Source organism: Diabrotica virgifera, chromosome 7 (assembly GCF_917563875.1).
Source record: "Diabrotica virgifera virgifera chromosome 7, PGI_DIABVI_V3a".
NCBI classification, from domain to species: Eukaryota; Metazoa; Arthropoda; class Insecta; order Coleoptera; family Chrysomelidae; genus Diabrotica; species Diabrotica virgifera.
In genome coordinates, this window is record NC_065449.1 from 1,555,914 (window position 1) to 1,692,398 (window position 136,485).

The window sequence follows — 136,485 nt, forward strand, 5'->3', positions numbered from 1 at the left end:
TCTACAAAATTTTGTAAAAATGTAATTCGATTTTCAGAGTAGTATCACGTCAAAGTTAGGCCACACACAGTGCAATAATGTGTGTAACGGTTGCGTTCGGTCACAATGAAGTTGTTATATTAACCATATTTAAACTGTCATTATTTTTATTTTATCATTTATTGTTAGAAAACAATAAAGTTAATAAGATACCCTGAGTTGAGGAGAAAGTATTAACAAAAGATGTTTTATTCAGTCAATAGGGCTTTTCATCGATTGTCATTTGTTTCGAGCATCTGTCATGTGTCAAACAATATTAATATATCTACATCATACGTCTTTGGTTTGTGTCATTGGTTATATCAATAACGTATGACGTAGATATATTAATATTACGTGACACATGACAAAAGCTCGAAACAAATGACTGTGAATGAAAAGTCCTATAGTGTGCGCACTGTCAGTTAAATAGTAACGTGTGGCCTAACGTTTACACACATACTTAATGTGGCAAATGTATATTTTTCAAAATTTTGGAAAGTGTTTAAATCGTAGAACAATTTTAACTTTTGTTTTTAATACAGATTTCAATCCTCTACAAATATTTTCTCATGACTTTTAATGTAAAATAATTAGGGACGCAGGAATTCAACAGTTTAGAATTTTACATTGAGTTTCCTATGGGCCGTTTACGATTCACCACCCGGTATATCATCACGCAGAACTACACAAATACATAGAGCTTTCAACAAAGGTACAATATACAGAGTGTTGTATTTAAAAAACCAAAGTGACTAATGATAATCATGAAAGAAGTAAAGTTTGGCAACATCAAACATCAAGTTTGAACATCATTTGAATTACAAACATCAAATTTGAAATCATCATATTGCAGAATAGGCCTATCCCAATTTTTGAACAATTTGTACCAACACTTTAAGAGATGATCTTGTTTTCATTCCTCCTTCCCTCATTTACCTACCATTGGTAGATAAACACACCATTTACATAAGGTGGAGTAGCAAGTCTTTAACGCCATATGACATTTTGTGTACAAGAATATATGATACACTGCATATTAGCCCGATCAAAGAACAATCTGACCCCAAAAAAAAATAAACGAAGGATGAAAATTTGTGAATAGGCAGTTGAAATTGTCTATTTTTATATAAGAAAAAGTATATAATTCTACATGCCCTCCATTTTACAAAAATGGAGGGGAAATACCCCTTCTCGGGGGTGAAAAATATACATTCAAAAAAAGTCTGGAATTGGATAAAATGACTAATTCTAAGCAACTTTTGTTCTATAGAGCTTTTTCCCTAAGTCAATACTTTTCGAGTTATTTGCAAGTGAATATGTTCATTTTTAACAAAAAAAAAAACATGATTTTTGACGGTTTTTGGCAAATAACTCAAAAAGTATCTTATCGAAAAAAAAAATATATTCTTAGCAAAAATATAGCCTATAAAAAGTGAAAAAGTATATGTGTATGAAGTTTGGGACCAAGTAGAAGCAAAGTTGTAGCTAATGAAAAGTAGGTTCTTCTTAGTCAAATTCCAAATCGAATATTTTAACGTGAAATAACCAAAAAACGGAGCAATTTTCGGGGAAAACTCGTTACAACTTTCTTAAAGTGTTTAAGAAAAGGTTTATTTTTTATTTTTAAAAAACTTCTGACATTAAAAGTAAGTGAGCTACACTCAAAATATTGTTGGCCCCTTTTATTTTTTTGGTAAAAGGAATTGCGAAATCACCCCCTAATTAGCATCCCAAATAAATTTAATCGTTACCGCTTCACAAGTTATTTTTCTTATATATTCTTTTTATATGATCTGTAAGTTTCATCGGTTCAAAGTGCTTCTTTTTGAAAAGGCTGTAGTTAAAATGGCTTGAACGAGTAACTAATCACGAGTCTATGTCAATTTTGAACAGTCATAGCATAACCAATTTTTGTCGAACAAGCAAACAAAAAATCCAAAATATTCAGAAACGCAAAACGGACATTTTATTACTCTTTGAGATTTTTGGTATTACTAATAAATTTTAAGTTATTTTGAAAAAAATGATTTTTTTTTTCAAAATTAAAAAAAAGTGTTTATTTTAAATCCAATTTTTTCTAAAATGTGCACATTGAACTAATGAAACTTATACATCATATAAAAAGTACATAAATACAGTAACTTGTGAAGCAGTAACGATCAATTTTATTTGGGATGCTAATTAGGGGATGATTTTCGCGATTTTTTTACCAAAAAATAAAAGGGACCAACAATATTTCGAGCCTAACTCACTTAGTTGTAATGGTAGAAGTTTTTTTGAAAAACATAATTAAACCTTTTTAAATACTTTAAAAATTATAATTAGTTTTCCTCGAAACATGCTCCGTTTTTTGGATATTTCACGTTGAAATATTCGATTTGGAATTTGACGAATAAGAACCTACTTTTCATTAGCTACAACTCTGTTTCTACTGGGTCTACAGACCTCATGCATACACCATTTTTTTCACTTTCTTATAGGCTATATTTTTGCTAGGAATATTTTTTCGACTTACTTTTTGAGTTATTTGCGAAAAACCGTCCAAAAACATGTTTTTTTTTGTTAAAAATGAACATACTCACTCGCAAATAACTCGAAAAGTATTGACTTAGTGAAAAAACTCTATAGAACAAAAGTTGCTTACAATAAGAAGTAATTTTATGCAATTCCGGACTTATTTTGAATGTATATTTTTTTACCTCCGGGAAAATATTTTTCATAGAAAATATTTTTCACCCCATATTTCCCAATTTTTGTAAAATGAAGGGGATGTAGAATTGTAAACTTTTTCTTATATAATAATAGACAATTTCAACTACCTATTCCCAAATTTTCATCCTTCCTTTATTTTTTTTTTGGAGGTTTTCGGAAAATTGTGTGTTCTTTGATCAGGTTATATATTGCAATTGGCACTGGGCACAGAAAAAAGAATAAATGTGTGTCCCAAGATATTAATGTTATTCAAGTAAAAGTACGTCCTAATGAGTTTATAATGACTTAATATTTTTCTTACAATATGTCATTTTGCCATTTGAACTGATTATTTACAAGTTTTTTTATACCACTTTTCAATATTATAGTGGTGAGATCTATGAAACCTATAATACCATTGAACCACCATAATAATTGAAATGAAAAATATAATATATAATTTTTGTATGTATAACTTCAGAATACATGTTATATTTATAGAAATCAATTAGAGAGAATGTGCTTTGTATAATAAATACCACAAAATTGTTTGTAAAATGAATTTAAAAAGGCTTCAAAATGAATTTAATTGAAACATTTCTAACATAAACAAAATCAATGTTCAAGTATTATGTTTATATGGGAATGAGCCAACATTATTATTGGTGTAATGAAAATTATATTTTTAATTAATTAATCTTTGAAGTTTCGGAATTTGATATCCCTAGCGTAATAACATCAACCTCAAACAATTTTTTCAACCACACACTTGTGGCCTATAAGAGCTAGTCCAAGTATGCAAATTTTTGAAAATACATACATAACCTAAAAATCTAGGTTATACATGTCATTTTCGAAGAGTTTTTAAAATAATCTTTTTTGAGAACGATACGACGAACATTAGTATGTAATTTTCATTACACCAATAATTGTGGTTGAATCCCATATAAACATAATACTTAAATTAGACATGCCACTGAAAAAACAGTTTTACAACCTTGTTAAAATCAATATTCAAGACATGCAGTTATTTTCATCTTGAAGATCATATAAATTTACATTTTCAATAATTCTTTCCATTCTGTCCAGGTTTTCATAGCCTTTATATACTTGATCACTATTTTTTCTATAAAATTTCATATATATATATATATATATATATATATATATATATATATATATATATATATATATATATATATATATATGTCATTTACTCGTCCACCAACTTTTTTAGCTTACAATATCATCATTGTACCTATGTATTTTCAGTCTTCTCTCTCCTCTCTTCTTAAACCCATCATGGTTATTTATCTTCCTTGCGTATATTTCTAACTAGTATTTTTACTATCTCTTGTCATTTTCATGGAACATTTTAAAATAGCACAGAGATCTGTCATAAAATTTAATTTTTGTTTCTGTCTCTTTATTGGTGCTATTAATTTTTAATAATGTTCTCTTGATTCGTGTTATACTAGTTATTTAAGATAGTGTTGGAAGAGCATTATTTTACCGATTTCTTAATGTGAGTTTTTATATTGGGTAATGCTCAAAATAGTATCAATATATTTCACAGCCACATAGCTCACGTTAATATTTTAATAATTTCAAGTTGTTGCTAAATATTTTTTGTATAACCATTTTTAAGTAAACTAATAAAAAGCAAGTTGTTCAAATTGTTTAAAGTTTGTTTAGCAGTACATAAATGGTTAACTTCAATGGTCAATACTTGTACTGGTACTTCAATAGTAGTATATAAGGCCCGGTTTCAGGTAAAATTTAAATATGTTTGAATGTTTGTTTTCTATAATCTTAGTAATTAAAATAGAATTTAATTTATTTTAAAACTTATTTGAAAACATTAATTTCGGATATATAAGGCAAAGCAATATATTTTACATCCGTTTTTTTTGTTTTGTCGTCGTAATAATTGTAAATTTTGTGAATCCTTTGCTTTATTATAGGAGTACCGTCTAGTCAGTGTTAATTGTCAAAAGACCAACTCTGTCTACCTCGTTTGCTTATCGCTTCGGACCGGTCTTAACAATCGGCCAAGTCAGATAAATTTAATAATATTTACGACCGCACTAATTGAAGTCAATCATTTACTGCTAAACAAACTTTAACAAAAACCTAAAAATTGGCATTGAGGATCCGTCTACTTCGCTGCTACGTGTTCTTGGTCTTACTTTATGGTGTTGAGTCCTGGACTGTGAATAAAATCGATCTAAATCGCCTTGAGGCTTTCGAAATGTGGTGCTATAGAAGAATTTTAAAAGTTTCTTGGGTGGAGAAGATTCGAAACTCCACAATCCTCGAACTTCTCAGCAAGACTACTGAGATTATAAAAAGCATCAAGAAAAGAAAGCTGGAGTATTTCGGACATGTAATGAGAGGTCCCAAATATAGGTTGCTACAAAATATTATGCAAGAGAAAATAGCAGGCAAACGCAGTCCAGGACGAAGAAGAACCTCATGGTTGAAGAACTTACGAGATTGGTATGGTGTTGATACAAGCATGCTATTTAGGGTGGCAGTGAATAAACTTAAGATAGCTATGATGGTAACCAACGTTCTGAAAGGACATGGTACATGAAAAAAAAAAGAATAAAAAGCATAGAAACAGAAATATACGAACAAACACAAGAAATAGAACACACAAGAAATATTAAGACAGCTAATAAAAGTGCGGGCTAAAACGGAGAACCAGCAGAAATAATAAAAGTAGGAGGATATACTACAGCAAAAGATACATAGCTCGACTTATTGTAAAAATATAAACAGCAATACACTATTCGAAGAAGTATATAAGGTTTCAGCAAAAATTATAAGAAGTAGAATAAAAACCTACGAAACAAAGATAATAGGAGAACACCAGGCTGATTTCAGACAGGGAAGAACAACAACCGACCAAATATTTATGCTAAAACTATGACAAAACAACAGTTATGAACAAAATCTAGGTTTGCATATGATCTTTATTGATTTTAAACAGCCTAAGCAGGGGAACAAAGGAAGAAAATAAGAGGGAAACCACGAAAGAAGTGGTTTGATGCCGTCTGGACTGATACACCAGAAATGACAATAAGGAACTGAAGGGAACAAGCGAAAGACCTGATAAAATGGAAGAAATTAGTCGAGACTAGTCAACAAAGGCGACAGGTTTGTCAAGTACGACAAACTTTACGGGGTAATTCTGCATGAAAAAATAATGACAGTTTGCTCTATAAATGTATGTCCGCAAATACTTCGTTTCCGAGATACGGGATGTTCAAATTTTTCTTACAAACTGACGATTTATTTATTGCTCTTAAACCGGTTGAGATATGCTACTGAAATTTGGTGAGTTTTAAGAAGAGGTTATATTGCATTTAAAAATAATTTTTGAATTCATCGTTCAATTTGCGACAAAAAATCTTTCTTCTGGAATAATTGGGATTAGTTTACTACAAAATGGTTATTCACAGAAGAACAAAAAATAAAACTTAATTTTCATTAGTCGTTATAAATGATAACTATTATCATATACTAAATACTGGAGTTCTTCTATTACTTTTTCTTATGTCATTCAACAACTAAATTTTTTAATAAAAATAAAAAAAAAACTGAACAAAACATAATAAGTTTTCTGTGCGAAAACATTTTTAAATTATCAATTTAACTTAAACATGTATGTTCGGTCAAACAAATTAGAAAAAAACTATTATAATTCTTTTGAATATTATTTTAAACAATAATCAGTTATAAAAATATAACTTGATTATCAGAAGATAAAATATATTATGTACTCACCTATCTGATATTGATTTCTAGATAATTGTAACATGTATTCCTAAATGTCTCCTATACTAGCATGTCTACACTCACTTTTTTTTAATAATCTGATAATACAAAAATACTACTTTTCATAATAAACGATAAATAAAAATCCACAATAGCTCAGTCGTTCTTCAGAATTTGTGAATGTTGTCGTGACAAGACATCTCGTAACGCCACATTTCGTAACACCGCAAATAGTAACGGCGTCAGTTCGTAACGGCAACATATAAGTTTTTTTTATCAAATTTAGTATTACTGAATTGATACAAAAAAAAAACGCATTTCGCATACATTTCTATGTATAGTTACGAACTGATGGCGTTACGAATTGTCACCGTTACGAACTGTCGCGTTACGAGATGTCATGGAACCGAATATTTTCACTCTCTTCCCTCAGTTCTACCCCCAACTTTGTTCATGTAATCCTCATCCCCACTAGCTCGGGCGTGGCGAAGCAGTACTAACTACTACGACAGGTTTTACCAGGTACTGTGTTATTGGTACCACCTTTCCGTTAATTTGTTGTGGCGTCAGGAAATGGGTGGACATCAAGGGAGTTAGGCCGTCTATACTCTTTGGCACCAAGGCGACTTTTTGAAGGACCAAACCTTGGTTGACTGGATACGTCATGGGAAGCACGGATAGGGCTGTTGTTTGGACTGGCTGTGAAATCTGAAAATACGTTTAATAATATACAGGGTGTCCCGAAAAGATTGGTCATAAATTATACCACACATTCTGGGGCCAAAAATAGTTCGATTGAACCTAACTTACCTTAGTACAAATGTGCTCATAAAAAAAGTTACAGCCCCTTGAAGTTACAAAATGAAAATCGATTTTTTTCAATATATCGAAAACTATTAGAGATTTTTTATTGAAAATGGACATGTATCATTCTTATGGCAGGAACATCTTAAAACAAAATTATAGTGAAATTTGTCCACCCCATAAAAAAATTATGGGGATTTTGTTCCTTTAAACCCCCCCAAACTTTTGTGTACCATCCAATTAATTCATTATTGTGGTACCATTAGTTAAACACAACGTTTTAAAAACTTTTTTGCCTCTTATTATTTTTTCGATAAGCCAGTTTTTATCGAGATGCGGCTTCTTTTTCAAAATATTTACGTAAAAATTTTATGGGGGTTTTGTTCCTTTAAACCCCCCAAATGTTTGTGTACGTTCCAATTAAACTATTATTGTGGTACCATTAGTTAAACACAGTGTTTTTAAAATTTTTGCCTCGTAGTCTTTTTTTCATAAGTCACCTTTTATCGAGATGTAGCTTCTCTTTCAAAATATACCTAAAAATCTAAATTATAAATAAATTTTCAGATTATTAACAGGTCTCTATAATCGTTCTTAACCATATATAAAAATATATACAAATATATAGTGGATTCGACAAATATTCAAAATATCTTGATAAACATTGGCTTATCTAAAAAGTACTAGGAGGCAAAAAAGTTTTAAAAACATTGTCTTTAACTAATGGTGCCGCAATAATAATTTAATTGGGACATACACAAAAGTTTGGGGGGGGGGGTTTAAGGGAACAAAACCCCCATAAAATTTTTATGGGTTGCACAAATTTCACTTTAATTTTTTTTTAAGATGTTGCTGCCATAAAAATGCCACATGTCCATTTTCAATAAAAAATCTCTGGGAGTTTTCGAGATGTGAAAAAAAATCGATTTTCATTTTGTAACTTCAGAGGGCTGTAACTTTTTTGTGTGCACTATTGTATATAAGTAAGTGGGGTTTAATCAACCTATTTTTGACCCCAGAATCTGTGGTATAATTTATGACCAATCTTTTCGGGACACCCTGTATATGATTGTTAGAATTATTTGTAGAATTTATGTTCAAAATAATTCGATCTACTAGGTTATTTAGACCAAAGGTGCTGTTTAAGAATTAGGTACGTAAGCAGTGTAGGGAGTGGTAGGGCTGAGAGTGTTGTTGCTTTGCTTTTTGTTGACGACATGGGGAAACAGGGTCGAGATGTAGATTGATTACGTTAGCAGTAGTTATTTACTTTTTTTTACAAATGTTCTTAGTCTTCACCTACGGCTAAGACGCAGTATAATCGGCAAAGATAGCTATAGTGTTATGGTCTAATTCAGTAATATCACTAGTGTATAATAGGTACAGGACTGGTCCTATCACACTACCTTGTGGTACACCTGCATCAATTTCTTTTAGTTCCGAGTAGGCTTCTTCTTGCTTAACCCTAAAAACTCTATCTGAAATACATTCCAATAATTGTGTATATTTACTTGTAAAATCCTGCGTAATTTGTATTTATGTCCTTCATACCATACAAACATACTTTATCAAAAGCTTGCGCCACGTCGAGGAAGACAGCGGAGCAAACTTTCTTTTCTTCTGGTAACCTCTCACTATATCCGTTATTCTATGGACTTGGTCGATAGTTGAATGACTTTCTCGAAACCCAAACTGATGTGATGGAATTAGAACCTTGGTATCTATGAGAAGTTTTAGCCTTTTCAGGAATAGCTTCTCGTATAGCTTCGAAATTACAGTTAGTAAGTAAATCGGCCTGCACGATGATACTGTAGCACTGATTTTATAGGTTTAAAGATCATTATGACCTCTGCCTCTTTTAAAAATACATCGTCATCTGAACAAGGCATTTATAAGATATGCCCAAGAGCCCAATAGGAAGAAGCAATGGAAAGAAGAAATCTGCAGGAAGGGGACTGGCGAAACAGAAAGAACTGGAGAGAACGGTTGCGTGAAGGAATACAGTGAAAACTGTAGAAATCCTTAGTATATATACAAAAACGTACCTTTAAAAATTATATTAGGACTTACCTCTTTAATAGATAGATTTTGGGTGACGACAGGTATGCTTCTTTTCGCTAAAATGGGAACTGAAATCTCCTGGCTGTCACCATTATGCATATGAGATCCATTGTCTATAACATGATGTTCCTTCGAATCATCTTTCATCGACATCGAAGAATGTACGGCTGGGCTTAAATTACCTTCTGGCAAAATTTTGGAAAAATCTATGTTATCGTAATGGGACATTATGTCCTTTTTCAATACGGCTAGCCTTTGTTGTGCACTAATTTTTTCCCTCGCTAAACGCTCCATTTCGTGTTCCAGTTCTCTTTCTTTTCGCTTAAGAGTCTGGATATACCTATAGAATTTCAATAGAATATTAGACAAAAATAAGTAAGAATATAAAAAACAATGGAATCAAAATAGTAAAAAATTTTGCTGGTATATAATAAGAGTTTTATTCACGGCCTTGGATTGCTTGATCCATTCTGTCACGATAGATAATAAATACTGTTTGCTACATACAGAGTGGGCCAAAGAAAACAGTCCACCTCGATATTTGGCAGTATTTATTAGATTTTAAGGAAATGACGAAATATCAATTTTTGATCCAAGGGGGACTTGTCAACCCCTCCCTTCCACTTCCCCCACACCTTATTTTTAAACAGGGAATAGGGGTCATGCGCTAGCTCATTTGAAAGGTTATTCAATTCTCTATTCAGTAATATTAACATTGACATAATTATTTATACAGGGTGTCGAAGAAAAATTATTTTGAATTAAATTAATTGACACAAAAAGAAGAAGGTATGTAGAAGGTAATTTATTTAACTCAAAAGACATTCTACTGCTGACAGAAAACAAAAAAAATCTTTATTTGATAAATAAACATTGTTTGTTGCTTACATTCAATATTCAACCTACCAAAAGAGGCAGATGGGTGGCAACATTAAAATTAAGCGAAAAGCAATTTTTCATATTTTTCAAAAAAATGTCCCGGATTCGTGTGGCAGTTTAATCGTCCAGCACCTCAAAAAACATTGTTTTCTGTTTTGTGACAACAGTAGAATGTATTTTGAATTAAATAAATTACATACCTACATTCTTCTTTTTGTGTCAATTAATTTAATTAATAATATTTTTATAAATACTGTTTGCTACAAATAATTATATTAATGAATAGAGAATTGAATAACCTTTCAAATGAGCTAGCACACGACCCCTATTCCCTATTGAAAAATAAGGAGTAGGGGAAGTGGACGGGAGGGGGTTGACAAATGACAGATGTATGCACCGTAAAAATGTGTCCCTTTAGATCAAAAATTGACCTGTTTCGTCATTTCCCTAAAAGCTAATAAATACTGCCAAATATCAGGATAGACTGTTTTTTTGGCCCACTCTGTATCGGAAAAGTCTAGGGATCTTATTAAAAAGAGACCTAATTTCTTCTTTGTTTTCAATAAATAATAATCGATTTGTAGTAATCAGTAGTATTTAATGTACAACAGAATTTGTTGAAATGTAAAAAAATAACGAGAATACCTTTCAGAAATGTCAAAAATATCGAGAACTATGTACAATTAAAAAATAATAGATCACAATATGTATAAGATTGATAGACAACACATAGACAAAATAAGATTGTCAATATCCTGTTGACGTACTTTATTCGGGGTCCGGACAAATAATCCAGGACAAAAAATCCCCACAAATTATCCCTGGACAAAAAATCCCCAGACAAAAAATCCCCGGACAAAAATCCCACAAAGAATCCCGGACAAATAATTCCCACAAATTTTTTTGGACAAAATATCCCCAAGAAATATTTGTAACCGAATAGTTCTCTAAAAGTTTTCCCGAAATTTTACAAAAAATTCCAATTCCATGCCGAAAATTTCAAATTTTACATGACAAATGAGTGTGAGTTTTTTCAAAAATCGTGTAGGATATTGGGAATGAGCTAAGGCTGTGGGAGTGATGTAATTATTCTCTTAAATCTTTGGCTGACTCTGCTTTGAATAACTATGTTCAAAACATGGCCTATTATATGTGTGCATCACCAACGCATTTAAAATAAAACGGGGAGTGCGACAGGGAGACACAATTTCGCCAAAATTGTTTACAACATTATTAGACATAATATGTTTAAGAACGCAAATTTGAATGAAAAGGGAATAAATTCTTAGTCATTTGAGATTCGCTGATGATATTCGTCTTGCTTCTTTCTGTTGTTTTTGTTCTTTTTGCTGACAGCATCGATGATATAATATTTAAACATGAGCAAATATTTCTTAGGGATATTTTGTCCTGGATTTTCTGTGGGGATATTTTGTCCAAAAAAATTTGTGGGAATTATTTGTCCGGGATTCTTTGTGGGGATTTTTTGTCCGGGGATTTTTTGTCTGGGGATTTTTTGTCTGGGGATTTTTTGTCCAGGGATAATTTGTGGGGATTTTTGTCCGGGATTATTTGTCCGGAGATTATTTGTCCTAGCTTCAAGCACCTCCCATATATGCTCGAGGCAACACATCAATACCTTCGTTGGTAAGCCAATCTATCATTGGGCGTGCGACATTTGGATGTGCGTTATCAGTTATCATGCATGAGGTGGAAGTTTTGACCAACGGCATCTGCAAACGGATGAACGGTAGGTTGTAGAACTGTGTTGAGGTACTGCTGAGCTGTAAGGAAGCGGTTTGGAAAAACGAGGTCTGTTCTGCTACCGACTATTATTCCACTCCATACTATTACTGTACCTTTTCTGTATTTGTAAACGTTCTGAACATGTTTTAAGCGTTCTACATTCTACATTTCCAGATCATTTCCACACTCTTACTCGACGAGAATCTGGATGAAATCCAAATCTAGATTCGTCGGAGAATAAAACTGTAGCCCAATTATTTGTATCCCAGTTTTGATATTCTTAACACCACTCTAATCTTGCATTTTTTTTAATTGCCTCTGAAGATAGGTGGACATCTTAATGGCCTTCGATTGTGGAGATTGGCTTTATGGATAGGATTTACTACAGTATCACAGCTTATGGTTACCTAGTGTGCCCTCTAGAAGTCGCTAACCAATTCAGGTGCTGTAATTGTTGGTTGTCTTCTATCGGTTAACACTAAAAATCGGTCTTGAGCTGCAGTTGTAACGCGCTCACGTCCTAGATGACGTTAGGCTGGACTTCCAGTGTCACAAAAATGCCACCGCAATTGAATTGTAACATTTTAATTTTCAACTACACAAATGCTCAAGTACATTTGTTTGCCACATGCCACATTGAAGAAGGCCTACAGCCCTATTTATCTCATCCAAAGTTAAATGACGTTGTTTTATGATAAAAAACAATACTTTCAACACACTCAGTAAACAAGAACTTTATAGCATGAACAAAGTCGAAACTAACAGAATATTTACTGCAGTGTAAAACCTACCGTTTGTTCCTCTCCTGTAAAAAGCTTTGTCAAATACTCCTCATCACTTTTGCCGTTATGTTTTACTCACAAAAATCTACAGGATGATCACGTGAATTTATTTTTATTCATTTTATTCATCATCATCAATCGTGCTACAGCCCTATGAAAAAGCATCGACCTTCCCAAGTCTATTACCCCAGTAAGTTCTATAAATTGCCAACCGTTGCCAGTTTGCTGCGCCTATTTTTCTCCTATGCTCATCTACACCATCCTTCCATCTCAATTTTGGCCTACCCCTATTCTACTTCCCACAGGTTGTGACATAAGGATTCTTCTAGAAGGGCTTTTCTTGCTAGATGCCCTGCCCATGTTAGTCTTCCTATTTTTATTATAAGAGATACTACGTCTTTACCACCAAATATATGTTTATATCTGTGGTATACCTCGTAGTTGTACCTCCTCATCCAAATACCATTTTCACAGATGTCACCGAATATTCCTCTCAGGATCCTTGGTTCAAATATAAGCAGAAGGTTTTCATCTGCCTTGGAGATGGTCCATGTCTCCGATCCATATGTCAACACTGTTTGTATAAGGGTATATGGTTGTTTTTGATTTTTGGCTTAAGTTTCTGATTAATTTTATTATGTTATAAAAATATCTCTAGACTTTTCCAATGTGTGTAGATAAATATAGTGTAGTTGACAAATTTTATAAACTCGTGACGAATGTATTCGATTTGGTGATGAATTTCAGTGACGAATGGTATTGTAATGTGTTCTTATAATAAATTTTTAATGTCAATCTGAATTTTTAATGTATTTTTTATATGTATATGTGACAATGACTAATAGTAATATTATATTATGATCATGCAATAATTTAAATATAAAAACAAACGTAGCTCGCTTCAAAAATTAACTGTTCTAAGAAATACATTTTGAATTAAAAAAATTGTATAAACTGGTTTTCATATGAAAATCATTATTGGGAATTAAAAAAAATACCTATATGGCAGGAGGGGTTACGATTTTCTGCAGTGGCACCCACGCTAAAAAAGCTGGCCACGCCTCTGTCCATTTGTGAAGATTATTCGATAGGACGTGATAGATGTTTTAAGCCAAGAGATTAATTTATTTTTTGGTGTTAAGCTACCATTGAATTCATGTGTAAATGCTCTGGGATTAAGCTCTGTAGATCGTATTTTATTTGCGTGTAGTCCTTTATTTCTGTCACTCTTCTCTTTATTTGTAATAGTAAAACAAAACATAAAAACACTAAATACACAGTTTATTAATTTCCACATAATAGTGGAAATTACACAAGTGTAATAAATCCTGAGCACTCGGTTTGTCTAGTTGGTTCTTATGTGTTTTACTTTCGACTTTTTTTAGAATCCTTACTCCTACAGTACTGATTGGGAGTCTAGATCCAAATTGGCTTTCTCTTCCCGATTTACTCTACGTTTTTTTACTTTTTTTTATTTCGTTGGTTCATGTTAGTGCAGGTCTTCCTTGTTTTCTTTTATAGATATCTGTTTTCCAAATTTGTCTTAAGGTGATACAGTAGTGATCAACAGGTAGCCAAAACGCGTTCCAAGATTGCGGCTGTAATTTTGAATATTTTTTCGAGATATTTGGCACACTTATTCGTAAAATAATAAAGAATGGCGGTACAAAGCCCAATTTGAAAAATATATTAATATGTGGAAATTACTTTGTAATTAAATACAATATTAAAAAGACGAGCCTGTACCGCCATTAAGAAGAACAAAAAAATACACTTTCTTCAAAAAAACTTTTTTATCCGATGCCTAGATTTTGTGTCATTTTGGAACTACTAATGAAATAAAAAATTTTAGTAGTTCCAAAATGACACAAAATCTAGGCATCTGATAAAAAAGTTTATTTGAAGAAAGTGTATTTTTTTGTTCTTCTTAATGGCGGTACAGGCTCTTTTTTTTAACATTGTATTTAATTACAGAGTAATTTCCACATATTAATATATTTTTCAAATTAGGCTCTGTACCGCCCTTCTTTATTATATTACGAATACGTGTGCCAAATATCTCGAAAAAATATTAAAAATTACAGCCGCAATCTTGGAACGCGTTTTCGCTACCTGTTGATCGCTACTGTTTCCTCTTAATAGTGGACAAAGTCGTACATCCCATTATAGCTCTTTTCTTTTGATTTTTTTTAATTATGGGTCTAACCTAAGTTGTTCTATTACGCTTTCATCTAGTATATCTTTCCTTGTCATTCCTAATGTTGTTTTAATGTATCTTATTTTTGTGGCTCGAATATTCCTTTTCAGTTTCTTATATTCCTTTTCAGTTTCGAATATTCCTCTCATAGGTAAAACTATGCACTAAACACTTCTTCTTGTGGTGCTTTCTCCTTTAGTGGAGGTTAGCGACTATACTGGCAAATCTGCCTCTGTCCAATGCGTCTCTAAACAAAGATGTTGAATCAAGGCTGGTCCAGTTCTGATATTTTTAAGTCATGAAATCTGGTGGCTATCGGGACCCCGTTTTCCTTCAATCTTCCCCTGGATAATCAATTGCGCGAGATGGCAGAAAAAAATTTTCGTTTCTTATTATGTGTCCTATTAGGTAGCTAACTTTTCCAACTTTGATGGTATTTAGCAGCTCTCTCTCTGTACCTATTCCCTCATGGCATTTTCGTTGATGGTGTGGGTTGTAAAAGGCATTTTAAAGATCCTTCTACAGAGCCAGAGTTCTAGGGCTTCTAATTTGTTCATCTCTTCATCTCTCTACAGCATCTCCGTTCCATACAATAGTACTGACTATACATAGCAAAGCAGAAAACGACATCTGATCTTAATGCTACTGTTACAAAATAAACTTTTCATTTTGAAAGAGCTCGGGCTACCTCTATTCTCACTCTTACCTTGTTGATAATCAAGTTGATTGTTGAACTAACAACCAAGATATTTGTATTGGTCTACGAATTCACGCTGCTGGTGGCTCACATACATTGAAAGGGGTAAACGTTTGTTCTGTGATATTTTTATAACTTTCACTAAATACTAAACCTTTTAGTACGTTCTTTAAAGGTAAAATATTGCAAAACGTCTAAATTTTAAAGAACCGCTTGGACCGACATGAAATTTGGCATACACATAGCTAACAAGTTAAAGAAAAAAAGTGATATTGTGCCGATATGTGCTTTTGCCCTAGGGGTGAGTTTCACCATCTTTTGGGGGTAAAAAATATATGTTCGAAATAAGTCTGGAAATGGATAAAATGACTAATTCTAAGCAACTTTTGTTCTATAAAGTTTTTTCACCAAGTTAATATTTTTCGAGTTATTTGCGAGTGAATATGTTAATTTTTCTACAAAATAACCACGTTTTCAGACGGTTTTTCGCAAATAACTCAAAAAATAAATATTTGTTCGAAAAAAAAAATCTTATCAAAAATATAGCACGTAAAAAAGTGAAAAACATGGAGTATAAATATATTAGGTCACTATACCTAGTAGAAGCAGAGTTATACAGGGTGTCCCGAAAAGAATGGTCATAAATTATACCACAGATTCTGTGGTCAAAAATAGGTTGATTGAACCTAACTTACCTATATACAATAGTGCACACAAAAAAAGTTACAGCCCTTTGAAGTTACAAAATGAAAATCGATTTTTTTCAATATATCGAAAACTATTAGAGATATTTTATTGAAAATGGACATGTATCATTCTTATGGTAGGAACATCTTAAAACAAAATTATAGTGAAATTTGTCCACCCCATAAAAATTTTATGGGTGTTTTGTTCCCTTAAACCCCCCCCCCAAACTTTTGTGTACGTTTCAATTAAATTATTATTGTGGCACCATTAGTTAAACACAATGTTTTTAAAACTTTTTTGCCTCTTAGTACTTTTTCGATAAGCTAGTGTTTATCGAAATATTTTGAATATTTTTCGAATCCACCATATATTTGTATATGGTTAAGTACGATTATAGAAACCTGTTAATAATCTGAAAATTTATTTATAATTTATATTTTTAGGTGTATTTTGAAAAAGAAGCCACATCTCGATAAAAGGTGACTTATCAAAAAAGACTAAGAGGCAAAAAAGTTTTAAAAACACTGTGTTTAACTAATGGTACCGTAATAATAGTTTAATTGGAGCGTACACAAATATTTGGGGGGTTTAAAGAAACAAAACCCCCATAAAATTTTTATGTAAACATATTAAAAGAGAAGGCGCATCTCGATAAAAACTAGCTAATCGAAAAAATACTAAGAGGCAAAAAAGTTTTAAAAACGTTGTGTTTAACTAATGGTATCACAATAATGAATCAATTGGAACGTACACAAAAGTTTGGGGGGGTTTATAGGAACAAAACCCCCATAAAACTTTTATGGGGTGTCCAAATTTCACTATAATTTTTTCTTCAGATGCTACTATCATAAGAATGCCATATATCCATTTTCAATAAAATATCTCTAATAGTTTTCTATACATTGAAAAAAATCGATTTTCATTTTGTAACTTCAAAGGGCTGTAACTTTTTTTATGAGCACATTTGTATTAAGGTAAGTTAGGTTCAATCGAACTATTTTTGGCCCCAGAATGTGTGGTATAATTTATGACCAATCTTTTCGGGACACCCTGTATAGCTAATGAAAAATATGTTCATATTCGTCAAATTCAAAATCGAATATTTTAACGTGCCATAACCAAAAAACAAAGCACTTTTTTGGGGAAAACTCATTTTAACTTTTTTATAGTGTTTAAAAAATGCTTATTTTTGTTTTTTAAAAAAAAATTTTAGCATCAAAAGTAAACAAGTTACGCTCAAAATAAAGTTCTTCCCTCTTTTTTGGTAAGAAATCGGGAAAATCACCCCCTAAATAGCATTTCAAATGAACTTAATTGTTACCACTTCACAAGTTTTTTACTCACGTACGTATTGATCATATTATGATCTGTAAGTTTCATCGGTTCAAAGTCCTTATTTTTGAACGAGCTGTAGTTAAAAGGGCTTAAACGAGTCACTTATCACGAGTGTAGCAAATTTAGAAACACCGAATCTTAACCAATTTTTGTCTTACAAAAAAACAAAAAAATACAAAATATTCAGAAATGTAAAGCCAACAACTTTTTTATTGTTTAAGACTTTTGGTATCTCTAACAATTTTTAAGTTATTTTAAAAAAAAAAGCATTTTTTTTCAAAATTAAAATTTTTAAAAATGTTACTTTAAAACCAATTTTTTTTCAAAAATAAGCACTTTGAATCGATGAAGCTTACAGATCATATAAGCACAACATAAGTAAAGTAACTTGTGAAGCGGTAACGATTAATTTCATTTAAGTTGCTAATTGGGGGGTGATCTTCCTGATTTTTTTTGCCAAAACAAAAGGGACCATCTTTATTTTGAGCGTAACTTGCTTACATTTGATGCTAGAATTTTTTTTATAAAAACAGAAATAAAGCTTTTTTAACCTTCGGATGACCAAGCGGGGGAAATTGTGACCCCAGCGTATGTTTTTCTTTAATAAATTCAAAAGTATTTTTAATTTTTAACTCATTATTTTTTTATTTGACTTTAATATCATTCTAGATATCCTCATATTTTGAAATAAAAAAAATTCCCTATATTTTACGAATAAAAAATATATTCTGAAGTTGATGTTTAGTAAAATAGCGTCTATTATGTGTAATTACAAGTAGTTTTACGCTAATGACGTCCACTTTGCAAAGTAACAAGACACTTACTCAACATACACACTACACATGACACTAATACTCATGTTGTGACTGGCTGAAGACATAAAGTCCATGCCAAAAAAAAATTAAAAAAAACTTTATTCTTTTGTTAATTGTCATTTTTGACATTTTTGACCTGGGGTCATTTCCCCCCCCCCCTTGGTCATCCGTGTAACAAAAAAAGGTTGGTCACCGGAAGGTTAAACAATTGAAAAAAGTTGTAATGTGTTTTCTCCAAGAATGATTCATTATTTGGATATTTCACATTGGATTATTCTATTTGGAATTTTTCGAATATGAACCTATTTTGCAGTAGCTATAACTCTGCTTTTGATAGGTATAGCGACCCAAATACACCGTTTTTTTCACTTTTTGATAGGCTATAGTTTTGCTAAGAATATTTTTTTCGACAAAATGCTCGTTTTGAGTTATTTGCGAAAAACCGTCTAAAAACGTGGTTATTTTGTTGAAAAATGAATATATTCACTTGCAAATAACTCGAAAAGTATTGATTTTATGAAAAACCTCTATAGAACAAAAGTTGCTTAAAATTAGTCAGTTTATCCATTTCGGGACTTATCTTGGACATATATTTTTCCACCCCCGAGATGGGGTGAAAGTCACCCCAGGCCAAAAGCACACATCGGCACCATATCACTTTTTTCTTTGACATGTAAGCTATGCGTATGCCAAATTTCATGTCAATCCAAGCGGTTCTTTTAAAGTTACAGCAAAAACCGTGAAAGAATGTACTATTTCGATTATGAACAGATCAGTAAAACCATAAGATTCTCGAAAGTGATGACAAGGGAGGCTTGGCACACAAAAAACTGAATTAAAACACCTGCCTGTTGTATAACAATTTCATCATAATTAGGGCGCATCTGTTTTGAGATGGACGTTGAGAGGTGACTCAATTTTTTTTTGCAGAAATTGCTTGAAAATATCTCAAATAAGAATATTTGAGTTATCCTCCCACTCAAAATGGTCCGAAACATTGTTTAAATAATCAAAATGTCAAAATATGAAAGAAAAATTCGATTTTTTTATTGGTTTTTTGATTATAACTTTAAAACTATTTTTTAATAGTTTTTCAACCATTTACGCTACACTTACGACCTTCATATTTTACCCAGAAAAACTTTATGATATAGTAAAACAACACTGTAAATTTCATTAAGATCGGTTTAATAGATTTTGTAAAATAAATTTTTCAATCCAGCTTTCGCAAAAAAATTCATTTTTTTTTAAATGTTGCAGGACTGAAAATAAAGCAGATAGCATAGATTTTTTTGCTTATAGAAGTGTGCTGTACCTTTCATTTGCAATTTGAAAAATTAAAATCGATTAATTACCACGGCGTCAGGAAATTTTTTAAATAAACATTAATTTTTGGTGCTACGCGCAGGACAGCGGTGTTCGATTCACACAAGTTGATTTCCACCAAAATTTCTTCCAATCTTTATCTAATATATTATTTTCTTACTCTATATTTTGTTGTATTTTAATATTTTAATTCCACAAAAATCAAACTAATTTTATTATTGTTTGTGAAATATTGTTTAAACAATTGCATATGTTTAAAAATAATAAACTTTATTCTCTAAGTTAAAATATATGAACAAAGAAAGTTTTTGCTAAAAAAGTTTATTTCAAAAGATAGAGTATGTGTTATTATTTTGCAATAAACAAATTTATTTATTTATATCGAAATGTAATAAAAATTAAAATGTATCAATCATTATCAAAGGTTATTGGGATGCCCAATCAGAGCAAACTATCCGCTGTCCTGCGCGTAGCATAAATAATTAATGTTTATTTAAAAAAATTCCTGACGCCGTGGTAGTTAATTGATTTTAATTACAAAATAAAGGTACAGTACACTTCTACACGCAAAAAAAAATTCAACTTGCTATCTGCTTTATTTTCAGTCCTGTAACATTTTGAAAAATAATTTTTTTTTGCGAAAGCTGAATTGCAAAATTTATTTTGCAGAATATATTGAACCGATCTCAATGAAATTTACAGAGTACTGTTTTACTGTATCATAAAGCTTTTCTGGGTGAAATATGAAGGTCCCAAGTGTAGCATAAATGGTTGAAAAACGTAAAATGCGAATACTTGTTTTTGTATGGTTTTTTCGCAATTATTGCTATTTTGCAACAAAGGTGATTATTTTTTAAATTTTCAACCAATTCAATATTGTAGGAAATTTAATTACGCAATTTTTATGTCAGTACAACTTTTCTCGGAAATGAATACTTTTAAAGTTATAATAAAAAAACGAAGAAAAAATCGAATTTTTCCTTAATTTTTTGACATTTTGATTAGTTAAACAATGTTCCGGACCTTTTTGAGAGGAAGGATAACTCAAATATTATTATTAGAGTTATTTTCAAACAATTTCTGCAAAAAAATTTGAGTCACCTCTCCAACGTCCACATGTACTAATATTTTTACAGATGCGCCCTGGTCTATAATAATATACATAATGTCTTATTTTAACCATTAAGGCTATATATATTTGAAAATTATACAAAATGAGGACTAAACAAAATTAACAACGTCTAGAAACGTGAGAAAATTATAAATATTTGGGCGCGCAATTACACAACATTAGAGGGCATGAACGAATATCTAGAATAAAATAAAATAAAGTTGAACATACTTTAAAAAGTTCACTCACACAAGTCTCTCTTCAACATTCGAACGAGACAGTCATTATCGGCTCTCTGTTATCAATTGCAAAAACTTGATTTCGATAATATGTAGGTGTTTTAAATTAGAAACAAAACCATCGTTTTAAATTAATTTATCGTTCTTTAATGTGAAAGTGATTTAGAACGTAAAATAAAACCTAATGATAGTTTAATTGTTTGTACAAATCAACAAAACAGTGTTATTTGACTTATAGTCCAGGAACTAAAAACTATTTGCGACATGAATCTACGAGACCAAGTAACCAGGAAATTGTCGTAAAATGGAAAATGACATGCAGCACACGATCTACCAAAACGTTTCAGGTGCCAACACTCCATTGATCTTCAGTCAAATACCAGGGCAAATGCCATGCTTCTCTCAAGGTATGTTAGCAACAAGCACAGCCTATCCTACAATCCCACTACAATTATCCCAACCTTTAAATAATTATCAACAACAATCTAACCCAATTGTAGCACCTGAATCAATACAACCCAGCACTTCAAAAGATCAAGAAGTATGGGAGACAGTACAGTACAAGAAGCGTCTACGAAACAATGAAAGTCCTGACAATCGAATTAAAAAGCAAGCAGTGCTAACAGACTACTGGCTAACAAAACCAGCTGCGACAGAAAACAGATTCTCAGCTCTGGACAAAGAGCCGGAAGAAGAGGCTAACAAAGACCCTGAAGAAGAAGCTAATAGCGGAACAACTGGCAGAGGGTCAAGGAGGCCTCCTCCCATATTCATTCAACATGTAACATTTATCAAACCTCTGCAAGATTTACTAGACAAAACAGCATCCAAACAGACCAAACTGGTCTAAATGCTTACCTTAACCAAATAAAGAACATGACTGATTACATACTCATTTTCCATAGCAAAACAAGACATTGTTTGAGAGAGATAATAGGACACAAATAATTAGACAAATTACATAACGCCACTACATCCTTACGAAGGAGAAAAGATAGAGGAAGAGGAGCTTACCTTAAAGCAGAATGAAGAATACTGAGATTCGATGGTTTCTTCTCGTCTTGAGTCGTCGGCAATTGTTTCTTCAGAAGATCGAAGCATTCTTTCAGATGCGCTCGCCGATGTTTCTCAAGTTTGTTATGGACTTCCCGAGTACCAGCTCGGAACACCAGAGGTGGCTGTTTTCTCTTGCCGTCCGAGTTACCATCGTCGTTTCCGATGGAATTTCTGATGTCGAAACTGTTGTGCAGCACTCTTTGTCGGGATATTTGGGGCACCGTTGTACTGGAGATCTGGGCGTCTTGTTCTAGTTTTTTCACAATCTGAAACGAAAAGGAGATTCCTATTAAGTATAATTCTTTCATCAGTAATAATATTATAAATTGTCCAAAAAATATAAAAACTATCGAAAACCTCCACTTTTCACCCTCCGTAACTCTGGAACCGTTGATTTTATAACAATTATGTACAGGACCTTTTTTTATAACACACACACACACATACAGCACCTTTTTTGTTTTAAATTTTATGTAGAGCATTTTTGTATATAACATTGTTTACGCTAGAGCATACACTCAAAATGGTGTAACTTTTTACTGAACAATATGTAGACCATAAATATAGAACAATTTGGTGTTGGAGGAAAACTTTTACTTTGGATGTCTGGGTTAGGCCTTTTTTTGGACCAATTGTACTCTACTACCTCCGTAACTTTGGAACCGTTCATTTTAGAAGGATTTATAGGGCCTTTTTTATTTCAAAGTACCCCGCACAAACCTTATGGAAATTAGGTCTCAGTGGATTTCGTTCATACTTTGGGAAAATACTCATTGAAGCATCCTGATAAAAAGTTCTCATGGGCACAACTTAATCGTATGAAGGATTTTCAAGATATAGAGGTACAAACTCGGAAAATTATAAGATTTACGGGGTATTCCAATTCCCTGAGTTACTGGTTATCTGGCAACATGTAGAAGTTTGGATCAAGGAAAAGTACTAGTAGTCTAGGATTTTTTCCTGACTATCCAATGGCGACCTTTACTTTGATCTTGACCTTCAACGGACGTCATCTTCTAGAGTTTCGATGGTTTTCGGCCTTTAATTGATGCAAATAAATTACTGGATGGTTTTTTGAGGTCGCTAAACACGAATATGCCACCAGAACCGACTTCCGGAGCACCTGGTTTCCAAGGTAAATGAAAGGCGCTCCTGGAGTTTCAAGGGTCTTTGGTACTACATTAATGCAAACGCATTAGTTATAGGTTTTTGGGGTTGCTGAACACGAATACGTGATCAGCACAGACACAGGAGCACCTGGTGCCTAAGACAGGTTAACTTCTGGAGTTAAAAACCTACGAGTAATCTGACGGCATATTCGTGTTTAGAGATCACAAAACCCATGAGTAATCTGTTTATATCAATTTAATGCCGAAAACCCTCGAAACTCTAGAAGATAACGTCCGTTGAAGGTCAAGGTCAAAGTAAAGGTCGCCATTGGATAGCCAGGAAAAAATCCTAGACTACTAGTGCTTTTTCTTGATCCAAACTTCTACATGTTGCCAGATAACCAGTAACTCAGGGAATTGGAATATTCAGTAAATCTTATAATTTTCCGAGTTTGTGCCTCTATATCTTGAAAATCCTTCATACGATTGAGTTGTGCCCATGAGAACTTTTTATCAGGATGCTTCAAAGAGTATTTTTCCAAAGTATGAACGAAATCCACTGGGATCTAATTTCCAGAAGGTTTGTGCGGGGTATTTTAATGTAGAACATTTTTGTATAAGACGGTTATTCATGCGAAATCGCATAGTTTTAGAAATACATATTGACGAAAAACGTAAAAAACTACGAATTTACCGATTTCTGCCCCCTCTCTTCCCCATACCCGACGCTCAAAATGGTGTGATTTTTTTTTAACATTATGTGGACCATATAAAACAATTTGGTGTTGGATGGATAACTTTCACTTTGGATGTCTGGGTTATGCCATTTTTTGGATCAATTGTATCATAATAAAAAATACATTATAATTTAAATAAGCTGTATATTGAACTTACCTGTGGAGGTGAAGTCGAAAACGCAATGGGTCCCTGTATGATAGCCGGGGAAATATTATTGGACGAAATGACCACAGTTTGGGAAGCTGAGTTGGCGGTAACTGTCTTAAGAGTATTCGGACTTAGAGCTATCGTAGGAGCAGGGTTGATCTTGGTAAGAGTAGGGGAGACTGGTTTCATCGCTGCGAGGGTTTCTGCTGCGACCGTCGTACGAGTGTGTTGCTGTTCTTCTTGCATTTCTTCCTGCATTTCGATAAATTTTGCTGCTTCTAGTAGTATGTTCCAAGAACTCATGATATCGTACGATTCTATTGGCAGCCCGCCTAAAGTCAACCTGAAATAAAAAATTATTGGCTAGTATTTATTTTTAAACGGTAAAAAGCACTAAAAATACTAATACCATGACAGCTAAAAGTTTAAAATACAAGTATAAAATAATTATCACAAGTTATGAATGACATGACCCAAAACCTAATAAATGACAGACGCCACCATTTGCTGTTAACGATTTCCAGAAATCTTTAGCAATAGTAAACTGAATATGCCAGTTTGCCTCTGAGGATTGTAAGCTATAATCCTAATTATTGTAGCTATTATAGTCGAATTCTACATGGGAATACTGTATACCACGTGTACTTAATAATTGCCTGTATATAACTTCAAACAAGGCCATAAATAATGCAGAGAGAAGAAAACCTAATATTCAATCGTTTCGAGTTTTTCCTTATTAGTAAAGACCATACATAGATACAATATGTATTGTATAGCAACGATATAGTAACTAATAATACACTGCGCGCCAAAGAAAACAGGCCATCCATAAAATTTCAAGATATTTTTTTTTCATATTTATATCAAATTACATAAATCTATAGTGTATTGAGTGAAGAAAAGGCAACTATCACTCGTTTCAATAATGTGTTCAATAATGTGTGTTGCCACCACGGTTCTAGATAACACATCATTCGATATAGCATATAACTGATTACGTTTTGGATGTTTTTGTGGGGAAAAGTGGTCGATTCCTTAATGAGAGCCATTCGAAGCTCTTCACATGTTGTTGGGGCAGGTGTACGACGTCTTACGAGAAGGCTCCGTATAAGATCAATAGGATTAAGGTCTGGAATTTGAGAAGGCTAGTCCATTTTTGGGATGCCATTATCTTCAAGATACTGTGTTACAATCCTTGTCGTGTGTGGTGTCGTGTATTAGCAGAACGCCATTGCGAATAAATCCAGCATATATAGTTCAGAGAAATAAGGAAAAAAATATCCCGTTGGTGACACAACCCCCTCCAGGCCGAAACCAAATTTTTTGAGTAGTATGGACATCTATATTATTAACCTATTTGTTTCCTGCAGCCGATTTTGATGATATACACAGTTATAAACAAATGAAAATCAAAAAACGGTAAATTTTCGCTTTTTCGTCTATTACTAAAAAATTAGGCATTTTAAACAAATTTGAGAATAAGAAACTTATAAACCTTATAAAAAACTTCAATATGGCGTTCGCTGAATATGTGTATCCTTATTGGTTCCTTAGAAAATTGCAAAATAAGTCATAAATTTTGAGTTTTTATAAATATTCATAACTTATGTAAAAATTAACTTAGAACTTTCTTATTACACGGAATGCTGAGACTTATGGTGCTTAAATCATACCCTAAATTTCAAAGCAATTGGTCAAATAGTTTAAATGGTATTTAATTTGTTTATCCTAAATTAATTTATTTTGCAACACTGTAAGTCAGAAAATGATGAAGTTACAGTAATACTTTAGATAGTTTATGAAAGAAGAAAATTTACAGTATTACTTTAATTAAAAAAAAAATGACAAAAAATAATTATAAATATTGCAAAATTATTTTGAAAAACATGTGAATTAAAAAAATGGGAGGGCAAACTTTGTCCCTAATTGTTCTAGGACAGTTGTTTTTCTTTCTAAATATGTATAAAAATTCAGTCTTTCTAAATATGAAAAAATATTTTTTCTACGGGTAACGGTTAAAATGTTATTCTAATTGTTTATAAGTAAGCAAAAAATCGACATGTTTTTGTAAAATAATTTTACACTGCTTAAAATTATTTTTTGTCATTTATTTTTAATTAAGGTTATAGTATAAATGTTCTTCTTTCATAAACTGTCCGAAGTATTATTGTGACCTCATAATTTTCTGACTTACTAGTGTTGCAGAAAAAACGAATTTGGTAAAAACAAATTAAATAACTTTTAAACTATTTGACCAATTGCTTTGGAATTTAAAATATAATTTAAGCACAAGAAGTCCCAGCATTCCGTGTAATAAGATCTAAGTTAATTTTTACATAAGTTATGAATATTTATAAAAACTCAAAATTTATGATTTATTTTGCAATTTTCTAAGCAACCAATAAGGATGGACATATTCAGCAAACGCCATGTTGAAGTTTTTTATACGATTTATGAGTTTCTTACTCTCAAATTTGTTTAAAGTGCTTAACTTTTTGGTAATAGACGAAAAATGCGAAAATTTACCGTTTTTTGATCTTCATTTGTTTATAACTATGTATATCATCAAAATCGGCTGCAGGAAACATATGGGTTATTATTATAGATGTCCATACTACTCAAAAAATTTGGTCTCGGCCTGGAGGGGGATGTGTCACGAGAAAAATCTTATTTCTCTGGACTAATATTATATGTATCCGTTAAGTATCTGTATACAGATCATCCCAAAACCTTTTTTCAATGCGTCACAGATTATCGAATTCTCTCTAACGCATTACAGTTGGAAGTGACAAAAAGATTATTATACACTTAACTTACATATAATAAATAAAATATAATAAATTGTATTTAAAGTTTATTATATAAGTATATTTTTGCGAAACTACTTATTTATACAGCTATTTGAAATGCTGTTCGAAGTATTTCATGTTTTTTTATATTTAATTGAAATTCATTATGTCAAAAAGCGATAAGATATTGAACAACCAAATATAGTTACTTAAACAACTAGTTTAAGTAAATATGTATATACATATAATAAAATCACTGACTTTTTCATTCTAAAACAATATAAAATTATTATTACTGGATAAGTTTTTTTATAGTACCTATATGTATATGTAATGTTAAAGAAATTATAGTAAAGGGAAGGTGGGAGATAGGAGTCCTGAATTCGGTACTGTGTCAAAAAAATATAACAGAAAGTAAAAAACGAGAAGAAACAAGGATAGGAAATTTCGGATATGGGTCAAGAAATAATAGAGGGGATACCTTAATGAACTACCTGGAAGAGAGGAAACTACACTCCTGACCAAAAAAATCGCACACCATAAATATGCGTCATTTTTGATGTCTCGAATCTCCTAAACCTGTTCGATTTTAGTGATTCTTTTAATATGTTATAGCCTTATTATCTAAGAATATAGATGTAGTAATAGTGTTGCTGAACAGGCAAATGTCATTGTATACCAGGTGTAACAATAATACTGTGTTTCTACCTGAAAGTTCGTAACACCCTGTGGAACATTCTAGCATTTAAAAAATATTGAAATTAAAACTCAATTGTAGCTTTAGCCTTTCTTAACATTCTGCTTTTTGACTCATTCACTTATGTTGAATAATGAAAAAGTTAGGTACTTTGACAACTAGCCATGTTCTTCATCAATACAGGGTGTTTCTAAATAAGTGCGACAAACTTGAAGGGGTAATTATGCATGAAAAAATAATGACCGTTTGTTTTATAAACATATGTCCACAAATGCTTTGTTTCCGAGATACGGGATGTTGAATTTTTTCTTACACACTGACGATTTATTTATCGCTCTAAAACCGGTTGAGATATGCAAATGAAATTTGGTGGGTTGTAAGAGTCAGTTATTGCGCATTTTTTGACATACAGTTATGTATTTTACATTCACCATTGGCGTGCATACGGGTCATATTACCTGTATGCACGCCAATGGCGAATATAAAATTTTTAGTTGTATGTCAAAAAATGTGAAATAACTACCTCTTAAAACGTACCAAATTTCATTTGCATATCTCAACCGGTTTTAGAGCAATAAATAAATCGTCAGTGTGTAAGAAAAAATTCAACATCCCGTATCTTGGAAACGAAGCATTTGCGGACATATGTTTATAAAGTTATTCTTCTTTAGGCGCGATTGAGAGTAAAATTTCATAAACCTGCGCGCATGCGCAGAAGCTCGGTGGTGTAGTTGGTAGAGAGATGGGCCAGAGATTGGAAGGTCGCGGGTTCAAATCCTGGACGATTCATATTTATTTTTTAATTTTTGGTTGTTTTAATAAAAAATTTTTGAAAGTGGTAGATAAGAAAGTTAGTTTACTATTTAAATAAAATACAAATACCTGTTAAGTATATTTACTTCGCTGAAATTATATAATAGAAGAATAACTTCTTACGTGCGTACAAAGTACACATACATTCTTTTTTTCATGCAGAATTACCCCTTAAAGTTTGTCGCACTATTTAGAAACACCCTGTATTGATGAAGAACATGGCTAGTTGTCAAAGTACCTAACTTTTTCATTATCCAACATAAGTGAATGAGTCAAAAGCACAACGTTAAAAAAGACTAAGACTACAATTGAGTTTTAATTTCAATATTTTTTAAATGCTAGAATATTCCACAGGGTGTTACGAACTTTCAGGAAAAAAACACAGTATTATTGTTACACCCGGTATACAATGACATTTACCTGTTCAGCAACACTATTACTACATCCATATTCTTAGGGAATAAGGCTATAGCATATTAAAAAAATCACTAAAATCGGACAACAGGTTTAGGAGATTCGACACATCAAAAATGACCTATTTTTAAGGTGTCCCGATTTTTTTGGCCAGGAGTGTATATGCTATGAACTCGTTCTTCAATAAGAAGCCGCAACGAAAATGGACATGGATCAGTCTTAATGGTCAAGTAAAAAATGAAATAGACTACATACTTTCATCGGAAAAGTCTGTTGTACAAGACGTAACCGTTCTTAACAATTTTACAACTGGTAGTGACCATAGATTAGTTAGAGCGAACCTAAGCATTAATGGGCAACTTGAAATGAAAAAGGTAACACAAAATTTACAAAATTTAGATATGGAAAAATTGAGGAAAAATAAACAAGAGTATAAAGAGAAAATAAAAAACATCTGCCCGATAAAAATCAACTCGTAAATAAAGGAGTCGACGAAATCAATAACATTCTAACACAAACATTACTGAAAGCCGGGAAAGAAGTGGCACCCATGAGAAAGAAAAGACAAGAATGGATCTCACATGAAATAAAAACATTAATGGAAAACGGAGAACACTAGCTCAACAAAAAAAGAGAGCAACAACAGAGTATTCGAAGATAAACAAAAGCATCAAGAAAAAGAAGAGAAAAGAAAGAAACAAGAAGAACAAGTTGAAAAAGTAATTCAACAAAACAAGAATATGAAGTGCTTACGACCAAAACTGGGAAAAAGAAATAAATGCCATCAAAACTACTCAGGGAGAAGAGACCAACGATATACATGAAATAATAGCAATAACACAACAATATTACTTAGAGTTATATCAAGAAAAGCAACCACCGGCACAAGAAACTCTTCAAAAATTGAAAACTAAAATAAAAAATGCTAACTCTGACCTATGCACAATCAGAGATTAACAAATCAGAAATAAAGAAAGCGCTGAGAGAAATGAAAAATAATAAATCACCATGAAGAGACGGCATTACAGTGGAGACAATTAAAAATGGCGGAAAAATTACAAGGGAAGTCTTATATATATATTATTGAACAAAATACTAAGTACACGAAACATACCCAGTAATTGGAATGAATCAATCACTCTATTATTGTTTAAAAAAGGAGACAAAAAGATCTGAAAAATTATAGACCGATTACCTTGCTTAATGTTATGTATAAATTGTTAACTAAAATATTAACCAACAGACTAACTCCTTTTGACAATAATTATCAGACCAAAGAACAGGCAGGATTCAGAAAAGGATACAGTACATGTGATCACCTACTGACAATGAAGTTACTTATTGAGAAAATAAATGAATACCAAATACCTAAATATATGGCATTTATAGATTTTGAAAAGGCATTCGACTCCATAGAACACTGGGCAGTGAAACAATCATTACACAATAGCAGAGTAGATTACATTAGATACAGAACTAATCTCTAATATATACAGTAAGGCCACAACTACGATCCAACTTGAACAGAATATACACCCCATACCTATCAAAAGGGGCGTTAGACAGGGAGATACGACTTCGCCGAAACTATTCAACCAAGTACTAGAAGACATTTTCAAGAGATTACAATAAGAAGAATATGGAATCATCATTAACTGGCCAATATAATCACAACATGGCCAATACTTAAATCACCTAAGATACGCTGACGATGTCGTCCTTATCGCTACAGACAAGAAACAACTACAAATAATGATACAACAACTAGACCAAGAAGCCAGTAAAGTTGGATTAAATATGAGTTACAGCAAAACAAAAGTGATAACAAATCAAGACGATGAGTTAAGAATCGTAGTTAATTAAAACCAAATAGAGGAAGTGAATGAATACATATACTTGGGGCAAATAATAAAATTGAATAGAGACAACCAAACAGCAGAAATAAAGAGACGAACGAAGTTAGCGTGGGCCTCGTTTGGTAATCTCAGCTTCATATTGAAGAATAAAAAATACCCTCAATATCTTTCTTCTTCTTCTTCTTCTTGTAATAGGACTATGTCCTGTTTCTTCTGTTACAGTCTTTGCTGCGATCCGGAGCTCCAACTCTCGTACCATCGTTTTTTGGGTCTTCCTATGGGTCGCTTGGTGTTGGGCTTCTGTGTTTTCGCCCAATGCGCCATACGTTCAGGGTCCATCCGATCTACGTGGTCCCTCCACATGCGTCGTCGCGCTCTTGTCCATCTCACTACGTCCTGAACGCCTAGCTCTCTCAATGTGTCTTCGTTTCGTACTCTATCTCTGAGTGTGATACCTCTTATGGATCTTAGGGTTTTCATCTCTGTTGTTCTCATTATCTGTTTGGTCTTTGTTGTCTCGGCCCTTGTCTCAGCTGCGTATGTCAGTACGGGTCTAACACATGTCTTATAAATGCGGACTTTGCTTTCGGTGCTCATATATTTATTCCGCCAGATTATATCCCTCAGGAAACCAGATATTCTCGCTGATTTCATTGCCTGCTGTTTTGATTCTTGCCACAGATGCCTGTCGCTAGATATTTCCACACCTAAGTATCTGCAATCCATTACCTGTTCGATTATATGGTCGTCCACTACTAACTTACATCTAATTGGGTTCCTGGATATTACCATCGATTGGGTTTTCTCTTTGGATAGTGTCAGGTTATACTTTTCGGCGGTTATTTTGAATTTTTGTAGTAGGCGTTGTAAGTCATCTTCGTTTTCGGCTATTAAGATTGCATCATCTGCGTAGCAAAGTATTCTCATGGTTCGGTTACCCATTTTGTATCCCTGATTCATTATGTTAACACTACCTATAACTTCATCCATTATTAAATTAAATAGGCATGGACTGAGGCTGTCCCCTTGTCTAATGCCTGCATTGATTTTGATTTCTTCCGTGAGCCCGTGTGTGGTTTTAATTCGTGATTTGTTGGATCTATTGAGCTCTTTGATTATGTGTCTATACCTCTGACCTATGTTTTTCTTTTCAAGGATAGTGAGCACGTCCTTTAATCGTACTCTGTCGAATGCTTGTTTCAGATCTACAAAGCATGTGAACATGGGCTTGTCGAATTCTATTGATTTCTCAACTAATTGTCGCATTATGAAAATAGCGTCTATTGTAGATCTGTTTGGGCGAAAACCCTGTTGTTCTTCCGATACACCGGCTTTCTTATATATTTTTTGGGATAGAATTTTTGTCAATAGTTTTGATGTAGAATTGAGTAGTGTAATTCCTCGGTAGTTCGTAGGATCTGTCTTTACGCCTTTCTTGTAGATGGGTATTGTTATACTCTCTCTCCATTCCTCTGGTACTGCCATGTTGTTTACAATTTTTTTGAATAATGTTGTTATCTCTTCTATTATTTTTGTACCTCCGTATTTAATTATTCATTTGCTATATTATCCGGACCTGGTGATTTTCTATTTTTTGATCTTTTGATTGCTTCGTTTACTTCTTCTTGGGTGATGTTGTCATTCTCTGTTTCTTCTTGGTGAATGTTTTGTAGATCATTTCTTTGTACTTCATTATTATCGTCGTTATCGTCTTTGTATAGATTCTCGAAATGAGTTACCCATTCTTCTGGTTTTATTGCGTTAATTTGTAATTCTTCGGTAACCGGCTTCTTCCTGTTCCTCAACATGTTCCATACCTTCCTTTGACCTCCTCGTAAATCATGTTCCATGTCATTTGAGAATTTTTCCCAATATATTTGTTTTAGATCTTTGATTCTGTTAGTTGTTCTATTTCTTTCTGATTTATATCTTTGATATTCTTCTGGGGTCCTATTGTTAATATATCTTACGTATGCATCTTTCTTCTCTTTTGCTAAATCTTTGACTTCCTGTGTGAACCATGGTTTTTGGTTTCTGCCGCTGTTTAAGTCAATTGTTCTTTCTCCAATGGCTTCTTTTGCACTACTAGTTATATGATTTTTTTATTTTTTCCCATGCTTCGTTTATATTGTCTGTGATTTCAATAGGGCTAAGATTGATCTTTTCCTCAAGTCTTTATTGGTAGAGATCCTTAGTACTTTCGTCTTGTAGGGATTCTATGTTGAACTTGGTGATGTAGTTAGGTGGTTTCTTTCTCTCTATTATGTCAATATCTAAAATCGAAAATCTACGACCAATGTATTCTTCCGGTCCTTACATATGGATGTCAAACATGGACGTTAACAAAAGCGAATATGGACAGAATTGCGAAAACACAAAGAGCAATGGAAAGACAAATAAATGATCAACGTAAAACTGTCAGATAGAAAAATGAATTCCTGGGTAAGAAATATCACAAAAGTTAAAGATGCTACTCGTCAAACAGCTAAACTAAAATGGAAATTTGCCGGTCATACGATTAGACATTAAGACGAAAGATGGAATAAAATTATTACAGAGTGGAGACCATGGACATATAAACGAAAGAGAGGGAGACCACAGATGAGATGGGTAGATGACCTAAAACACCAAACCGGCTCAAAATGGATGCACATGGCTCAGGATAGAGAAAGGTGGAGGAGCGAAGGGGAGGACTATGTCCAATATTGGATGTCACAAGACTAATAGATAGAAAAAAGGAGTATACAACACAATATTAAAACCAGTATTAACCTATGGAGCTGGCAATTCACCAATCAATAATATTTTGTAGAAATTATTAACTTTCATGCTCTCATAGGATCTTTAGTTAGTTACAATGTCCATTGTAATAATGAGAAACAAGGTTGATGATGCGTAATCACCTTGCCATTACTTGATTTACTAAACTGGAACACAATATATCGATGGTCAAACAAACTCATTGTTACATTTTCGTTAAAATTCGATATGATCTGCGGTTGATTAGCTACACCATTTAAACGGACATTCTTCTTCTATAAGGCTTCTATTATTATATTTAAATCTAAATTGCCGTCTATTTGTTTTCTTTTTGCTCTACCTTTTAGGGAAAACCCCAATTTTATATTTTGAAATACACTTGTTCCGATGAGATTCCAATTTATGGATTCCATCCCTGAAGCAAGATATATTTCTACAACAGTTATGACCACATCGTTTGAAAAAAAAACGCTTTCCACGCATGAATTTTTTTAGGTATTTAAACAGATGAAAGTCGCTAGAGGCCAAATCTGGTGAATACGGTGGATACTCCAACAATTCAAACTTTAATTCATGGATTTTAGCCATTGTCAAAGCGCTCATGACCTGTGCATTGTGCTGATGAAACATGATTTTTGTTATCTGCAACCCGGGTCTTTTTTGCAAATTTTTCATTCAGTTGGTCTTAAAGTAATAAAATTAATTTCGCATCCCAAAAACGGGTGCTACCACCTTCTCGGTAGATTTCTGGACACGAACCCGTTTTGGAGTCGAAGAACCAGGTTCACACCACTCTTATGCCGGTTATTTTGATTCAGAATCATGGGGATAGACACAAGTCTCACCCATAGCGATGAATGAAAGCACAAAATCTACTTTATCCTTTCGAAAACGCTCTAAATGTTGCCGAGAAAGTCGCAATCGAATGTGTTTTTGTTCCATTCTTAGCGAATGCGGCACCCCTTGTATCTAAAACCCAATATGTCAGTCAAAATATTGGTTACACTGCCCAATGACATGCCTAGGGCTTCTACTAATATCGTGTATTTTTTCTACGATTTCTGGTGTTGTTGCTGTTTTTGGACGTCCCTAACGTGGATCGTCTTCAAGGCTTGTACAACTACGTTTAAATTCAGCAACCCATCTTTCTATTTAGCCCATTAAAATGTTACACTTAGGTTGCATTCCTTAGAGGAGTCAATATTATTTTTTTAATGTGTAGGGGGGTTCAGTAGAAGCTTAAGTTCAAGTTTTTGGGGTCGCCACCTTTGTCTCCCGGCCGCCATATTGGAAAAAGGGGTGCAAAGGGCTTTCGCGCTGTATCTTCTAAACTAGCAATCCTACAGAAAATTTAATTACACGTAAAATGTAGCAAATTAAATTTTCTACAATTTTATATCTATTACTTTTTATCGTCAAGTGACCAACAAAAAAGTTATAAATAAAAATATGAGAAAATTTTGTAAGAAGTTTCCTTTTAGAGGTTATAACTTTTTTCCGTTCATGTCAGTAGAGGATTTTTCAATGAACAATTTTCGCTATAAAGTTGTTTAATTTTATTTATTATCTAGGTTTTACAGCGCTCCAATCTTGACCAGATTCTCGAATTCTCATAGGAATACAATAAAAAAAAATACTTTTCTATCTATATATTAGTGGAGCGGCAACAATCGTTATGCCGACCACGAAAATCAAATTTAAGGTGAAGGACCAATTTTGGTCTATTTTTATGTTTTCGAGGTCGCTGAATCCGAATATGAAGTTTATTTTTATCTAGATTTGGTGGAACATGTTCAAAAATAAAATTTCATACAAAAATGCCGAAAATCAATTTTGATGATTTTTCAAATTTACCTCGCTGTATCTTTGGTCGCTGTAAATATTTCCTTTTGAAATTTTTACTGTTTAATCTCTGAAGTATATAGATAACAATGGGATTTGTCCTAAATATTTAAACATATTAAAAAAGAAGTTGTTATTTTTAAACATTTTGTCATCATATTTCGTTAGTTTCATGTTTACTTAAAAAGTTGAGTGACAAACTTTTTAGTTTATAATTTTAACCAACACAACAATAAAATATAATTCATGAAGAAGTTTTTTGGAAAATTTTAAGTCAAAATATACAATAGGAAAAAAGTTATGTTACTTCATAAACAAGCGGCACACCCCAAAAAACGCTTATATCTCGAGATCCTGACCACGCTGTGGTGAATGGCTAATTTTGATCATACTTTATGATTTTGATAACAAAAATTCGTTTTTTGCTCTTCTTAAGGATTTTGCAATATGCGGTTGCGTCATTCTTCTTCTGAACCGGCGAATTTGTCCTCAAACAACTTCTTGGACCGTTTCTATATATGCTTAGGGTTATAAGTTTTATAGTGGGGAGAAAGGTCAAAAACAGATTAATAATAGCATAGGAATGTTAAAATCATAATAAATTGTATGAATAAAAAATACATATAGATTGAAAAGTAAGCCTAACTTTTGTTTTTATTATATCCCTATGAGCATTCGAGAATCTGGTCAAGTTGGGAGCGCTGGAAAACCTATATAAATAAATTGAATTAAACAAATTTATACTGGAAATTATTCGCTGAAAAACCCTCTAAAAAATTGCTATAATGTTATTTTATTTTAAAATGAACTGAAAAAAAGTTATAACCTCCAAAAGGAATCTTGTTAAAAATTTTTTTACATATTTTTGTTTATATCTTTTTTGTTGGTCACTTGACGATAAAAAGTAATAGAAATAAAATTGTAGAAAATTTAATTTGCTACATTTTATGTTTAATTAGATTTTCAGTAGGGTTGGTAGTTTACGAGATATAGCGCGAAACCCCTTTGCACACCATTTCCAAGATGGCGGCCAGGGAACAAGGGTGGCGACCCCAAAAACTTGAACTTAAGCTTCTACTGATCCCCCTACACATTAAAGAAATAAAATTGACTCCTCTAACAAATGCAAGGTACGGCTTAAAAAATGCAACATTTTAATGGAGTAATTATACTAATTGAAGGCGAAGAGTCCTTATATTTTATATTTTCAACATTCGTTTATAAATTTTCTTTGCTTTTAAACTTTCCAATAACAAAAATTCAAGCAATGTACGATACTAGATTTTTTCCATTGTAAAAAATATTGTGACACGTCGATAATGACTGGTAAACAAAGCATGAATTGACAGATTGAAATGAAGACTAATATCACGACGGCGATGGTCTCTGAGGCACTTGGTGTCCAGGAGTGGAGTCGTCTCTTGGGGGTTTTATGACAATCCGATACAAAATCAGTTCGGAGACCATGGCCGACATAATCAGCGATGTCAAAAACATCCTAGTAACGACTTTTCACTGATCTTGTATCGAATTCCCACAAAACCGCAGGAATCGAGGCCCTTCTTGGGCACAAGGTCCTTCGGAGACCATCGTCGACATGATATTTGTATTCAGCGATCCCAAACACCTCGGATTAGTAATATTGAACTCATATCGGTCAATTATTTCCGAATTACAAATTTATTATTGTTCACCACTTCGAAATGCATTTTGGAAATGCTTTTTCCTATCCAATAATGCAATTTTCATTTCGATACCACCACTTTAGGTTACAAAATTTCCTAACGCCCTTACAAATCGAATACAACAATTTTTACGCAAAATATTGCTAAGTTTTGGGCTTTTTAGTGCATTGCCTCATCTAGAAGTATTAATTAAGACTACGATAATCACACTTAAAAGACTACATAAAAGATTAAAAATAAATTTTTTATGCCAATAAATACTCGTTTAATCTCCCACGTAACGGTACCTTCCATCTCTACACCTTTCCGAACCACCTTGAATAGGTCAAGAAAGATCCGATAAACACGTGTCCACAAATACTGCATTGATTGCGCATAAGCACGAAATCGTGATATCGCGCACCACGCATCGAGTGACTCAACCATAGGGACCAGCCGACTAGCGATGATCGGATGCGACACGCTTGTTCGACTGTGTACAGTGGTAAGCGCGACGTTGCCACTCATTGCCGGCATTTCTGCAGAAGAGGGGAATAAGCACTTACGGAGATCATTACCTACTTTTTGCCAATGGCGCCGTGACGATTTCTATTTAGAAGGGGAAATCGCCAATGTGGATAGATTTTGGCATACTTTTTCAATGATTATCATGACGATTTGAATAAATAGAAAGTCGGTGCATTTTTTATATGCTTCCTCGGTTAAAAGAAGTAAAATACTTGTGTTACTTACAGTAGCATGGTTTTGTATGCATACATCACATATCCAATGGATGGGTTTTACAATATTTCAAGAATATACAAAAAGGATATAAATGTATTGATAAAAGAAGGAGAAAAGGCTTCCGAATAGTATATGGACGAATATCAAAAACTTAATCAAAGAAAAATACAGAAAATTATACTCATGGCCAAAAACAATGCCACACCTATAGAAGGACAAAATATTTTTTTATTATTTATTTATGGAAGTATACATTATAATATCTTTATTATTTGATAATATTATGAACAAATTCTCAACGTCAATTTCATAAAAAAAAAATGAATAATGGGTGCTCCTCCTTGATTTTCTATACACTCAGCTACTCTATGGGGCATTGATGGAATTAAGTGGTCTATATCATATTGCGGAATACTCATCGATATTCTTCTTATGGCATGCAACAGGTCTTCTCAGTTTGCTCGAGGACGTGGCAGTTGATTAAGCTTTCGATCTATCACATCCCACACATGTTCGACGGGTGACAAATCAGCTGATCTGGATGGCCACTCCAATGTTGAAAGATTGCATTTGGAATGGTTTCTATATAGGAATGTAAAACCTGTTGCAGTCCTTCACCAATATATCGTCGAACTGTCAGAGTGCCCTTAATAAGAACTAGAGAAATATAATATATTACCCCATACCACAATGCTTGGTTACCTTGCTGTATGACGTTCAACAGCCAAGTCTATATTTCATCTCTCACCTTGAAAACGTCTTACCCTTATGCGCCCATCAGAGCTACCCAAATAAAACATAGATTCATCACTGAAGCTAGCAAAATTGAATTGGCATTCCAGTTTTGCCGAGCTCTGCACCATTCTAAGTGTTGAGACTTATCCTCTGGTGTCAAAGGTAACAACAAAAACGGATGGTAAGCTCTCAGTCCCATTCCAAGTAATCTTTGACTACCTGTACGCTTCCCTTCCTATAGCTGCAACTAAATCATCTCTTACATGATGTACACTGCTTCGTCTATTTCTCTGAGCAAGATAAGACTGCGCAAATCACGGCCTTGCAATATTCTACGACGTCCAGATCCTCCACGACGCCGATAAATCTCATCATTGGACCACCTCCTCCAAACTCTTTAACACCGTTGATGGATTAATAAACTAATCCTCCGTTGATTTACCGTAAATCAAAACCGGCCTCCTTCATGCCCACAATGCGTCCTTTTTTCAAGTCGCTTAAATGACGAAATTGCTGACGACCGCGAACTCTCGGGTAGGTACTCATTTTATAGTCCATTCTTTCACGGTTTTTGCTCTAAATTTTAAAGAACCGCTTGGATTGACATGAAATTTGGCATACTTATAGCTTACATGTCAAACAAAAAAGGTGATATTGTGCCGATGTGTGCTTTTGCCCTGGGAGTGACTTTCACCCCCTCTTGGGGGTGAAAAAATATAAATATGTCCAAAATAAGTCCGGAAATGGGTAACCTGACTAATTTTAAGTAACTTTTGTTCTATAGAGCTTTTTCGCCAAGCCAACACTTTTCGAGTTATTTGCGAGTGAATATGTTCATTTTTCAACAAAATAACCACATTTTTAGACGGTTTTTCGCAAATAACTCAAAAAGTAAGTATTTTGTCGAAAAAAACGTTCTTAGCAAAAATATAGCCTATAAAAAATTTAAAAAAATAGTGTACGCGTTAGGTTAGATTCATATTCACCAAATTTCAAATAGAATATTTCGACGTAAAATATCCAAAAAATTAAGCACTTTTTGGGAAAAACCCATTATAACTTTTTTAAAGTGTTTAAAAAAAGCTTTATTTCTGTTTACAAAAAGTTTCTAGCTTTAAGTTTAAGCAAGTTACGCTCAAAATAAAGTTAGTCCCCTTTGTTTTTGCAAACAAAAAATCGGGAAGATCACCCCCTAATTAGCAACTTAAATGAAATTAATCGTTACCGCTCCACAAATTATGTCACTAATATTGTGTTTATATGATCTGTAAGTTTCATCGATTTAAAGTGCTTATTTTTGAAAAAATTTGGTTTCAAAGTAAAATTTTTTAAAATTTAAATTTTGAAAAATATGTTTTTTTCAAAATAACTTAAATACTGTTAGAGATACCAAAAATCTCGAAAAACAAAAAAAGTCAGATTTGCTTTTCTGAATATCATGTATTTTTTTGTTTTTATGTTAGACAAAAATTGATTGAGATTTGGTGTTTCTAAATTTGCATACATTCGTTATCAGTGACTCGTTCAACCCCTTTTAACTACAGCCCTTTCAATAATAAGGACTTTGAACCGATGAAACTTACAGATCATATAAACAATATATACACGAGTCAAGAAACTTGTGAAGTCGTAACGATTAAGTTCATTTAAGATACTAATTAGGGGGTGATTTTCTCGATTTTTTTTACCAAAACCAAAAGGGACTAACTTTATTTTGAGCGTAACTTGTTTAATTTTGATGTTAGATTTTTCTTTATAAAACAAAAATGAAGCTTTTTTTAAACACTTTAAACACTTTAAATAAGTTGTCATGAGTTTTCCCCGAAATGTGCTTCATTTTTGGTTATTTCACGTTAAAGTATTCCATTTGGAATTTGACGAATATGAACCTATTTTTCATTAGCTATAACTCTGCTTCTACTAGGTGTAGAGACGTGATATATACACCATTTTTTAAAATTTTTTACAGGCTATATTTTTGCTGAGAATGTTTTTTCGACAAAATACTTACTATTTGAGTTATTTGAGAAAAACCGTTCAAAAGCGTGGTTATTTTGTTGAAAAAATGAACATATTCACTGCCAAATAACTCGAAAAGTATTGACTTAGTGAAAAAACTCTATAGAACAAAAGTTACTTAAAATTAGCCAGTTTATCGATTTCCTGACTTTCTTTGGACGAATATTTTTTCACCCCCAAGAGGGGGTGAAAACCACCCCCAGGGCAAAATCACATATCGGCACAATATCACTTTTTTTCTTTGACTTGTTAGCTATGTGTATGCCAAATTTCATGTCAATCCAAGCGGTTCTTTAAAATTTAGAGCTTTTGCAATATGTTACCGTTAAAGAACGGACTATTACATTTTTTTGGGTAAATCAATCAATCAAAAAAACAATCCAAAATTACTACAAATTACAAAAAACTAAAGTTAAATACACAGAAATAAAGTTTCTTATCTTTTTTGTTTTTGCGAAAGAAAAAGATAAAAACTTCAGTAAAAGAAAAGATAACGAGGTAAAGACTTTATCACATACAGTAGAGCGTCGATAATCCGAACTAATTGGTAGTTCGGATTATCAAATTGTTCAGATTATCGAACATATATGTTCAAAATACAAAGCTCATAAACGTAGTACATGTACATACGTTTTAGTTACAAGGAATAAAACACCTGCATAATAAACAAATATAATATTGTATGTATTTCTGCATAAACAAAACAAAAATCCGCGGTCATAATATTTTGCCCATATTGTCATATTAAATGCAAAAATTCGATCCGCGATCATATTTTTTAATTTTATAATTTTTTTGCGTTCGGATTAGCGAACGTTCGGATTATCGACGCTCTACTGTACCTATATTTTTAGATAAGACTTATGCCTCCTCTACACATCGGCAGACGCGTCTGCGGATGCATCTGCCGATGTATCATCACGAGGTGACCACACATCTGTAGGTACACATCTGTAAATCATTCAGTCTTTGTTAATTCTCGGGTGACGCAATATCTACTTTGAATTCACTGCGAAAACTAATGCGTCGTAGAGGTCCGAGGTAAACAACAGATGATAAAATTACCCCATCTACACATCTGCGGATGCATACGCAGATGCCGTCCGCGGACACGTCTGCCGATGTGTAGAGGAGGCATTACAATTTGGTGCTAAATCGTAATATTGTTGTTGATAGAATGGATATTGAGCAGACTGAATCGTGAAATTCGGTTGGGAAGAGATAACCAGACGTGCGAGCTCCCACGTCGTATAGGATTAGCCTGAACAGCGTTTGGTAAACTGAACTATGTATTTAAATCGGACTTACCCATATGTCTCAAAAGGAAAATCTTTGACCAGTGTGTGTTGCCTGTACTCACTTATGGAGCCGAAATATTAACACTTCGCGTAACTCAGAAGGCTATGGAGCTCCAGATATTGGGTGTCTGAGATGCCACCACTACACATCGGCAGACGCGTCTGCGGATGCATCTGCCGATGTATCATCACGAGGTGACCACACATCTGTAGGTACACATCTGTAAATCATTCAGTCTTTGTTAATTCTCGGGTGACGCAATATCTACTTTGAATTCACTGCGAAAACTAATGCGTCGTAGAGGTCCGAGGTAAACAACAGACGATCAAATTACCCCATCTACACATCTGCGGATGCATACGCAGATGCCGTCCGCGGACACGTCTGCCGATGTGTAGAGGAGGCATAGAGACCGAATCCCAAACGAAGAAATACGCCGTAGAACAAAAACAACAGACGCTGTCGAAACAATCGCGTCGCTTAAGTTGAATTCTGCAGGACACGTCGCCAGATTGTCAGACAACCGATGAACAAAACGTATTGTCGAGTGGAGGCCACGAGAAGAAGCACTACGGAGTGCTACGGAGCAGAGGACGCCCACCAACCATATAGGCTGATGATCTGAAGCATGTTATCGGTAACTGGATGCAAGCCGCACAAAACAGACAGATCAAAATAGCTGAGCGAGACCTATGGCCAGCAGTGGACGCGTACGGGTTGATGATGAAGACTTGCAAAGCAATACTGTTGATCCAAATAAATAACAGTATACAAAGTTTTGTTTTTTTGGCCATCGTGCATCAGTATATATGAAAACACCGAAAAATATCGAGACTACGCTTAATTTAAAAAGATGCGAGACGTTAAAAACAAGGTTTGTTCCAACTCGATACAAAACCGTTCTTGAACGGTTACAAGTATGCGCAGTAACGAAAAATGTGTTACTGCGCATAATTATTCGTTATTACGCATGTGCGTAATGATTCAAGAAACGGTTTTGTATCGAGTAGGAACAAACCTTATATCAGTACTAAGACGTACAATAACGGATCTCAAAGGATAATAAATAGTACAGTCGTCAGAGATTTTGCTGAGAATGTCAATTTTCGGACCCCAAAAAGATGGAAAAAGAAGCGAAAATTGGCCGTTTTTTGACCTTAATTATTTGTTGATAACTAAGTCCAAAAAAATCGACTGCAGGAAACATATATGTTAATGTTCTTGTTAAAGAATTTAAAACAACTGTAGGTTGCCTGGCAAGGTCAGTGTCACGAAAAAAAATATTATTTTCCTGGACTATAATGTCTCTAACAGTGAATAGGATTCCCTACATTTAATGGTAATTAAATAAGAACTCTCCCTTTTAGACCAAACGAAAATACAATTGCGTTATCTATGCGGGTACCTACTTGTATATACCTGTAATCTTACGAAATAAACTTTCTTAAAAATACATCTGCTACATGTATATTTGTAGAAACAAATAAAAACTATTTTCTCATCCTGCTGATGATATTTTTAACAGTGTACTACTGCAGCACTGACTGCTATGATAAACGAAAAAAGTGATCAAAAATATCGAGATCAAATGACGTATTGAAATTGCTAAGTCCGTTTTCATAAAAATTAATAATTATTATGATTAGGAATGTTAAGAATATACGTATTTAGCACCTTGTTGTAAGGCATGGTAGCATGTACTCTCAAAGAGAGCAATATAAAGAGCATTGATTCGAGATGTGGTGGCATCGACGAATATTAAGAATATGTTGGGTTCACCGAGTCACAAATGAAGAAGTATTACGGCCAATGGATAAAAGCCCTGAAGTAATATCTTCTTCTAAAGGTGCCTATCTCCTAAATATGTTGGCGACCAGATGGACCCATCTTATTCTATTCACAACAGTCCGACATAGGTCAGTTGACGTTAGAACATTCCACTTCCTAAGAATGGCCAACCAGGATATACGTCTATAGGTCTGGATCCCCCGTATGAAAAAAAAGTTGATTAATAGCAAGCTGAAAATTTGTTAATAGCTTAATGGTGTCTAGTCAAATAAACTTTGATATATGGGAACACTGGAACAGGGGCAGTTTTAATTTTGGAACAGGTTAAAAATTTGGAACGGTCAGACCACGAAAACGGCACATTTATTTTGTCCGACAGAATAGACTTAAACTCTCCGAATAGAGATTAAACTCTCATGCAAAAATCAGACTGCTATTTATCACCTGTCATAATTCCTGTCATTTGACATATTCTACATGTTCCACTCATTAAAACGCCCATTTGGTGATAAATAGCAGTCTGATTTTTGCATGAGAGTTTAATCTCTGTTCGAAGAGTTTAAGTCTGTTCTGTCGGACAAAATAAATGTGCCGTTTTCGTGGTGTGAGCGTTCCAAATTTTTAACCTGTTCCACAATTAAAACTGCCCCTGTTCCAGTGTTCGCATATATTAAAGTTTATCCCACTAGACACCCTTAAGCTATTAACAAATTTTCAGCTTGCTATTAATCAACTTTTTTTTATACGCGGGATCCAGACCTACTACGTCCAGGACCTCTCTTGCCCTCAATCTTTCCTTACAGAATCAACTATAGAAGTTGGTATTTACTATTACATAATATAATGTGGCCGAAGTAGGCCAATTTTCTGTTATTTACGGTGTTTAATAATTTCTTTGCTTCTGGAGAATAGTTGTGTGGTGTATAAAGGCCTTTCATCGATTGTCATTTATTTCCAGCTTCTGTCATATTATGTTGTATAATCTGTGTATATTATTAATATACACGGATTATACGACATATGACAGAAGCTCGAAACAAATGGCTGTGAATGAAAAACCCTATATATGAGACATTTAAAATAAGTCGGTAGCACCACATTTCAAATGGATCTAATCGTTTTATGACATTCTTATTATGGGTATATTGATACTTAAAGAAGTTGCAGAGACCTTACGGCCTTCCTAAGACCGTCAAGTCAAAAGAGCTGCTGGTTTTTTCAATACGAGTTTTTTCGCAATGTCTTGGTTAGGTTCCTAACCTTACTAAAGAAAAATATTAATCAATCTATTGAAAAAAAAATAACTTATTACTTCGGTATATGATGTGGTAAGCGATATTATATCTATGTCAAAGTCGAAGTCAAATAAAAACTCGTTGTCTATGTCATCGCACTTTACTTTTAAAGAATACTAATTTGCCAAAATTTAACTGTAATGGTAGGCACAATGTTTACATATATATGCGACCTAAATTAATAAGTGATATTTTTTATAGCGTTAGATAGACGAACATTTTTTATATTGACTCCATTTTTCTTGAAAATAAAGATCATACGATGTACTAACAGGGACAATACAAAATTATTAGATTTTAAGAATATATTTTATTTATATTTAGTCCAAGCAATGAAAGTAAAGTACAGAGTATGTACCGAAACTTATAACTGTCAATTTTCTGAGCTTGTACCGACTTAGACCAAAAGGGTACCCCCGTTAAGGTTTTTCAAAATTCCCTCGCTCCCAGAATTAAATTTTTTCGTTCTAAGTGACCAAAAAATAAGACTGGCAATTTTAACTCAACCCTTTCTCCTCTATCAACGAAAACGTTATTTTTTTGTTTTTATATTTTTTTAGACAGGATGCAATCAATTTAAAAATTCCAAAAAAAAAACATAGGCATAGTCGATGCCTGTGAAAAATGCTTTTTTTGCATGGCTACAGGTCTAATTTTTTTTATTTTGTGTACTTTATCAAACACTATATTTCTTATTTTTTCCAGATTTTCCTGAAGGTGTGCCACCCTCAAAAATCCAAAAACTGTTTTTTGGGGGGTTTTGGGCATTTTCCCATGCCACCCCTTCTCGGGGGTGAAAATTATTGTATTAAAAATATCCCCACAATTCGATAGAGGGACAGATTATAAGCAAAATTTGTTATATAAATTTATAAAAATAGATCAAAACTTTTTGAGTTATTAAAGATCAAAGATTTTAATTTTTCGTGAGAAAAATGTATGTTTTTAACCGATTTTTCATAAATAACTCGAAAACTATAAGTTTTTGCAAAAAAGTTATTATTATCAAAATTGAATCTAATAAAAAATCAAATAAACTGCTTACTAGAAAAACCTTTCAATGTTAACTAAAAGTGAGTTATAGGTAATTGAATGTATATTTCTTTCGTCGAGTACTCAAATCTAAGTATTCAAGCTTAAATACAGGGAAAATGGTGCATTTTATAGCATAAACTTATTAAACATTTGTCAAAGTTTATAGAAATATCTATCAAATAAGCCCTCGAACAAGTTGATAGCATTAAAATTTATGCACCAAAAATGTTTCAAAATGTATCTTTTAAAAATTTTTCTAAAAAAATGTTGATTCCAAGAGCTATTAAAAACGTCAAAATTAGTCTTTTAAACCTCTTACTTTTTTAAAAATAAAAGGTTAAATGGCCCCGGTTACATGGTTCTCGCAGCAAAATTGAAATATTAAACGTTTTTATCTCGGTTATTTTTTACTCTGCGGAAATAGTAAAATGGATAAAGTATTTGGAACAGAAAAAACTAAAATTTAGTTATACAGCGTGTCTACTTGAGTTGGAAACATATGGGAAACTTTTTTATTATTAATTTTACGAAAAAAAGTTATTCTTTATAAAAAGTTCTGCATGCCCCAAAACCTAAGATTCAATTATCAGATATAAAATTTTCTCAATATTATACGAGGTATGTCAAAAAATATGAATTTCGGCTAAGGGTAAAGTACCTTTATTTCTCTCAATATCGAAAATTCTTATGATAAAAAGTTGTTTGGAATTAAAAACTAAGATGAAATATGCAATTACATGCTTCTTATTGAAAAAAAAATATTTTTCTCAAATTTATGGATACCCAACATCCTTTTTAATTATTACAAATATCATAACTCGTTTATTATTCATTTTACGAAAAAAAGTTATTCTTCATAAAAAACTTTGCATGGTCTAAAATCTAAGACACAACCATGATATATCAACTTTTATTAATTTTATACGAGGTGTGTCAAAAAATATGAAATTCGCTCAATATTATAGCACCTTTATATTTCACAGTATTTCAATTAGAAGGATGTAATTGCATATTGACACATAGTTTTTAATTCTAAACAACTTTTTTAATAACCGTTTTCAATATTGTGAAAAATAAAGGTACTTTACTCTTGAGTGAAATTCATATTTTTTTACATAACTCGTATAAAATTAATAAAATGTCATATCTGTTGGTTGAATCTTCGGTCTTAGGACATACAGAGATTTTTATAAAGAATACCTTTTTTTCGTAAAAGTAATAATAAAAGAGTTATCGTATGTGTAATGAATAAAAACGAAGTTAGTATCAATAAATTTGAGAAAAATTTGGAAAATATTTTTTTCCAATTAGAAGCATGTAATTACATATTTGAGCTTGGTTTTTATTTCCAAACAACTTTTCATAATAAGAATTTTCGATATTGAGAGAAATAAAGGTACTTTACCCTTAGCCGAAATTCATATTTTTTGACATACCTCGTATAATATTGAGAAAATTTGATATCTGATAATTGAATCTTAGGTTTTGGGGCATGCAGAACTTTTTATAAAGAATAACTTTTTTTCGTAAAATTAATAAGTTTCCCATATGTTTCCAACTCAAGTAGACACGCTGTATATGATTTTTTACGTATATTGAGTATTTTTGGAGTTTTATTATCAAAAGAAAATGAAAAGTACGATAATTTTAAAAATTATGATTTTTTTAAATTACATCTTTTTTTTCAAAAATATGCATTCTAAACTGGTCAAAATTGTTGAAATCGTTAACTATGTTAACCTAAAGAAATTCTTGTGAGGATTACTATAAATTTTAATTTTTGTGGAAATGGCGTATGTTTTATTTTTCACTTTTTCCTAAAAAAATCGAAAGGGTTCTCGTATTTTCATCATAACTTGCTTAATTTTGATGCTATTAACTTTTGATAGGTATTCCGAATTATTTTGACAAGTGCTTAACAAGTACATTATATAAAATACATCGTTTTCCCGTTATGTAAGCTTGAATACTTAGATTTGAGTACTCGTCGAAAAAAATATACATTCAATTACCCATAACTCACTTTGAAATAACATAAGTTTAGTTCTTTAAGTGGGGAGTGTATTAAATTTTTTATTATCTTTAATTTTGGTAATATATTAGTTTTTTAACAAAAGGTTATAGTTTTTGAGTAATACGTGAAAAACAGCTTTAAAACATGCATTTTTTAAGAAAAAATAAAATCTTTGATATTTAATAACTCAAAAAGTTTTGATTTATGTTAATAACTTTATATAACAAATTTTGCTTAGAAGTTACCCCTCTATCGATTTCTGGTATTATTTTTAATAAAAAAATTTCACCCCCGAGAAGGGGTGGCATCCAACCCCAGGGTAAAAGCGCAAGTTGGCATAAATCGTCTATTGTCCAATTGACGTGTTCTTTTGTGAGCAGCAATAAGTAATGCCCATGTTGCTGGATTGCAAGCTATCAAACCCTGTTCTCTTAACCTTCATTAAACAATAGAAATGCTTATTACTCGTCCTTGGGCTTGCTGAATTGCTTTTGAAGCATTCCAACACTTTGCGTCCGGTTTCGCAATGCAGCAATAGGAAGAAGACGATCTTCTCTGACTGTTATCTTCTTTTTGGTACTTGTACCGGGTCGCTGTTGATGATATCGGGTCTCAAGAAATCGTTGGTAAGTTCTCTGCACAGTTGAACGACTAACATTCAATTGTCTTGCCACATCCCTTTGGCTTGCTCCATTTTCCAGCAATGTAACAATCTGAACAGACTTTCGATATTTTTTCATCGTTATTAAGAAATACACAGGAGGCCAGTGTAACATTAAGATATCTCAGAAACTCTTTACAACACTACAATAGTTCACACATTTCTTAAAACCATCAATTCCGCGAAACTTTGTTGATTCGCAAATAATGAGTTCTGAACATTTTATGGTTTAATAGGTTTTGTGAATTTGTTTATTCTCTTTACAGGCTCAATCTAGCTTCTATTACGCGTAATAATTCATTCAACTTAATTATCATCATCATCAGTTGCGTTACAGCTCTTTATGAGCCAACGCCTTCTTCAGAACAATCCTCCATTCGCCCCTGTCTCTGGCAATTCTTCTCCATGCTCTAATTCCAATAGATTTTAAATCATTTTCTAAGTTGTCTTGGTACCTAAGTCTCGGCCTTTCTCTTGCTCCTTGTCCTATCGGCCCTCTTCGGTCAAAAACTTTTCTGGCATGGCATCTTTCTCTCGCCTGATTACATGACCTATCCATCTAAATCTAAGGCATGCTACCTTAATGAATTTTACAACGACAGGTTCTCCAAAACTCCTATACAACTCAAAGTTATAGCGCCTGCGCCACAAACCTTGTTCTTTTATCACTCCATATATTCTTCTTAGGATTTTTCGCTCAAAACGTTTGAGCAGTTCTTGGTCATTCTGTGCAACTGACCAAGTTTCTGAACCATATGTTAGCACTGGTTTATTAGCATTTTGTAGACAGTCAATTTAATTTTTCAATTTCAGTCAATTTAAGCCATAATAACACTTATTGGCGAGCACTATTCTTCTTTTAATTTCTTCACTGACATTGTTATCTTTAGTTAGCAACGAGCCTAGGTATATGAAGATGTCGACACCTTCCAGTTCTAGATCGTCAATTATTATTAGAATAGAATAGAAATATGCTTTATTGTCACTGAAAATTTTTACAATTTTATGGACAAAGCTTACATACAGTCAAAAGAAAACATAATATCAATAACAAATAACAACAAGTACAATTTACTAAAATAAGATAAATCGTCAATAAATGTACAGTATAATATAAGATATAAAAGCCAAGACAAAAACTATTCTTGTAGGTGTCGGGTTGCTTGACCTAGAGCAACACATATATTTAGACTTTTGAACATTTATATTTAGTCCCATTCTTCCCAGATATTCTTCGACCGAAATGCTTCAGTCAGAGATTCTGTGGACCTACCTATGATATCTATGGCATCTGCGTATCCCACAATTTGTACTGATATGTTAAGATAGTATCATTCGTATTAATCTGGGACTCTCGTATTATTTTTTCTAATGCCAGCTTAAATTTAAGAGACACGATAGTCCGTCTTAGTCCATTTTTGCAATGGAAGGGTCTTAAGAAATCGTTTTGGATTTTTACCATGCTCTCTGCTCCTGTGCGTGTAAGTTCAGTTAATTGGACAAAATGAAGCGGTATTTGAAATTCTACCATAGCAAATAGAAGTTTAATTCAACTTAATTAACATACAATAAATTGAAAGAAAATGGAGAAATATGTACATAAAAGAATATAAAATTTCCTAAATTTTGGGGGTGGGCCGACGCATAAATTCATTATTTCGTAAACAGGCGATATTAAGGAAAAATCCCGAAACAGGTCGATTTTTATTTTTAAATTACGATTTTTTGGCATATATATAATACTAGTGACATCATCCATCTGGGCATGATGACGTAATCGATAATTTTTTTAAATGAGAATAGGGGTCATGTGATAGCTCATTTGAAAGGGTATTCAATTCCATATTCAATAATGTAAACATTAATATATTTATTTATACAAGGTGTTCAAAAAAACATTTTTTAATTAAAATAAATGAGACAAAAAGAAGAATGTATGTAATTTATTTAATTCAAAATACGTTTTACTGTTGTCAGAAAACAGGGGAAAAAATGTTTATTTGACAAATAAATATTGTTTTTCGCTTAAATTCAATGTTAAAACTGCCACTGCCACTCACCTGTCTCTTGGCAGTCTGAATGAACATTTCGTTTAAACAAAAATCAATGTTTATTTGTCAAATAAAATTTTTTTCTGTTTACTGACAGTAGTAAAAAGTATTTTGAATTAAATAAATTACATATACTTATTCTTCTTTTTGTCTCACTTATTTTAATTAAAAAAATGTTTTTTGAACACCCTGTATAAATAATTATTAATATTTATATTATTGGATAGAGAATTGAATACCCTTTCAAATGAGCTATCACATGACCCCTATTCCTATTTAAAAAAATCATTGATTACGTCATCACGCCCAGATGGATGACGTAACTAGTATGATATATATGCCAAAAAATCGTAATTTAAAAATAAAAATCGACCTGTTTCGGGATTTTTCCTTAAAGTGGCCGGTTTACGAAATAACGAATTTATGCGTTACTTTATGGACGCACTGTATACAACACACGTGTATATAACAAAAAGAAATACATAATCACGTTTAAATGTAAATAGCAACATTGTTAAAATAATTGATGGATGTCAGAGACCCTATTCCGGTCTTCATAATTTATGCTTATGGTGGCAAATACCTCTATCCGGCGTACAAGTCTGATCTGTTGGCAACATTGCAACGATACCCATCATCTCCCACTATGAATGGTATGTAAATATGTATGTATATTTTTTTATCATTTCCATTGCTGCAACTGATTTTTGATAATGCATTTTTTGTTGTGAAGAGAATAAATTTTGCATCATGTCTGTTTAATTTGTATGTAGGTACATAATATCATTTTTGTGAATGTATGATTTATGATCAAATACTCGTGATGGCGACGAGATTATGATACTGCTCAAATATACAATTAGGGACATATTAGGGTACTACTATAGCATGCGGTCTACCTGTGCATATCTATTATATTGTGCAGTATGCCGATCGCAATCTGAAAATTCCTGAAGGATTTGCGGAATATAATAAAATGTAAGAAAACTTTTGTAGAAAAAAATATTTAAAGGTAAAGTTTTCAATCCTAATAGCAACATTAATAATATTGAAAAATATTAAAAATACAGTAGAACCCCCATTATCCGTGCTCCTCGGGACCTGACGTTGGCACGGATAATTGAAAAGCACGGATAATCCGAACATTTATTTCTTATTGTAATACATATGTACGTATATCCATAGATATAGCCCTAGCCCTACCATAAAAAGACAACAGAAAAAATAAACCTTTCATTATGAGTCTCTCTCTCCGCGTATAGAGTTTCCGTCGAGTGATTTACAGTGACGCTATTTTGATAAAACCTCAAAAATGCAATTTAAGTAATAGAAAATCATAGCACGGATAATCCGCAGCCCTGATAATCCGCACACGGATAATCGGGGTTCTACTGTATTACTAAAAGATTTTTAAATTGAAAACTTATTGGTTCAATTCCCTGGTAACACCTCCAAGGTTTCTAAAATTTGCAAGCCAAATGGATGCTGCAGTGAAGATAAGAGGGAATTCTAAAAAGTTGCAATTCACAACCCCCGTCTGCAGCTTGGTAAAGTTCCAACGGAAAATGGACCTAGTTACTCTATAGAAGTAATACTAATATAAAATAAAAATGTATAGGTACCATTTTTATTCAGTTGCAATGCGAAGGCAAAACAATCTTATTTTTCACTTAGAATAGGGAACGCAGTCCAGCACTCTGCATCGACGATTTTCGACTCTTATTGGAGTCATCATCGGAGAGGCGTAGGCCTGCTGCTCTCTGCTCGAAGTGACCAAACCATGAAAGTTTATCCCCGCATTGCAACTGACGTGTATGGAATAGGTGACTAGCGTCATCTGACATCTGAAAGGTAAGGTAAAGTTTTTAATCCTAATAGCAACATTAATAATATTGAAAAATATTAAAAATATTACTAAAAGATTTTTAAATTGAAAACTTATTAGTTGTGAATTGCAACTTTTTAGAATTCCCTCTTGTCTTCACTGCAGCATCCATCTGGCTTGCAAATTTTAGAAGCCTTGGAGGTGTTACCAGGGAATTGGACCAATAAGTTTTCAATTTAAAAATCTTTTAGTAATATTTTTCGATATTATTAACGTTGCTATTAGGATTGAAAACTTTCAATTGACAGATGACGCTAGTCACCTAATCCATACACGTCAGTTGCAATGCGGGGATAAACTTTCATGGTTTGGTCACTTCGAGCAGAGAGCAGCAGGCCTACGCCTCTCCGATGATTCCAATAATAGTCGAAAATCGTCGATTTATAGTGCTGGTCTGCGCTCCCTGTTCTAAGTGAAAAATAAGATTGTTTTGCCTTCGCATTGCAACTGAATAAAAATGGTACCTATACATTTTTATTTTATATTAGTATTACTTCTATAGAGTAACTAGGTCCATTTTCCGTTGGAACTTTACCAAGCTGCAGACGGGGGTTGTGAATTGCATAGTGTAGAATTCCTTCCCTTTTGTCTTCACTGCAGCATCCATCTGGCTTGCATATTGTAGAAGCCTTGGAGGTGTCACCAGGGAAATGGACCAATAACTTTTCAATTTAAAAATCTTTTAGTAACATTTTTAATATTTTTCAATATTATTAATGTCGCTATTAGGATTGAAAAACTTTGCCTTTCAATTGACAGATGACGCTAGTCACCTAATCCATTCACGTCAGTTGCGGTGTGGGGGATGAACTCTCGATGTTGGTCACTTAGAGTATGGAGCAGCAGGCCTACGTCTCTCCGACGATGACTCAAATAAGAGTCGAAAATCGTAGATTCACAGTGCTGGACTGCGCTCCCTGTTCTAAGTGAAAAATAAGATTGTTTTGCCTTCGCATTGCAACTGAATAAAAATGGTATACATTTTTATTTAAAAAAAAAATATTTATTCACAAGTAATAAACATTTAGCGTACAAACGCTTTGTTGCTTGTCATTATTGTGTGCAAACCCTTGTGAGAAATTTGTAAAACTAAAATAACAATGGATCGTGATAGTGTGACGTCAAAACGTCAAAAAGGTTTCCAAACAAAACAAAGATATGTCACTATTATACATGTGGATTGTGTAATCATTTGTAATTTTATTTTGTTTTAAAAATCATCTGCGTTTGATTAATTGGTATAATGGCAAAAAAAAGTTAATTAAAACTAAGGCCATGGGTACATAATTCCGAAATATTTTACGGCTATCCCTACTTTTTCTGTCTTTACACGACAAATTACGTGTAGTAAAATTCACACTGGTATGGATATGTAAACATTACTAGAATGTCATTCTACTTGAAAATGTCATCATTAACTTAAAGAGATGACTTTTGAATGCTCTTGGATAACTGTTATTTGTATAATTGCAAATTATTAATTCAGTTAATAAATGTGATAATTTTTTCACTAACTATGTATTCAGTGATTGTAATAATTTATATGTACAAAAAAAACTAATACTCAATAGAGAAAAGAGGAAAAGTGTTAAAGTGATTTTTTAATAATATATTGTTACTATGAAACGCTTACAATTTTGAACATCTTTAAAATGGATTTAACAAAATACTTGGATTTGGATCACAGAATATATTATCCTGATGTATTATCTGCTTGGATCTTCCACAAATAATACACAATAAATAACTTTTTATTAAGTTCACGTCTTAAATCAATTATTTATCAAATACACTATATATTAATATTATTTAATCAACAACTCAAAATATTCCCGATGCCATGTCAAATATTTAAAATTGTCACTGCATGATTGTCACTGTCTGACTGACATTATATTCGACTGAGTGCGTTGTAAGACAAAGATAGATTTGGAAAATATTACCACAGACATTGTGTTCATTTTTTTCGAATCCTGAAAAATCCAATAAATATTTTTGAAAAATTTAAACGCAGAATGAAAGACGAAATTATTACCGAGGGCCGAAAGTCCCTTAGAATAAATAAAAAGTTTATTTTGAATGAGCTTTTTGAAATTAAAAATCACACTAAAATTTCTCTTAGTATTTCACCCCTGTAACTTATTAAAATAAACATTATAGAAGTTCTAAGGGATTTTCGGCCCTCGCTAATAACGTAATCTTTCATTCTGCTTTTAATTTTTCAAAAATACTTATTAGTTTTCTCAGGATTCGAAAAAAATGAATCCCCATTTGAATAGCATTGCAGCAGTACTTACAATATCTAATGATAATCATTGTTTTTGAATTCAGTCTCTTTCGGAAACTTAAAAGACTAGCAAATTCTCCTCTATGAGCAGTGGTTACAATCGGGTACCCAACACATTACCATTTTGTAAAAATTAACTATCGTACAAGCAATATATTCCATTTATGAAATCGAAAATAAAACTTTGCTAGAAAAACCACGTGTGCCTGACAGCTGTTTGCTTTCTTTGGAAACCTTTTTCAGAGTAGCCAACATTGATTTGACGTCACGACCATCACGGTCCATTCTTCTGGTTGATGCGTTTTATTCACTTTGTAAAGATTTTTTTGCCGTTACTGTAATATAACACAGGTTATACACGGCATCCCTTGGTATGTAGACCACATGCTATATCAGAAACGCGACGGTAGACCGCATATTATAGTGGAACCCATATTAGTTAGTTCTTACTTTATTATTTTTTACCTATAAAACGTTTCTTATATTTTAGGCAAAAATGGTTCAAATAAAAGTTTGCAAGTTTGTAAATTAAAATACATAAACAAATTATTATTGACCCAGATACCTAATTTAAAAAAACCTTATTTTGACAGTAATTTATGAATGTTAATAACTTTGTTTTTTGCATTATGACGTCTAATATAACTAGGTACTTGAAATTATGGCAATTAATGAGTTATTGAAGTGTATTAAATCTCAGCTGGATCGACCAAATATTTTGTAAGTTATTCAATTTGTTTACCCCAGAAAGTGATTATTTAAACAACTGTAGTTGCCTAACAGTGACTCTAGAGTAGGGTGACCAAACGTCCCATAAAAACGGGATTGTCCCGTTTTTTAACGATTTGTCCCGGAGTCCCGAAAAAGTATCTCGGGACGCTTAAATGTCCCGTATTTGCGTTGGGTTGAGTTTTTTTATCTGACTATATTTTCTCTCTTTAATTTTTCAATTTCTGCATTTGTTTTCATACTTATATCTCCCTCTTTTGTTACATGGTGGCCCAGTATTGTTCTCATTATTTTTCTTTCAAATTTCAGAAGGCTACCTTCCTCTGTCTTGTTAATCTTCGTTGTTTCCATCCCATATGTAACACCAAGTCTTATTAAGGTCTTATATAGGTTCATATTATACTTAGAGCCTTGCTTCTCAGCAGATTTCTACCGTGTAGATGTTTTTCTGTCCTTCAGAATTCTTTCACAGTTTCAAATTTATGGTTCTGTGTTATTAGATATTTCTGAGTTGGCTCATCTTTCCCTATCGTCATGTATTTTGCTGTGAGCTGGTTTATCTCTAGTCCTATTATTCTCTTCGCTTCCTTATGTAATTTTCCAATTGCAAGTGTTATCTTCGTCTTCGCTGTGATGACTGAATCATCTGCATATGTGACTATTTGAAGTTGATTTGTAATAATGTTTTTGTTTGCAAGTTTGTCATCCTCATGATTACAGATTATGTCAATATCTGATATTGTCAATATCAGATTATATACTGTCGGAGAGATAAGAGTCACCTTGCTTCACGCCTTTGTGTACATTAATCTCCTTAGAAGTTGTTCCGTTGAAACTGATCCTTGCTCTGGTGTTCTTTAGGCTCACTGTTAGCATATGTCTTAATTTTTCTGGGATTCCAACATTCTCTAGCTGCTCCATCATTTTTGTCCGATTGGTGGTATCAAAAGTGCTTTTGAAATCCATGAATATTAGGTGCATTTCTCTGTTGTATTCTCTCGATTGTTGAATTATTTGCTCCACTGTATGTATGGAATTAATCGTAGACCTCCCCCGGTCTGAACCAGTTCTGGTATTTTCCTAATATTCGTTCAGTGCATGATTTATGTCTTATGTTTCGTATATTTTCTAGAATTATATAATATGTGTTGTTTAATAAAGTTATTGCTCTGTAATTCTCGCACTCCTCTAGATCTCCTTTTTTATATAAGTATAGGTACCTACTATAATACCTGCGTTCCAATCGGCTGGTAGTCTGTTTTGTTCATATTTGTTGTATTAGCTGGTTTATTCCTTTACGTAATTCTCTTCCTCCGTATTTTATTCCACAGTTATTTCATCTTCTGTGAAAATTTTTTATTCGTCGTTCTTGTACGGCCTTACTTCTTCATCGCAGTGTATTTCCTTCACAGTGAATACCATTTTTTTGTAATTTTCTTCCCACATTTTGCTGATCTGTCTGTCCTCAAACAAGGTTTTTTCTTTTTTGCTTTTTTAGTTCTCTTGTTTTAATGCTGGGCGTATTTTTCGCTGCTTTGACTTTTGATAGTTTTCTGTCTTTTTCAATATCCTCCAGCGAAACCAGTCATTTTTCTCCTTTTTATTTGTTGAGTTGGCTTTGTTTCTCGATATTTTGTATTCTTCTCTGTTTTGTTCTGACGGATTGTTGATCCATGCCATTCTGGCGGAGTTTTATAGTTTTCTGCTTCGCAGTCTTGATCGTACGTAAATTACACATTCAAAAGTAAATTGAAAAGGATATATAGGTCCCAAATTAGCTAAAAGACCATGTTTTAATTTCCCCTACCTGTTTGGGTATCGCTCCAAACCCTCCTTGGCAGTGGCGCATTCAGGGGGGTTTTGGGGGTTAAACCCCCCAGGGCATATGAAAAATATACAACAAATCGTAGGAAAATATAACATGTCTTTCACAAACAATACAAAAAAAATTCGACGCCCAACCAACCCTCTCCCCCCAGAGAAAAATTCTAGGTGCGCCACTACTTCTTGGATGTGTCCCGTTTTTTTCAAGTTTATGATTTGGTCACCCTACTCTAGAGGTATTTAGCAGATCGCAATAGATTCTTTGAAGCTTCAATAATAAGTAAGATATTAAAAATATAACATTTTTTCAAAGTTGTTATTGAAAAAACGTTTGAAAAACACTTGCAACTTAAAATTTAACGGATTTATGTCCAGTTTGTAGATGGCATATACAGAGAAGGTGTAAAAAGTTTTAACTCGTTAAAGTGATCGTACTCATAAAATACCACGATAAAGTTTAGGCGAAAACTATCCGAGCTTTTTTTTAGAATGGAAAATTGAGGCACACTGGAAAAATTTGCAATATCTCGCCTTCTATGCCATGTAGAACATTCATTTTTTTTAAACTGGGGTAGCTCGAGAAAATAATTTGAATTGGGCTACTTTCATCTCCCCTCCCGTAAAAATTGAAATTATTTTCCGCGAAATAACATTCGCGCGAAAGAACCTCAAATTCGGCAAACAATTTTACTCTTATAATATTTTATTTAGTTTTGCTCTATAATATTGAACTGTACATTACTATTTATTGAATTATAATAATTGCTTTTTTAGAGCTTTAGAGATTATAAAACATTAAATATTATGAATATTTAATTAAATACCAGTTGGTTTTGTATTTACATTTAATAATGCAAATTGTTTATTATAATTCATTATTTTTTATTTTTGAAATTTTTTACCACGTACTTCTGAACTGATGAATTTATAATATCTAATAATAACATTACATTTTCATCACTATCCAGGTTAGACAAGGCGAAAACGGCGGGTTCGTTGGAAAAAATATTCCCATGAGATTTTTTTGCATAATCACATTCGTGAGACACCCCAGAATAAGGTTCAAGAAGTCGCCCACGCGAAAAGTAGTCCAATTTTTTTTAACAATTTTTGAAGTTATACTTCTTTACCGGCGATATGAGGGTGAATTTTTATATGTTAAAACCTATGATCCCGGCGCATGCGCATTATAACTTTGTTCTGATTGGATGTTCAAATGACATGTCAAAAATTATTCAATATGGCGGCTGTGGCACAGCTGTAGTTAGATTATTTATGGTTGTTGCGTTTTAAAATTTGTGTGAAATGAAACAACAAACAAAAGTTAGTTAATAGCTATACTACCTTTTTAAATAGTTTTCATATACCTATATTTTTGGACTTTTGGACTATTTTGGACAAGGAAAACTCATTCTAATTTGTTAAGTAGTTTTTATTATAATCATATTGTAATTATACATTTGGATTAGGTTGAAATACAGTAGAGCGTCGATTATCCGAACTAATTGGGGGACATAGGTGTTCGGAAAACCGAATTGTTCGGATAATCGAACTACAATATATTGATACATATTTATAGTCATACATATTTATCCACAAGTGAATAAAAGCCATATTTATATACCTACATATTTATTTATATCTTGATAATGACAACTAGCAACTAAACAAAAAAGTGCAGTCTTCGCAACATAATTATTTTTGGATACAATATTGAAGAAAATTGAAGATATTTTAAGCGTCAATTACTAACACTTGCTCGGTATTCGAGTGCGGGACGCGGGAGTCGATAGTTCGAATAAGCGGTCGTTCGGTTGATCGACGTTCGGATAATCGACGCTCTACTGTACATTTATTTTCTCAAGAATGGGGATTTTAGAGAGAAATCCCAAATTAGGTCCGATTTTTATTTTTAAATTATGATTTTTTGGCGTAGATTTATTTATCTAGTAGGTATGTAATGCTTTGATTTACATACTTAATTTGATTACCAACAAAAGTTCTACCAATCTTCATCTAATATATTGTTTTCTTACTGTTTTGTTATATTTTAATATTTTCTTCCACAAAATTTAAACTACATAATTTAATTATATTCAAAACAACTGTCAAACAGTAAAACGTTCAGTTACCCTATTTTTCCACATGACAAATAATGTGGAATTGGACGAGTGGGTCTAGGCTTCGATTACGAATCAAAGCGACCCGAAATTCACGGGTTCGATTCCCGATGCAAGTTTTTATTTTTTTATGCATTTTATGATTGTAAGTATATTTACTAAAAAGGGGGTAGTTCCCTGGATTGGCTGTATACCTTATAGTTAAACAAACTGGAACATGAAGTAAAAACCACTTCTATGTAAAAGGTATATTTACTAAAAATTTTTAGAATCCCAATGGATTCAATAAAATGAGTTCATCAGAACGTTTTCAAACCTATCGGTCCATCATCAGTGATTTGAATACTTGCAAAATAGCCCCAGAACCAAACAATGGTTGTGATTATAAATAAATCTACATTATGTTGAAATAAATTTAAAATGGCTAAACGCCGATGTTAAAGGATTAAACCTCTGGGAACATGGTGAAACTCTACCCGAGGACCCAATCAACCATCTTCGGTCAACGATGACTACTAAGTGACTTAGACTAAGACTTAGTAGTCATCGTTGACCGAAGATGGTTGATTGGGTCCTCGGGTAGAGTTTCACCATGTTCCCAGAGGTTTAATCCTTTAACATCGGCGTTTAGCCATTTTAAATTTATTTCAACATAATGTAGATTTATTTATAATCACAACCATTGTTTGGTTCTGGGGCTATTTTGCAAGTATTCAAATCACTGATGATGGACCGATAGGTTTGAAAACGTTCTGATGAACTCATTTTATTGAATCCATTGGGATTCTAAAAATTTTTAGTAAATATACCTTTTACATAGAAGTGGTTTTTACTTCATGTTCCAGTTTGTGTAAGTATATTTGTTATATAATTTTTTTTTTTTCAGAAAATGCGTATTTAAAATTTTTGCCAACAATTATTATCGTTCAGAAATCATTTTTTCTTTGTGGTATTTTTCAATGTGTTTGTGTGCATTTTATTTTTTATTTTTTTAAATTTTTGATATTGTCTTAAAAATCACATAATATGTAGTAGAGGTATAACTTCTTACGTGCGTACAAAGTACACACACATTATTTTTTTTAATCAAATTGCAAAAATCAATATTTTCGGCCAGGACAAATTTTTTTTAGATTTTTCGGACCATTCCGTACAGAAAAGGTCTGTTGTAATTTTTGTCTAAAGTTGATCGTTTTCGAGTTATAAGCAATTTAAAATTTGAAAAATGCAAAAATGGTCATTTTTTAAGACTTAACTCGGTTAAAAATGATTATTATGAAAGTCAGAAAGTGACTAATTAAAATTTAAAGCCCCCCCTTTCATGATCCTGAAAAAATTTGTGTCAATAATTTATTACTAAGCTGTTATTTTTAATTATTAATAATGAGTGGTAGGATCGTATTGACGCGGCTGTAAATGTGAGTGCGAGTGAGATGCGCCATTGAACTGCCTGAATGGCATCTCTTTCGCACTCATCATGGACGGCCGCCTAATACGTGCATGGCGCTCATTATTTTTACTTAAAAATAACAGCTTACTAATCAACTAATGACAAAAATTTCTTCAGGATCTTGTAGGAGGGGCTTTAAACTTTGATTTAGTCACTTTCTGACTTTCATAGCAATAACTTTTAATTGAATTATTAAGCCTTGAAAATCGCCATTTTTCGTTTTTTTCAATTTTAAAATGCTTTTAAACGATTAACTTTAGAGAAAAATTATAAGAGACCATTTTTATCCAGAATGGTCCAAAAAACCTAAAAAAAATTTGTTCCGGCCAAAAATATTGATTTTTGCAATTTGATTAAAAAAAAAAAATGTTAAAAACAATTTGGACCACTTTTCCCGTGGGCGTCTTCTTGAATCTTATTCTGGAATGTCTCATGAATGTGATTATGCAAAAAAATCTCATGGGAATATTTTCTCCAAAGAACCCGCCGTTTTCACCTTGTCTAGGTATCTGAAATCTTTGTAGTTATTATAGGCCTATTTAAAAAAAAACCTAGACATTTTCTTGAAAAATTTCAGCGTTGTTTCATTTAATATTACTTAATTTAGTGTTAAAAATATCCTTTTTTCGATTTTTTGCTCACCATTACAGAAAAAAGGTTTAAGTATCGCATACATGTACATATAAGAGTTTATTAATACTTATCTCGTATTTTTTAGAATGAAACGTAGGAATAATTTAACAGTAGTTTATTCCAGTAAAATGAAAAATCAAAGACTAAGCCAAGAAAATAAAAATACCAATTATTGAACAAAAATGAAAAATAGAAATATATGAAATAAGGAATTTCAAGTTCAACAAATTGAACATTATCTGGTATTGGCATCTCTGGCTCTAATGACGTCCCTCATTCTCTGTGGAAGGCTTCTTATCCTTATCAGAGACCGTATGTACTCCAAATCCAAATTATCTCATTCTTCAACATATTGCTGCGATCGTCCATCTCCAAATTAAAGCTACGATTTGGGTTGTTTGTTTTGATGTTAAATTACTTATTTTTTCTGTAAAAATGCACTTCATCATTGAAAAATCAAGCAAACATAGTGTACAGATCAAATTCTCGAAAACAAAAGTCCAAATAAATATTCTCTCGTATTAACGTTTTGTTTAGTTTCTTTTTCGGCAAAAACACGTTTCAAACTTACAACGTTATGGGTTTGTAGACACCTAAAGGATATAGACGAGTATTATAACATTTTGCTAAAAATAAAAAATTACTTTAAAACTTTTTTTCTGTTGTAAAAATTATGCGATACTTTTTGTGATTAGTGTATACTATGTCTGTATTCCAAATAGGATTCCAAATTCCTGAAATTCATATCGGAATAATATACAGAACATTCTCAAGTTTCAACACAGGATTGTAAATCTACCTTCTCACTGGAGAAGTGACTCAACTCTTGACAGTAAAAAAAGGTAAAATTAAGGAGCCTGCATTGATTTTTAAACAAAGAGAACTCTTGCAAATGCTTCTTGTGTTGAGTAGGATTTAGTTACCGATATTAAGGGTAAGAATATGCTAAAAATAAAATACCTGTCTTGTTTGGAGATGATCATGAATCTGTCTTAATTTTCTAGCAATTAAAACGGTTATGGTGTAGACTCGATTCCCATTTTCCGTTATACAAACCAAACAAGATTGTAAAAGCGGCAATTTGCATATGCTGTCGTTATTTAATAAATAATTTATAAAATAACCATACATGTTTATTTATGGATCTGAAATATTATAATATTTTATGAAACTCATAATAAATCGTTTAATTTTCTATGTTTAAGGGGATGGGTACGTATTTTCGGCTGCAATGCTATTCAAATGGGGATTCATTTTTTTTTTCGAATCCTGTGAAAACTAATAAGTATTTTTGAAAAATTTAAACGCAGAATGAAAGATTACGTTATTGGCGAGGGCCGAAAGTCCCTGAGAACTTCTATAATGTTTATTTTAATAAGTTACTGGGGTGAAAAACTAAGAGAAAATTTAGTGTGATTTTTAATTTCAAATATCTCATTCAAAATAAACTTTTTATTTATTCTAAGGGACTTTCGGCCCTCGGTAATAATTTAGTCTTTCATTCTGCGTTTAAATTTTTCAAAAATATTTATTGGTTTTTTCAGGATTCGAAAAAAATAACCACAATGTCCGTGGTAATATTTTCCAAATCTATCTTTGTCTTACAACGCATTCAGTCGAATAGAATATTGTCAGCATATTGTCATCAGACAGTGACAATTTTAAATATTTGACATGGCATCCGGAATATTTTGAATTGTTGATTAAATAATGTTGATATAATAGTGTATTTGATAAATGATTGATTTAAGACGTGAACTTAATAAAAAGTTATTTATTGTGTATTATTTGTGGAAGATCCAAGCAGAGAATACATCAGGATAATATATTCTGTGATCTAAGTATTTTGTTGTTAAAGATGTTCAAAATTGTAAACGTTCCATAGTAACAATATATTATTAAAAAATCACTTTAACACTTGTCCTCTTTTCTCGATTGAGTATTAGTTTTTGTTGTACATATAAATTATTACAATCACTGAATACATAGTTAGTGAAAAAAATATCAGTAGTAATTGCACAAGAGCTCTAAAATTATTGAATTTTTCCCGAGTGACACTTTGACAGTTTTAATTTCACGAGCCGAAGGCGAGTGAAATTATGTCAAAGAGTCACGAGGCCAAACATTCTATATTAATTTTAGAGATCGAGTGCAATTTGTTGCGATTATTTCATGAATAAAACTGTTCAAAATCAAAATTTTATTGTAATTTATTTATGTAAGTACAAATTAGTACAATTAAACACAAAGTTGTTATAAATATTATTTGACGGTTGTAAGTCATCACTTTTATAATTTTTAAAACATTAATCGTCATTAATGTCACTGAATGTATTTTTTCATAGCAACGAAGGGCATTTGACGTAATATTCTTGACGACGGGAAATTATCAAAAATTATCAATTTAATTTGGATTTTTGTAGCTTTCTATTGGTCATAATCTCCTATGAATGAAATAATCACATTTATTAACTGAATTAATAATTTGCAATTATACAAATAACAGTTATCCAAGAACATTCAAAAGCCATCTCTTTAAAGTTAATCATGACATTGTCAAGTAGAATGACGTTCTAGTAATGTTTACATATCCATACCAGTGTGAATTTTACTACACGTAATTTGCCGTGTAAAGACAGAAAAAGTAGGGATAGCCGTAAAATATTTGCGAATTATGTACGCGATGGCCTTTTAAACCGTTCATCAAAAAAGAAAGTCAAATCACCTTCAGAAATAACCTTGGATTGATGCTTTTGGGATATGGTTGATGATGCTTTTGAGATATATATGATTGTATTTTGTATCTGTAAATTGTATCTGGAAGATTTGAGGTAATGGTCAGAAGAGTATACGGGTTTTTTGTGTATTTTTTTATTGAGTCCAGATGTAGATAGTAATATTAAACTAGATATAGAACTCTGGTAAAATAAGTGAAGCAGATTTTTCAAAACTCAGTGCGCGTTTTGTCCGCTAGGTGGACACAAATAAGGGGTCAAAAAAACAATGTTTGTGAATTTTGTGATAGCGGATTTTTAAAGTTTAAAGTAAGATAATCTCCTGGCCGAAAAATAACCATTTTTTACTTATACGACAGTATTTTTAAATCATAATAATCAGATAATACATAGCTTTTGTAGTAACATATACCTAGATATTGGTTAATCATTGGGTCTGTGGTTTAGAATAATTTTTATACTACAAGTTATACTACAAGAAATTCCAAGAACGAACATATGTATTTCGGTGAGTGTCAAAGTCTAATCACATCATAAAATGTGATCGGAGGACAAACAGGATAAAAGCATTCATGTGCGTAAAACTTAAACCTCTATAAATTATTTTATGATTGTAAGAATACCCTAACCTATTTTTAGAAGTCAATTTCCGAAGAATATTTTTCATCTTCCAATAATTATAGAATAATAAATAGAGCACCAACTACTATTCTCTCTAAACTGATAGCTTTTGGTGATTACAATTTTTACTTTTTCACTGTTTCCAAATATGGAACGTTCTTATACAGAATACAAACTATATTTTCGATATAAAGTATTTTGCATATTATATTTAAGAAGGATACCCGTATAGACTGTATTTTTAAAATATTTTTGATTATCTCAAGAGATGTTCAGTTTTAGCTACACATGTATGTGTAGGCGTAATAAATGTTAATAAAACATATGTCACCAGTCGAGAAGTTCAAAGAAATATACATTGAACATTTAACTTTGAAATAATAGACTGAGTACAATTTGTTATAAATAAAATTACACAGAAACAAAGATACAAATATAAAGACCATTTTCAGAGTTCAAAAGAATCCTTTACACGAAAATAATATCAAATAAGAGTACTAGTATCAAAAGCAACTCGCAACTTGCGTGGCAGGACGAGAGGATAAAATCCATAAAACTCACCAATACTGAGGGAAAGACAATAATACATTGCATTCCGGTGGACAACATGGTTTTGTTGATGTAATGGATCTTGAATTTTCGTCAAAATCAAAATTGGCTGATTAACACGATAACATGAGTACGGAGATATTTGTTAAAATGGTTGAATAGAGGACTGTACGAAAGAATACGGTCAACAGTCAACGTCAATAAGACAAAATTTATGAGAATATATAAAACGCAAATAAATAACGATAATCTCCTCATAAACGGAACCAATGTCGGACGAGTAGACCAATATGCATATCTTGGAACAATGATTACAACAAAAAATTACTTCCAGGAAATCAAAAACCATCAAGAAAAGTGATCTGCGCAAGAAATTTAAACTTAAAGCTAAGAGTTAGGTTAGCGAGGTGCTACGTTTTCTAGACTTGGTTTTATGGAGTGGAAGCTTGGACTTTCAAGGTGAGAATCATTTCAGTTGGAAGTACATAAAATAATTCTGAAAATATTGTGGACAAAACATATAGCCGGTCCGAAATAAGAATGGCGTAACTGCAAATTTTGTCAATTCCTATTTATTGCGTAATTAACTTCTAAAATACTGTGTCCAGATGATACAAAAGCAACTGTAACTATGTGCTGAGCCCCTACAGGGTAGTTGCGTCGTTATTGAAATAAGCACCATTTTAGACCTTGTTTCAGATGAAGAATGACGCAACTGTAAATAGGGTTGAAAATGGGGGGACTAAATTAAAAAAATTAAATTCGGACCAATAAGGATGAAAATAAAAACCATCGCTGTAAGAATAAACGTCATACCTACTAAATAGTTAAAAATAGTTTTCTTGTACGGAAAAATTTTAAGATCAAAGAAAGACGCAACTGTAGGTAGGGTTGAAAATGGGGGATTAAATTAAGATAATGGAATTCGAATCAATAGGGATGAAATTAAAAACCATCAATGTAACAATAAACGCCATACCAATACTCCGGACGGTTACTCTTTATTTAATTACTGTTTTAAATATTTAAATAATTTTAGATGAAGAATGACGCAACTGTAAAAAGGGTTAAAATGGGGGGACTAAATTAAGATAATGAAATTCGAACCATAAGGGATAAAAATAAAAGCCATCATTGTAACAATAAACGCCATATTGATGCTCCTAGACGATTACTCCTCATTCAATCCCTATTTTAAATGTTTAAAAATAGTTTTTTTGCTCTCCTGAGAAATTTGGCTTTTGCAGTTACGTCATTCTTATTCCGGACCAGCAATATCACAAAAAAAAAGGAAAGATTCTGAGAAAGATGAATAAAGCAATGGAAATCTTGAATACTATCAAAACAAGAAAATTGGAATATCTCGGACATATTAAGAGAGATACAACTTGCTCCAATTGATTATGCAGGGAAAGATTCAAGGAAAAAGAAGCATAAGAAGACGCAGAATATCGTGGCTATGCGCAACCTGAGAGAATGGTACAGATGTACCGGGTGTCCCAATAAGAATGGCTCTTGGCCATATCTCAGGAACCGTTTATAGTACAGCTTTGAGAAAAAAATAATTATAACAAAAGCTGCCTCAGGAAAAGTCTGGAAATTATTTTCATAATTGTAGGTCCACCGCAGAGGGCGTAATTGAATATCAAAAATTAAAAAATCAAAATTTTACAAAATTTACCTAATGAAAGGGCACTGGAAATCCAATCATCGTATTCTTCATAAAATTCTGCGCATATTTGATTTCACAAGTTTAAGTCTACATTTGCAAATAAGAGGTAGGGGTGAGTGGGAACCTTCTTATGAAAAAATGGCTGTAAATCCGATTCTGCTAAATCGAATTTTGCATACTTGGTCTGGTTGAAAACAGCTCTTTTTCGCCAATGTAAGTGTCTTATTTTCGAAAGAGCCTAATAAATAATACGCAAGCTAGGAGGCGTTATTTAATTATTTTCAGACATCCAGTTTTCTTTGGAAAATATTAAATACAAGTATGTATTTTTAATCATGTACAGTAGAACCCCGATTATCCGGGTGCGGATTATCCGTGCTATGATTTTGTATTACTCAAGTTGCATTTTTGAGGTTTTATCAAAATAGCGTCATCGTTAATCACTTGACGGAAACTCTATATGACAAAAGAAAGACTCGTAATGAAAGATTTATTTTTTCTGGTATCTTTTATGGTAGGTACATACGTATGTGTATACGTATATATGTATTATACATAAGAAATACATGTTCGGATTATCCGTGTTTTTCAATTATCCGTGCCACCTCCGGTCCCGAGGAGCACGGATAATCGGGGTTCTACTGTATTACAAAATTAGACCAAATTAGCAACATAATACCGAAAACCGCATGTCGATACCTTCTTTCTATCTCGAGATATATTAAGAAATGTGTAAATTTTAACCATAACTGTTACTGTCACCGGTAAATGAGGTTAAGGAAAAGTAGTGTGCTATGGAAAAAACAAATAAACGTTTTCCAGATGTAAACGTATATAATTAATTAAAACAGCAATAAGACAAACAACACTATAAAATATGACAAATAAATAAAAGCCACTACTTACTTAGTGACGACCTAAATGTTCAAATTGTTACCCATCATTTTCGATGCAAGCATTTACTCTTTCAAAAGAAGATTGAAGATTGAACAGCAGTCCCAATTTTTGCTCTCGCAATGCTTTGAATGGCGTTTCGTATTCTCTAGATCATGTTTTCTCGAATAGTGGTCCTAGTGGTAAAAACAAGGTCTTTAATCCGTCCCCATAAATTAATAAAAGTTTAAAACAGTTAAATCTGTTGCTGTTCAATCTACTCTTGAAAGAGTAAATGCTTGCATCGAATATGATGGGCAACAATTTGAACATTTAGACTTTAGACTGTCACTAAGTAAGTAGTTGCTTTTATTTCTTTGTTATATTTTATGGTGTTGTTTGTTTATTGTTATTTTAAATAAATATATACGTTTACATCTGGAAAATGTTTATTTGTTTTTTCCATAGCACACTACTTTTCCTTAAACTCGTTTACCGGTGACAGTAACAGTTATGGTTAAAATTTACACATTTCTTAAGATATCTCGAGATAGAAAGAAGGTATTGACATGCGGTTTTCGGTATTATGTTGCTAATTTGGTCTAATTTTGTAATACAGGATTAAAAGTGCATACTTGAATTTAATATTTTCCAAAGAAAACTAGATTTCTGAAAATAATTAAATAACGCCTCCTAGCTTGCATATTATTTTTATTAGACTATTTCGAAAATAAGACACTTACATTGACGAAAAAGAGCTGTTTTCAACCAGGCCAAGTATGCAAAATTCGATTTAGCAGAACCGGACTTACAGCCATTTTTTCATAAGAAGGTTCCCACTCACCCCCACCTCTTATTTGCAAAGGTAGACTTAAACTTGTGAAATCAAATATGCGCAGAAGTTTATGAGGAATACGATGATTGAATTTCCAGTGCCCCTTCATTAGGTAAATTTTGTAAAATTTTGATTTTTGAACTTTTGGTATTCAATTACGCCCTCTAGCGGTGGACCTACAATTATGAAAATGATTTCCAGGCTTTTCCCGAAGCAACTTTTGTTATAAATATTTTTTTTCTCAAAGCTGTACTATAAACGGTTCCTGAGATATGGCCGAGAGCCATTCTTATTGGAACACCCGGTACATCAAATGAACTTTTCAGGGTAGCCGTCTCTAGAATCCGAATAGCTATGATGATTACCGACCTCCGTCGCAGAGATGGCACTTGAAGAAGAAGACTCCCTCTATAACGAGAACTGAAATAACTACATATTACACGTGGAGAGAGGAATTTAGCTTGCTCAAACTGATTATGCAGGGAAAGGGAAAGATCCCAGAAAAGAGAAGCATAGGAAGACGGAGAATATCACGGCTGCGCAACCTGAGATAATGGTACGGATGAAGGTACATACATCAAATGAAATGTCAAATGGAATAGCTATGATGGTTGCCTTTGAATGCTATGAATTCTAGCTATTCCGAATAGCTATGATTCCTTGAACTTGATGAAGATGTTGGTGAAAATGATTGATATAAAAGTACATATAAAAGAAACTAAACATAACAAAGGATTGAAGCAATGTAAGGAAAGGTGTTCTTGATGGAAATTATCTCGACTTTTTAGAAAATACAGCACCTAATTTATTGGAAAATTAAAATCATTGATTAAATTCTGTATTTTTGGGCGCGTAAGCGTGTAAAGATATATATTCATAGATTAGATATTTTTTAATTATTTTATTTTCTGGGAATTAAACATATATGCAACTAAAATATTTTTAATTACATTAATGATTAATTCCCACAAAATAAAATATAGATATCAAATCTAATCAATTATTTTTGGTGTAAAATATAGTACAAATAAAAGTTATTATAGTACCGCTGTTTTGCAAAATAAGTATTTCTTGCGTCAAAATACACCCATTATAGGTCTGGATCCCGCGTTTGAAAAAAAAGTTGATTAATAGCAAGCTGAAAATTTGTTAATAGCTTAAAGGTGTCTAGTCGGACAAACTTTGATATATGGGAACACTGGAATAGGGGAAGTTTTAATTGTGGAACAGGTTAAAAATTTGGAACGCTCATACCACGAAAACGGCACATTTATTTTGTCCGACAGAACTTCCAATTGATTTGTTACTCTTTCATTAAACTCTCATGCAAAAATCAGGCTGCTATTTATCACCAAATGGGCATTATAATGAGTGGAACACGTAGAACATGTCAAATGACAGGAATTATGACAGGTGATAAATAGCAGTCTGATTTCTGCCTGAGAGTTTAATGAAAGGGTAACAAATAAATGGAAGTTCTGTCGTACAAAATACATGTGACGTTTTCGTGATCTGACCGTTCCAAATTTTTAACCTGTTCCACAATTAAAACTTCCCCCGTTCCAGTGTTCCCATATATCAAAGTTTGTCCGACTAGACACCCTTAAGCTATTAACAAATTTTCAGTTTGCTATTAACCAACTTTTTTTTCATACGCGGGATCCAGACCTATTATATTAATAGTATTTATCATTATCATAATCACAAGGTGCGATATTGTACCTAGAGATTATTTTATAAATTAATCTCTACCATTTTTAAATACAATAATTTATACAGTAGATATAATAGTATGGTGCAAATGTATGGAATAAATTCGTTATTTCGTCGGCGACTTTAAGAAAAAATCTCGAAACAGGTCGATTTTAATTTTTAAATTGTGATTTTTTGGCATATATATCATACTAGTGACGTCATCCATCTGAGCGTGATTACGTAATCGATCATTTTTTTTAATGAGAATAGGAATCGTGTGCTAGAGCTCATTTGAAAGGTTATTCAATTCTCTATTCATTAATATAAACATTAACATGGTTATTTATACAGGGTGGACAAAAATTGTTTATAAATTAAATTAATTGACAAAAAAAGAAGATTAATTTCATCCATAGTTATTAACAAATAACGACTTTCATTATTATGAAATTTGCGAAGCAACAAATTGACTCTATAACTTTAAAAAATCGCCATATTAAAGCTTTTTTAATGTTCTAAAAAATTAAATTTTGTAATTTTATGTCAACTATTTAGCTTTTAATTGGGGTGCAAAAAATCGAAAAAATCGCGTTATTTGCACTAAATTGGTAATAATTAAAAAACGGACGCGAACTCTTGGCAAGAAATAGGTAGGTTTTCTTCCTATAGGTTTAAAATTTAACACTAAAAAAGTTGTCATATTATTCAAACTTTCGAACAGGGTCTCTTTTTGCTTATTTCCCTGGGGTAGGTATAATTTTAATAATACTAAATTTACTTCCCAATCTAGGATCCAGGACCGAGGGCCCCTAGGGGGGGGCGCATGAATTTTTTTCTGGGGGAAAACCTTAAAAATTAGGGTTAAAATAGTGAGTTTTAAGGAACCTTTCACACAATTTTGAGTGCCATAAAATAAGTCAAAACTTATTGTTATTAAAGTATTTTTATTTGTCTAGCAACGAAAAATTAGCAAATTTTAACCTAAAACTCAATGAAGTCCAACAGGTCTTGTTTAATAAATAAACATGTTGGATAATAAAAAACTTAGGTATTAGGTACTTTAACAACTAGCCATGTTTCTCATCAATACAGGGTGTGCGGCAAACTTTAAAGGGTACTACATGAAAAAGAAATGACAGTTTACTTGTTAAACTTATGTCCGCAAATGCTTCGTTTAAAAGATACGGGGTGTTCAAATTTTTCTTACAAACTGACGATTTATTTATTACCTACTCTAATACCGGTTGATAATATGCAAAAGAAATTTGGTAGGTAGGTTTTAAGAGGTAGTTATTGCGCATTTTTTGACATACAATTAAGAATTTTATATTCACCATTGGCGTGCAATGGTGAACATTTGTACAATGCGCAATAACTACCTCTTAAAACCTATCAAATTTCAGTTGCTTATCTCAACCGGTTTAGAGCAATAAATAAATCGTCAGAATGTAAGAAAAATTTCAGCACATCCTATCTCGTAAACAAAGCATATGCGGATATACGTTTATAAAGTAAACTGTCATCAGATTTTCAGCCAGAATTACCCCTTAAAGCTTGCCATACTTATAAAGTTCTCTGTATTGATGAAAAACTGAGCTAGTTGTTAAAATACCTAACTTTTTTATTATTCAACATAAGGGAATGAAGCAAAAAACAGAATGTTAAGCTATCTTCTTATGGTGCCTATCCGTTACGGATGTTGGACACTAACATGGCTATTCTGACTTTGTTGACTGCTGCCCTGAAAAGTCCGGTAGTGGTTAAGTTAAACCATTTTCGCAGGTTATGCAGTTAGGATATTCTTCTTCGTCCTAGACCTCGTTTCCCATGCACTTTACCTTGAAGTATGGCCCGAAGTAGTAGTCCAGGGCGCATGTGTTTTGAGATGGACGTTGAGAGGTGACTCAAATTTTTTTGCAGAAATTGCTTGAAAAGAACTCAAATAATAATATTTGAGTTATCCTCCCACTCAAAATGGTCCGGAACATTGTTGAAATAATCAAAATGTCAAAATATGAAGGAAAAATTCGATTTTTTTATTGGTTTTTTGATTATAACTTTAAAACTGTTCATTTCAGAGAAAAGTTGTACTGACATAAAAATTGCGTAATTAAATTTCCTACAATACAGAATTGGTTACAAATTAAAAAAATAGTCACCCTTGTTGCAAAATAGCAATAATTGAGAAAATAACCATACAAAAACAAGTATTTGCATTTTACGTTTTTCGACCATTTACGCTACACTTAGGACCTTCATATTTTACCCAGAAAAACTTTATGCTATAGTGAAACAACGCTGTAAATTTCATTAAGATCGGTTTAACAGATTTTGCAAAATGAATTTTGCAATCGAGGTTTCGTAAAAAAAATCATTTTTTTTTTAATGTTGCAGGACTGAAAATAAAGCAGATAGCAAGTTCAATTTTTTTTGCTTAAAGAAGTGTACTGTACCCTTCATTTGGAATTTGCAAAATTAAAATCGAATAATTACCACGGCGTCAGGAAATTTTTTAAATAAACATTAATTTTGGTGCTACGCGCAGTACAGCGGTGTTCGTTTCACACACAAGTTGATTTTCACCAAAATTTCTTCCAATCTTTATCTAATATATTATTTTCTTACTCTATATTTTGTTGTATTTTAATATTTTAATTCCACAAAAATCAAACTAATGTTATTATTGTTTGTGAAATATTGTTTAAACAATTGCATATATTTAAAAATAATAAACTTTTATTCTCTAAGTTAAAATATATGGACAAAGAAAGATTTTGCTAAAAAAAGTGATTTCAAAAGATAGAGTATGTGTTTTTATTTTGCAATAAACAAATTTATTTATTTATATCGAAATGTAATAAAAATTAAAATGTATCAATCATTATCAAAGGTCATTGGAATGCCCAATCAGGCAAACTATCCGCTGTCCTGCGCGTAGCACCAATAATTAAAGTTTATTTTAAAAAAAATCCTGACGCCGTGGTAGTTAATCGATTTTAATTTTGTAAATTGCAAATGAAACTTAGAGTACACTTCTATACGCAAAAAAAAATTCAACTTGCTATCTGCTTTATTTTCAGTCCTGTAACATTTTGAAAAAATGAATTTTTTTTGCGAAAGCTGGGTTTCAAAATTTATTTTGCAAAATCTATTGAATCGATGTTAATGAAATTTACAGTATTGTTTTACTGTATCATAAAGTTTTTCTGGGTGAAATATGAAGGTCCTAAGTGTAGCATAAATGGTTGAAAAACGTAAAATGCGAATACTTGTTTTTGTATGTTTTTTTTCGCAATTATTGCTATTTTGCAACAAGGGTGACTATTCTTTAAATTTTTAACTATTTTTATATTGTAGGAAATTTAATTACGCAACTTTTATGTCAGTACAACTTTTCTCGGAAATGAATACTTTTAAAGTTATAAACAAAAAACGAAGAAAAAAATCGAGTTTTTCCTTCATTTTTTGACATTTTAATTATTTAAACAATGTTCCGGACCTTTTTGATAGGGAGGATAACTCAAATATTATTGTTTGAGTTATTTTCAAGCAATTCCTGCAAAAAAATTTGAGTCACCTCTCAACGTCCAAATGTACTAATATTTTTACAAATGGTCTATAGGTCATATCGTTGTTCATTGCGCATTATATGGCCCAGGTATTCCAGTTTGCGACGTTTTATGGTTACAACTAGTTCGCGCTCTTTACCCATTCTATGTAGAACGTCTTCGTTGGTAACTCTGTCTATCCAGGAAATCTTCAACATGCGTCTATAGCACCACATCTCAAATGCTTCGAGTCTCTTCAGTGATGCTTCAGTTAAGGTCCATGACTCCACGCCATATAAAAGAACGGAGAATACGTAGCATTTTAGTAAACGAACTTTTATTTCCAATTTTATATCGTGGCTGTAAAGATTTTTTTCATTTTGACGAAAGCTGATCTTGCCTTCTCGACGAGGCTATAGTTGGGTTTTAATTTTAGTATTTTATAAATGCTAGAATATTCCACAGGGTCCAACGAACTTTAAGAAAAAACAGTTTGATTGGTACACCCGGTATACAATGACAATTTACCTGTCTAACAACAATATTATTACAGCGTAATTGTTAAAGAAGGCTATAAGATATTAAAAAAATCACTTAAATCGGACAACAGGTTTATGAAATTCGAGACATTAAAAATAATTCATTTTTAAGGTGGTGCATTAATTTCTTGGAGAAGTGTAGTTATTGTAATGGGGTGCAAAGAAATCGCGTTTTTTGCACTAAATTATTAATTATTAAAAACGGCTCCCAATTATTGGCAGAAAACAGTAGGTAGATTTTCTTCCTATAGGTCTACAATAACTAAAAAAGTTGTCAAATACCTACCTGGATTATTCAAAGTCACGAACAGGGTTTTTTGCTGATTTTCCTAATTAGGTACTAAAGTTACTTCCCAATCTATTGTAGGACTATCCAACCTGGACCTTGTAGGACCTGGTATTATATTTAATGTCCTTTCTGTTTAGTTAATTACTACGCCTATGTATAAAAGTACTTTTAACTTGTTAGGGCAATAGAGGGGTACTAAGTCTATTGTTTCTATTTTTGTCATGCCATAAATATCAGAAAAAATAAGAAGATAATCTATTATCTAGTATGATAACTATAGATATAAAAAAATGGAATTAGGTAAGTAGATAGGCAGAACCCACCTACTTAATTACAAAAGGACATTACATCTCGAAGCAAACAAAGAAACCTTCATTATTTGGTATCGGATAACAAAATTAATAAACGGATTAGGTAACATGACTATAAAAATGATTTTTGCACCGAATGTTTCCCGAAAAACGCAAATATTTAAAGAAAAATGAGCGAAAATCAACTTTTCAAGGAGTGGCAAGACGTCCGAAAACTGGCAACGCTGTCGATCACGTCGATACACATACAACGTGTCAGATCACAAATAACGGCAAAATCTATATTTTGCCTGAATAAACATCAGACAACGACATTCGCATTATCGAATGTATCACAAACGGCATAGTTGTAATTTAGCAACCAAGAAAAAGCTAGAGCAACAGCTTCGCTAACGAAAATAAACAAAAGAATAAAGCTTGGAGAGAAAGGACTTCAACCAATAGCGTTAGCGCACATGCTAACGTCACGCGGACTCAGGCCCGGGCAATGCCCCGTAAAGAAAACACCCCATTTGTTAAAATCTCGCAAAATAACGTTAAATACAGAATATTAACGACGAAAATAAACAGTAAAATAAGTTCACTTTGACTTACCTCCTGATTTAAATAGAGGTTCGTCGAATATTTATCTGGGATTGTCACTTTTTCACTTGTTTACGTTTTATTGAGGTTTATATCGAGAAATGACTACAAAAGCGAATTTTTGTAGTTAAAAAGTTCGTTTTCTTGTTGTAAAGTGTGTCGTGTCCTCTCTCTGTACTTTCTAGTTTCTACGGGATCATCACGTGCACTGGGCTGCTTTATCGACCAATAAGATGCGCGAAGACCACCGTCGTGTGTAGATTTTAGGGTTACACAAGAGTCTCGATGTTTATAAAAGTTTACACACGACGGTGACCGGAGTTGAGGGTTGGTTGAGTTAAAAACAAGAAAAAACCATCACAAAGACACTCCAGCTCCAACGCAACGGACGCCGCAAAACAATGAATGGAAATTTTACGTGGATTATCAAGTGACAGGCGTACAAGCTGTTGTGTTGGTGTGAGCGAGCTTATCGTTTTGTTGTTCGATGATGGATAAAGGAATCGAAACGAATCGAGTGCGTTTCGATTGTTGTGTTGGCACGTTGCAGCGGCGATATGGAAAAAGCAGTGCAGTCCGTAGAAATGAATTCATTATTCCTTACACAAGAATGGATATTAATGGATGACGGATAAAATATTGCAGATGATGAAACAGGGAAGGAAATTCAAAGCTAGAAGGAAAATGAATACAAAGAGGGCATAAGGGCATACTCTCTCTCTTGTCGTTTCCCCATTACTGGGGATCGTGATTTCTTCCGATATTCCTAACAATGTTTCTCCATTGGTCTCTATCTTCAGCTGCTCTAAGAGCTTCGCAGAATGAGTTTACAGCTGAGTTCTTAATTTGGTCAGACCATCTAGTTAGTGATCGTCCTCTTGATCTTCTCCCCAGAACGTTTCCAGAAACAATTAATCTCTCCAAACTGTCGTCACCTCTGCGAACCACGTGACCAAAGAATTGCAGAATTCGTTGCAGACATATTGTGGACAGCCTTTTTTTAATATTGAGTTCGTTTAGAATGGAAACGTTTGTCCTATGAGCTGTCCAAGGTATGCGCAGCAGTCTTCTCCAGCACCACATCTCAAAGGCATCAATTTTTTAGCGCTCGCATGCGCGAAGAGTAAAAGTCTCTGCTCCGTATAGAAATATTGAGAATACAAGGGCATTCACCAGTCTCATCTTGATATTTTGAGAAATAGATCTGTCTTTCCAAACTTTAGTTAGGCTACTCATCGCATTTTTTTCCATACCAATACGTCTCCGAACTTCTGCTTCACAGTTACCATCGTTACCATACTAGACTCGAGATAGATAAAGGTGTTTACTATCTGATATTCCTGTAACATGTTAGTCAGTTGAATAGTGTCGAATCTGTCGACCACCATTATTTTTGTCTTAGCTTTATTGATTTTCAGACCAGCTTTATTGCTTTCGTATTTTCGTACTCAACTCTTCGCAGAAGATCAAACATTTCTTGCTCATTTGCTGCTATAAGTGTAGTGTCATCAGCCAATCTTAAATTGGAGATTTTGCTACCAGCTACTGTTATTCCACCGGCCCATCCTTCTAAAACCATCCTCATGACATGTTCACCATAAATGTTAAATAAGTCAGGTGACAACAAGCATTCTTGTCTAACACCTCTCTCGGTCTTGAATTGGTTTGAGAACTTCTGATCTAGTCGTACTGTCGCTATATTATACTGGTACAGATTTTTAATAAGTGTCACCAGGTGCATTGGTGCGCCCATTTCTATTAAAATTGACCACAGATTTATCCAGCTTACACAATCAAATGCCTCTTGGTAGTCAACGAAGCATATAATCATAGGTACTTGAAATTCTCTAGACTTTTCAATGAGTTGTCTCAGGTTCAGGATTTGTTCCCTTGTACCTTTACCCTTTACAAACCCCGCTTGTAATACTAAGGGAGATAAAAGGAGCAAATGAAGCATGACTGAAGGAGAAATGTACGGAAGTTGAAACACTACAACGAAAACATGACGATTTCCATATGCACAAAAAGATTAAGGAGGTACAAAATACCAGAAAACATTACAATACAGGCATAGTTGTAGACATCGAAGGCCAAAATTTTTACTACAGTTGAAGATAAATGAAGAAGATGGAAAGAATACATACAAGAATTATTCAAATATTCAGCATTAAGTCCAACTGAAATAGACAATCCCTACGGCATAGAAATAACAAACGAAAAAGGAACTAAGATAAGTAAGATTAAAGATGAGAAATCACCAGAATCTGATGAGGTGCATGGTGAAATTTTAAAGCTATTAGAAGCACACCAAATCACAGCTCTTACGAAGCTACTCAGCAACATATATGTACGAGACCGTACTTCCGATCTTTCCCCTGTTATTTGTCTCTTCCTTCAAATACAAAGTTTTTATTGAAAATTTTTTTTCCTTGTAGAATCGGTACTCACCGGAGGGACTGCAGACCGCAGACAATTAGAGACTCTTTGTAAATACAATGAAGTCGACTTTACTAAGTAACAAGACATGTTTACACACTACACATTACACTATCAACTGTCCCATGCCAATGGCCATTAGTTGTTGAGGCATTTAAGCTAAATAAAAAAAAGTTTTTATATAAAAAGTACAGATAGTCCTGTCGCCAGGAGGGTACAACGGCCTCCTTAATTCAGATGGACTTACCCAAGTTTTTTATGTATTTTGACCCGTAGAACACGAATTTTTTGGGTAAGAGTTGATCCGGATGTCGATAAGATTGTTATAAACAAAGAACTTGAGGAATTTTATAACAGCGATTTTTCGCAAAACAAAACATTTTTTTGTATTTTTTTGGGTGATTCTCAGCAACAAATGGTCTTACAAGTTTTTCGTAGGATGCATAGTTTTCGAGATAAACGCGGTTGAACTTTCAAAAAATCGAAAAATTGCAATTTTTGAACCCGAATAACTTTTGATTAAAAAATAAAATACCAATTCTGTTTACTGCATTTGAAAGTTCAAGTCAAATTCTATCGGTTTTGATTATTTGCATTACTAAAAATTAAGTTTTTATTTGTTAAACAAAGCCATAAACACATAGTGTTTCCCGTGCCAAATGCATGCGTTTTAATGTACGTAATCTACGTAGAAATTCTGAATGCGCGCCTACTCGTTCGATTTCAAATGAGAAATGCAATGAAAACATCATTCAATCACTATGTGTTTATAGCTTTGTTTAACAATAAAAAAATTAATTTTTAGCAATGAAAGTAATCAAAACCGATAGAATTTGACTTGAACTTTCAAATGCGGTAAGCAGAATTGCTATTTTATTTTTCAATCAAAAGTTATTCGGGTTCAAAAATTGCAATTTGAGAGTTCAACCGCGTTTATGTCGAAAACTATGCATCCTACGAAAAAACTTGTACAAACATTTTTTGCTCAGAATGACCCAAAAAATACAAAATAATGTTTTGTTTTTGAAAAAATCGCTGTTATGTGATACCTCAAGGTCTTTGTTTATAACAATCTTATCGACATCCGGATCGACTGTTACCCAAAAAATTCGTGTTCTACGGGTCAAAATACATAAAAAAAACTTGGGTTAAGTCCATCTGAATTAAGGAGGCCGTTGTACCCCCACTGGCGACAGGACTAATACCTACATTAATTTAATATGTGTAAATTTTAAAATTAAACTCAATTTAATAAATAATTAGAATGATACGCCTCTGTAGTGCAAGTGTTATCAACAGTTGTTATATTCGTTAATTAATAGTATCGAGAGAATCATCCTCTCGATTCTCGATATCGATTGTAGCTGGTGGAACGAGTTGCAACCGTATTGTAAATCGCGGTGGAGGGGATAGCCACCGCGTGCCCCAAACTTGTGTGTGGTGCGTAGTTAAAGTGCGCACTCGAAAATCGCATGAAACAAATGCGGCGGCGTTGCCGGATCTTGCAAAAAAGCCGGAAAATTACGTATTTTCTAATAAAACCACCTGCAAAATAGTAGTAATGATTTTCTCGTGGTTCCTAACAGCTCGGAACTCGTGCATCATTGAACGAATGGAAGAGATGGGATGTGGGCTTATAAATAAAGAGTGGATGGATATTACAAACCACAAACGTATGTTGGGTAAAAATTCAAAATGTCTATCTCCATGTTAGCACTAAATTGTTACACAATTATTGGCTGACATCGTATATTTTTTTACAACAATTATAGGAGCTTCTACATTAAAAGTATTTTTAATCACGATTGTAGGAATATTTTTTGACCAGTTGTATCAATTTTTTATAAGAATAGGTACCTACATTGTAAAAATTTAGACACCTATAATTTTCTTTGAAATTGAAAACTCAAAAACTAATAAATTTGAACATAGTGAATGTTAAATCAAAATTGTAAAAAAATTGTGATTGTAATCAAAAAGTACTAGAATGGGACATTTATAATAAAATACAGGGTATTCCATTTAAAATTACCGAGAAAATAATGTATAGTACCTTTCAAGATATTTTAGCAAACCTTATCTCAATCCTATTACTAACTCATTTGTATTTGAGTAGTATCGTTAAATTTCAGTAGTAAACATAATTACGGAATATCAGGTATCTATAATTATTAAAAGTACAATAGATTAAAAATTATTAATTTCTACCTGGACCGAAAACACTATTCAACTACAAATAACGTACCCCTAAGCTTAAGGTTTTCTAAAAATATTTTGAAAGGTACCTACTATACTTGTATTTTAACTCACCCTGTATTCTATATAAACAAAATTAGCAATATCAATCATTTTTGAAAATTTTGACAATTAATAAAAAAATATGGCATCCATAGATCATTGTTAGTTTGCTTCTTTTTATACAAAGTTTTGAACTTACGATTTTCATAGAAATTTTTTACAACTTTGTAAATACTCTGTATACAGGGTATATAAAAAACATAAAACATGTACCCAATGAGGAAGTTAAGAAAATTAAAATACAGGGTGTTCTATAAAAAAATTTATTCTGCAAACTTCGAACACCCTGTAACATTCTAACTAATTTTGTAATGTGAACCTCAAGGTTGCCTACAATTTTTGTTCTTAACTTTTATAGCAATTTTACCAAACTCAGTTACATAATATACATATCTATCAAAAGACGTCTTCAAACTACTTTTCTTGAGGAAGACGAAGTAGTTTTCAATCCTAATAGTAAATTATTAATATTGAAAATACTACAAATATTACTAAAAGATTTTTAAATTGAAAACTTATTGGTACACTTTCCTGGTGACACCTCCAAGACTTCTACAATTTGCAAGTCAAATGGATGCTGCAGTGAAGACGAGACGGAAGGAATTCTACACTATGCAATTCACATCCCCCGTCTGCAGCTGGTAAAGTTTCAACGGAAAAATGCACCTAGTTACTCTACGGAGTAATACGACTATAAAATAAAAATGTATACCATTTTTATTCAGTTGCAATGCGAAGGCAAAACAATCTTACTTTTCAATTAGAATACGGAGTGCAGTCCAGTCCCTTGAATCGCGATTTTCGGCTCTTATTGGAGCCTTCATCGGAAAGAACGTAGGCACTGTTCTCCATATTTTAACTGATTCGCATCGAGAGGTTTTCCAACCCATTGCAACTGAAGTGATGATAGTAGGTGGCTAGCGCCATCTGGCATTGAAAGACGAAGTAGTTTTCAATCCTAATAGTAAATTATTAATATTGAAAATATTAAAAATATTACTAAAAGATTTTTAAATTGAAAACTTATTGGTACACTTTCCTGGTGACACCTCCAAGACTTCTACAATTTGCAAGTCAAATGGATGCTGCAGTGAAGACGAGAGGGAAGGAATTCTACACTATGCAATTCACATCCCCCGTCTGCAGCTGGTAAAGTTCCAACGGAAAAATGAACCTAGTTACTCTACGGAGTAATACGACTATAAAATAAAAATGTATACCATTTTTATTCAGTTGCAATGCGAAGGCAAAACAATCTTACTTTTCAATTAGAATACGGAGTGCAGTCCAGTCCCTTGAATCGCGATTTTCGGCTCTTATTGGAGCCTTCATCGGAAAGAACGTAGGCACTGTTCTCCATATTTTAACTGATTCGCATCGAGAGGTTTTCCAACCCATTGCAACTGAAGTGATGATAGTAGGTGGCTAGCGCCATCTGGCATTGAAAGACGAAGTAGTTTTCAATCCTAATAGTAAATTATTAATATTGAAAATATTAAAAATATTACTAAATGATTTTTAAATTGAAAACTTATTGGTACACTGTCCTGGTGACACCTCCAAGACTTCTACAATTTGCAAGTCAAATGGATGCTGCAGTGAAGACGAGAGGGAAGGAATTCTACATTATGCAATTCACATCCCCCGTCTGCAGCTGGTAAAGTTCCAACGGAAAAATGCACCTAGTTACTCTACGGAGTAATACGACTATAAAATAAAAATGTATACCATTTTTATTCAGTTGCAATGCGAAGGCAAAACAATCTTACTTTTCAATTAGAATACGGAGTGCAGTCCAGTCCCTTGAATCGCGATTTTCGGCTCTTATTGGAGCCTTCATCGGAAGGAACGTAGGCACTGTTCTCCATATTTTAACTGATTCGTATCGAGAGGTTTTCCCACCCATTGCAACTGAAGTGATTATAGTAGGTGGCTAGCGCCATCTGGCATTGAAAGACGAAGTAGTTAGCAATGGGTTGGAAAACCTCTCGATGTGAATCAGTTAAAATATGGAGAACAGTGCCTACGTTATTTCCGATGAAGGCTCCAATAAGAGCCGAAAATCGCGATTCAAGGGACTGGACTGCACTTCGTATTCTAATTGAAAAGTAAGATTGTTTTGCCTTCGCATTGCAACTGAATAAAAATGGTATACATTTTTATTTTATAGTCGTATTACTCCGTAGAGTAACTAGGTGCATTTTTCCGTTGGAACTTTACCAGCTGCAGACGGGGGATGTGAATTGCATAGTGTAGAATTCCTTCCCTCTCGTCTTCACTGCAGCATCCATTTGACTTGCAAATTGTAGAAGTCTTGGAGGTGTCACCAGAAAAGTGTACCAATAAGTTTTCAATTTAAAAATATTTTAGTAATATTTTTAATATTTTCAATATTAATAATTTACTATTAGGATTGAAAACTACTTCGTCTTTCAATGCCAGATGGCGCTAGCCACCTACTATCATCACTTCAGTTGCAATGGGTTGGAAAACCTCTCGATGCGAATCAGTTAAAATATGGAGAACAGTGCCTACGTTCTTTCCGATGAAGGCTCCAATAAGAGCCGAAAATCGCGATTAAAGGGACTGGACTGCACTCCGTATTCTAATTGAAAAGTAAGATTGTTTTGCCTTCGCATTGCAACTGAATAAAAATGGTATACATTTTTATTTTACTTTTTTTGACTTTAGGGTTCTCAGGTCGGATGCCATTTTCAAAATAAAAATTTTATCAACTATTAGATAATATATATAGATCTAACGAAGGCATATGACACGGTCTCCATTAATAGACTATGGGAAGTAGTACTAGAAAAGACCAGCAGAATAATGTATCTATTATACAAGCACTCTGAAAGAACTGCATATATAGGGTGAGGCAGATAAAGGGCCTATTAGAAATATCTCGAGAACTAAAGACAATTGAATTATGAAAATTGGAATAAGGGGGTTTTGAAGACTGATCTATTTAATGAAAATATTTTCATCTATTTGGTACTTCCGGTTATACTGGAAGTTGCTTATAACTTCGTTTTTTTAAATGGGACACCCTGTATATTTTTACATTTTTGGATTCTCCTCGATTTCTTCTTTCTTAAAATATAAGGTTTTGTAATAGTATACAAAGTAGGTTAAAAGGTAATTACGTTTTCTTATTAATTTCGTAGCAATATTCCCACCCTGTAGGATTGTAGTAGTTTGGCATAATAAACTCTATTTATGTTCAAATGATTTTTAATATAGTCTACTATTGTTAACAATTATTAGTGTAGCTAAATTTTTAATTTTAGTATACAGGGTGGGTCGAAACTCGGAATGAGTATTTTCTGAGTTTTCTTAAATGGAACACCCTATATTTTAGTATTGTAATGAAATGATATTTCATGGTACTTTTTACTTCTTAAGCATTCCCTATACCTAACTGCTTTAGTTTGTGCTTAATTGTTAATCGCACCAACAATAGAATAGAATAGAAATATGCTTTATTGTCATGAAAAATTTAACAATTTTATAGACAAAGCTTACAAGAATCATAAATAAGAACAATAACAAATAACAAATACAATTTACTAAAATGATATAAATCGTCTATATAAATAAAAATAATGAAGAGAAACAAAAAAAAAACAGTAACAATCTATTGCAAAATTAAAAAAAAAATTGCAAATTGCATATTCTACCTTAAGAAATTTAATAAGTTAAGTTAAGCTGCTGCATATGACACTCAAATATAGATTAAGATTATACTTATAAATAAGAATACTGTACTTTCTTAGTTATTGGTTAAGAAACTCTGCTGTTGAATAATATGGTCTTTCAGATAAATAGGCTTTAGTCATTTTACGGAACTTGGGGAAAGATGTTGCAGATTTAAGTTGTAGAGGGAGATGGTTGTAAAGTTTTTTTGCAGAATATAATATAGATTTCTTTACTAACTCACTGGACGGGATCGGTAAATAGATGTCAAAGGTAGAATTTCTGGTGGAATAGTCATGTCTAGGTCTTGCTGGAAAGACATGTAGATGTTTACGAATTAAACAGTTTCTAAAATATATAAAGAAGGTAGTGTTAGAATCCTGTGATCTTTGAAGTAGCTTCTGCAATGTGTTGTTCTTCTGAGGCCAAACAGATATCTTATTGCTCTTTTTTGTAATTTAAAAATAACATCAGTTTGGGCAGCCGTACCAGAACCCCAATCTTAACTTCGATGGTATTTTGATACCTCAACCACTATTGGCAATTTTAAGTATCAGTATAGATTAATATGTATTTATTTCCAAAAAATTATTTGTGACTGAATATTTTCACAGCCAACCTAATACAATTTCACCTATTTTGTGTTGCAATTAATGTTTGGCTTTAATCACCAATAACTCACAAATTAAAGAAGTTAGGTATAGGGAATGCTTAAGAAATTAAAAAGTACCATAAAATAACATTTCATTACAATACTAAAATACAGGGTGTTCCATTTAAGAAAACTCAGAAAATACTCATTCCGAGTTTCGACCAACTCTGTATACTAAAATGAAAAGTTTAACTATACCAATAACTCTTAACAATAGTAGACTATATTAAAAATCATTTGAACATTAATAGAGTTTATTATACCAATCTACTACAATCTTACAGGGTGTTAATGTTGCTACGAAATTAATAAGAAAACGTAATTATCTTTTAACCTACCCTGTATAATATTACAAAACCTTATATTTTGAGAAAGAAGAAATCAAGGAGAATCAAAAAATGTAAAAATATACAGGGTGTCCCATTTAAAAAAAAACGAAGTTACAATCAACTTCCGGTATAACCGGAAGTAGCAAAGAGAAAATATTTTCATTAAATAGTTCATACCTCAAAACCCCTGTATTCCAATTTGCAAGATTCTCTTAGCTTTAGTTCTCGAGATATTTCTAATAGGCCCTTTATCTGCCTCACCCTGTATAGAAACTCGACATCCAAAATTAAAACTGGAAATAAATTATCAAAAGGCTTCCTGGTCACTAAGAACTAAGGCAAGGATACTGTGTCGCCAGTATATTCAATATTATACTGATGAAGCCCTGAGACAGTGGAAGACGTGCAATGGAGTGGGACTATCGGATACTCTATCTATACTCTGCACTAATATGCAGATGACCAAATTGTAATTGCACCGGATAAGGAAGATCTTGAATATGTGACAAGGAATCTAATAGAAGAATAAATAAAATGGGGTCTGTAGTTAAATACCAAAAAAGAAAACACAATATCTATGTATAGTACCTACGTAGGAAGGGAAGACACGGAGAACTTGAACCTGGAACAGGAGATAATTGAAAGCTGCAATGAATTTGTATATCTGGAAGTAAAACTAACGAGTACAGGATGGAACGAAGAAAATATTAAATAAGAGATAGTAAAGGGAAGACAGGTGATAGGAGCCCTGAATTCAGTACTGTGGTAAACAAATATAAATAAAAAAAACAGAAAAAACGAATTTACATTACAATATTAAATGATACGTTTTCTCGACTTTGTTTCATGGAATGGAAGCTTGGACATTGAATGCGACATCAATGAAAAAACTGGAATCATTCGAGTTGTGTGTGTATAGAAGAATTCTGAAAATATCGTGGACATAAGATGCCACAAACAAAGATGTTCTAAGAAGGATTTAGGGTCGGAAAACTAAAGCACATAAGTCAAAAACTATAGATTTTCAGAAATCGAATAAAACTGTATAAAAAAATAATTCAATATTTCTTAAAAACATGTATTGCATTTTATGAGAGTGTGTATAACATCCTTACTTGTAGCTAAGTATGACTTTATAAAAAAGTATGGAAAATTGTTTTTCCTGACTTATGTTAAAAAGAACACAAGCATATATGACATGTCTAACAGCACAACTAGGAATTTTAGTTTGTTACAACACAATATTTTCTTCCATCAATCCGTATTAGCTACATTTTCCTTACTAGGCAAATCTATATAAAATTTATAGAAAACATTAATTTGGTATTATTGTTAGTAGAGAAACTAAGTCATCTTTTTGTGTTTTGATATAGTTAAAGGCAATAGTGATATAATTGGAATGTTATTAGGTATAAAGGATGGGTGCGGCCCAAAAGATTAACTGTCATCAACACGCGCAACTTTGATATATCCAAAAAGCATAGGATCATATTCACAGCAACTCGGATACATAATATTAAGAAAAATAAATATTTAGAATATTATAGAAATTGAATCAATGATGTATCAAAGTTGCGCGTGAAGTTAGGCGTGTTGATGATAGTTGAGATTTTGGGGGTGACCCATAAAGGATGCCCTCCGTCTTAAATGTATCTTGTGAAAATTTGATTCCATTTGTAAGGTGTCTTTGTAAGATACCATTCCAAATTCCGTATCATAGCGGAGCCACCTTTTGTCCAACCATTTAAACTGCTTTCCATCTACATCTTTATTTCTTAATACCAAAGTAAAAGTCCAAAAATCCAAAAAGTCAGTATTTCCACAACTTGAAATTTGTTACTGCTGGCCTAATAAGTTGACTCCAGTTATGTGGAAGATATATTTGGATTTCTGTTTTCTTTTTTCTTTTTATTATTCCATGAACTGTTTAACTTCTAAATGGCTATGTTCGGGAACCATAAATTGATGGGTGATTCTCTCTACTGTAAGTTATGTGCAGCCCACGTAAACATAGAACCTACGTGAGAATTTCTATTCTGACCTCCACAGGTATCAGAGTAAAATATTAATTACACTTCTTGTGTTATTAGGTAGGTTTGTTTGAAAATGTTTAAAGAGACAAGATGCAATCTGATTCGCTCTTCGAGCAGTAGTAGATTCATACCACACATATCATAAAGCTCTTCTAGACTTATTGTCATGTACGGTCAAATTGAACGTCCACAATTGACGTTTATAAAAAGCTACATAAGAAGTCAATGATGGAGTCGGTAAACACTGTTGTCAATCACATGTATTGTATGCACTTGTACGGTACTATCATTTTGATACATCTGTGTGTCGTTTTTTTAGATTCGTAAGCTTGATCTGGTTTGATCTGGTCTGAAGGAGGTTTGATAGACAAATAGTTGATATATTTTGGTAATTGTTAGTAGGGAAGGCAAATACTTCTTTGATGTACCCTTTTTTTGTAGTGACTTTCTTACGACGAAAGAGACAAGATATGGTTTTTTATTTCCTTCCTTTTGTCCTCGGATATTTTATTTTTAGGTACAGTTGTTCCACGCATATCATTAATTTTTGTACCACCTACTGAAGACTTTTTCTTCATTGCCACCCCCTACAAATAGCTTAACGCAGTACATCTATTAGAACAAAATATTTATACGTCTTCATACGAAACTTCTGTTTTCAGGGTCTATTTCGCGTTGTCTTTGAGAAGCTTTTTCTACAATCTCTATTAATGATGACATGTAAGCAGACCTTTTTTGTACAGTCGGAAAAATGAAAGAATACCCATGAACGATCACATCAATCACTTATTTTGTATTTGCTCTCTTTTCTATGACAAACGTTTGTTATTTATAGAAAAAGACAGCAAATACAAAATAAGTGATTGATGTGATCGTTCATGGGTATTCTTTCATTTTTCCGACTGTATATACCCATTTTTAACTATTTAGAATGGGAAATAAGCCACAATATTATTAAAAAATGATTTTTATTAACGTTTCGACGCCCAAATCGGGTGCCGTTGTCAAAATACAAAATACTATTAATATAAACAAAAATGTTGTTGCTTAGTAAAAAAAAAAAAACTCATTTATATAATTTGATATTTAATATTCTAATAATTTGACTCATTTATATAACGCAACTCATAAATATTGGCAATATCATTTTAAAGTCTTCTACTTTAAAATGTATCATATGTATCTGAATTGCCGATATAAATGAGTCAAATTAAATAAATTATTAGAATTTTTTTTTTTTTTTACTAGGCAACAACATTTTTGTTTATATTAATAGTATTTTGTATTTTGACAACGGCACCCGATTTGGGCGTCGAAACGTTAATAAAAATCATTTTTTAATAATATTGTGGCTTATTTCCCATTCTAAATAGTTAAAATTGTAAAAATGCCACAAGAAAATAGCTTCAGAACAACATTATGTATATACCCATTACCCAATATTCATTGAATATCGCTTCTCTCTTAGCCATGTTTTAAGTAGGTACCTAAAGTTAAATATCTGTATATTCTTAAATAAGGAAGACGATAACGTCAAATACTTGATGTACCTAACAACGTAAGTCATGCTTATAAATCAGAAAAACTGAATATATCAGTTGTACTTTTTCACATAAGTCAACTTATGTTCTTTATAACGTCTAAAGATTTATAGTAATTGAATAGTTGAAAAAGTACGCTACTTAAAATCAATGTGAAATAAACGTGTATGACGTATGTGCTTGAGTCAGTCGGTGGAGAAAAAATATATGGACAAAAAGAAAAATCGATTTTTTGACTTATGTGCTTTAGTCTGCCGGCCCTAGGATTAATAAATAATTAGAAATCTTGAATACAATCAAAACAAAAAAAGTTAAATATCTTGAACATATTACACGTGGAGGGAGATACAACTTGCTCCAACTGAATGTGCAGGGTGTAACGTGGTCGTTGCGTTTGTTGCTCCAGGTAACAAAAATTCAGCCTAAGGCAGAAGGTTCGCTTTTTAAAACATTTATTTAGAATCAAAATATACAAATGATAAGATAATTAGCCTTAATTACTACTTGTTAATTTCGTTAATAGAATATATTTATAACCTACGTATCGAACATTAGGTTCGGACCGATGTGACGATATCTGGTACATGAATGAATTTTATCGACGATCGCGTGGATTGGGAATTACATTTATTAATATGAAACGGACATATAAGGAGAGGAAATCTCGCTCAGCTCGCCAGCGGAAAAAACATGTAGGGAAATACGATCATCGCTCGTATAAGGATAGGTAAAAGGAAAACGGTCGGATTCGTTCAACACACCAAAACGACGGCGGAAAATAGTCGGGATAACTCACCTCTTATACCTCGTTGTTGTTTATTATTCTTCGATCAACACTCCAAGAATAATAATCAACTAGGCTTTTCGATCCGACTTTTATATCGTCCGATACGGTACAAAAACACGTTTTACTTAATTCATTGGCGTACTCTAGACTCTACTCTAGAGATAAAATTATATTATCGTCACGAGGGAAAGATCCAAGGAAAGAGAAGCAGAGAGAGATGCAGATTATCGTGGCTGCGCAACCTGAGGGAATGGTACGGATGTGCATCAAATGAACTTTTCAGAGCAGCTGTTTCTAAAAGTCAATATATGAACATTTGAAAGATGCCTTTGTGATTAAATTTATTAGAAAATAAAAAATATATAAAAATGTAAGATCAATAATTACGATGAATATAAGAAAATATGTGTACCTATATCACCATAAAATTAAATTAAAAAAATCATCCTGTATGATATGATATCACCTGATATATTTATCTACATATTTGACCGGTTACAACTCTAACAAGATATTTTGCAACAACTTTATTAACTAACCATATAATAATAAATATTTTTTATTTGCTTTAAAAATATTGATAATAAAGCGTATAGATATATCTGTGTATAAATTAAAAAGTAATTATGGCACGTATTAAATATATAACACTGGCAAAACAACCAACAACGAATTTATTGAGTCAATACTTTTTTTAACTAAAATATCACTAAAATTTAGAACTATTAAAACTGCTTTTATTTTCTTTCTAAGGAAACAAAATTCTTCTGCTTTGTTCCCAAAACGAAAACAAAACTAAATATTTGATAGATATACCTATATTAAATCGGTTTTATAACGTTCTGCGCTTTCCCTTCCTAATCGCCACTCCTTTCTATTGTGGCCAGTGGCGTAACCAGGGGGGTTTTGGGGGTTAACCCTACTTTGAGCTCTATACGCTTAACACCAATAGTATACCACCAATAGTCTTTCTTCAATTTTTGTTATAAAATCAACGGTTCCGGAGTTACGGAGGGTGAAAAGTCGAGGTTTTCGATATTTTTTATATTTTTTGGGCAATATTTATGATATAACTATACCAAAAACCCAGACATCCAAAGTGAAAGTTATCCTCCAACACCAAATTGTTCTATATGGTCCACATAATGTTCAGAAAAAGTCACACCATTTTGAACGTCGGGATTGGGGGGGGGGGGGGAGAGGGGGAGAAATCGGTAAATATAAAAAGTATCAAAAACCTCCACTTTTCATCCTCCGTAACCCTGGAACCGTTGATTTTATAACAATTATGTATAGAACCTTTTTTGTTTTAAATTTTATGTAGAACATTTTTCTATAGAACATTCCTTACGCTAAAGCATAGTTTTAGAAATATTGACGAAAAACTTAAAAAACTACTTATTTACCGATTTCTCACCGATACTTTTTACTGAACAATATGTGGACCATATAGAACAATTTGGTGTTGAAGAAAAACTTTTACTTTGAATGTCTGGGTTAGGCCTTTTTTTGGACCAATTATACTATACTACCTCCGTAACTTTGGAACCGTTCATTTTAGAAGGGTTATGCATAGGGCCTTTTTTTATTTCAAATTTAATGTAGAACAATTTGTGTAGAGGGTTCTTCATGCTAAACCGCTTAGTTTTAGAAGTATTGACGAAAAACCTAAAAAACTACGGATTCACAGATTTCTCCCCCTCCCCCCCCCCAAACCCGTCGCTCAAAATGGTGTGACGTTTTTCTGAACATTATGTGGACCATATAGAACAATTTGGTGTTGGAGGATAACTTTCACTTTGGATGTCTGTTTTTGGGTCTAACTATACCATACTATTTATCGAATGCTTTATTAAAATCAATAAAACACATATATATCTTGATGTATATTAAGTATATTAAGTGAAAAAAGAGCTTCAGGCGTTCCTAGGCATTTGCAAAACCTAAATTGTGTACATATTATTATTGTCTATGTCCAGTTTGAGGCATAAAACCCCTATCTCATCACCTACCAAAAGTAGTAAGTGTTTTCGTCCAAAAGATCCAGACTTATCGGAAATTGGAATTGAAATTCCTTCGAATTTTAACACGTTTCGAACATTTCCAGTTGCCTTACGAAAAAGTAAACACTTTGAGGTGTATTAAAATATTTATTCACAAAACTTAGCCCAATCGCATATCTATATGATACTGTATTAATAAATGATGTTATCTACATATTAATAATATTATACAATTTATTAGGAGAAACTTAAAACTCGTGTAGCGATCAAAAATTCTGATACTGTGTGAACATTTAACTTTGAAAACTCTCCAACTCTCTTCCTTACTGCTATCCCACTGATGGCTTTCATGAGGGTGAACAAATCGGCACAATACTAAAAAGAAAACATAAAGAAATGTTATCGGTTACTAAACTAAATGAAAATTATAAACAAACGACAAACAAAGATCCGAAGATCCGAAGATTTCTTACGTTTAAAATCAATTCAGGTAACAGCTCAAATCTATGTCTTCTATAATTTGCAAAGCACACAGACGATATTATATAATAATTAACTGACGTGAAGAATCTAAAACTTCATTCCATAACACGTATTTAGCCAAAAACTCCAGCGAAGTTGATTTCAGGTACTCAATTGTGTGAGTAAATGAAAATACGAAAGACAGTAGTTAAGATTTTGTTACAGAGCACCACCAATTAGAATACGAATTTTTTGGATAACAGTTGATCCGGATGTCGATAAGATTGCTATAAACAAAGAACTTCAGGAATCACATAACAGTAATTTTTCGCAAAACAAAATATGTTTTTGTATTTTTTGGGTCATTCTAAGCAAATAATGTTTTTAGAAGTTTTTTCGTAGGATGTACAGTTTTCGAGATAAACGCGGTTGAACTTTCAAAAAATCGGAAAATTGCAATTTTTGAACCCGAATAACTTTTGATTAAAAAATAAAATAGCAATTTTGCTTACCGCATTTGAAAGTTCAAGTCAAATTTTATCGGTTTTGATTATTTGCATTAGTAAAAATTAATTTTTTTTATTGTTAAACAAAGCTATAAACACATAGTGCTTGAGTGATGTTTTCAATGATCTCCCATTTAAAATCGAACGAGTAGGTAGAGTAGGTACAAGTGCAAGCGAGGCTATTTCTACGTAGAATGCATTAAAACGCATGTATTGCGTTAAATGCAATACATGCGTTGCAATAAAAAAAAAAAAAATTTTTAGCAATGCAAATAATGAAAACCGATAAAATTTGACTTGAATTTTCAAATGCGGTAAGTAGAATTGCTATTTTATTTTTTAATCAAAAGTTACTCGGGTTCAAAAATTGCAGTTTTTTGAAAGTTCAACCGCGTTTATCTCGAAAATTATGCATCCTACGAAAAAACTTGTAAGAACACTTTTTGCTTAGAATGGCCCAAAAAATACAAAAAAATGTTTTGTTTTGCGAGAAATCGCTGTTATGTAATTCCTCAAGTTTTTTTGCTTATAACAATCTAATCGACATCCTGATCAACTGTTACCCAAAAAATTCGTGTTCTACGGGTCAAAATAAAAAAATTTGGGTAAGTCCATCTGAATAAAGGAGGCCATTGTACCCCCCCTGGCGACAGGACTAAATGGCTTATACGCATTTCATCCTTTTGGAATCATCAGAGTCCGTCAGAGTTCACATTAAATCTTAACTAAGCGAATGGTACTCTATATTGAACTTAAATCGTAACCGTCTATCATAAATGAAAATTATGTATACAAATAGTATATTGTACAACAAGTGAGACAACAGACATATTTCTCACGAGAGCAAGTTTGTTGGCACGAGCCAAGGCACGAGGCGAGGGCCGCAAATCAAGCGAGGGAGAAATATGTCATTTTCTCATGTGTTGTACACTGTACTTTTTCTATGGATGCGGTTTTGTCAAGAGTTCAAATTTCAAAATTAAATAATTTAGGTGCTTTTACGTATATTATATGCATAAATTGAAATAAAATACATATATACATGTGGGTATTTAATATTCTTGAATTGAAATGTATATACTTTATTTTTTTGAATTATAATTAACCGTTATTTTTGAACAGTTTTGAAAGGCAATTCCTGGCAAGTTTTGCTTTAATACATTTATTTGACAACATTAATTGTGTTTGTATTGTGCATGTTACCGTGGAAAGGCGATCATAGTATGGAAGACCGTAGGAGAACCCGTGAAAAAAAATATTTCTCACTGCAATGGCCAACTTTTCTCACTGCGTGAGGAATTGTTCGTTTTGAATGTATGTAAGTAGTTGAATACTGTTGAGAGAAGTTGCATATTGTATAGCATCCATAGAATAAAAAAATATGAAAAAAATATTCTTAAGAAACGCTTTTCTTTAGTTACGAGTGACTAAACTTAAACATATAAAAAAATCAACTAAAAAGCAAAAAATAAAAAAGATTGAAAAAATCTAACACATTCGTCAAAGAAAAGCGTGGCGCGTCTTCATCGAATAAACGGTTTTCGCCCCACGCTTTTCTTTAACGAATGTGTTACATTTTTTCAATTTTTTTATTTTTTGCTTTTTAGTTGATTTTTTTATAATATGTTTAAGTCTAGTCACTCGTAACTAAAGAAAAGCGTTTCTTAAAAATATTTTTTTCATATTTTTTTATTTTTTACTTTTTAGTCTTACACTTTTCAAACATTAAAATATATCGTCATGTTTATTAAAATATGTATAAAACATATGATGTAAAAACATGAAAAGTAGTCGGGATCGGCAAAAAATTTGAAACTTTATTGTTTATTTATGAAGCATAACGTAAACAATTAACGTAAAAAGTGAAATTATGTATAGTTCATATAACTAGCTACAATCTGTAAAAGTTTCAAGTTTCTTCATTGTAAAAAACAAGAGAATTTAAGCATTTTCCGTTAAAATCGTTTTTTTATTTAAACAATTAATAAACAAAAAAAATTTTATTGACTATTCGTGTATTGTTCCCGCGAATGCAAAAGGCAGTCAAATTAACGTCTAAAGATTTGATGCAAAATATTGAAGTAAAGAAAAGCGTTTAATAAAGCGTTTAAAAAATATATTGTTGTCTTTTTAATGGTTAAGTTTATTGATATACTACTACGTTTAATGACTTTTACTTAAAAAATAGAATTATTACCTTAATCGATTCTGCAGGTTCATCCGAAAATTCTTGACTGACTTCCGTACAATTGATTATCGTGGCTTTTAAAGGCGACACTAACAGAGTTGAATAATTTTTCTGAAACCAATATATCAATATAAAGGTGCGCTATATTGAAATATTTTGTTAAAAAAATTCGGAATCGATACATCTTGTAATTCTATTTGTATTATGCCTTCTTCAATTGGATTCTAAGTTGTGCATCAATATGTAAAAGACGTTCTACGTGTGTTTTACAGACCGCTCTTAATAGTAAGATCTTTGTTGTACCTTTTGTTTCTTCATACTTCTATCTTTTGTCTCTTCGTATATTTGATTTCTCATCTAATAAGGATCCCATTGCGAATCCAAGTTCCTCCTATTTTGATTGAGTCCCATTAGGAATCCAAATTTGGAAGCCATCTTTGTCCAAATTTTTCCAGATTGGGAATTCAAGTTCCTCCTAATTCGGAGGCGACCTTTACCCTAATAATATACATAGTTCAGAGAAATAAGGGAAAAAATATCCTGTTGGTGACACAACTCCCTCCAGGCCGAAACCAAATTTTTTGAGAAGTATAGACATCTGTTATAATAATCTATGTATGTTTCCTGCAGCCGATTTTGTTGATATACATAGTTATAAACAAATGAAGATCAAAAAACGGTAAATTTTTACTTTTTTCGTCTATTACCAAAAATTTAAGCATTTTAAACAAATTTGAGAGTAAGAAACTCATAAATCGTATAAAAAACTTCAATATGGCTTACGCTGAATATGTCTATCCTTATTGGTTGCTTAGAAAACTGCAAAATAAATCATACATTTTGAGTTTTTATAAATATTTATAACTTATGTTAAAATTAACTTGAACCTTCTTATTAAAAGGAATGCTGAGATTTCTAGTGCTTAAATCATACCCTAAATTTCAAAGCAATCGGTGAAATAGTTGAAAAGTTATTTAATTTGTTTATCCCAAATTAATTTTTTTGCAACACTATAAGTCCGAAAATGATAAAGTTACAGTAATACTTGGGATCGTTTATGATAGAAAAAGATTTATACTATTAATTTAATTAAAAAAAATAACAAAAAAGAATTCTAAATATTGCAAAATTATTTTGCAAGAACATGTGAATTAAAAAAGGGGGGCTAACTTCGTCCCTAATTGTCCTAGGACAATTGTTTTTCTTTCTAAATGTCTATAAAAATTCAGTCTTTTTAAATATGAAAAAATAATTTTTCTACGGGTAACGGTTAAAAAGTTATTCTAATTGTTTACAAGTAAGCAAAAAATCGACATGTTTTTGCAAAATATTTTACACTGTTTAAAATTAATTTTTGTCATTTTTTTAATTAAGTTAATAGTATAAATGTTCTTCTTTCATAAACTGTCTAAAGTATTACTGTAACCTCATAATTTTCTGACTTAATAGTGTTGCAAAAAAAATGAATTTGGTATAAACAAATTAAATAACTTTTAAACTATTTGACCAATTTCTTTGAAATGTAAAATATACTTTAAGCACAAGAAGTCTCAGCATTCCGTGTAATGAGAAGGTTCTAACTTAATTTTTACATACGTTATGAACATTTATAAAATCTCAAAATTTATGAATTATTTTGCAATTTTCTAAGCAACAAATAAGGATAGACATATTCGGCGAACGTCATATTGAAATTTTTAATATGGTTTATGAGTTTCTTATTCTCAAATTTGTTTAGAATGCTTCACTTTTTGGTAATAGACGAAAAAAGCGAAAATTTACCGTTTTTTGATCTTCATTTGTTTATAACTATGTATATCATCAAAATCGGCTGCAGGAAACATATAGGTTATTATTATAGATGTCCATACTACTCAAAAAATTTGGTTTCGGCCTGGAGGGGATGTGGCATGAGAAAAATCTTATTTCTCTGGACTAATGGAGCTTCTCGCATCCAAGTTTATTCTAGTTTGGAAATCACTCGCATCATAGATAGTACGCAGTCCCCTTTGTGTCTGAGCTTGGATGAAGGCCCCTTTTATTCAGAACTCGGCTGGTGTCGAATTATTTAATTTATTGTGAGTAGTATTAGGTCTGGATCCCGCGTATGAAAAAAAAGTTGATTAATAGCAAGCTGAAAATTTGTTAATAGCTTAAGGGTGTCTAGTCGAATAAACTTTGATATATGGGAACACTGGAACAGGGGCAGTTTTAATTGTGGAACAGGTTAAAAATTTGGAACGGTCAGACCACGAAAACGGCACATTTATTTTGTCCGACAGAATAGACTTAAACTCTCCGAACCGAGATTAAACTCTCATGCAAAAATCAGACTGCTATTTATCACCTGTCTTATTTGCTGTCATTTGACATATTCTACATGTTCCACTCATTAAAACTCCCATTTGGTGATAAATAGCAGTCTGATTTTTGCATGAGAGTTTAATCTCTGTTCGGAGAGTTTAAGCCTGTTCTGTCGGACAAAATACATTTGCCGTTTTCGTGGTCCGACCGTTCCAAATTTTTAACCTGTTCCACAATTAAAACTTCCCCTGTTCCAGTGTTACAATATATTAAAGTTTTTCCGACTAGACACCCTTAAGCTATTAACAAATTTTCAGCTTGCTATTAATCAACTTTTTTTTCATACGCGGGATCCAGACCTATATATGCGTATATTCTAAGCCAAATCAAGCGGTGTGTTGCTTTAATGTTAGAAAATTTATACAAAAATCCAAGAGACCGAATATAGTTGCATTAAATAATTTAATCCTTCAAATCTATTGTTACAAACAGTGCAGATATCATTATTCTTTTCTTCATTTAATGTTAATTAATATTTTTGTACAGTCTCTATTTTAAACATGTTTAAATCGAAATGGATTAACTAAACATTAAATTATTATGTTATTGTTGCGTATTTTTTCTCATTTAATTGCATTTTTTTTAATTTTCAACACACAGTTAATCCGTTGCAAAGATAACAAAGAGCTAATATTTTCTTTATGAGATTGGCAGATGAAAGGCAACCGCAAATACGTACTTTTGACTTACTAAAGCAGAATATTTACGTACCTGTTTGGATTTGTCAAACAAAAATTCTCTCATTAAACAAACTATTGTCCTTCTTCCTAATGAAAGATTCCATCTGGACCACGCGAAGTTGAAGCATCCACTTAGGGCTGCAATATTGCAGTACAAATTTTTCTCCATTGGCCAATGTTTTTCACAACTCCCTAAAATTTATATTAATGCTAAATGTAGTTAAATGTAACTAAATTAAATGTGTACACACTATTACAAGTATGTACATATGCGAAATTATTCAAGAGTTTTAGTGTGGGTTTTTTACACTTTAATAATTTTAAAAAAATTATTAAAGTGTGGGCCGTATTATAGGTTTGGTTCAACAAAGGAATTGGGAGAGCTAATATAATAAAAAGACGATATCTAAAATAAGTTTGTAAAAAAGGTTTTTAGTTCTATTATGTAATTTTATGTATGTTGGCCTACCTTCCACATAACAAAATGCATCATGTTCAGGAAAAATATCGACACCAGTTTCTTTGAGTATCTAAAAAGAGTAATAAAGTATCTTATATGACGTATTAAAAGTGAAATAAAAATTAAATAAATCGAGGAAATTATAAAATACGACATAATCAAAGAATATTATTACGTATTTTTTATGGGAAATAAGCCACAATTTTACTAAAAAATGAATTTATTAACGTTTCGAAGCCCAAATCGGGTTTCGTTGTCAAAATACAAAATACTATTAAAATAAAACAAACATGTTGTTGCTAAGTAAAAAAATTCTTCTAATAATTTATTTAATCTGACTCATTTATATTGGCAATTCAGACGTATATTATACATTTTAAAGTAGAAGACTTTAAAATGATATCGCCAATATTTATGAGTTGCGATCCTGGGACGACTTTACTAAAAGATAGTTCATTCGATTACATGAAAACAATCCCAACTCAAGAATATCCGTCGCAAAAAAATCATAGCATGTGATCTGTCTTTAAAAAGACAACCAAATGCAACGATGACAGTAAAATTCTCGCGTTAGAGATTCCATAGTAAATCACGAGGGAAAACCAGGAAAAAACCTCGTGATACTATCCCGACATCGTAAGTATTTGGTCTTACATTTAATCTACCTTCAAAATTATAAAAATGCCACAAGGAAATAGCTTCAGAACAACACAAAGAATATTATTTGCCCTTTAAAGCCACCCTTAGCAGATCCTTATCCCCACGTATCAAACATGGATTTCCTAAAAGCTTTGCATTTTATAAGGAAAAGGAGGTGACCAATCTAGGTCTCCTTCTTCCAAGTAGGGGAGCAGGGGGCTAGTTGTAACAATTTTCATAAAATCAAATATATCTTGACAGCTATTTTCCCAATTATCACTAATTAAACACTAAACGCTAGTTTAACTCTTTCTGAATAAAATTGAACTGAAGAAAAGTTAAGAAGACTTTTATTTTTAATCAACTAGCATTTTACCAAAAAAAGTGCATTGCTACAACTTACCCCGCGCTTGGGGCTAGTTGTAACATCTATTGGGACAGGTTGTAACATTACGAAAATTCGAATTTTTTGGAATATTTCGAAGAAAATACCAACGTTGGTCCTGTTGAAAGATGTTGCTCGATTTAATAAAGTGGTTTCTGCTGTTCTTAAATATAAATGTAGATTTCTACGCATAAAATTTTGGACCCAATCTGGACCAACTGTATAATTTTGATACTAAGATGAAGGAAATTGCTTAGCACTGAGTTTCACAGCATATCGGTAAGGCAGTTTTCGCATCTTCATGGGAATTAGTCCAAAGTATACTTCGGTGCACTTCAGAATATACGAAGCCATTTTACTTTCTTCTTCGGCTGTAAAAACTATCCCTGGTTTAGTACTGCCCACTTGTAGACTCCTAATGTTTTTCTTTTTTTCTATATTGTTATAAAGATACATGACACAGTAAGTGCTGTTTTACTTGCTTGCTTTATGTTTAGTGTGACCAACTCCAATTCAGTCGAATTCGGGACAAGGCTGAAAAAAATTCCTAAAATCCAGGACTTTTGAATGAAAATCGGGCCATTTTTTTAAATACAAGTTTAATATCATCTTTTAATTGATTATTTGACATTTTTATATTGAAAATTATATTTTGATGGAATTAAGCGGATTAAGCCACAATTGTTTGTAATGATAATTATATTTTTGTTAGTTTTTGATGTTTCGACTTCAAATCCGAAAATCGTCCTCAAAAACGAAAAATTAGAAAATCAACTGATGTTGGATTTCCATGCAAATATAACCTTAGGTTAATATAAAAATGTAATTATCATTACAACCAATTGTGGCTTAATCCTATAAAAATATAATTGTCAAACATACAACAAGAAAACAGTTTCTGAACATTTTTATGTTGATTACTTCTTACTATCATATTATTTGTCGACCGATTGAATTTAAGTAAAAATGAGAAGAATTCAATTTGATGTGAATTCTTAAAAAAATAACGTATTCAAAATTTCAAAAGAGAATTTTGCCAAAACGTTGAAAATTCGGATGGCCCGGAACCATTGTCCGGGACGCCGGGACACGACTTCGTAATTCGGGCCATGTCCCGGATTTTTCGGGCTAGTTGGTCACACTATTATGCTACATTGATTATCTAAAATGTCCGCTGAACCTAACTCGTAGACTTCACTTCCTGGCTTTGAGTTGCCTTTTCTGATTTCCTTTTATGTTGTCTCGTTCTGGACTATTACTAAACCAAATAATATGTTTTTATATTGTAGATCATAAATTTAGTAAGATTCAGCGCAATTTGTAACATGTTACAACAAGCCCCAACGTTTTGTTACAATATACCCCGTAGCACACTTTTGTATATTTATTAAAACAACTGTAAAAATATCTTGCAAATCGTAAAATCGTTAAGCAATATCAAAGTATAACTAAATTTAGAAAAGAAATGAACACCGAAAGATTCATTTCCGTTTCAAACAATAGCGATAACCAAAATTTTATGAGAGTCAAATTTTAAATTACCTCATCCAAATTATGCACGTGCACAAAACTACTATTTGCAACTATCGGTGGATGGCTGGCTAGACGGTGTCATTTGCAGGGCGATAAGAGAATAAGATTGAGTCAGCTAAATTAGTTAAAAACGGTCAAATAACCTATGAAAAAGCCGTGTTACTACTTACCCCTGTTACAACAAGCCCCATTTTCCCCTACTTAGAGCAGATAAAATATTCCTTACACCCATCATTTGCGGATCCCTAAGATCACTCATAATAAACCATAGCCTCACGCCTCACGACTCACGATACAAACAAATCACCATGTCAGCGTGGATTGAAAATCATGGAGATCCAACAAACAATGTATCAAGAAAGTTATTCAATAAACAACAATAAAACAATGCTTTGCGAATAAATTTTAGGAAAAATAGTACTCTGTACTAGGTGTTATTAACAACAAAATATTATAATACGTAGACTATACTCACTTTCTTAATTGCGTATAATTTCATATATTTTCCGATATATGGTTTAAGCGCATTATTTGGACTATTCTGTACCCATACAAGACAAATTTTTCCATCTTGAACGTTGAATTCAAGAATCAGTATTGCTGATGTTATTGTAATGTTGACAGAACCACTGCAATATAGGAATAAAAGATACAGTGTGTCATAAAGTAACGCATAATTCATTATTTCGTAAACCGGCGACTTTAAAGAAAAATTCCGAAATAGGTCGATTTTTATTTTCAAATTACAATTTTTTGGCATTTATATCATACTAGTGACGTCATCCATCTGGGCTTGATAACGTAATCGATGATTTTTTTAAATGAGAATATGGGTCATGTGATAGCTCATTTGAAAGGGTATTTAATTCTCTATTTACTAATATAAAAAATAACATAATTATTTATACAGGGTGTCCAAAAAGAATTTTTTAATTAAATTTATTGAGACAAAAAGAAAAATGTATGTAACTTATTTAATTCAAAATTCGTTTTACTTTTGTCAGAAAACAGAAATACATGCTTATTTTACAAATAATAAATATTGCTTTTCGCTTAAATTCAATATTAGAGCTGCCACCCACCTGCCTCTTGAAAGTTTAACATTACGCTTAAACGAAAATCAATGTTTATTTTTTAAATAAAACATTTCTATGTTTTCTGGCACCAATAAAATATATTTAGAATTAAACAAATTACATACATTCATCTTTTTGTACCAATTAATTTAATTTAAAAAAACATTTTTTGGACACCCTGTATAAATAATTATATTAATATTTATATTATTGAATAGAGAATTACATACCCTTTCAAATGAGCTATTACATGGCCCCTATTCTCATTTAAAAGAATCATCTATTACGTCATCACGCCCAGATGGATGACGTAACTAGTATGATGTGTATGCCAAAAAATCGTAATTTAAAAATAAAAATCAACCTGTTTCGGGATTTTTCCTCAAAGTCTCCGGTTTACGGTTTTATGAATTTATGCGTTACTTTATGGACGCACTGTATGTATAGAATAAAAAATAATTTAACATTTTATGTTTTGGTACAAAAGAAGAATATTGATATTCTAACGAAAAACATACCATAATAATAAGTTTTGCTTACTAAAGTACTAATACAGTCGCTCATTCTAGAAGAGACGTGAGAGAGATGTTTTCACAACTGGAGGAAGAAACAGGAGGTAGTCTGGGCCTTCGAATAAATGAAGAGAAGACAAAGTACATACTAGTAACCAAAAATATAATACCAAGAGTTAGGCAGAAAATAACTATTAATGACCACAACTTCGAAGCACTAAAAGTGTTAAATATCTAGGGGCGATAATCACAGATGACAACCACATATAAAAAGAGGTCTCAGCATGGATAGTTGCGTGGAATAGACCATTATACTCCCTATTATCATTATTAAGATCTGCACTGCTAAAAAAACAATTTAAATTAATACTGTACATGTCAATTAATTATTCGCCCAGTTGTTACATATGGAAATGAAACATGGACCCTAAATCAGCGGCGGGGAATAAATAAGCTGCTCGGCTGCTGTATTTGAAAGTAAAGTTCTCAGAATGATATTTGACCCTCAAAGAAATGAATTGACAGGAGAGTGAAGAAGGTACCGCAAAGCTGAATTGGTGACTGTGTATGGTACTGAAAACATCGTCAGATATACAGGGTGTCTGGGTGTCCCGAAAAGATTGGTCATAAATTATACCACAGATTCTGGGGACAAAAATAGGTTGATTGAACCTCACTTACCTATATACAATAGTGCACACAAAAAAAGTTACAGCCCTTTGAAGTTACAAAATGAAAATCGAGTTTTTTTCATATATCAAAAACTCTTATAGATTTTTTATTGAAAATGGACATGTGGAATTTTCATAACAGCAGAATCTTAAAAAAAATTAAATTGAAATTTGTGCACCCCATAAAAATTTTATGTGGGTTTTGTTCCCTTAAACCCCCTCAAACTTTTGTGTACGTTCCAATTAAATTATTATTGTAGCACCATTAGTTAAACACAGTGTTTTTAAAAGTTTTTTCCCTCTTAGTACTTTTTTGATAAGTCAGTGTTCATCGAGATATTTTGAATATTTGTCGAATCCACCACATATTTGTATATGGTTAAGTATGATTATTAGTCGAGGAAATGAAGCTGAAAAAATGGCAAAACCTCGCAATTTTTTCGTCCAGCATCGATTTGTACAAAAATTTGGGATTAGGCTCATTACACCCTCTAGTTCATTTTCTATATTGAGCCGTTGTACGCTTTTGGTTTTTTAAGGATGAAAACTACCCCTAATTGTAAAAAATTATAAAATAACATTTTAAACTTTAACATTGTCAACATTTGGTTCTTATTAGTTACATAATGATTGTTTTATGCTTTAAGATATACTATCATAATATTTCAACCCTTAAAACCACCCTTGTTGGAGCTATATATAAAAAATTTACTTATCCTAAAAGAATAATTTCGGCTTGCATCTATTTACATAAAAATTTGGGATTAGGATCACCTCATCCTGTACTTCATATTCTATATCATGCTTAAGGGAATTGATTATTTTTAGGGGTGTAAACTACCCCTTATTGTCAAAAATTACATAAAAACATTGTAAACTTTAATATGGGTAAAATTTGGTTTTGATTGGTTAAATAATGATTGTTTTATACTTTAGGATATAATATCATAATATTCAACCCTTAAAAACCACCCTTAATAACATTACAGTTTTTATAAGTAGATATTTTAATAGATCTATACAGAAAAAAAGTAGAATAAAAGAATTACAAAAACATTTATTTACACAAAAATACGAATTTACAAATATGTACAAATACAAATCCAAATAGTTTTTTAGTCATCTTCCAGTATACGAACCGGTTCTGTGGTATTATACATACATTGAAAATTATCCATAAGCGAACTATCCGAATTTTTCGAAAAAAAAATTGTTTTATAAACATAGCTCCTTCATTTTTGGCGATAAGAAGTTTTTTCAAAAATGACTTTATAGGATTTTTGAAGAGTTATAAGACTGTAAACTAAATTCCGTAAGATCCCTTAGTTTTTAATTAGGGTGGGTTTAAAGGGCTCGAATAAGGGGTTGTTTGCTCGTAAATAGAGGTTTTAAACAGCTATATCTCGCTAACTGTTCACTGTAATGAAAATCTATGCACAAAGGAATTTTAGTTATTAAAAAAGCTACAATTTAGTAGTATGTCATTTTTTTCGTATCTCCAGTATTTTCGGAGATATTTTGAAGTAAAATGTAAAAAATGGGAAATTCCAAAAAATTTATTTTTCTTTACACTCCAATTTTTCTAAAATTAGGCCTTTTAAATAGGTCAAACTTCTTGGGTGTATTGACAATACAAATGTAAAAGGAATTACAGAAAGGTAAAGACCAGTTTTTAATTAGGAGGGTAGTTAGGGGGTTGTTTTCACTGATGTTTTCATAGAGAAAAGCAGGTACCGACCTTTTTTTGATCATAAGTCGCTTAATTTTCAGGTAGAAACTTTTTATTATTATTTTTTGAAAGGCCTAACTGTATACTTGAAAAAAGATTATTTAAGTTTTCCTCGAAAAATGCAAAGTTTTTCCGTTATTTTACTTTGAATATTTCAAATTATGCATTTGACGAAAAAAGCTAATTTTAACATGCCGTATCTCGGTTTTTATTGGTCTTAAAGATATCACAGAAAAAAAATTTGGTTTGTGTTACTAAAAGATACAATTTTGTTATCTACAGTTTTTTTTGATTCAATGCATATTTTTCGAGGTATTCTCAAAAAACCCTCTAAAAAAGTCGATTTTTTTATCGAAAAACTGTTACTTTCAAGCGCGAATAACTCGAAAAATATTAGTTTTACGAAGAAAATGTAAAAAACATTTTTTTTTAGAATCACATTTTACATCGATTTACATGGTTAAAAAATGTAATAAATATGTAAAATGTAATAAAAATAAAAATAAAATGTAATAAAAAAATGTAATAAAAAATCCCCGCCCCCAAGATGGGGTTTTAACCACCCCCAAGGTTTTAGCGTACAGCGGCATGATATAGAAAATGATCCTTGGGACTATTCCCTACCTTCTGAAATTTATTTATAAACTTACATTTTTAGGTATATTTTGAAAAAGAAGCCACATCTCGATAAAAGGTGACTTATCAAAAAACTAAGAGGCATGAAAGTTTTGAGAACATTTTGTTTAACTAATGGTACCACAATAATAGTTTAATTGGAACGTAGAACGTACACAAACATTTGGGGGGTTTAAAGGAACAAAACCCCCATAAAATTTTTATGTAAATATATTAAAAAAGAAGCCGCATTTAGATAAAAACTGGCTTATCGAAAAAATACTAAGAGGCAAAAAAGTTTTAAAAACGTTGTGTTTAACTAATGGTGCCACAAAAATGAATTAATTGGAAGGTACACAAAAGTTTGGGGCGGTTTAAGGGAACAAAAGCCCCATATAATTTTATGGGGTGGACACATTTTACTATAATTTTGTTTTAAGATGCTCCTGCCATAAGAATGATACATGTCCATTTTCAATAAAAAATCTCTAATAGTTTTCGATATATTGAAAAAAATCGATTTTCGTTTTGTAACTTCAAAGGGCTGTAACATTTTATGAGCACATTTGTACTAAGGTAAGTTAGTTTCAACCGAACTATTTTTGACCCCAGAATATGTGGTATAATTTATGACCAATCTTTTCGGGACACCCTGTATAGAAGCTAAGATAAGAGTAGGGTAGGTCATGTGGTAGATCAGAAGAAGACAGAGTCTTAAAGACAATATTTTGTGAGAGACCAAGCCGGTAGATCAGTAGGCCTCCCCAGAAAAAGATGGAAAGATTATATTGAAGCCGATTTACCTAGGATTGGGGTACAACAATGAGAAATTGAAAGATGGAGGGCTATAGTGGAAGAAGAAAGGATCACTACAGGAGCAATCGATCATTTGTGGCAATAATGTCAGAAGATTATTTTCTTTCAGAGCAACAACTATAACACGGCCACGAAAGTAGAGCTACCCGAGAAATGAAAAGTAAGTAAGGTATACACAAAAACTGATATGCAAATCAACAGTGGCGGATCTACGGGGAGGGAACATTGGGAAATTTCTCCCCTTAATAAGGTCCAAAATTAAAGAAAAAAATGGTTGAAACATAAAAATATATTAGCTGTCAAGCAACTTATACCACAGATAGACAAATTTAACCCAATAAATACGTTAGTTACGAAAATTAAGGGAACTTATTGCATAGAAGTTATTATTTATGTATTTTATATAGTTTGGGTTTATCTTTTTATGTCTTTTGATTGGTGTTTCGTAGGAAGTCCCTTTCGTAGGAAGACCAATTAACAGAGGCAGTCTCCATAGATAGAGGAGTGAGGCAAGGATGCATCCTGTCCCCGGTGCTGTTTAATATATACTCTGAATGTATCTTCGAGCAAGCGCTGGGAGAACTACAGGAAGGCGTATTAGTCAACGGAGTGCGTCTGAACAACATTAGATATGCCGACGACGCTGTAGTTTTTGCAGACAGTCTAGATGGTTTGCAAAGAATAATGTCGCGCATATCAGATATAAGTAGAGAATACGGACTTGATCTCAATACGAAAAAAACAAAGTATATGGTAGTCAGTAAGCGCGAAATATTAAATACACAGCTTTTGGTTAACCAACAACTAATTGACAGGGTCGACAGCTACGCATACCTTGGTACCAACATAAACAGCCAGTGGGACCACTCAAGTGAAATAAAACAACGCATAGGAAAAGCGAGATCAGCGTTCATAATGATGAAGTCTCTTTTCAGAAGCCACGATTTACCTCTTGCTACCAAAATCTCTATCATCAGATGCTATGTATTTTCTACGTTATTATACGGAGTAGAGGCCTGGACACTTTCCGAGGCTTCTTTGAGAAAACTCGAGGCATTTGAGATGTGGTGTTACAGGCGCATTTTGAGAATTTCGTGGGTGGATCGTGTGACTAATATTGAGGTTCTACGTAGAATAGGCAAGGAATGCGAGATTATTAACATAATCAAAGAGCGCAAACTAGAATATCTTGGCCATGTTATGAGGAATGAACAGAGATATGGCTTGTTGCAACTCATTCTTCAAGGCAAGGTATTTGGAAAGAGAGGACCAGGGAGAAGAAGAATATCTTGGCTTCAAAACCTGAGAAAGTGGTTTAATACATCGACAACCGGACTATTCAGAATAGCAGCAAGCAAAGTTAGGATAGCCATGATGATCGCCAACATCCGGAACGGATAGGCACCTTAAGAAGAAGAAGGAAGTCCCTCCCCCCCAAGGCAAATGTCTAGATCCGCCACTGCAAATATACAAAAAACTTACTTAGCTTCTGGTTTAACTTCCCAAGCTTGATATGGCAAATTAGCGTACCTTACAGTAGCTAGACCAAAAATTCCAAAAACTTGGCTTCTAAACGATAGTGTTCCTTTTTCCTCGTTATGTTTTAAATCATGAACACATCTGGTAGACCACCAGTTTTCTTTATCGTCCCAAACGCAGACAAAGGGCAGCTCCAAAAATATTACATGCTTGGGCCATCTAAAATTGAAATGTCATTTTACCAGTAAAAGGCACTAATTTATAGAGAATTGTAATAAAGAACTTTTCAACGGTCTTTTTAAAGCCTTCTAGTTTGGACATTCAAAGAAAAAACATTTTTTAAGATTGACTTTTAGTAAAGATAGAATGATGAAAAAATACCGGTGTGCGATTTATGGCTTACAGTTTCGTATTAAAACACAAATAACACATTTTACGGCCGGCTATTACCTTTTAACGAGAAATAGAAACATGCAGTGTATTATTAATAAAGAAACATATTAGAGACGTATTAGGAAAGAAATACAAGACTCTAACAATAATCACATTACTTCACACAAGTTAGTTAGCTAGTTAGCTAGCAAAAATATCGATAATACTTACGTTAATGTAATGAATATCAAAGAATCTAGAGCTTCTTCGTTCTTTTTCATGTCTTCTTCTATTTCTTCGGGAGGTTTACGTACATCGGGGTCCGTTGGTTGAGGAGGCATGTAATTGACATAAAATTCAACATGTTCTAGTTGTTTGGGAACAAACACTAAAAGATTATTCATTAATATGTTTCTATTCTATTTTTTTATAAAAGTGTATTATAAGATTATTTGATGATATCTATTTTAAAGTGCATATTTTTACAGTTTATACAATTTGTTACAGCATTTGCTGCTGTGTCGCTAAATTAAACCTTTTTCTTCTTAGGGTGCCCGTTCCGAACGTTGGCGATCATTCTGGCTATGATGATTTTGTTGATTGATATACGGACTAGTTGTTTTGCGGTCTTTCTATACCATGCTCTCAGGATAGCAAGCCAGGATAATATTCTTCTTCGTCCTGGGTCCCTTTTTTCTTCAATTTTACCTTGTAAAATGCATTGAAGTAGCTCGAATCTGCCTTGATTTCTCATTATATGTTCCAAGTACTGCAGCTTACGGCCCTTCACGATGTTGACCAAATCTGTGGTTGTGTTCATCCTCCGTAGTACTCCTTCATTGGTAACTTTGTAACCATAGCTCAAAAGCCTGAAGTTTTCATAGAGTTTCCGCCTTCAATGTCCACGTTTCTACTCTGTATAGAGGTACTGAGTACATGTAACATTTAAGGAACCTTATTTTTGTTTTTAGGGTGAGGTTATGGTACTTGAATACAGAGCTCATAGTGAAGAATGCACTTTTTGCCTTTCCGATGCGACATCTAATTTCTTGGGTATTATCACAAGACTCATTGATTATAGTTCCCAAGTAGTTGTTTTATGAGACACGTTTAATTCTCATTTGGTTCACATACAGATTTGCTCCAATTCCAATTATGTTTTGCTTGCTGATGATCATTAGGTTGGTTTTGCTGGTGTTTATATCTAGTCCATTTGTTTCCGTTATTTTGTTCATTAAGTTTTGCAGCCCTTCTATGGTATTGGAAAACACTATCGTATCATCTGCATTCCGCAGGTTACTGAGCTTGACTCCATTTATTGAGACGCCTTCATCAATATCTTTTAGAGCCTCTTCAAAAATGTGCTCTGAGTACAGATTGCATAACAGCGGTGAAATTATGCATCCCTGTCTCACTATCCTAAAGATTTTGACCTTATCTGTATATTCTCCATCTATTCGGAGCACTGCTGATTGATTCCAATACAGGTTAGCTATTATTTTCAGGTTTCTTCCGACAATCCCTGTCCTCTTCAGTACTTCCCTCATTTGTTTATACCTGACTCTATCGAAAGCCTTCTTGTAGTCAATTATGCATGCAAAAACATCACAGCTGACATCTCTACATTTCTGAAACAATACCTGCACGCTAAATAATGTCTTCCTCGTACCAACGGCGTTCACAAATCCAAACTGATTGGGCGCAATTTGTTCTTCGCATTTTCGGTAAATTCTTTTGTGGATGACTTTTAAAAATAGCTTCGATAGATGGCCCATTAGGCTTATGGTCCTATAGTCTTTACAAACTTTTGCTCCTGTTTTTTGGGCAACGGTACGAACTCAGATTTGAGCCACTCTGCTGGTATTTTTCCTGCCTTGTATATTATGTTATTAAATATTTCAGCTATTATTTTTATTTGTTTTGCATCTAATAGCTTCAGCAGTTCTGTAGGAATTGCATCAAGTCCCAGTGCCTTTCCATCCTTCATTTGTCTGATGGCTGCCGTTACTTCTTCTGGTAGGATTTGGGGACCTGAATTATCTTCAATGGAGGGTTCTTGTCCTGTTCTAAGGTCGTGAAAAAGTTTTCCCAAGTATTCTTCTCATACTTTCTTTTTTTAGTCTTAGGTTATGGCAAGATTGCCTTTTTAGGTTAGGTTAAAAAGAACGTGTTACTTTTTCAAATTTGAAGCTCTTTGATTAATTTTTAAGAGAAAAAATACTCTTTAAAATACATATACAAATTATAGCTAAAAATGTTTGATAATATTAAATAAGAATTTACATACATCTCGTGATATTTAGATCTAGTATAACATAATCTTGTGGTTGTGGTGGTTGATGAAGTAAGTTCAAGTGATATACACCTCCCAATAAAGTTGATCTTCTCAAATTTACTACATTGGCAGGTATATTGAGTTTGAAATTTTCCCGAGCGTTTGCATAATTCTGTTCTACAATAGAGTCAATGTTATATAGAGGATATTCAATAATATATAGGGTGTTTCTAAATAAGTATTACAAACTTTAAGAGGTAATTCTACAGGAAAAAATAATGACAGTTTGCTTGATAAACTTATGTCCGCAAATGCTTCGTTTCCGAAATACGGGTTGTTGAAATTACTCTTACAAACTGACATTGTGTTTCTATACATTCATATCGAAATTTATGTCGGTGCGTCGTATCAAAAAAGGGAAGATATATTTTTGGCTAAAAATTTAACGAGAAATTCAAGAATGATTTATTTGAAATATCTCAGTGGCGTACTATTTTTTTTTTAATTTAGACCATTACCTGTATGTATGTGCGCCAATGGTAAATATAAAATTATTAATTGCGTGTCATAAAAATGCTCAATAATTACCTCTTAAAACCACAAAATTTCATTTGCATATTATCTCATATGATCTATTATATTATTAGATAATTTCAACATCTTTTATCTTGGAAATGAAGCATTTGCGGACATAAGTCTATAAAACAAACTGTCATTATTTTTTTATGCAGAATTACCCTTTAAAGTTTGGAACACTTATTTAAAAACATCCTGTATTTAAATAGGTATACGTACATATAGTCCGTCCGCTATAACTTTTCCCATGCGGAACGATTCATTTTCATTCAAATTAAGTCAAAACCTAAAGCGAACCGACCGTCGATGTGTATATACATTTTGTAAACTGTATACTATATACTACACACATCAGCGTACGTTTCACTTTCTGTTTTGACTTAATTTGTTTGATAATAAGTCGTGACGCATGGGAAAAGTTAGAGCGGACGGACTATAATAGGTTTGTTCTAGCATCAGTTTCAAACGGTTTAAAACCATCAGCGAATAGTGGACCAGCGCGATTAGAGGGGATATCACTGGTGACTGTATTATGTTCTCTCACTGACCAACTGTTTGCTGACGGTTTCTGACTAGTTTGACTGTTTGCTACAACAAACCTATTATTATGTATAAAAAATATTTTGTAGTTACACGTATGTATAAAGAAAATATTCTTACCTTCTACAATTAGAACATAGTCTTTTGGTGATGGATCAAGTTTTTTATAAGGTACCGATGGTATTTCCTCATCGGAATCAAAGTCTTCCGGTTCCGGAATAAACATCGCTGCTTGAGGATCATCAGGTTCAAAAACTGGAACTGGTTTCTTGTCTCGGTGATCATAATTATATTTTAACTTGGCCCGCCATTCCTTCTTACACGTTTCCCTTAAATCTAAGAAATACTTCATTATAAAATTGGTCTGTGTATAACTAAAATTTTTTTCAAAACACCAAAAGGACAATTTTTTACTAAAAAAGTTCTATCTTTCTGGTTTCTGGTCAAAGTATAAATATTTCATTAACAAATTAAGCACATTAATGGTTTAAAACTGTTACCTAAATCGTAAAAATGTGGCACCGGAGGGCTGTAAAAATTTTCACAAGTATCACTTAGATGGTCGTACTTCACATACATTGCTCTCAGAGCCTTTTTTTCAAGATCTTGTGATAAGGGTAAAATAACTTGAAGGTTGTCCAATTCTTTAAATGTTACATCAACTCTAGGCCTAAAAATAAAATCAACGTTAACTATTAAAACCTTTTAGTAAAAATAGAACAACGAAAAATACAGCTGTGTGGTTTCAATTATGTTTTATAACGATAAAATAAAATTTCACCTAAAAAACTTAAGCGTGAGAGGGTCATTTTCTTATATATGACAGGTATTTCTGATTTATGATATAACAAAATTTACATTTAAAACATTGCAAAAAAATGTATCACAGAGGCGTATTTAATAAAGAAATATGTATAAATAAGAAATATTACTTTGGTGGTCTTCTTGGATTTGGTAAAGGTTTCGGCAACTGAACTCTTAGCCATACACAAAGAGTAACAAAAGAATCCTTAAAGTTGTATTCTGCAGTTGGAATATCTATCCTAACTAAATTCTTAAAAACATTTCGAAGAAGTCTGTAAGTTGCTACGTCTAAACTGGTTTGCTGAGAATCTCTAAAGAGTTTACGGATCTGAAAACGAAATATAACTTTAGAATTTTAAAATAATCATAAAAAGAGTATGTTATAATAGTTTAGAACGAACGTTTTCAGACTCATCAGTCCATCTTCAGTGAACTATGAAGTAGTTGTGCTAATAATCGCAAAACCAAACAGTGGTTGAATTAGCCCAAGACAGATGTAATTGGTATTTTGAGAACATGTTGTTCCCGGATATAAATATCCGGGAACAACATGTTCTCAAAATACCAATTACATCTGTCTTGGACTGCAATAGCCTGGGCTAATTCAACAATGCAGTGTATGAAAGCTTATAATCCAAGGATGATATTAAATATGACAAATTTGACCTAGGACTTGAGGTTTTAGAAATGCAAACCAGAAGTACTGTTTCAAAGTCACCGGAATAGTACAAGCGATATATTATTCGACGCGCCTTAGCAAGACGAGAAGAAATATACATTTCTGGTTTCATGACTGCCTGTCCGTCCGTCCGCGAATATAACTCCTCCGTTATTAATACCGATAGAATGACAAATGAGGTGTCGAATAAAAGCTTATAACTCAAGGATGGTATTAAAGATGAGAAATTTGACCGTGGACTTTCGATTTTAGAGTTGAAACCGGAATTACCGTTTTAAAGCCACCGAAATAGTGTAAGCGATATATTACTCGAAATGCCTTATAGACCAGTAAAGATCTGTTTTTAGGTGGATGTGAGAGGTGGCATTCAAATTTTTGCGGATAAAGTTAGGTGATAACTTCGTTAATAATAATTGATTTATGCTCCTTCTCAAATATGCCCGGAACATTAATAAAAAAAATAAAATATTTAAAAATTTCGAAAAACATCGATAAGTTTTTTCGTAGGATGCATAGTTTTCAAGTTTTGAAAAATTGCAATTTTTGAACGCGAATAACTTTTGATTAAAAAATAAAATAGCAATTCTGCTGACAGCACTTGAAAGTTTAAGTCAAATTATACCGGTTTTAATAATTTGCATTGCTAAAAATTAATTTTTTTATTATTAAACAAAGCTATTTGTTTATAAGCCAAAAAGTTGTTTATAAGTTTAAAACATTGCTGAGGCCCCTTAAATAATCCGATTTTAATTTTATAAAGTGTATTAGATAGGTAGAGCACCTCTTTATATGTAAAAAAATTAGACAACTTCTAAATGGTCTACTTTTTGTTCAGAAAGATTTTAAAAAATTTGAACTTTTTTAAAAACATTTAGATTGCTAATTTATTATGCAAAATATATTAAGTCGATTTTAATGAAATTTGGTACACGGTTTAAGTATGTTACAAATAATTTCCTAAGCTAATTACTAAGGTTCTAAGTGCCACCAAAGTGGTTAATAGCATTGAATAACAACAGGCGTATTTTGCCTCCTTATTTTGTATTTATTGCTATATTGCAGAAAAGGTAATACTTTAAGACATTTTTGACCAGTCGTATATCATACAACATTCAATTATCTTTATTTTATTTCTCTACGACTTTGTTCCAAAACGAATCGTTTTAAAGTTATAAGCAAAGAAAGCAGAACAAAATCGACGTTTTTCGAAATTTTTAAATATTTTAATTTTTTTATTAATGTTCCGGGCATATTTGAGAAGGAGCATAAGTCAATTACTATTGTTGAAATTGTCACCTAACTTTATCTGCAAAAATCCGAATGCTACCTCTCACATCCAAAAATAGACGTTTTTTCACAGATCCTTACTGGTCTATTAGTAAGATTAGAACAAATGTAAAATTTTGGTTTTTATATCATTTCCGGTTAAAAAATTCTAACCATAAAGTGCCGTTATAGTCGCAGAAATATTACATGTAACACATCAATCGAAGCATATTGAAAAGTTGAGTTTGAATCTTTAGTTCCGGTTTTGAAGTCATTTACGTTTAAGCGATTATGACCGAAAGTTTAGTAAAAATGACTAAAAATTAGTGAAATCGTATATCAATCGACGCCGACGCAAAGTTACACGAAGAGTTCAAATATCGACTTCCGGTTATACTTTCAATCACTTTGAGTGAAAACCTAGGACTTACGAATTCAAATTAGTTATTTAATAATTAATATAAGCACGTAGATGAATGTATCAAGCAATCCAAAGGCACAAAAAACTATCAAAATACGGTTCCATTATTTTCTTGTATGTACAGAAGAGCTAATATAGAACGTTACTTACCCACAGCCAATTTTCTAACTTTTCACGGTTTTCTCCAGATTCTGAATAAGAAGCAATCAGTTCCTCAAGATCACTTATTAGCTAAAAAATATATCACTATTAATATTTTATTTTTAACTCTTTTTAAATTACCTTAAGAGTATCTTCAGTTCTAGTAGACGCTTCTTGCATATTTGTGGCATCAATATCTTCTTCCCAAATATGAAGATATGTATTCATTTGATTACAAAAATATGGATTTGGCAGTTTACCGCATTCAACAAATAATTTCCACTACAACAATAAAAAGCAGTATGTATATTTACATCCCATATTCAATTTTTTCAATTTGCTAAGCTGGGCTAAACTGGACTATACAAATTTTATAACACACACAAATTTTAGTTGTTTATTTATATAAATACCAAATTTATTGAAAACAGTCACACTATATAATTAACTCAACAGAAGAAGAGATCTTGCGATAAGCGATGAGTTCTAAACGCAAAATACAGGATAGCACCTTCGAGGAAAAGAAGAAGAGATCTAGCGATAAGCAACCCCTTCTTACAACACTTTGGTGAATGACGGTCACTTGTTTTACTTCTTCAGCTACCTTTTGGTCATTGGTGATCACTTCTTCGAGAAATATAATAGGTCATACATACAGGTAACAAAGAAACCGTCATAAAGGTGACAACTCTTCTTCGGGAGAGAAGAAGAGATCTACAGACAAGCGATCAGTTCTCACAACCCTCTGGTCATTGTCGATGACTTCCCATGCCGATGTCTTGCTCGATATAGAAAAAAGATAAAGTGATAAACGGTTGGAAAGTTTACATACCTGGGAGTAGAAATATATGCTGAAGGATCAGAAGATGGAGAAATACGGAAGAGAATAACGCAGGCAAACAGAGCTTATTTTGCCCTCTCCCATATATTTCGGTCTAAAAGTGTCCGCCGAAATACAAAGACGAGAATCTATAAATCCTTAATTCGACCAACAGCATGCTATGGCAGTGAAGCATGGGTCCTGAAAGAAACATCCAAAAACAAACTCGACACATTCGAAAGGAAAGTACTGAGAAGAATACTAGGACCTGTGAGGGAAAACGGAATCTTCAGAAGTCGATACAACAACGAGCTTGATCAACTTTATAAGGAAACAATGGTATGGAAACATGGTAACATGTGATAAGAATGGGAGAGGATAGGCTACCAAAAAGAGCACTGAACGCTAGAATGCAGGTAAAGAGACTGGTTTGAAAGACACAGTAACAGTAAACAGCGGCGTACAAGCCCTTTCAGGAGTCCGTGTATGGAGAGGAGCAGCCGCAGACAAACAAGGGTAAAGGCAAAAAATAAAGGGGTTCAAGGTCTAATTTGGGCTGTAGAGCCGTAGAAGAAGAAGAAGATATGTGATTACAGTTTGAGTACTGACCAAACAAGATAATGATAACTCACATCTTCTGTATCTCTTTCAATTCTGGTAGCTTCCACAAAGGTATCCGTAGCTTTCTTAATATGGAACTGAGTCTTCGAAAGCTGTTCGTCGCGTAATAGCATCTCTGCAGTTTCCTTCTTCTCTTTCTCTATTGCGATCAATCGTTCTTCTGCTAATCTAACTTTTTCCAATTCGGCTTGTCTAATGGCTTCTTGCTCTGCTTCCATTCTTAACTGCTCTGCCATTTGAGGGGTCATCTTTTTGTCTTTTTTCTTTTTAGCACTTTTCTGGAAACATACATACAATTTTATTAAAGAATTAAACTTGATTATGTAGAAAAACCTTTTTTAGTTTCGATTTATCGGTTTCTTCAGTTTCTGCTATACCTACAGACAAATATATTAGCATTTCTGGCGAAATATGTAAATCATTTTATTATTCTAGTTAAATATTTTTATTTTTTATCCAAAATATACGTTTATTGATTTCAAGTGATAAATATTAAATAATAAAGTCAACAAAAAATAACGAAAAACGAAACACAAATATGTATATACATAACAACTGTGGTAAAATTCTAAATAATTCTGTTAAGTATATTATAGAGGTCAGAGACTGGTAAGAAGAGATTCTTCAGAAAAGATTCTCCAGAAAAACCAGATTGGTAAGTCAACTAGGAGATTGGCTCGTCAATACAGATCTTCTAAGAGTACGATATCGTTGGAATTGGGGAGGAATGGTCTTAAATATCGAAATAGACGTAAGTGCCCCAAATACTCTCAAGCGCAACTCCTTCGTATACCAAGATGCTGTCGTCAACAGAAGAGAGTACACTTTGTGTCCAAAAAAAAACAAGTAATTGGACATCGCAAGTCCTAGGTTTTCACCAAAAGTAATCGAAAGTAGAACTGGAAGTCGATATTTGAACGCTTCGTGTAACTTTGCGTCGATCGATATACGATTTTACTAATTTTGACTAAACTTTAGGTCATCATTGTTTAAACAGAAATGACTTCAAAACAGGAACTAAAGATTAAAACTCAACTTTTCAATACGCTTTGATTGATGTGTTACATGTACTATTTCTGCGACTATACCGGCACTTCTGGTTAGAACTTTTTAAGCGGAAATGATATAAAATCCAAAATCAAAATTTGTTCTCATATTGCTAAGGCACGTTGAATGATATATCGCTTATACTATTTCGGTGACTTTAGAACAGTTCATACGGTTGCAACTCTAAAACCGGAAGTCCGATGTCAAATTTCTCATCCTTAGTACCATCCTTGGGTTATAAGCTTTCACTTGACACCTCATTTGTCATTCTATCTGTATTAATAATGCAGGAGTTGTATTCGCGGACGGAAAGACAGATGAACAGAGAGTCATGAAACCGGAAGTATATATTTGTTCTCATCTTGCGAAGCAGCGTCGAATAATATATCACGTGTACTATTCCAGCGACTTTAAAACAGTACTTCTGGTCGCATTTATAAAACCGGAAGTCCTAGGTAAAATTTCGCACATTTAGTACCATCCTTGGATTATAAGCTTTCATTCGACACCTCACTTGTTATTCTACCTGGTATAGTGACGGAGGAGTTATATTCGCAGTCGGACGGACAGACGGACAGACAACCTAGGTCAAATTTCTCACATTTAGTACCATCCTTGTATTGTAAGCTTTCATTTGACACCTCATTTGTCATTCTACCTGGTATAATGACGTAGGAGTTATATTCGCGGTCGGACGGACCGACGGACAGATAGCCTAGGTCGAATATCACACCTTTGGTACCATCCTTGGATTATAAGCTTTCATTTGACACCTCATTTGTCATTCTAGCTGGTATATTGACGGAGGAGTTGTGATCGCAGACAGACAGACGGACAGATGGACGTGGATAATTCAAAATTTTCACATTTTTTCAAAATTGGGTGAAAACAATAATGCTCCAAACTTGCCGCAGGCTCATTCAATACAGGATTTTTGGGCTTTACTGCCTAGGAAGATTTATCATGGAGGCTGGGAAGCCCAAAATGAAGAACAATTATTTGTATTCGATTAAAAAGGGTTCAAGGCAGGTTTTGTTTATATTCGATTCAGAGTTGGACTACCATCTCCATATAGCAACTATTTCAGCATCCTTATGCATCATCAGTGAAGATTATGCAGTCACAACTCTGAAGGGAACATAAACATTCTGCCTCTTTTAAGGCAAAACATCGCGATGCAATGAACCCACCTTTTGAGACGCAAATCAGCGACATCTCTCGTATTACGAGGAAAACAACGAAAAGCCCCAGATACAAAGTTTACTACTTTTTAAACAATTAGAATAATTGAAATAAAAATATAATAAACAATGTTTTAAATCTAAGACTTTTCGTTAATAAACTGCTTTCTGGCTGCATCCCATATCTCCGGATTTTACAATATATAATCACGTAGAGACGACGAAAATAGGAGAAAGCAAATAGAGGACACTTAGGCCACGCATTTACCTTCTCTTCGTCTAGGAAAAGGACCGAAAGACAGTTTCTAAATACTCAAAAACTGAGTAAAATGAAAAAGATTAAAAAGGGTTCAAGACAGGTTTTGTTTATATTCGATTCAGAGTTGGACTACCATCTCCATATAGCAACTATTTCAGCATCCTTATGCATAATCAGTGAAGATTATGCAGTCACAAATCTGAAGGGAACATAAAAATTCTGCCTCTTTTAAGGCAAAACATCGCGATGCAATGAACCCACCTTTTGAGACGCAAATCAGCGACATCTCTCGTATTACGAGGAAAACAACGAAAAGTCCCAGATACAAAGTTTACTACTTTTTAAACAATTAGAATAATTGAAATAAAAATATAATAAACAATGTTTTAAATCTAAGACTTTTCGTTAATAAACTGCTTTCTGGCTGCATCCCATATCTCCGGATTTTACAATATATAATCACGTAGAGACGACGATTTTGTATTCGATTATTTGTATTTGTATTCGATTATTGTATATAAACACAAACACACACACACACATTGTTTAACAATAATCGAATTATGTGTTATTAACGATAATATTTTGTGGACTATCTAAATGGACTATCTAAGAGGAGCATGTCGGATATCAAGACTTGATCACATTCCAAATGACGAAATAAAAAGACAAACAGAAAGGTTTTACAATACCGTAGATACAGTAGAATCCAAACAACTTTTATGATACTGGCATGTAATGCGAATGAAAGACGAACCATGGCCAAAACAGGCCTTAAACTATGTTCCATGGAATAGAAGAAGGAAATATTCAGTAATATTTTGTATTTTGACAACGGCACCCGATTTGGGCGTCGAAACGTTAATAAAATTATTTTTTCATTTTAATTGTGGCTTATTTCCCATATAAATAATTAATCAGAAGAAGGAAATGAAGACCAGCCTAAAGCCTTTGATTGGTAGAGAAGGAGTCAGTGGAATAATGAGATATAGGAGAAATGGACCGGCCATAGGAGAAAAAAATCTCCATAAATGAGGAGAAATGGACTGACCCAAAAAGGTGGAGATCGAACTCAGAAGCTGTAGGATCAAAATCCATTGAAGCTGCTCTTAATTATAAAGTTTAACTATAGTACGTTCTTTAAAGGTAAAATATTGCAAAACCTCTAAATTTTAAAGAACCGCTTGGATTGACATGAAATTTGGCATACACATAGCTAACAAGTCAAAGAAAAAAAGTGATATTGTGCCGATGTGTGCTTTTGCCCTAGGGGTGAGTTTCACTCCCTTTTGGGGGTGAAAAATATATGTTCGAAATAAGTCCGGAAATAAGACCATCCTAAGATTAAAAGTAGATCATGGATGTTTCCCGAAGCATCTACATAAAATCGGAGTTCTCCCAACAGGCAGATGTGACTGTGGAACTAGCATAGCTAATCTAAATCATATATTTTTTAACTGTCCCTTAAATCTCAATGCAAGTATGTGGCTGCTACAAGAATTGCTGAAAGCAGGTTTAAGTACTCCCCTAGACTTAAATGTGCTATTAAGTGTGGATAACATTAAAATTTTTAAACTAATTATGACATTTCTTCAAAAAATTAAATTAAAAGTGTGAATGTAAAACTAATCGTTTGAATGAATAGGTATTTCTTTTGTATTATGTAATGTATGAATGAGATATTTACTGTAATTAATTATATTATTTTGTAACCTATGTATGTTTTTAGTTCTTACCGTAGTGAAAAAAAAAATAAAATTAATATAGTTGTATTTATTAACATAGTACGTAGGCATTGTTATTTGTAAGCTTTATTTTTTTATTTTTTATTTTTAAGTGTATACTGGACAATTTTATACTTATGAACGAATAATAATTTTATATGTAGTTACGTGGCTAAAGGTTCTGAACCAAGGCATGAATAAAATTTAAAAAAATGTCCGTAAATGGATAAAATGACTAATTCTAAGCAACTTTTGTTCTATAAAGTTTTTTCACCAAAATAATACTTTTCGAGTTATTTGCGAGTGAATATGTATGTTAATTTTTCTACAAAATAACCACGTTTTCAGAGGGTTTTTCGCAAATAACTCAAAAAGTAGATATTTGGTCGAAAAAAAATTTTTATCAAAAATATAAAAAAGTAAAAAACATGGTGTATATATTAGGTCATTATACCTAGTAGAAGCAGAGTTATAGCTAATGAAAAATAGGTTCATATTCGTCAAATTCCAAATCGAATATTTTAACGTGCCATAACCAAAAAACGGAGCACATTTTTGAGGAAAACTCATTTTAACTTTTTTAAGGTGTTTAAAAAAGGCTTATTTTTGTTAAAAAAAAAAATTAACATCAAAAGTAAACACGTTACGCTCAAAATAAAGTCGGTCCCTTTTTTTTTGGTAAGAAATCGGGAAAATCACCCCCTAATTAGCATTTCAAATGAACTTAATTGTTACCACTTCACAAGTTATTTACTCGTGTATGTATTGATCATATGATCTGTAAGTTTCATCGGTTCAAAATCCTTATTTTTGAAAGAGCTGTAGTTAAAAAGGCTTGGACGAGTCACTTATCACGAGTGTATGCAAATTTAGAAACACCGAATCTTAACCAATTTTTGTCTTAGAGAAAAACAAAAAAATACAATACATTCAGAAAAGTAAAGCCGACTTTTTTTATTGTTTAAGATTTCTGGTATCTCGAACAATTTTTAAATTATTTTGAAAAAAAGCATTTTTTTCCAAAATTAAAATTTTTAACAATTTTACTTTAAAACCAAATTTTTTCAAAAATAAGCACTTTGAATCGATGAAACTTACAGATCATATAAAAACAATATAGGTAAAGTAATTTGTGCAGCGGTAACGATTAATTTCATTTAAGTTGCTAATTGGGGGGTGAGATTTTTTTTGCCAAAACAAAAGGGACCAACTTTATTTTGAGCGTAACTTGTTTACGTTTGATGCCAGAATTTTTTTTATAAAAACAGAAATAAAGCTTTTTTTAAACACTTTTTGTAATGTGCTTTCCCCAAGAATGCTTCATTATTTGGATATTTCACATTGAATTATTTATTCTATTTGGAATTTTTCGAATATGAACCTATTTTTCATTAGTTATAACTCTGCTTTTGCTAGGTATAGAGACATAATATATACACCGTTTTTTTCAGTTTTTTATAGGCTGTAGTTTTGCTAAGAATATTGTAAGCACAAAATGCTTACCTTTTGAGTTACTTGCGAAAAACTGTCTAAAAACGTGGTTATTTTGTTGAAAAATGAACATATTCACTTGCAAATAACTCGAAAAGTATTGATTTGGTGAAAAAACTCTATAGAACAAAAGTTGCTTAAAATTAGTCTGTTTATCCATTTCGGGACTTATCTTGGACATATATTTTTTCATTCCCGAGATGGGGTGAAACTCACCCCCAGGGCAAAAGCACACATCGGCACCATATCAATTTTTTTCTTTGACATGTTAGCTATGCGTATGCCAAATTTCATGTCAATCTAAGCGATTCTTTAAAATTTACAGCAAAAACCATGAAAGAATGTACTACTACAATGGTTAAAAAATCAACAATTAAATAATGTGCGCTATGTTTGTCTAAAACTTTTTTTTAATTTAAATTTTCTTTATAATATACAAAAATATAAACTTACTCTCAGGTACTGGTGCTACTGTTTCTCCGGATTTTAGTTTTAATATTTGAGCTAAAATATCTTCCCCCTCATCTTCAGATACTTTCTTACTTACAATTTTCTCTTCTTTGGGCTCTTTGGGCTTGCCTTTTTTTCCCCTTTTACCCTTTTTAGTTTTTGGTGCCTATACGATCAAAAAGTAACTCTAAGTAATTATGAGACAAAAAAAAAAAGAAAATTAAAATTGTTATACCTTGTCTACTGTTGTATCCTGCTCTGACTCTAAAATATCCTCTCCTTCTGGAGCAGTCACCTTAACAACTCTCTGTTTTCTCTTTCTTGATCGTGTTTTAACCACAGATTTTTCTTCCTCTGATTCCGAGGAGGCTGTTGAATAAGACTCGTCATCATCCTAAATAATATGAGGGTATTGAACTATAAATCAAATATTTTACTCAAAATAATGGTAAATAAGATATGTAAGAAATGGTAATAATGGTTTATGAAATGTTGCATTAGGCTTCTACCGCCCTAGCCCAACTGGGCTGGATACAGTGTCTGCACCAGTAGTCAGCGGCTGTCCACAAGGGTAGTCTTATCTCTGCTCTTGCTGCATGCTGTGTTGCTCAGACTGTAGTTACAGAAAGGACATCAACTTTAGGACTTATCATAAGCTTCCAGAGGTTCAAAATAATGAAATTTCCAAGAAAAACTTTAAGGTGATACAGTAGCGATCAACAGGTAGCCAAAACGCGTTCCAAGATTGCGGCTGTAATTTTGAATATTTTTTCGAGATATTTGGCACACATATTCGTAATATAATAAAGAATGGCGGTACAGAGCCCAATTTGAAAAATATATTAATATGTGGAAATTACTCTGTAATTAAATAAAATATTAAAAAAACGAGCCTGTACCGCCATTAAGAAGAACAAAAAAATACACTTTGTTCAAATAAACTTTTTTATCCGATGCCTAGATTTTGTGTCAATTTGGAACTACTAATGAAATAAAAAATTTTAGTAGTTCCAAAATGACACAAAATCTAGGCATCGGATAAAAAAGTTTATTTGAAGAAAGTGTATTTTTTTGTTCTTCTTAATGGCGGTACAGGCTCGTTTTTTTAATATTGTATTTAATTACAGAGTAATTTCCACATATTAATATATTTTTCAAATTGGGCTCTGTACCGCCATTATTTATTATATTACGAATACGTGTGCCAAATATCTCGAAAAAATATTCAAAATTACAGCCGCAATCTTGGAACGCGTTTTGGCTACCTGTTGCTCGCTACTGTTTCCTCTTAAGGGGATTATGTACTCTAAATCTGAATTGTACAAATCTAAATCTGACGAGTAAAGTAAAGCATTTTAAGACAATATATACAGACGAGAAAAAATATAGTTCCACAAAAAATTATACATTATTTTTTTTTATTATTATTTTTTATTTGCTAAGTGCTACAATCTGGTCTTTGACCAATGAGTAACTTTTTATCTATCCTATCTTACTAACTACTTAATATCTAAGAGTCACCCTTTGATGTCTTCTTAGTTGTCTTTATTATTACTGGGGCACTTTTTGCTTGCGCACTATCACACAAAGCGCTGCTTTTCACTTTATCACGTACTGCACCAAAACGTTGCTTGCACACTAGTCGCGCAATGCTCCGCTATTAGCTTTGTCGCACTACACCAACTCGTGAGGTTTGGTCCTCTTCAGTCTTTTTTTCTGGTTTGAGTTGTCCAGGAGCTGGATGGCCTCAATATTTTCGTGGAGAAGAAGTCTTTTTTTCATGACTTTCTGTGTGTTTTCTGATTTCTTTGTCGACGGGCTCCATTCGTAGATCCTTGTGGAGGTCGTCATTACGGATGTACCAGGGTGCATTAACTATGCCCCTTAATACTTTGTTTTGAAAAGTCTGTATTATTTTTAAGTTTGTCTTTTTTGTACATCCCCATAGTTGGATACCATACGTCCATACTGGTTTTATAACTTGTTTGTAGATTAGCATCTTGTTATACGTTGACAACCCTGAGTATCTTCCCAGTAGCCAGTACAATTTTTTATATTTGATATTTAATTCTTCTTTCTTTTTCTTTACATGTGCTTTCCAGCGAAGCTTCGTGTCTAGGGTTAAGCCCAGGTATTTGGCTGTGTTGGCATAAGGAATGTCTTGTCCATTAATTTTTATTGGTGCGTAGAGAATTTTTTTATTAGTGAAATCAACATGTATTGATTTGCTTTCATTCAATATAATTTTCCACGTCTTAGTCCATTTTTGGAATTTGCTCATCGCATTTTGCAGTTTATTGGCTGTTTCTACGTTATCTTTACCTACTGCTAATATTGCGGTGTCGTCGGCAAAGGTAGCTAAACAGTAGTTATCGAATTCTGGTAGATCACATGTATAAAGGAGATATAGGACCGGGCCCAATACGATACCCTGGGGGACTCCGGCTTTTATTTCTTTAAGTTCAGAATAAGCATCATCTTGCTTGATTCTGAAATATCTATCAATTAAGTACGATTTAATTATGTCTGTGTATGATTTTGGAAGAGTCGCCTCTAATTTATGAAATAGTCTTTCATGCCAAACTCTGTCAAATGCCTGGGCAACATCTAAGAATAAAGCTGAACAGACTTTTCTTTCCTCTAGTGCATTTTCTATAATATCGGTGACTCTGTGGAGTTGGTCTATAGTTGATTGTTTCTGCCTAAAGCCAAACTGGTGATTTGGAATTAATTTTTTGTTTACTATAATTGGTTGCAATCTTCTGAGGAGAAGCTTTTCAAATAATTTAGACATTGTGGGTAGCAGTGATATTGGTTGGTTATATGTGGTGGTTTGCCTGGTTTTGGTATCACTACTATTTCCGCCACTTTCCACAATGAAGGAACATATTTTAATCTGATCGCAGCATTAATTAAATAGGTCAACTTGACAATTGCTTTTCTTGGGAGCTGTTTTAATATTTGTCCTGTTATTTAAATTATACTTGATTTCTTTTATTACTTCTTCTATAGTTACTGGCATTATGTTTTCTTCTTCTTGCAAATGGTTGCTCTGTAATGCTTCTTCTTCTTGTTGTTGTTGATGCGGTTGAAATATTTTCTCTAGATGTATAGCAAAGCATTCTGCTTTTTGTTCGCTGCTTCTAGCCCAAGTGCAGGAGCGTCATTTGAAATTTTGTTTGGGGGGGGGGGCAAGCACTATATATACAATACATTATATATGATGTTATTATGAATATTGATGTATTTTTTGTAAATTTCAGTCATTTTCAGCCCCCCCTGGACGCCCAAATGACGCCCCTGCCCAAGTGCCGTCTTCTTTTTTTATGGGTGGTATTTGCATTATTGGTCTTTTTAATCCTTTGGTTGCCTTCCATAGTGAGTATTCTGTGGATCTATCATTCCTTAGGTTGTTTAGGTATGTCCTAATGGATTCTTCTTTAAATTCTTTTATCTCTCTTTTTAGTTGTTGGGTGAGATTATTTACAATTGTTTTATCTTGAGTAGCTCTACTTTGGAACCATTTTCGTCGTGCTTTCCGTTTTTCGTATACCAGCGTTCTAATTTCTGCAGGGTAGTTGCATCCTTTTAGGCGTCTTTTGATGTCTGGAGTACATTCTCAAGATATTTTTTGGATGTCTTTATTGAATCAATCGATCAACTTCTTTTTCAATGTCAAGAGATACGTCTTTTTCAAGAGATACGTTTAAATTAATTGTTTCTTCTAGCATTTGTCTGAAGCTTATCCAGTTGGTGTACTTATTAGTTAGCGAAGGGTTATTTTCTTTATATATTATGTTTTCGCTTAGTGTTAGTGTTATTGCTGAATGGTCAGAACATAATTTATGGCATTCATCTATTTTCAGGTAGTTTTGCGATATATTTTTGGTTATGAAAAAGTCAATTAGGTCTGGTATCTTGTTGGGGTCTGTCGGCCAATAAGTTGGCTTCCCTGTTGATAAGGTAGTGACCCCGTATTAATTCACAGCTTTTAAAAGTTCTCTGCCTTTTGTTGTGGTTAACTTTGAGCCCTTGACTATAAATCTATTTGCCAGCTCGTTAAAGAGGTCAATATATTCCTCCTTATTTATTGCATGTTTCGGAGGACTATAGATTGCTGCCACTATCAGTGGGTATCTATTAGTTCTAAGTGTTACTGTTTGCTTCTTTTTAATGTTGTAAATTTTCTTTAATTATCACTGCACTTCCTCCTTTTGCATTATTATCAGGATGAATCGCATGATATACTCTATAACCGTGAAATTTGATAAATGAGTGTTTAGTAAAATGAGTCTCTGAGATGAGGGATACATCTATATTTTCTGTCTGTAGAACTAGCTGGAATTATACATAATGATGGCATTGAAACGGTTGGAAAGTTTACGTACCTGGGAGTAGAACTATATGCCGACGGATCAGAAGATGTAGAAATACTGAAGAGAATATCGCAGGCAAACAGAGCTTATTTTGCTCTCTTCCATATATTTCTCTAAAAGTCTAAAAGTATCCACCGAAATACAAAGATGAGAATCTATAAAACCTCAATTCGGCCAATGCTATGGTAGTGAAACATGGGACCCGAAGGAAACATCCAAAAACAAACTCGATACATTCGAAAGGAAAGTACTGAGGAGAATACTAGGACCTGTGAGCGAAAACGTAATCTTCAGAATTCGATACAACAACGAGCTTTATCAACTTTATATGGAAACATCTCTGTCAGACTTTATTAGATTAAAAAGATTTTAAAGGGCCGGACATGTGATAAAAATGGGAGAGGATAGGCAAAAAAAAGAGTACTGAACGCTAGAATGCAGGAAAAGAGAATGAAGACACAGTAAGCAGCGCGCAGCGTCGCACAAGCACTTTTAGGAGTCCGTGTTTGGAGAAAAGCAGCCACAGACAAACAACTGTGGAGGCAAAAAATAAAGGAGGCCAAGGCTCAATTTAGGCTGTAGTGCCGTAGAAGAAGAAGAATAGATTGTGTGTAGCTATTTTATATTCCTTAATTATTTATGAATGTTAACCGCTTTTACCTGGAGTAGTCTGTAAGAAGAGCTTGGATGTAATCTTTTTGATCTTGATCTGTGGACACTACTTTTTGATTTCACCATTCTGGAACTGACAGTTTCTAAAAAAGGACATTATATAATTAAGAGCACACAGTAGCGATCAACAGGTAGTAACAAACGCGGTCCAAGATTGCGAAAGTTCTGCGAACTTTCAAAAGTGAGGCAACAGTGCGTCGGTAATTCGACACTGACAGTGACGTTTATACTATAAAAAAAAAATTTATACACATAGGCGCGAAATGTTGCCAAGTCAGTGACGTTCGATTTCTTGTTATAAAAAAATCGATTTTTAGTAGTTCCAATGTGACACAAAATCTAGGCACGGGATAAAAAAGTTTATTTGAAGAAAGTGTATTTTTTTTGTCTTTCTTAATGGTGGTACAGGCTCCTTTTTTCAATATTTTATTTAGTTATAGAGTAATTTCCACATACTAACATATTTCTGAAATTGGGCTCTGTACCGCCATTCTTTATTATATTACGAATATGTGTGCCAAATATCTCGACAAAATATTCAAAATTAGAGCCGCAATCTTGGCACGCGTTTGTTGCTACCTGTTGATAGCATGATGGCTACTGTTTGCTCTTAAGCTGTTTTAATTGAAAATGAAATACTGATTCTTATAATAAGTGTAGATGTATGCATATACCTAGTAGGAGAGGCAAGTATGCTAAATTTGCAGTTACTCGAGTAACGACTGCAGACGGCAGACGCAGTTGTCACCGTGACAGACGGCACTACTTTGCACTATTAATTTGCATGAGACTGATTCCGACATCTGACTGCAGTTGCTGTCCGGCAGAACGTCAGAACGTCAGTTGCTAATAATTATACAAATTAATAATGCAAAGTAATGACGTCTGTCACGGAGACAACTGTAACTGTCGTCTGCAGTCGTTGTCGGAATCGTACCTTTTCATGGGGACCTATTGGGTCTCACCCCTCTCCGTGGGGGGTCATGTTTGGCATTATTCGATAGATTTTTGAAAAATATTGAACACGTACTTTTTAGTTTTTCGAGTTGACGTACATTTTGCGAAATATTCGCTTTTTTTGGTGGAACTTTGTAACTCACTCATTTCCTTACGCCTCGCTCAAATCGTCAGAAATATATACTATTTTGCATGTACTTAACTTACACTTACCTTATTTTAATCTGAACATTTCGAGCTTTTCTAAGTATAGATTTTATTTTCGGATCCCCCTTAATGAACTCACCTGTATTAAGAGTCCATATTATGTGGTAGGGGTACATTTATAGGATACAAGGATTCTCCCCATGTAATAATCTGACGCGCTCGATAACTGCAAAATTCCAGCTTGGGCTCCCTTACCAATATTACTGTATACCGCAAGGTTGGTGTACGCGTCTCGATTTTTTGAATGATGCTAAATAGGATTTCGGTACGTGCAAAACAACATATCGAGCGATAAGAAATATTCACTTCAAAATGTAAAATAGGCTTAATTTAGTAAGAGTATTAATCTAAACCTAAAGCATACTCACTTGCAGCGATTCTTGAGCTAGGCGCTTCTAAAATTGACAAAAATTAATTTTTGTGGTGGTAAATTTATTTCTACTTACTTATTTCAATAGATCTTGCACTAGGAATACCTAAAAAGAAAGTTGTTATTAATTTTATTGATTTACCATATTATGGTGTTAACTCACCAATTGCGACTGCTTTTGATCCCACAGCTCCTAAAAATATTTATTACATTTATCTACTCTACACAATTCGTCAGGCTCCTGTGTATAAATCGGCATCAATAGAGCGTTATACGTTATTTCAGCATCCCTGATTCGTCAGACACTAGGGCTGATACAAATTCATACATGGAAAAGCTAACGAATGTCTCCTTTGTTTATGATCATCAAAGTAGATGGGACATTTGTACGCTAACCACTCGAAGTCCATATATAGTTGAACAATGTCATATAAACGAAATTATTAACTGGCATACGTTTAGATTATTTGGAATTTCCTAGGAATGGAGTAACAAACGCTCATATGAAAGATTGTGAGAATATGTAAAGATTGTGAGAGATATGTATGAGGGAGTAAAGACTAGAGTTAGGAGAGGTGTGGGAGAGACTGATAAATTTCATGTGAAAGTAGTTTTGCACCAAGGCTCGGTGCTTAGTCCTTATTTATTCTCATTATTTTTAAATCAGATAACAGCGAAACTACAGGATGCTCTCTGGTGCTTAATGTATGCTGATGATGTAGTGGTAGTAGGAAATAGTGAAGGCCCCTTAGAACAAAACCTTGAACAGTGGAGACAAGCTCTCGAGGAAAAACGTTTAAAACTTAGTGGGAAAAAACAGAGTATTTGGAATGTTCATTTAAAGATGTAGTTGTTACAAATAAAATTATATCTTTGGACGGTGAAATGATTGTGAAAAGTAAATTTCAAGTGCCTAGGATCAGTGTTACAGAGTAATGGATAAATAGATGGAGATTCATGCAGTAGAATTAGAGTTCGATGGATGAAGTGGAAGGAATGAAGGAAGCCAGTGGTGTGTTGTGTGAGAAAAATTCCAGAAGCTGAAGGGAAAATTCTATAAAACAGTTATAAGATCGGCTATGATGTACGGAGCTGAATGCTAGACAGTTAAAAAGAGGAACAATGAATGCATGTGGCGGAAATGAGAATGCTTAGATGGATGAGTGGAGTGACAAAAAAGGATAAAATTAAAAATGAGTATATTAGGGGAAATCTAGGGGTGGCACCGATTGATGCCAACATGTGGGAGCATAGGTTATGATGATTTGGTCAGTTCAATGTGGAGACGTTAATCACCCATTACGAATAATTACTGAACTGCGGGTTCCTGGAAGAAGTAGGAGAGGAAGACCAAAGAAGACCTGGGGGGAGACGATAAGGCAGGACATGTTGTTAAAGGGGATTGATGTTTATATGACCCAAGATAGAAACTTATGGCGATTAGAGAAGCTGATCCCGCATAGGGATATTGGCTAAGAGAATGATGATGATTATATTTTACTTACCAAGATCTGCAGATTTTGAGGCAAACATTCCTGAAATAAAATAGTACTTAGACATGTTAAAGTTGTTCTTGATTGTAACGCGTAATTACCTAGGGCTTTAGAATCTGACCTTGATTTAAGGGATCGATCCCTAACGACGGTTATTGAAGATTCAAATTCAGCTTTAGAGAGCAAATGTGCCATTCTCGCAGGAGGTCCTTTTTGGGCTTTTCCTTTTTTCTTTCCTTTTTTCTTTTTCTCTTTACTTGCACTTGTTTTTCCCAATTCATTTTCCGAACCTGTGAGAAATAATCGATATTTTTAACACACGCAATAATATTCTAAAGTTAACCTATTAAAAGGGCTTTCATGCTGGAAGGTCAACAATAGACAAATATTTACGATCTGACAAATATTAGAAATAACTGGTAGGGGAGAGCATATAGATTTTCACTTCGGAAAAAATCAAACAAGATAGAACTTTTTGTAATTTCATTAAGAAATGTTTAATAAACAACATATCAAAAAGTTCTACTGGAGAAGTGGGTGCTTCATTTTTTATTAAACAAATGAACTGCGAAAATAGATGTTTTTTAAATAACTCCGAAAATATAAATTCTTGAAAAAAACTGACTTGGCCATTGCAAAATTCAGAAAATTTTACAAAAAAAAACATTATATAAAGATTTTTCTAAAATTAAATCTGTAGCTTCTATAATTTTTTATTTATAACGCTAAAGTCACCCTTCTCACAAACATTGGCGCACTGTAAACTAGCGTACGGCGAAGTGCACGGTTGAGTTATTTTAATGTAATTCTTTAACTAATCGATCAAATGAAATTTTACAAATAGAACATAAAAGAAGAATAATTAAGCTATCTTAGACTTATAATAAAAAGAAACAAGATGTATGGGCATAAGTACGGTGTGGGCTGAAAGTGAGACTTACATGAATTTTGTTTAAAAATGATTTAAACATGTGTAACTAATACAATTTTTCTTATAAAACTCTCAATTTTGCACAACTTACCTTTCAGTCATCTTACTAAACGATGTTTCATTCAAAAAAAATCTCAAAAATTTAATTCAACTGATACGACCTCTCAAAAAATTTAATTTTTGAAAACTTCATAGTTTTACAGAATTAACACCAATTTAAGACGGTATTACACAATTTTCAACAGATCTATTACAGTTTTATAGGTGTTTTTTTAAAGCTCAGGATGTAGTCTTTAAAATGCACTAAATTATTTTACTTTAGAAATGAAATAAGCTATTTCTTTTTGAGCAAATTAAGAAAAATAACAAAAATGTAAACAAAAACCGATAATTACCAGCTAAAAAAATGTTTATACAAATTGATCAAAACTTTTTTCTGTAAATATTATCTAAAATACATTTAATAATAAGCTTCAACAATAATAAATGTTCAACAAAAAAATTATTTTTTAGCTCTTATACAGTATGTCTGCGTAACTTGGAACCTATTGATAACTGTTGTTCTGAAGCTATTTTCTTGTGGCATTTTTATAATCAAGTATATTCAAATGGGAAATAAGCCACAATTTTACCTAAAAATGATTTTATTAACGTTTCGACGCCCAAGTCGGGTGTCGCCCAAGTATTATAATAATAGTATTATTTTGTATTTTGACAACGACACCCGACTTGGGCGTCGAAACGTTAATAAAATCATTTTTAGGTAAAATTGTGGCTTATTTCCCATTTGAATATACTTGACTATTGATAACTTTTTTATTATCAATCTTACGAAAAAAGGTTATTCTTTATAAAATACTCTGCATCGTATAAAATGTAAAATACAACTATCAAATAGAAAATTTTATTAATTTTATACGAGGTATGTCAAAAAATATGAATTTCACTCAAGAGTAAAGTACCTTTGTATTTCACAATATCGAAAATTGTTATAAATAAAAGTTGTTTGGAATTAAAAAATATGTTTCAGTATTCAACTACGTCCTTCTAATTCAAATATTGTGAATAATAAAGGCACTTAACTCTTAAGAAAAATTCATATTTTTTACATACCTCGTATAAAATTGAAAAAATTTGATATCTGATGATTGTGTCATAGATTTTAAACCAGGTAGAGCGTTTTCTGAAGAATAACTTTTTTCGTAAAATTGATAATAAAATAGTTACAATAATTGTAATAAAATGATGATGGGTATCCCTAATTTGAGAAAAAATTGAAAATTTTATTTCGATTAGAATAATGTAATTGTATATTAAAATAGAGTTTTTAATTTCAAACAACTTTTCATAATAGCATATTTTGATATTCTGGAATAAAAAGGTACTTTACTCTTTAAAGAAATTCATATTTTTGACATAACTCGTATAAAATTGATCAAATTTGATAGGTGGTTGAGTTTTAGATTTTTGACTATCCAGAGTATTTTATAAAGAATAACTTTTTTTCGTAAAATTTATAATAAAAAAGTTTTCCATGTGGTTCCTAGCTACGCAAACATACTGTATAAGAATTTTCAAATTATAATGCCATATTCGGATTCAGCATATTCAAAAACAAAATGGAAACATATTTGATCAAAGCAAAATGATGAATTCAACGATATTTTTAAAATAATTTATACAAAAGAATTGTTATTGTTTAAACAATTAATAAACAATTCGAATAGAACTTTTTACTTCAACATGTACATAAACTAACAAAAAAAGTTTTAAAAAAATATAAGCTTGTTTGAATTATTCCGAAACAATGCATATTTTCGTTCTAATTACACTCCCCTATGGGAATTCAACCGAGATGTTGAATTCACAGCAAGCATATAATTCGATAAAAAGAAGCAGACTATGGCTAGCAATGCTAGAAATGGGAATACCAAAAAATAAATTAGTGGAGCTAACTGAAATGTGCGTGACAGACTCATATGCACAGGTAAGAATAGGAATACCATTTAATATAACATCAGGGCTGAGACAAGGAAACCGTTATCACCGTTGCTATTCAATTTGGCCTTAGAATATGCAATAAGTAAAATATCATCTGAGCTGACAGGGGGATTTGAGAATCGAGGATCAAAACTATTGTTGGCCTTTGCTGATGATCTAGATTCAGTCGCTCATTCTGCAAGAGATGTGAGAGAGGTGTTTTCACAACTCGAGGAGGAAACAGGTAGTATGGGTCCTCGAATAAATGCAGAGAAGACGAAATACATGCTAGTAACCAAACATCCAAGACCAAGAATTAAGCAGAACATAATTATTAATGATCACAACTTCCAGCAGTTTAAATATCTGAAGAAGGTAATCAAAGATGACTCATCATCATAATCATACATCTCCAAGTGAAGCAAAGGGCACATGCGGTGTTTCAAGTAGCATGAGGAATGATGGTGAGGTTACTAGTCCCACGTATCATCTGTTGAGTTTCGTCCAATTTTGTTTACTAGTTTTCTCCATTCTCTTCTGTTTTTTTCTATATTTTTTGCATCGTTCCATGTTAAATTATTTTCTTTGAGTTCTTTCTCTATTGTTCTTTTCCACGTATAAGATAGTCTACCCTTTCTTCTTTTGCCTTGAGAATTGTAATGTAGAGCTTGTCTAGCAATATTTGTTTCTGGTTTTCGTAAGGTGTGTCCTATCCACTTCCATTTCCGTTTTTTTATTGTATGTTCTATCCTTTCTTCATTTGTTATTCTCCACAATTCTTCATCAGTAATTTTGTTTGGCCAAAATATTCTCAGTATAATACCTAGGCACCTGTTAATGAAGGATTGTATTTTCTGACAGAATTGTTTATGGTGTTTCCATGTTTCTGCTCCATATAACAGGACAGACTTTACATTAGTTTCAAATAATCGTAGCTTTGTTCTTCTGCTGATGTTTGTCGAGGCCCATATCTTGTGCAAAGAGTTGAAAGCGTTTTGTGCGAAGCTTATTCTTTGTGTTATGCCCTTTTCTGTGCCTCCTGTTGTGTTTAGCAGACTGCCCAAATAACAGAAATCTTTTACTTCTTCTATTTGTTTCCCTTCTAAATATATATTGTTTCCACATTTGATAATATTTTCGTTTTTTTTGGATTTATTTTTAAGCCGGTTGTTTTTGCTATATTGTTCAAACTGGTAATTTTGTTTTGCATGTGTTGTCTGTTTTATGTTATGAGGCATATGTCGTCAGTGAACTCTAGATCCTCTAGTTTTTTAAATGGTGACCATTGTATACCTGTTTTTTATCTTAAGTTTGTTTCATTATCCAATCTATGACTATTATAAACAACGGACAGATACACCCCTGTCTTACTCCTTTTTTGATGCTTATTTGTTGGGATAATTCCCCTTCATGTTCAACTCTGGCAAAACATTCGTCGTAGAAAAGCCTTATTACTCTTATATATTTGTCTGGTATTCCATACAGTTTTAATATCCTCCACATCATATTACGATTTATTGAATCAAACGCTTTTTCGAAGTCTACAAAGTTGATATAAACTTCCTGATTCATTTCCGCTGATTGTTCCAGGATGATTCTTAGGGTATTTATATGATTCGGTCTGAATCCTATTTGGTTAATTCTTAATTTTTCATTTAAGGGATCTTTAATTATCTCCAATATTATCCTGGCCATTATTTTGGTAGCTACAGTGAGAAGAGTGATTGGTCTCCAGTTTTCGCATAGTGTGAGACTTCCTTTCTTTGGTAGCTTTATTATAACTCCTTCACCCCAGACCCCAAGCTTTTGGTATCTTTTCCTCGATCCAAATTTTTTTAAATAGTAGGTAGTACATATACACTGAGAAGTTTAAGTCTGATTTTATCAGTTCTGCGGGAATTCCATCAACACCAGCCGCTTTGTCGTTTTTTTTAAAGGTTTACAGCATACCTTATTTCGTCCTTCGTAAATTCGTCGTTTTTATGATTAATGTTTCGTTTCTATCTGTTTCTTCCATCTCTATTTGTGATTCAATTCCTTCTTCATAGAGTTCTACGAATAATTGTGCCCATCTTTGAGCAATTTCTTTTTGAGTTATGAGTGTTTCTCCTTCTTTTCCCATTAGTTTCGTTCTTTGCTGGCTAATCACAGATGACTACTACATAGAAAAAGAGGTCTCAGGAATGATAGCTGCGGGGAATAAAGCATTAGTTATCATTATTAAGATCTAAGCTGCTAAAAAGATAATCTAAATTATGAGCGTAGGCGCAAAATTTCGAGCCAATGCTTTTTAAATGCATTCATTTTTTTTCGAATCCTGAAAAAACTATTAAATATTTTTGAAAAATTTAAACCAAGAATAAAAGATTACATTATTATCGAGGGCCGAAATACCTTGAAATAATTTAAAAATAAGTTAATACGTACTTATATTCATCAAATAACACTGATTCTTCAACTTACCATCAGTTACCTGGCTTTTGTCTTTCTTTTTTTCTCCCATGTTGGTGTAATGGTTTACTCAGAAAGAAATAAAAATTGCTAGATACACACTGTAAACTACTAAAAAAATTAATTTTAATGTTAAATTTATAAGTTAAAATACCTAGGTAAGATTACACTTACAATTTTTTCAAAGAATTCGATGTCAAAATTACGTATTTATTGAGTTAAAAATGACAGCCAGTAGGTAGTTTTATGACATTTTTTTATAATCTAACGTGTGATTACATTTTTTTACTTGGCGTAAAATTTACATTGACATACAATTTAAAAAATTGTTTTCGCGCGCTTAAGCGACATTCGAAATCGCCGGTTGCTTCAAGCGTTGATTGAGAGATTACGGTTTATTTTACACAAAAAGTGCTAATATACATTTTTGTTCAGAATTATTTCGGCATCCCATACATTCCTTGTTTCCGTTTTCTCCCCCTACGTGGGGGTGGTTTTAGGGAGAAGTCCGGGAGTAGGAGTAGCAAACTTTTTGTATCTTTTTTGGGGTCTCAAAATTGATATTCTCAGCAAAATTAAGCTTGTTTGTATAATTTTTAGAGGTTCAGTGGCAG

General features: G+C 32.7%; 2 protein-coding genes across 3 annotated transcripts; both read right to left on the minus strand.

Annotated features, from left to right (window-relative positions):
* Positions 1–2,993: 2,993 nt before the first annotated feature.
* Positions 2,994–76,327, minus strand: LOC126888352 (max-binding protein MNT-like). Its single transcript, XM_050656525.1, has 5 exons — positions 75,890–76,327; positions 24,234–24,567; positions 22,189–22,496; positions 9,370–9,700; positions 2,994–7,203 (listed from the first exon to the last, which is right to left on the minus strand). Exons 2-5 carry the CDS (start codon positions 24,525–24,527, stop codon positions 6,967–6,969), a joined length of 1,170 nt encoding a protein of 389 aa, XP_050512482.1. The 5' UTR covers positions 24,528–24,567; positions 75,890–76,327; the 3' UTR covers positions 2,994–6,966.
* Positions 76,328–91,798: 15,471 nt separating this feature from the next.
* LOC126888353 (dynein axonemal intermediate chain 7-like) lies at positions 91,799–136,048 on the minus strand. Of its 2 annotated transcripts, XM_050656526.1 has the most exons (24): positions 135,884–136,046; positions 130,611–130,799; positions 130,522–130,551; positions 129,180–129,209; positions 129,093–129,122; positions 129,015–129,041; positions 127,471–127,565; positions 122,670–122,828; positions 122,438–122,600; positions 116,616–116,659; positions 116,294–116,560; positions 114,983–115,123; positions 114,851–114,931; positions 112,463–112,662; positions 112,031–112,200; positions 111,651–111,866; positions 110,427–110,591; positions 108,371–108,527; positions 107,771–107,986; positions 101,345–101,498; positions 98,322–98,382; positions 97,884–98,044; positions 94,818–94,919; positions 91,799–92,027 (listed from the first exon to the last, which is right to left on the minus strand). In XM_050656526.1, the coding sequence occupies exons 1-24, from the start codon at positions 135,921–135,923 to the stop codon at positions 91,890–91,892; spliced, it is 3,036 nt and encodes a 1,011-aa protein (XP_050512483.1). In that variant the 5' UTR covers positions 135,924–136,046; the 3' UTR covers positions 91,799–91,889. The 2 variants fall into 2 exon arrangements, with proteins under 2 accessions (XP_050512483.1, XP_050512484.1); XM_050656527.1 differs by lacking the exon at positions 94,818–94,919 and having other exon boundaries at positions 135,884–136,048.
* Positions 136,049–136,485: the final 437 nt, after the last annotated feature.

What these genes read in the sequence shown, in the direction of transcription:
- LOC126888352 (XM_050656525.1), bottom strand. Translation starts at nt 24,527, where the DNA reads ATGAGTTCTTGGAACATACTACTAGAAGCAGCAAAATTTATCGAAATG. An exon ending in TTTCGACTTCACCTCCACAG is followed by an intron (nt 22,497 to 24,233) that starts GTAAGTTCAATA and finishes TTTTCGTTTCAG; the next exon opens with ATTGTGAAAAAACTAGAACA. An exon ending in AAAATCTATCTATTAAAGAG is followed by an intron (nt 7,204 to 9,369) that starts GTAAGTCCTAAT and finishes ACGTATTTTCAG; the next exon opens with ATTTCACAGCCAGTCCAAAC.
- LOC126888353 (XM_050656526.1), bottom strand. Translation starts at nt 135,923, where the DNA reads ATGGGAGAAAAAAAGAAAGACAAAAGCCAGGTAACTGATG. An exon ending in CTTCTTACAGACTACTCCAG is followed by an intron (nt 122,829 to 127,470) that starts GTAAAAGCGGTT and finishes CATATTATTTAG; the next exon opens with GATGATGACGAGTCTTATTC. An exon ending in TGCATTTTGTTATGTGGAAG is followed by an intron (nt 98,045 to 98,321) that starts GTAGGCCAACAT and finishes TATAAATTTTAG; the next exon opens with GGAGTTGTGAAAAACATTGG.